The sequence below is a fragment of the Bidens hawaiensis genome, unplaced genomic scaffold (genome assembly GCF_021521415.1).
Source record: "Bidens hawaiensis isolate Kalapana, Puna unplaced genomic scaffold, B.hawaiensis_p1.1 tig00047000_1, whole genome shotgun sequence".
NCBI classification, from domain to species: Eukaryota; Viridiplantae; Streptophyta; class Magnoliopsida; order Asterales; family Asteraceae; genus Bidens; species Bidens hawaiensis.
In genome coordinates, this window is record NW_027506020.1 from 12,648 (window position 1) to 156,826 (window position 144,179).

Genomic DNA, 144,179 nt, shown 5'->3' on the forward strand with positions numbered 1-144,179 from the left:
AAAGATTTTTCCAAGATTACCCGCCCCATGAACCAAATTCTTGAGAAAGCTGTCCAATTTGTTTTTTGTGTTTGAAAGCGTTTAAGTATTTGAAAGACAAACTTGTGAGTGCTCCCATTCTTGTTTCACCCGGTTAGAGTTTTCCTTTTGAGCTCATGTGTGATGCTAGCGATTATGCAGTCGTGGCGGTTTGGGGCAAAGGCGAGAGAAACATTTTCAATTGTTCTATTATGCAAGAAAAACGTTAAATGATGACCAAGAGAATTACACCACCACCGAACAAGAACTTTTATCCGTTGTTTTTGCATTTGACAAATTTCGGTCCTATCTTGTGCTTTTGAAGACCAACATTTTTACCAATCATTCATCTTTGTGTTTTCTCTTTCAAAAGAAAGACGCGAAGCCTCATCTTATATGGTGGATTCTTCTACTTTCAGAGTTTGACAAAGAAATCAAAGACAAGAAGGGAGCAAAGAATGTAGCGGCTGATCATCTTTCAGGTTTAGAAGATTTGAAGAGAGAAGAGATTCATGAAGAAATTGGGTACAAATTTCCTCATGATTTGATTAATTTTGTTGCAGTTGAAAAGCAAGATATTCCATGGTTCACTAACTTTGCTAATTATTTGGCTAATGGTGTTGTGTTGAAGGGGATGACTACGCAACAAAAAAGTTTTTCCGAGATATTACTAGGTATGTTTAGAATGATCCGTTCTTGTTAAAGATCGGTGGAGATCAGAGTCTTAGAAGGTGTGTGGCGAAAGAAGAAGGGTTGGACATTCTAAAGCATGTTCATGAAGGTTTGACGGGAGGTCATCATGGTGCGCATGCTACAACTCAAAGGTATTTGATTGTGGCTTTTATTGGCCGACGGTTGTGAAGGATGATGTGGAGTTTGTGTAGATGTGTGATGTTCGCCAATGTACCGGTAATATTTCTTCTAAAAATGAGACGCCCCAAAACCCCATCCAAACTCTTGAAATTTTTTATGTTTGGGGGGCATCGATTTTATGGGACCGTTTCCTATTTTCAGTGGTCATAAGTATATTCGTTTGGAAATTGATTATATTTCTAAGTGGGTTGAAGCCCAAGCATTGGCTACAAATGATGCATGGGTTGTTGTGAAGTCCCTTAAGAAGTTGTTTACTCGTTTTGGGACTCCGAGAGCTATTATTAGTGAACGGGGCACACATTTTTACGAAACTGTCATGGAGATGGCATTGGCTCGTTATGGAGTTACTCATCATACCTTTACCGCTTACCAAACTCAAACGAATGGTCAAGTCGAGAATACAAATTGAAGGGTGAAGAGGATTTTGGAGAATACGGTGGGAATAAGTCAGAAAGATTGGTCAGAGAAGTTGGATACCACGTCGTTTATGCTCGTGTACGGGAAATCTTCTCATCGTCCCGCTGAGTTGGTGCACCGGACATTTTGGGCATTGAAGATGGTTAATCTTGACTTTACCAAGGTTGCGAGGAAGAGGTATTTTCAGATTCATGAATTGGAACAACTTCGTGATGCAACATATTCTCGATCATTGAATATCAAAGAAAAGACGAAAGTTTTACATGATCTATGGTTGAAGAGAGGTAAAGAGTTTAAGAAAGGTGATAAAGTTTTATTATTTAACTCTCGTTTGAAGTTGTTTGCAGGTAAATAAGATTAAAGTGGACAAGACCATATTTGGTGAAAGAAGTTTTCCCATATGAACTAGTGGAGCTAGAGAACCCAGACAATGGAACTTCTTGGAATGTGAACGTTCATCATTTAAAGCACTATCTTAGAGGGTCGGAAGACTCGATCGAGATGGAGGAAAGTCCTCTAGATCCATCACTTTGAATCATCACACGCGTTCTTGAGTGAAAACTCAATTGTAGAGTTTGTATATTTTTATTTTATTTTTATTTCTATCTGCATATTTATTTTTCTTGGATTCGCTAACAATAGTTTTTCGTAGTTTTGTTTGTGTCGTTGAGTCATTTCAAGGAATCATTACCATCATGCAGAGAGGAATTTACGAGCATTCGGATGTTCCAGGTAAGTTTTGCACTTAAAATGACATAAAATGGGTATAGGAAGTCTTGGTAATCTTTTGAAAAATTTTCTAATGCATTTAGGCTTCCAAAAATCGATATTTTATGGAAAAAATGAATTGTCGCGCCATGCAATGAGGACAGGCCATCTATCCACGCATCGCGGCCTTAATGTTCACCAGCCAAACCATGCCGCCACACGCGGCCAGGTCCTCAATCCTGGGCGCGCGGAGCGACCATCTTTTACCCCATATTTTTTTCAACCTTATAATACCTACGTTTTTCATATTTTTCAAATCACCCTTTCTCCCTCACCCAAAACCCACGAACCCTAACCCCCTTTTCCACCAAATCCACCATTTTTACACATTCTTCCTCCAAATTAAACAAATAAATCATCATAATATCATCACATTATAATAACCAACCATCAGTTTTCACTTATTCTTCATTCTACAAGTCACAAGACTCACTCTCACATTCACATTATTTGCATCTTTATTCCTTATTTACTCACCTCTCAGATATGATTTCTTGTTTTCTTGTTATTTGTTTTGTATTTTTAGTTTTGTTTTGTTTTTATTTTTAAGTAACTGGTCTAGTTGGTTGTCGGGTTGCGTTAAAGTTGCTAGTTGAGATGTGTTGGTTCATGGTTGCAGGTTGGGTGGTTCGGATAATGTATCAGTTTGTAGGGTGCGGGTGGAATTGTTGGTTATTTTTGTAAGTTTGTTTCAAGGTTACGGTTGGGTTGGTTTGGGTTAAACCGAGTGTATTAAGTGTTGGGGTTAGCCTTGTGAGTTTGAACATGAAATTTTTAGAGGTGGAAAAAGGTTTTTACTAACTACATATTTTGAAATTTTTTTGTTTTCCTCTCGATTTTGACTCAATGTTCGGTTGGTTGGCACTTTGGCTTAATTGGGACAATTAAAGTGCTGGGAGGAGGTAGTGTACATTGAGTATATGCTACATTAAGTCTTTGTTATAGTGTCAGATATGTAGTCTAACTTTCTTTTTTAAGTTTGGATTTTCCGTTAGCTTTATTTAATCATAAACCGCTCGTTCGTACACAATTTCCATTCGGATGACTTCATTTGAAATATTTTGTAACCTAGAATTCCAAAGTTTTTAATATATTTTATTTTTCGTTTTATATATATAAAAAAAAAGTCTAAAAAATACAAAAATATTTTTTGTTTTTTACAATTAGTTTACTTACTCCTGTTGTTTGTTTGCTTGTCTATTTTAGTTTTTAGGATGTCGGGTGCGGGAAAACATAAAAGAAGTCTGGTTCCGCGCCCGCAAGGCGGGATGAGATTACTGGACCAAAGAGACGGGTTATTACTTATCAAGACTGAGCTATTATCTCGAAAAGAAATGGTTCTAAAATCCATGTAAGCTTGTTAATTTACTTTTTAGAAGATTCGTACTAATATGTCAAGTTGGATAATCTTATTTCTTCGGAATTGCTTACTTTCAAGACCATTGATTGAAATTTGTTGGATAATATTGGTCAAATAGAATGGGTTGAAGAATTGTTGGGCCCGAAATTCAAAGCCATGTTATGTTTCAACGAGCCATGGTTTAAAGAGCTGACTTTGGAGTTTTTATGCACTTTTCAATATAAAGATGGGAGTTTTAGTCAGCGGAATGCGATTTTGTTTGCTCTGGGCCGGACTACATATCAGATGACTATTGCTGAGTTTGAGGTGGCGAGTGGTTTTTATTCGAAGGCGAAGGTTGGGTCACTGGAATTTCATACGAGTCTGCTTTTAATCACCCAAAACCTAATAGTTTGTCTAACATTCACTTGGTTGTGTTTTGGGAGATGATTGCGAGTTCACCATTTTCGGGAAGTATGTTGAGTTCGAAAACTTGAGACCCAACTCTTCGCTATATTTATAAAATTTTAGCGGCCACGCTTATTGGAAGAGGTGTAACATTTCGGGTTTTCGAACCTCTCGTATTTGTAATCATTACCCGACCCGGGTTTGGGTTCAGGTTCGGGTATTTTATCAATATAGTCCGTTTTTTTCTAATTTATATCTTTTCTTTTATTTATTTTTTTTAAGTTTATACAATTGTTCACAACTATGAATAACATGCAAAATAACCCCTTAACTAACTTTAATATACTTTTGAACTATCAACCATAGATCGAGGACCAAACTGCAAATATTATTCAAATTTTCTTCCTTCTTCTTCCTCTCCCACTACCGAAGACGCAAAACCCCTATCTTGGACCATAATTTACGGACCAAATCGCGTAATTGGTGTTACCATATTAATCCTTACCTTATCACGATCTTACCGACACCCTAAACATGGATAACATTAATCAATTGACAGCTAACATAACAAAGTCAAACCGCGGCTAACAAACCTCTAAACCCTATATAAACCGGTTTATATTTCAATTAAATCACAGCACACCATCTTGGCACCATCGCGAACCCAAACCCTAACTTATTATCACTAAACAGAGCCACCAAGAATCCGTTAAAGATCAGTTAGAGCCGCACCTGCTTGTTCTTCGTCCCCTGTCAAATCATCACCATAATAGGTAATTAAACAATGCTTTGAGATCGGTTTTAACCCAGAAACAATAACCCTAAACCAATTTTAACAAACATTAAACATTTGAATTGATTTAAGTCTGGGGTTTGTTTGTTGACTGAGGGTTCTGGGAGTAATTGGTTATGTTTAAACGAACTGATACAAACTAACAAATTAGCACACCAGCCCAATGGCTAGTGCGTAGGTTGTTAAGACACTGGAACCGGTCCAGGCGCGGGTTCATGCCCCCCTGGACCCGGTTTTGTTATTTAGTTTTTTAACACAATTATATAACTTTCTTTTATATTAATTTATGTGTATAACATTTAATGAACGAAGATTGGTTAAACCTAGCCTCTTGTCTCGTTGTTTTCCCCGTCTTTGAACCTTAATTTTTCTCCATAAAAACCTTTACACACACACACATATATATATATATATATACATATGTATATATGTGTGATGAAAACTCACTTAATAATCTATAAATACTCATTTTCGTCTTAGTTTTTTTTACAATTTCTATATCACTTTATAAAATACCTTTTTTTATAAAGGAAGCAAATATAACAATAATAATAATAATAACAACATTTATAAATATACTAATAACCTTTATATTTAACGATAATGTGACTTTCAATATTTTTAACCACACCGAAACCCATCATAAATCTTAACATTTTGTTATGACCCTATTTCACTCACTTTATCATTAACGTCTAAGAATAATTGTCGGCAACCCTCGAGCAGCTTGATCGTTTTCATCCTAGCCTTTTCTTTTATTATCTCGCCCTCGTTTATCCTACTCATTAAATGTAAGTAAATTCACATTCCCCTTTTTACCGCTTTACAAATTTTGGGGACGTTATGTGTTCAAAATTCACTTATTGCTTTCCCTACAATTCCACTATATGCATAATTGAACTTGCTCGGTTAGTTGATATGTGCAAATATGACTATGTGTTTACTTATTGTCGGTTGGTACCTCATCCTCATTAGTATGATCATACGCCGTCAAAGTAAACCGTTATCAATGCGATTCGATTGAAAAGACATTTTTTATTTATTGTTATACTAGTTGTAGTGATTTACAATTATCGCATGGAATTGTATTTTATTATTATATATACTCAAAAACTGTGGTTTACTTGCTCAACTTTATGTTGACAAAAATATATATTTTCACGCATGACGCAGGTAGCTTTATCGGATGAATCAAGTATTGGAAGTTAGATGAGACCTTAGGTTGCTTGATGAACGAAGAACACTTATATTTTAAGATATTTGTGTTTTGAATATTTAAATGTAACGGTATTTATTTTGAGACAATGTTTGTGCTTTTAAATCTTGATATGTGAATGAATAATTTAGATATTGACACGTGTATTTTACTTAGTGTCTTCTGAGCTATGATACAATCAATGTCGCGCACCGGCATGTTTCGCCATAGGTCGTGGTGTGACAGATTGGTATCAGAGCCGAAGGCTATAAGATAGGTGGTTAGACGCAACGACTTAATAGCATGTTTAGGGTCCCTACAGGTGTTCCTATATGTGTACCCTACTTGTTTAATTTTTTGTACATAACTTAGCATATTTAAATTGTTTATCACATACAAATTTTACACAAAAAGCACACACTTAATCCGAGGCTATGCCTCACTCTCAAAATTGTTTTCAAAACTTTAGGATGATTTTCAAAAAATGGGAAATTCCTTAAGAAATCCTGCCTTTTCACTCCCCTCTCCTTGAGGAATATTCGTGTGACGGGTATGTAGTAAACTATAAGAGGGACGCACTTGTTTACCAAACCCTTGACACCAAGGCTTGCAAGCCTAAGGAAGTGCAATGCGCATAAATCTCAATCAACCGTGAGACCCGGTTGCCTTCCTGGAGTGTTCGGTAAGGGTGTGAAACTTATGAAGCCAAAGCATATCACACAAAATAAAACCAAATCTACTATCCTCATTGTATCAAATGTGGTCATGTGACGATCACACTCATAAATTTATAACCGAATTCACGGTGATTCGTGGCTAAACTCGGTTTTTCCCGTATTGTGTTTTGTTGAACGCATGGATGAAGTATGTAGATACGGGGTGATTCCCAAATTACTTCAACCGTCTACCTCAACACCCCCTTAATTCGATTTTAAATGATTTTATTTGAGTGTTTAAAGTTTTTTTTCATTTTGTTGGAAGGTTCCATGGTGATTCATGAAGCCCTAACCAACAAATGAACCCCCTTCACATTTTAAGAAAGGCTTTCATAATATTAAAAATGACAAGATTTGTATTATCACAACTTACCCTAAGTAATGAAATTCTCAACCTCAAACACAATCCCAACCTCAATGCACGATTACTATATTTCGCCAATTTCTATACTTGCGACATTTACCTGAGTCTTATGAATTTTACACCTTTTACCCCTTTAGTATATCTTCTCGCCTCCTCAACCGTAACTGTCGCACCGGAAACTCTGACCGCAGCATGTCAACCCGCATTGCTAAGGGCATCGTAGAATCCCTCCCAACGATCATCTCTCAATTGCAAACTGTGAATGCTTCTTCATCATCCACAACTCCAAACTCAGTTACTTGCTCCCTCATGCAATTCAAAAGTGCCAACCCGCACGAATACTTCGGTATTGACGGTGCTACCATTCTCCTCAAATGTGTCGAAGAAATGGAGAGCGTGTTCCTCCATTGTGAATATCCCAAGGACAAGAAAACCACTTACACCTCAAGCGACTTAAGAAGAATGCCCTCAACTGGTGGAACGGTGAGAAGCGCACGCTTCGTACCGAGTTTGCCATGGCCTTTCCATGGGATGACCTCAAGAAACTCATGCTCAAGAAGTTTTGCCCGAAACAAGAGCTTCGGAAGTTGGAAGAAGAATTTTGGAATTTGAAACAAGAATGTGATAATGACACCGTCTACAACGATCGTTTCCATGAACTGAGCCTTCTCATCCCTCACATGGTCACTCTTCTTGAACGTGAAATCGACAAGTACATCTTGGGTTTCCCTATGCAAATCCAAGATTCCGGCCTAAGTCGTGACCCTCAAACCCTCCATGATTCCATCACTCTGGCCGGTACCCTCACCGAGAACCACGTTAATTCAAGGACCTTGACGCGGAAGAGTTCTAAGAAACCCAATGATAAGCCCAAACATGAGCCCACTAAGGAATCTATGCCTGAATCCTCCAAGAATAACAACCACAACAACTCATCCCACTACCGCAACAACAAGAGAAAGCCCAACTCTCAAAATTATGTCTTAACCCAACCCCAAGCCCAACAAGCCTCTCCAAACAAGAAGCCCTACACCGGCCCACACCCGTATTGCAACACTTGCCAACGCCACCACCCGACCCAAGCCACTTGTCGGGTGTTCACCACTTGCCTCCGATTCGGCCACCTCACCCAATATTGTCGAGAAGCACCTCGTGTGCAAGCCGCTCCACCGCTAAAACCTCGTGTGCAAGCCGCTACAACCATTAACCCCGCTAGGGCTTGCTACAATTGTGGTGACCCAAATCACCTTCGCAACGCGTGTCCTCGACTCGCCCAAGTTCACCAAGCCTATATTGCAGCACAACCCTACTACACCTCCCAAGCCTCTCAAGTGCAAGCTTATCAACCCCAAATTCCCCAACTCATGGCTCCTCCAACTCTTCAAGCCCAAACCATGGTCATGCAAGCCTATCAAGCTCCACCCCCCAAGCTTCGACTTCTCAAACCCAAGCACCTCGAGGAACTCAGAGACAAGGTTTCACCATCAATGCTCATCAAGCCCAAAACTCGAATGACGTGGTGAACGGTACGTTCCTAGTTAATAAGCACCATGCTTCTGTACTATTTGATTCGGGAGCCGATAGGAGTTTTATTTCCTTTGATTTTGAATACATACTTGATGTGACCCGTAGTAAATTATCTAAGCCCTTCACGGTAGAGATAGCCAATGGTAGTTCGATCACTATTGACTCTGTCACTCGAATTGCACGATTACTCTCAATGGGCAAAAGTTCTCTATCGATTTTATTCTTATGTAAATGGGTATCTTCGACGTTATCATTGGTATGGATTGGCTCTCTCTCCACCATGCCAAAATTTTATGTTTTGAGAAAGTCTTTCGAATTCCTATCGATGGGGGCGTGATTCTAAACATTCGCGGAGAAAGACCCTTCTCAAAGCTAAACCTCATGGCGTGCCTCGAAGCCCAACGTTACTTACGCAAGAAGTGTGTCGCCTTCTTAACCCATGTCAAATCGAAATCCGACGAAGAGAAGAAACTTTCCGACATCCCGATTGTCCGTGACTTCCCCGAAGTCTTTCCCGATGACGTTTCCGGACTCCCTCCCATTCATCAAGTGGAGTTCCGTATTGAACTTGTACCCGGAGCAAACCCCGTAGCCAAGGCACCTTATAGTCTCGCGCCTTCCGAAATGCAAGAACACTCCAACCAAATCCAAGAACTCATGGAAAAGGGTTTTATTCGCCCGAGTTCATCTCCTTTGGTCGCACCCGTCTTGTTTGTTAAGAAGAAAGACGGTACTCTTAGTATGTGTATCAATTATCGTGAGCTCAACAAGCTTACTATCAAGAACCGTTATCCCCTTCCGCGTATCAATGATCTCTTCGATCAACTCCAAGGAGCCACATGTTTCTCTAAGATTGATCTCCGTTCGGGTTATCACCAACTTCGTGTACACGAAGATGACATACCCAAGGCCGCCTCCCATACTCGTTATGGCCACTTTGAATTCCGAGTTATGCCTTTTGGTTTGACTAATGCCACTGTCCTTTTCATGGACCTTATGAAGCGTGTTTGTAAACCCTACATCGACAAGTTTGTGATTGTTTTCATCGACGATATTTTGATATACTCTAAATCCGAGACCGAGCACAAGGACCATTTGCGCGCCATTCTCGACTTGTTATGAAAGGAACAACTTACGCCAAGTTCTCAAAATGTGAATTTTGGCTAAAGCAAGTTCAATTCTTGGGCCACATTGTTAACGAAAAGCGAAATCATGTTGATCCCGCTAAAATTAAGGCCGTTAAAAATTGGATGACCCCGTCCTCTCCAACGGAGGTTCGTTCATTTATTGGTTTAGTGGGGTATTACCGTCGTTTTATCCGCAACCTCACGAAGATTGCTTCACCCCTTACCGCACTAACCCACAAAGGGAAAGTTTATGAATGGGGTTCCGATCAAGAGGAAGCATTTCAAACTCTTAAGGACATACTTTGCAATGCTCCAATCCTTGCTTTTCCCGAGGGCAATGACGATTTTGTTGTCTTTTGTGACGCATCTATCCAAGGTATTGGTTGTGTTCTTATGCAACGAGACAAGGTCAATGCTTATGCTTCACGTCAACTCAAGGTACACGAGAATAATTACACGACGCACGACCTCGAACTTGGTGCGGTCGTGTTTGCCTTGAAAATATGGAGACACTACCATTACGGTACGAAATGTGTGGTCTTCACCGACCATAAAAGTTTACAACACATTTTCGACCAAAAGGACCTCAATATGAGACAAAGACGATGGGCCGAATTATTAAGCGATTACGATTGCAAAATTCGCTACCACCCCGGAAAGCGAATGTTGTGGCTGATGCTCTTAGTCGTAAGAGTCATGTTAAATCCGTCTTTCTCCATTGTGTCACCATCCAATCTGACCACCAATACCGCATCTTCAACGCACAACACGACTCTGTCACCGAGGGTAACTTACATGACGAGATTTCGTGTGGCGCCAAACTCTAACTTGAAACCAAACGTAATGGCTTACTCTATTATTTGGACCGTTTATGGGTTCCCGATCGTGACGGTCTTTGCATGTTCATCCTTGATGAAGCTCATAAGTTACGATACTCTATCCATCCCGGTGCGGATAAAATGTATGCCGATCTTCGTTCAATGTTTTGGTGGCCGGGAATGAAGAAAGATATCGCGGTGTATGTATCTAAATGTCTCACTTGTTCAAAGGTTAAAGCCGAATATCAAAAGCCGTTTGGTTTGCTCGAGCAACCTCCGATGCCCGTTTGGAAATGGGAAGACATAGCCATGGATTTCATTACAATACTCCCCACTACTCAAAGCCGCATTGATAGTATTTGGGTGATTGTCGATCGTTTGACCAAGTTAGCTCACTTCATATCGTTCCATGAGAAGTCATCCGTAAGCGAATTAGCCAGACTCTATGACAAGAACATCATTTGCCGCCAAGGAACACCGTTGACCATTTTATCTGATCGTGATGGTCGGTTTACCTCTCATTTTTGGAAATCGTTGCAAACCACCTTGGGTACTCGTATTGACCTAATCACCGCTTAACACCCGCAAAGCGATGGTCAATCTGAGAGAATGATCCAAACTCTCGAAGATATGTTTCGCTCCTGCATACTAGACTTTGGTGTAAATTGGGATACTCACTTACCACTTGTAGAGTTTTCCTACAATAATAGTTTTCACACTAGTATTGGCATGGAACCTTTTGAAGCTCTCTATGGCTGAAAATGTCATTCCCCGATTTGTTGGAACGAGGTTGGTGAATCGCAAATCACCGGTCTCGAGCTTGTTCAAGAAACTTCCGATCGAATCGCTTTATTCGTCAAAACCTTCTTGCCGCTCGTAGCCGTCAAAAGAGCTATGCCGATAAGCGGCGTACACCTCTCGAGTTCAATGTTGGTGATCGTGTTCTCCTTAAAGTATATCCATGGAAAGGGGTAGTTCGTTTTGGCAAAAGGAATAAACTATCTCCACGTTTTGTTGGCCCGTTTGAGATCATTGAAAGGGTTGGAAAAGTTGCATATCGTCACAATCTCCCCGAAGAGATCTCCAATTTTCATCCAAATTTTCATGTCTCCAACCTCAAGAAGTGCTTAGCCGAGGGGAATCTCCACATACCACTTGACGAAGTACAAGTTGATGAATCTATGCGCGCAATCGAGAAACCCGTTGAAATCGTAGATCATATGGACAAAGAGACCAAGCGTAGTCGTATTCCATTTGTCAAAGTTCGTTGTAAATCTAAATGTGGTCCCGAGTTCACTTGGGAAAGTAAAGACCAAATGGATTCCAAGTACCCGCACCTCCTCGTTACGGCTTAATTTCTAATTTCGGGACGAAATTTCCTAAAGTAGTGAATGTTGTAACATCTCGGGTTTCGAACCTCTCGTATTTGTAATCATTACCCGACCCGGGTTAGGGTTTGGGTATTTTATCAATATAGTCCTTTTTTGTCTAGTGTATATATTTCGTTTTATTTATTTATATTACGTTTATATAATTGATCCCAACTATGAATAACATGCAAAAAACCCCCCTTAACTAACTTTAATATACTTTTGAACCACCAACCATAGATCGAGGACCAAACTGCAAATATTATTCAAATTTTCTTCCTTATTCTTCTTCTCCCACCACCGAAGACGCAACACCCCCTATCTTGGATCATAATTTACGGACCAAATCGCGTAATTGGTGTTACCATAATAATCCTTACCTCATCACGATCTTACCGACACCCTAAACATGGAAAACATTAATCATTTGACAGCTAACATAACAAAGTCAAACCGTGGCTAAAAAACCTCTAAAACCCTATAAAAACCTGTTTATATTTCAATTAAATCACACCACACCATCTTGGCACCATCGCAAACCCAAACCCTAAATTATTTTAACTAAACAGAGCCTCCAAGAATCCGTTAAAGATCAATTAGAACCGCACCTGCTTGTTCTTAGTCCCCTGTCAAATCATCACCATAATAGGTAATTAAACAATGCATTGAGATCGGTTTTAACCCAGAAACGATAACCCTAAACCAATTTTAACAAACATTAAACATTTGAATCGATTTAAGACCTAGGGTTTGTTTGGTGAATGAGGGTTCTGGGAGTAACTGGTTATGTTTAAACAAATTGATACAAACTAACACATTAACACACCAGGCCAATGGCTGGTGCGTAGGTTGTTAAGACACTGGAACCGGTCCAGGCGCGGGTTCGAGCCCCCCTGGACCCGGTTTTGTTATTTATTTTTTTAACACAATTAAATAACTTTCTTTTATATTAATTTATGTTTATAACATTTAATGAACGAAGATTGGTTAAATCGAGCCTCTAGTCTCATTGTTTTCCCCGTCTTTGAACATTAATTTTTCTCCATAAAAGCCTTTACACATATATATATATATATACACGAATATATATGTGATGAAAACTCACTTAATAAACTATAAATACTCGATTTCGTCTTAGTTTTTTTTACAACTTCTATATCACATTATAAAATATCCTTTTTTTATAAAGGAAGAAAACATAATAACAATAATAATAATAATAACATTTATAAATATACTAATAACCTTTATATTTAACGATAATGTGACTTTCAATATTTTCAACCACACCGAAACCAATCAAAAATCTTAACTTTTCGTTATGACCCTATTTAAATCATTTTATCATTAACGTCTAGAATAATTGTCGGCAACCCTCGAGGAGCTTGATTGTTTTCCATCCTAGACTTTTCTTTTATTTTCTCTTCCTTGTTTATCCTACTCATTAAAGGTAAGTAAATTCACATTCCCCTTTTTATCGCTTTACAAATTTTGGGGACGTTATTCATTCAAAATCAACTTGTTGCTTTCAATACAATTCCGCTATATGCATAATTGAACTTGATCGATTAGTTGTTATGTGTGAATATGACTATGTGTTTACTTATTGTCGGTTGGTACCTCATCCTCATCCTCATCGTCATTATTATGATCATAAACCGTCAAAGAAAACCGTTATCAATGCGATTCGGTTGAAAAGACAACTTTTATTTATTGTTATACTAGTTGTAGTGATTTACAATTATCGCATGGAATTTTCTTTTATTATTATATATACTAAAAACTGTGATTTACTTGCTCAACTTTAAGTTGACAAAAATATATATTTTCACGCATGACGCAGGTAGCTTTATCGGATGAATCAAGTATTGGAAGTTAGATGAGACCTTAGGTTGCTTGATGAATGAAGAACACTTTTATTTTAAGTTATCTATGTTTCGAATATTTAAATGTAACGATATTTCTTTTAAGACAATGTTTGTGCTTTTAAATCTTGATATATGAATGAATAATTTAGATATTGACACGTGTATTTTACTTAGTTTCTTCTGAGCTATGATACAATCAATGTCGCGCCTCGGCATGTTCCGCCGTAGGTCGGGGTGTGACAAGAGCTTCGGGTGAGAACAAGATTAACTTGTTAGATTAATTATTTTTTTGGTTATGGTTGAGAAAAGGCAGATTAAATTGGCGAGTGTGTTGGCGTGGTCGTTTCATTGCACGAGAAGAGGGGGCGTGAAGAAGAGAGCGAAGCTTGATATGGGCACATATATTACTAAATTGCTCGAAAATTGGGGGTCTTTACAAGGTTTAAACCGGAACACATGAGAAAAGGACCCTTGGTGGAGTTCATTGGTATTAATGATATGAGGAATGCATGGTTTTTAAAGCTTAATGACCCGCTAGCTTGGGAAGATGTAAAAGCGGGTCCACATGTACAACCACCACCGGAGTCTGAAGCTGTTGCGGCTATGTGAGCCGAACTTTCTACACGACATCAGAGGCCTTTGCATCGTTCTAAGAGGCCAATTATGCAGTTTCCGATTAGAGACGCCGCCCCGAGACACTTACACTTGATTCATTGTATGATCGGATGGAATTCAGATTCGATCAGATGGGGGGTTATGTGATCGAGCAGTGTGACGATTTGAGGAGGATCATGAGAGAAATTAACATAGTGAAGATGACACTCTGAACCACATGATGATTGGGTTGAACATTGGTTTACCTGATTTTCTTCGACAGCATGATGTGGCAGGTTCGAGTGATCCGAGTGTTCCAAGAAGTTGTGGTTATGGTTATAGAGCACCGTTTTACATGCCTGGATCACATGAGTTTGATAATGCAGATCCATACCGCACTCTTAAGGAGACTGATGAGGAAGAAGAGGAGGAAGATAATGACGATTGAGTGTGGAGACATGGCAGCAACATTGGGAGTTTCTATATTTTGTTTTTTCTATTTTTTTTCTGTTTATGTTGTTTTTATTATACTTTAGTTTGTACTAATATTACTCTAAACTAGTTGGTCGGGAAGGTGGGATGGAGTTTGGTGAATTTTAAGACTTATAAGTAACTTCTATTTTCTAGATATCGTGTTTGATGTCACTTAGGTATGTCAAGAGGAGTGGTCGTGTCCATTCAAAAAGAGAGAATGACGTACTAAATTGGTGAGCGGTCTGTAAGGAGAGCACTTATTGAAATATACCGGCACATTGACAGTCTCGCGTATTACCAACTAAGTCTTTTCCATTGTGCTTTGTTTTTATATTTTTAGTGGGTGATGCGTTTTGTCTGTGGAAAATAAGTAATGAAAGGTCGGGCCATACTCAAGCCTCAATTTTTGGTAGGAATGTGAAAATATTATAAATATTATGAATAAAAAATTTGAATACGTTATCATATGATGCATAGGTAGGTTTAACGTTAGAGTATGCCAAGTAGCCGCTGATATAAACTAAGTCTTGCACGTCTAGTTCTAGTGTTTTACACTTTATTGGCGTATGGTTTTATAACCTTAAATCTTGTATTGATGAGATGCATTGGGTCCGGAGACTATGGGTATGTATGTGGTTTATCATCTGGGTATTCACAATTTCTAAGTTGATTTGTGAATATTAAAAAGCAAAAAAAAATAGCCAACCCGCAGTTTTCTGCCAAACATAGGTCATTAAACTTGATCAGCTCGTACTTAAAGTAAAAATACACTACCAATTTGATCATCCACGCTGTTAGCCATGTGGGGTCCCATTGCTCGCGTCTCATTACCATTAATAAAGGGACCACAATGGACACGCCACATGTAAACCTTACAGATGAATTCGTGCATACTCGCCTATGGTGATGGTTTTAGGGTATTTCTTGATACCGGGGGTATGTTATGTTGTGGGGCACACTTGCTAATTAATTAATTAATTAATTATGCCTTAATCATATCAAATGGTTGCTATGGTAAACTCTGATGCTTAAATTTAGGTGGATAAACAATACTCTTGATCATTATAACTATTCATGCAAAAAAGAGCGACAAAATTTTAAATCTGCTAATTTTGAGGTTTAAGTCAAGCTGGGTGGTCTAGTCTGGTAACACTGAAAATAGACGGGTCTTAACTGTGGAAACCATTGAGTTATATAAATAAAAAAAATTGTTGGATCTTATTTGTTCCGGTAAGTGGACAACAATATCGGTGATCGCGGTTTTTGCATTTTTCTGAACTTTAAGATAATATGTATGTTTTTAAGACTATATTTTCCGATTTTGACTTCATTGCAACTTTTTCAGGGATGGAAAAAAAAGTAAGTGTGGGGATATTTGATATATATAGATATATATATATATATATATATATATATATATATATATATATATATATATATATATTTTCCCTTGTATATTTGTTGTATTATTTTATTAATTTTTGTTGATTTATAGTTAAGATTTATATACTACTAACATATTTGTGTTTTGTAGATTCTGGATGTTAAAAGTAGTTGAAAAGGATGTAAAACCAGTCAAAATAAGCTTAGACGGGAAGCCAGAACGAATCATGAAGGAACCAGAAGAATAACCAATCGGACCGGCCGCCGGCAGAAGTCGGCCCCTTTAGTGCACTTCGCGCCGCGCGACAAACTCTTTTATCCTGGTCGCGTGGCGCCTTGAGAGTAAAAATCTAAAAATACCATTAACCTTAACCTGAATAATGCCCTACAAATACTAGCCTAGTTTGGAGTTTCCTAGAGCTTAAGGTTGCGTCATTTGGCGGTTTTGAAGGCAAGGAATCATCCGGTGAAGTGCTATTCGATCGAGATTGAAGACTACGGGTTTTATCACATTTAATCTTTCGTTTGTATTATTTTAACCATGTTTTCCATTAGTATTATTTTGTTTGATTTTCCGATGCTAGGCTAAGCATTATAGACTACCTAGGCTATCAATGAACCTTCGTTGATGTATGATTTTGATTTGGATTTACTTTTCGTCATGGTTTTATGAATCAGTAAATCGTTTGGTTTATTCAGTTGATGCATATGTGTGCTTGGTTTTGATTGATTTAGTTGTATCATTCCATATTATCCTTGATGATTGTTTCATAATAGGATATTGTTAGTTCATCTACTGTGTGTTTTCGACTAGTTTATGATTGAATTCGAATAAAATCATAGGAATAATATTATTAGTCAAACAAATAAAAGTGTGTTGCTAACCTAGAAATATGTAAGGTGATAGGTTATTTTGTTACATCTTTGTTCATAATACTACTTACTTTAGAGGGACCCAACTTCGTACTTCATAAGTGCTTGTTATATTTAAGGTCCCATGTGTTTAAAGTAATTAATAGGGACCTGTATGAGCACAAGATGAAAACCGGGATGACCAGCACGTGAAACGAGAGAGAAATGAAGTTTGTCAGTGAAGAGGCCCGTCGTGCTACATGACGGGATGTAAGGTAGTCAATCGCATACCACGGTGGACTTTAAAGTAATGAACGTTGACTTTTGGTACCCCATCGCGTACCGCGATGGGTGGCAAAATTGGGAAATCTAGGGTTTTTATTAAAACGTATCGTTTTGACGACCCCATTCTAATCTACCACATTCCAAAGCAGTTTTAGAGGAAACAGAGACCATATCCACCATTACGATTCATCTCGAGATCATCCACATGGCCTAATTCTAAAGATCTTGTGATGTCGAGGGGCGACTAATCTTCTCGAACCATACCCGTGATGTAGAATTTGTAATTTATAGTATTTCTCATGTGTTGAAGAATGAACTAATTGTAATAGTCTTTGATTAATCTATGAGTATTGATGTTTGGTATTACTGTGCACTCGGTCAGTTTAGGTTTATTTCGATCAGAATGATTAGTTTGCCGTATGATAATTGCTTATATGGTTTTTTCTGATTAGTTGAATATGATGAAGCATACAATGCCCTTAGTTGAGTCACATTGGCAGGGATTGTTTTATAACCAATGTCGTGTGTTAGTGCTTGTTGATGCCTAAGGTTTAGCTCGTTAATCATTCTGATTTGATTTTGACAATTAATATGTTGAGTGAACATAAGATGGATGTTTATTTACTTGTTTGAAAGCTGGGTGTGATTTGTCTTTGTTAATTGCTTGAAGTTTTTTCAGTTTACTTGTTTAATATTAAAACTAAATATTTTGCTAGTGTGATCAGCACTCTTACAGTCACTTCATAATTCTTGAAAACTAGTTGCACGTTACACTGACCACATACTCCTCGTGGTTGGACATCCTACTTGTAAGGCCACGGTCCGGGTGCCCTACATTGGCTTTGGATTTACTCATAAACACAATTTTAAATATCAGAGTTAATTAAAACTTTCGCGGAATAATATAAAAAGTCAACCATTCATTACAAACATCAATAACTTGTCTTTTAAAAACATAAAATAAAACATAGTATTCAAACATCATGACAAATCTTCATATGCCAACCTCTTCAATCCTGCCATGTGTCCCTCTCAAATCAGCTGTCTCAGTCTATTAACCTGCATGCATACTAAAAGTCAGCTACGCTGAGTGAGTTCTAGTTAATCAGGCAACATACATTACATTCACATACTTACGTAAATACGTATCCGAAGATATTTATCTTCATCTTTCCTTACATGCTTTCATACATACATACTTTCATTCTTTCTTTCATACTTACGTACATACGTACATTCATTCTTTCTTTCATACTTACATACATACTTTCATTAATACATATACGTTTTAAAGAGCATTTCGCCCTATAACCTTCACAAATATTATTAGGGTCTGTTCTTACATTCGCGGAAATTATTAGGGTCCGTCCCCTACATTAGCAGATATTATTAGGATCTATTCCCTACATTCGCAGATATTATTAGGGTATGTTCACTACATTCGCAGATATTATTAGGGTCTGTTCCCTATTTAAACCATACATTTTATCCGTGCTATAACCATACATACCTTTCTTTATATAATCATACTTTCGTACATACTCGTTTCATTACGTACTTCATACATACATATTTCATGCTAGGCATACTACATATTACTTCTTCTGTCAATACGTGCAATATCGAAAGATCTTTCACGCACTAACAAGCATTCATTCCAAACATTCATACATACTATCACATCAATCATTATAGCATACACTTAAAATTTAAGGTAAGTGTATTAACATTCACATTGAGTATGCACACAGCCCCGAAAACATGACAAGGAAGTGGGGCTAGAAACTCACCTTAGTCCTGTTATGTTCACCGTTAATGGTTATTCCTTTCTTTAGCTGTGCACGACTAAATGTATAACAATTATACGTATTAATTAACTATCACTACCCATATCGTGTTTCTAGGTTAATTATAACCCTCAACGAACGGGGGTCCGGGGACAACGCCTCTAGCAGCGGGGTTCTAGGGGCGGCAGCCCCTAGCAGGGTCCAAGGGACAGAGCCCCTGGCTGGAAAAATTTTATTTCCATTAACTGTCTTAACACATTTTTCATTAGAATTTTAATTATTATTTTATTTGCTAACTCATAAAGTTCAAAGGCTTCTTTGTAATTAATCAATTCTTTTCTAAGTCCAGGGACCTTTCTGTCATTCTTTCAAAGTCTAATTAGTTATTCAGTTCTTTAACGAATGGGGGCTCATTCGTTACTTCATAACGAATGGCCACTTATGGACCTCCATAACGAATTGACATTTATAATGAACTGACCTTTACAATGAACTGACCTTTATAATGAACAGACCCTTATAACGAACTGACCTTTATAATGAATTGAGGGTTCATTCATTAGTTCTCCGTTAACGAATTGCTTAACGAATGAAGCTCATTCGTTATTCTTTCTTAACGAATTGACATGGCTAATGAGCTTAACGAATGAGGGCTCATTTGTTAATTCCCTATAACGTATTTTTTACACGCGCCTAGGGTTAGGTCAGAGAATGTCAGAACATTCTCTGACAATACCTTAACCTCGTACGCCGCCTTTCCGGCGCCATCTTTCAGGCGCCGCCGTGCCGGAAAACCGGGCGGTGGCCGGAAAAGCGTATTTTATACCGTTTTTCATCCCGTTCGATCCAGATCCGAGCTAGGGTGACCCTTAAGCTCGTCTTTTGATTGGTTTATACCTGATTCCATCCGGATCTCGTGACTTTAACGGTTAAGGGTGTCGGCTAGTCGTTTCGTGACTAGATCTAGCGGGTTAGGATCCATATAATATCATACTATCATTAACTCGTATTGTTGTTCGGTTTCTTCTTGTTATTATGGCAAGAGAAATATAGAAAGAGAGAAATATGAAAGAGAGCTTAAGTGTGTGTTTCGGGTGGTGTACGGAATGAATGAATTAATGGGTAATTATGGTATTTATACCATGGGTCATGGGCTTAAGCCCATGGTCTTCCTTCCTTCCATTTTACCCCAAGTCCATTACCCATATTATTTAACCCAACACATAATAATTAATATTATTATTTTGTTAACCGAAACGGGAAACGAGATGTTACACTACTTTACATAGTTTACTTAAGGTAATTAGGAACTTGATTACTATTGTTTTTGACTAGATAGCGACAGTCTTGCATCACTCGGCCAAAGATCTTTTGGATCTTCACACTCATGTTTCTTTAGGTAAAAGACAAAAGAAGATTTTGAACGTCATAAATATTATTGGTTGTTGGAGCTTGTGGAAAGCTAGAAACCAGAAGTTGCATGAAGGAAAAGAGATCAAGATCGAAGGTGTAATATGAGATATAAAAGCTATTGGTTTCCTTGGTTAAAGAATAGATCGAAACAGGGGAGGTGGATTGCGATAGGTGGTGTGGGAATGCTTTGATGTTTTTCTATTGGTCTGTTGTTGCCTTTTGGGCTCGATAGAAGAGCTTGTAGACTTTTTAAAGTTGTTCTTTTGTTTGGTTTTGGTTGTTTTAGTGAAAGTCAAGTTTCAAAAAAAAATCAAATTTTGTCATCAAATTCTCTCTTAAAACAATGGCTTCTCCCTTTGAATTATAACTTATAATTATGAATGGACATCAGCAACACCATCTCTAGCAGTAAGGAGGCCCCCAACGCCGCTCATCGCTAACGTCTGATGCTCATGACAACGTTGTAAGCACATTAGCCAAATATAGGGTTTCTAAGGGTTTTTTCGTCTAACATGTATTTTTATGGGGAATTTACTTGTATCCCCCCCTAACTTCCCTTTTTGCATATTTCCCCAAGGTTAAACATTTAGTTACATATTTTTCCTCCTTAAACCATATATATTACATATCTCCCCATTTCATTAAAATTAACTAACTAAAGACCATTTTACCTTTATTGAACTAATTTACATATACCCCCATAATAGTAACAATAACATATATCCTCAATTTAAACCCAAACCGAGTCGATTTAAGACAAACATATCGAACCTAATAGATTCAATTGGAGTCGAGATTGTTAACAAATATAAAAAAAATGTAACATATTTTATAGGTTCATCATCATCATCATCATCATCATCATCATCATCATCATACTCAGTAAATCCCACCAATAGCAAAGCTATGATAGGGTCTAAGGAGGATACGATGTAGACAGCCTTACCTCTACCCCATAGGAATAGAGAGGCTGCTTCCAGTGAGACCCCGGCTGGATAGTAGTTTTGCATCAAGCCTTGGATGTAAGGCATATAACACTCAACCATTGGCACAACGGCCAATTGGTGCATGTAGCCTTGTCTTTCGGCTATAAACGCCACCACATGATGCTTGATTAACCTTCCAACATTTTTAACGTTATTTTCAAGAGATTAGTAAAATAATGTCAAAATTAGTGTCATTTTACTTTTGCCCACCCGAGGTTCACATATATATACATTATATGTGTGCACCGTAAGCAGGGCGTAAGGCTCGTTAAGGCTCAATGAGCTTCCCATACAAGGCTCGGGCTCAATAACTAAACGAGCTTTATTTATGCTTGATAAAGCTCAGTTCATTTCGAGCCTTTTATTAATCCGAGCTCGATTAGCTCATAAGCAGCTCGGCTGGCTTACACCTCTTTAAATTCAATTAAATTTTATTATGTAGAAGTACTTGAAATATGTGTATTTGAGAATTTTACCAAAACGGGTGAAGGGGAGAATTTATTTACCAAAATGGGTGCTTTGAAAAGTATTTACTAAAATAGGTTTTTTTTTATAAAGTTATCATTTATCACTCCTAACATTATTAGTTAAATGCCCCGGTCCCGGTGCCCTACCTTGGCGTTGGATTTACTCATAAACACAGTTCTAAATTTCATAGTTAATTAAAACTTTCGCGGAAAATAATAATAGTCAACCATTCATTACAAACATTCGTAACTTGTCTTTTAAAACATAACATAAATGATAATATCAAAACATCATGACTATTCTTCAGATGACAGCCTCATCGGATCCAGCCATGTGTCTTCCTCAAGCCAGCTGTCTCAGTCGATTAACCTGTGTGCATACTAAAAGTCAGCTATGCTGAGTGAGTTCAAGTTAATCAGACGACATACAATACATTCACATTCTTACATATGCACCCGAAGGTACATACCTTCATATTTACTTACATACTTACATACATACGTATTTTCATTCTTTCTTTCATAGTCACATACATACTTTCATTTATACACATACGTTTTAAAGAGCATTCCGCCCTATAACCTTCGCCGATATTATTAGGGTCAGTTCCCTACGTTCGCCATTTTTGTTAGGGTCAGTTTCATATATTCGCCGATATTGTTAGGGTCGGTCCCCAACATTCGCCGATACTATTAGTGATGGTTCCCTACATTCGTCGATATTATTAGGGTCGGTTCCCTACACTCGCCGATTTTATTAGGGTCGGTTTCCTTTCTAACTATACCTATTGTTCGTCATATAACCATATGTACCTTTCTTTATATAATCATCCTTTCGTATATACTCATTTCATTACGCACTTTCATACATACATATTTCATACTAGGCATGCTACATATTGCTTTCCCTGTCGATACGTGCAATATTCGAAGATCGTTCACGCACCGACAAGCATTCATTCATAACATTCATACATACTATCACATCAATCATTATGGCATACATTTACTATTTAAGGTAAGTGTATTAACATTCACTTTGAGTATGCACACAGCCTCGAAAACATAACAAGTAAGTGGGGCTAGAAACTCACCTTAACGAGGTTACGTTCACCGTTAATGGTTATTCATTTCTTTAGTTGTGTGCGACTAACTGTATAACAATTACATGTATCAATTAACTATCACTACCCATATCGCTTTTCTAGTCTAATTATAACCCTCAACGAACGGGGGTCCGGCGGCAGCGCCCCTAGCAGCGGGGTTCTAAGGGTGGTAGCCCCTAGCAGGGTCCAAGGGGAAGTGCCCCTGGCTTGGGTCGAGCTGCCAAGTCAGCTTGGAAAGACTTTATTTCCATTAACTTTCTTAACACATTTTTCATTAGAATTTTAATTATTGCTTTATTTGCTAACTCATAAAGTTCGAAGGCTTCTTTGTAATTAATCCATTTTATCTTAAGTCCACGGACCATTCTGTCATTCTTTAAAACCTTAATTAGTTATACAGTTCCTTAACGAATGGGGCTCATTCGTTACTTCTTGACGAATGGACTTTATAACGAATTGACCTTTTTAATGAATTAAACCTTTATAACGAACTGGCCTTCATAACAAAATGGCTTTCACAACGAACTGGGCTTTATAACGAACTGGGGGTTCATTCGTCAGTTCTCCGTTAACGAATTTGCTTAACGAATGAAACTCATTCGTTATTCTTTCTTACCAAATTGACATAACGAATCAGCCTGAGAATGAGAGCTCATTCGTTAACTCTCCGTAACGATTTAACTCTCCGTAAAACCCGAAATGCTTAACGTAATGAAATGCTTAACGAATTCGGTACCCACGCGCCTAGGGTTAGGTCAGAATTTCAGGGAATATTCTTTAACATCCTTACCTCGTACGCCGCCTTTCCAGCGCCGACTTTCCGGCGCCGCCGTGCCGGAAAACCGGGCGGTGGCCGGAAAAACGTATTTTACCCCATATTACACCGTTTTCACCTTTTTTCATCTCGTTCGATCCAGATCTGAGCTAGGGTGACCCTTAAGCTCATCTTTTGATCGATTTATACCTGATTTTATCCGGATCTCGTGACTTCAATGGTTTAGGGTGTCGGCTCGTCGTTTCACGACTAGATCTAGCGGGTATAGATCCATACAATATCATAATATCATTACCTCGTGTCGTGATCGGTTCTTCTTCTTGTTTCATTTAGGGAAAGAGAGAAATATGAGAGAGAGCTTAAGTGTGTGTTTTGGATGGTGTAGGGAATGGATGAGAATGAGGGTATAAATGGATAATTAAGGTATTTATATTTTGGGTCATTGGCTTAAGCCCATGGTCTTTCTTCCTTCCTTTCTAATCCAAGTCCATTACCCATATCTATTTAACCCAACACTAGACCGACTCATAATAACATATATTTTATTTTATTAACCGAAACGAGAAAACGGGATGTTATAAGTCTTCCCTCCTTAAAGGGGTTTCATCCCCGAAACCTAACTATTACTGAAACAAATCTGGATAAAACTTGTGTATCTCATCTTCAACTTCCCAAGTGGCATGTGATCCTTTACGGTGCTTCCATATCGCCTTTACCAAGGGACTGACTTTGTGATGGAGTTGCTTTTCCTTGCGGTCAACGATCTCTACAAGCTGCTCGATATAGTTTAACTTTTCATCAACCTCAATGTCTACTAACGGCACATGCGACGTGTCGTCAGCTAGACATTTCCTTGGATGAGAAACATGAAAAGTAGAATGAATTCCTTCCAACTCTTCTGGTAACTCAAGCTTGTAAGCCACTTCCCCCACACGATCTACAATCTTAAACGGTCCAATGGACCTCGGGATTCATTCCTCTTTTTGTAAACTGAATAATTCCTTTCCAAGGCGATACCATGATCATCACATTGTCACCAACGTTAAACTCGATCGGTCGTCGTCGTTTATCAGCATAGGACTTCTGACGATCTTGAGCAGCTTTCATTCTTGCCTTGATCTAATCGAACCTTGACGAGGTTTCTTGCACAACTTCTAAGCTTCAAATTTCTTCATGTCCAATCTCTCCCCAACATAACGGGGTTCTACAACGTCTACCATAAAGCATCTCAAACGGTGGCATACCGATACTTGAATTGTAGCTGTTGTTATAAGAGAATTCTGCCAAATGTAAATGATCATTGCAACTTCCTCCAAAGTCTAACACGCAAGCACGCAACATATCCTCAAGGGTTTGGATAGTCCGTTCAGACTGCCCATCTGTTTGGGGATGATACGTCGTACTGATGTTCAACCTTGTTCCCATAGCTTCATGGAACTTCTTCCAGAATCGTGAAGTAAAGCGAGTATCTCTATCTGACACAATCGACAATGGCACTCCATGCTTAGCCACAACTTCCTTTGTGAACACATTTGCTAACATTTCTGACGAGATAGCCTCTCGTATAGGCAGAAAGTGTGCCCTTTTAGTCAAACGGTCCACAATCACCCAATTGGTATCATGATGTTTAGCTGTACGTGATAGCTTAGTTATGAAATCCATGGTGACGTGTTCCCATTTCCATTCAGATATCTCTAATGGCTGCATCTTCCCATAAGGTTTCTGGTGTTCAGCCTTGACTTGCAAACAAGTTAAGCACTTACCAACATAATCCACTACAACATTCTTCATACCCGGCCACCAGTAATCTCTCTTTAGACCTTGATATCTTGGTGGATCCTGGATGAATCGAGTATCTCGACTTGTGAGCTTCATCTAAGATTCGACCTCTGAGATTTCCATGGCGTGGAATCCACATACAGTCAAACCTAATCTTAACACCATGAGTGTTTTCCATAAGCTCGTCTTGCTGTCTGACAATTCTTTCCTTCTTCATTAATCCTTCTTCTGCAAGCACCTCATACTGCACTTTGATTATTCCCTCAAAGAGATCTAAGTTAATTATCAACTTATAAGACTGCACTGTTGCAATGACTTCTTCATTCTTATGGATCAGCGCGTCGGCGACCACATTAGCCTTACCAGGATGGTATTTGATATCACAGTCGTAGTCCTTTATCAGCTCTAACCATCTTCTTTGCCTCATGTTCATTCTTTTTGTTCGAATAAATACTTTAAGCTCATATGATCTGTGTAGATAGTGCACTTAGTATCATACAAATAATGTCTCTATATCTTAAGAGCATGCACTACTGTTGCTAGCTCTAAGTCATGCGTCGGATAAGTACTCTCGTGAATCTTCAATTGTCTGGACGCATAAGCTATCACTTTTCCTCGTTGCATCAACACGCAACCTAACCCACGATGTGAGGCATCGGTACAAACAACCAAACCCTCATCACCATCGGGTAGAGCAAGGATTGGAGCTTATGTAAGTCTTTTCTTCAATTCCTCGAAAGCCTCTTTCTGAAACATACCCCAACTAAACACTACAGACTTTCGGGTCATTCCGGTCAACGGTGCAGCTATCTTGGAGAAGCCGTCGATGAATCTCTTATAATAGCCAGCCAACCCTAAGAAGCTGCGTGTATCAGTCGGGTTTTGCGGAGTCTTCCAATTCGTTATAGCCTCAATCTTAGTTGGGTCCACAGCAATCCCTTCAGGATTGATTACGTGACCTAAAAACTGCACTTCACGCAACCAAAATGCACACTTCGAAAACTTAGCATACAACTTCTCTTCCTTCAGTTTCTCTAATACTTCTCTTAGATATTCAGCATGGTCGAACTCGCTCTTAGAATAAATAAATATATCGTCAATGAAAACGATAACTGATTTATCTAACATCGGTCTATATACACTATTCATCACGTCCATAAATGCAGCCGGAACATTCGTTAGACCGAACGACATCACAAAAAACTTGTAGTGTCCATACCGCGTCCGAAATGCTGTCTTAGGTATGTCTGCCTCTTTCACCTTCAGCTGATGATATCCTGATCTAAGGTCTATTCGAGAAAAACAACTCGAACCTTGTAATTGATCAAACAAATCATACAAAGGTGCGGACGTTCTGTGGAATTCCTCTGAGGTAGCATTTTATTCTTTTCACTTCAATGTTTATCATATCCAGCACCAACCTAGACATGCGGTTGAATTCGGTACTGTACTCGCGGTGTGTCATCTTACCTGCCATCAAGTTTAGAAATTTCATCTCAGCCCTCTCAACCTCAGCATCAGCATAGAAACGTTTCGTAATCATATCCTTCAGGTCATCCCATCTCATAGCCTTAACTTCTTCCCGAGTCTTTCTCTGCTCCACCGACTCCCACCAGTACATAGCTTCTTCTTCAAACGACTGGGTAGCATAACCCACTACTTGGTCTGGACGGCATTAACTAATTCGGATAACCTTGTCCTACGCGGTTATCCGTTGGAAAGTAGAGATTGCGTATCCTAACCCAGTGAGCTTCGGTAGGTCTCAACCTTTGAACGACTTGTAGTTACATCCACCTCAACCTCGCTTCCTATCATCAATCTTCACATATCGAACTTCACTCGAGTCACCCTTCTCTCCCTCACCGTCTTTCTTACCATTATCTCCTGATCCCTCGGTAGTTCTCGCATGACTTCCAGCAAACTTTTCAGGATTCAAGTTCTTCACGACAGCTGCTACAGCTTGAGCAATAGCAGCTTGAACATCAGGGTCAAGTTGTTACCCTTCGTTGTTGCTCGGATTTCGACCAACTGTACTTCCTTCCTCCCCGGTGTGTGTGGTTGTTCTTACAGAAGGTTCTCGGATAATGCGTGGCCTGCCACGACGTCCCGTACGACCTCCCAGTCCAGCATCTTTCCTCGCTCCAGTGATTCGTATTCTATAAGGAAACACAAGCATCATCACTCAAGGAACCATTTAGTACAAGGATAGCAAGGCTAACAGGTAATAATAGTGGCCAGCTGTGATTAGCTGATCACGTTACTCTCCGTATCCTATGCACTTCCCTTGGTGAGTCCACTTGTGCTAGTTCTACTTCTAAGAGTTAGACTATCAAACATTTCACATAATCAAACACTCCTATATCTAGCAATTAAGCTAACTTCCTTACACATTCTCACATTACACATGAATTAAATCATATACTTTACCTTTAATTAGCTTGCTTGAGTGACACATGGCTTTCTTGAACTGGCATCTGCTTTCTTTTCTTACTTATATCCCATTCTCTGTTCGAGTCTAAGCATGTAGGATGCTTAACTCTCTCAAACCTATGCTCTGATACCAACTTGTAAGGCCCCGGTCCCAGTGCCCCACCGTGGCGTTGAATTTACTCATAAACACAGTTCTAAATAACATAGTTAATTAAAACTTTCGCGGAAAATAATAATAGTCAACCATTCATTACAAACATTCGTAACTTGTCTTTTAAAACATAACATAAATAATAATATCAAAACATCATGACAAATCTTCATATGACAGCCTCTTCAGATCCTGCCATGTGTCTCCCTCAAGTCAGCTGTATCAGTCGATTAACCTGCGTGCATACTAAAAGTCAGCTACGCTGAGTGAGTTCTAGTTAATCAAACGACTTACAATACATTCACATTCTTACATATGCACCCGAAGGTACACACCTTCATATTTACTTACATACATATGTATTTACATTCTTTCTTTCATACTCACATACATATTTTCATTCATACACATACGTTTTAAAGAGCATTCCCCCCCACATAAGATTTGCCGATATTATTAGGGTCGGTTCACTACGTTCGCCGATATTGTTAGGGTCGGTTCCCTACATTCGCCAATATTGTTAGGGTCGGTCCCCTACATTCTATGATATTATTAGGGTCGGTTCCCTACATTCACCGATTATATTAGGGTCGGTTCCATACATTCGCCGATATTATTACGGTCGGTTCCCTTTCTAACCATACCTTATGTTCTTCATATAACCATACGTACCTTTCTTTATATAATCATCCTTTCGTACATACTCATTTCATTACGCACTTTTATACATACATATTTCATACTAGGCATGCTACATATTGCTTTCCCTGTCGAGACATGCAATATCCGAAGATCGTTCACGCACTGACAAGCATTCGTTCATAACATTCATACATACTATCACATCAATCATTATGGCATACATTTACCATTTAAGGTAAGTGTATTAACGTTCACATTGAGTATGCACACAGCCCCAAAAACATAACAAGGAAGTGGGGCTAGAAACTCACCTGAACGCGGTTACGTTCACCGTTAATGGTTATTCATTTCTTTAGCTGTGCACGACTAACTGTATAACAATTACACGTATCAATTAACTATCACTACCCATATCGCTTTTCTAGTCTAATTATAACCCTCAAAGAACGGGGGTCTGGGGGCAGCGCCCTTGGCAGCGGGGTTCTAAAGACGGCAGCCCTTAGCAGGGTCCAAGGGGCAGAGCCCCTGGATGGGGTCGAGCTGCCAGGTCAGCTTGGAAAATTTTATTTCCGTTAACTGTCTTAACACATTTTTCATTAGAATTTTAATTAATATTTTATTTTCTAACTCATAAAGTTCGATGGCTTCTTTGTAATTAATTCATTCTATCTTAAGTTCAGGGACCTTTCTGTCATTCTTTCAAACCTTAATTCGTTATACAGTTCTTTAATGAATGGGGCTCATTCTTTACTTCTTAACGAATGGACTTTATAACGAATTGATTTTTTTAACGAATTGAACCTTTATAACGAACTGGCCTTCATAACGAAATGGCTTTTATAACGAGCTGGCCTTTATAATGAACTGGGGGTTCATTCGTCAGTTCTCCGTTAACGAATTTGCTTAATGAATGAAACTCATTCGTTATTCTTTCTTAACGAATTGACATAACGAATAAGCCTAACGAATGAGAGCTCATTCGTTAACTCTCCGTAACGAACTAACTCTCCCTAAAGAATTGCTTAACGAATTCGTTACCCACGCGCCTAGGGTTAGGTCATAATGTCAGGGAACATTCTCTGACATCCTTACCTCGTACGCCGCCTTTCCGGCGCCGCTGTGCCGAAAAAACTTATTTTACCCCATATTACACCGTTTTTCACAGTTTTTCGTCCCGTTCGATCCAGATCTGAGCTAGGGTGACCCCTAAGCTCATCTTTTGATTGGTTTATACCTGATTCCATCCGGTTCTTGTGACTTTAATGGTTTAGGGTGTCGGCTCGTCGTTTCGCGGCTAGATCTAGCGGGTTTGGATCCATACCATCATTACCTCGGGTCGGGATCGGTTCTTCTTCTTGGTTTTGTTTAGGGAAAGAGAGAAATATGAGAGAGAGCTTAAGCGTGTATTTTGGATGGTGTAAGGAATGGATGGAATGAGGGTATTAATGGATAATTAAGGTATTTATATTTTGGGTGATGGGCTTAAGCCCATGGTCTTTCTTCCTTCCTTTGTAATCTAAGTCCATTACCCGTATCTATTTAACACAACACTAGCCGGACTCATAATAACTCATAATTTATTTTATTAATCGAAACGAGAAAACGGGATGTTACATTAAAAATAACTTCTATTCAAATTCTCTATTTAAAAAAATATAAAAAAAGAATTAAAAAAATATTAAAACATATTCTTTTTTTTCATCTCCATTTCTTTATATGTATTCCAAAAACGTATAACAAAAATAGTGTTTTGAGAACTATTTTTATAAATTTATATTTTTGTTTAGTCGATAAAACCGAGTTAAAACAGAAGCTTTATATTTTTTTATAGTAAGTTTTACAAGTGTTGACACCGTACTAGTGATAATGACGAACCTAACCAAACCGATTCCTACCAAACGCCGATACCATTGTGCCGGTGTTGGTATTATGGAGTCGGTGTCGGTATTCATTTTTTATGATTTTTTTAACCTACTATTTTTTTAAAAGGTGTTTACAATATTCTGTGTATGATATGAGTATGTATTTATAATTGATAAATCTATTCGATAGATAATTAATAGAAATCATGACCTGTGTATACCCAATAATTAGTGATAAGATAGTAGAAATCTTAACAATGTTTTATTATTAGAGTTAAGTGTCATTTTAGTACATGTGGTTTAGCCAACTACGCAACTTTAGTACCTAAACTTTATTTTGTGCAACTTGCTACCTCAGTTTCAAAAAACTTGCCATTTTAGTATTTTTGGCTAACCCTGTTAATTTTTTCTCGTTAAGTCAAGGGTAAACTTGTAATTTCAGTTATTTTATTAATTCATTTAAGAGTTAAGTGTCATTTTAGTACATGTGGTTTGGCCAACTACGCAACTTTAGTACCTAAGCTTTCAAATGTTTAAAAACTAAACAAAACCTTTACAAAAGGGGGAATTTGATTAAATGAAGAGTTAAGTGTCATTTTAATACATGTGGTTTGGCCAACTATGCAACTTTAGTACCTAAAGTTTAGGTACTAAAGTTGCATAGTTGGCCAAACTACATGTATTAAAATGACACTTAACTCTTCATTTAATCAAATTCCCCCTTTTGTAAAGGTTTTGTTTAGTTTTTAAACATTTGAAAACCCTAGGGACCGATGGTGTCAAATCTTAAACTAAACGGCCCCCACCCCCTTTCTCTTTCGTTTTCCGGCTTCTGTCCCGATCTCAATACCGGCGGGATTCCGGCCATCTCAGCTCTGGCCAACTGGTTAATTTTCATTTTGAATTCCAACCCAAAATCTGCTATACAATATTTGCAGTGCATTGACCTGATTAAGCAGGGGATTAACAGCTCTGATTGACGAAATCGGAGGGCGGAATTGGGCCCAATTGTGGTGGTGTAACTAGTTGCATGATCCGTTATGACCAATTTTGACATTTCTATGATTTATGAGGATTTGGGGGTCTTTCAAACTTGACTATAAAAGTATTCAGAACCATCTTATGAACAAGTCAGTCACTTGTCCTACTGGCTATTGCATCCCTCGTTAAAACTTTGTAAAAACCATAGGCGCGAGTTCGAGTCCCTGTCACCATATATTTTTTTGAGTTTATGATAAAATAATTGAAATTACAAGTTTACCTCTGACTTAATGAGAGAAAATTAATGGCGTTAGAAAAAAATACTATAATGGCAAGTTTTTGAAGCTGGGGTAGCTAGTTGCACAAAAAAAAGTTTAGGTACTAAAGTTGCGTAGTTGGCCAAACCACAGGTACTAAAGTAGCACTTAACTCTTTTTGAGTTTATGATAAAATAATTGAAATTACAAGTTTACCCCTGACTTAAATAGAAAAAATTAACGGGGTTAGCAAAAAGTACTAAAATGGCAAGTTTTTTGAAGCTGGGGTAGCTAGTTGCACAAAATAAAGTTTAGGTACTAAAGTTGCGTAGTTGGCCAAACCACAGGTACTAAAGTGGCACTTAACTCTTTATTATTATAACTAGTGATTAAAAAATATAACATAACTATATATATATATATATAGGTCAAGTTATTCTACAAAGGGTAACAAAAATGAGAAGTGTGAGAAATCATAATAATTGACATGTGTCAAGTGGGGACCAAAAGAAAAAAGGGTATAGAGATAATTGTACACATTTTCTCTCTCCACATACAAGACACATGCTAATACCCCTATCATTTTAGAACGTCTATAACTTTTTCATATGATATTTTTTTTAAAAAAAAATCATCTTAATAACAAGCGTTTTTTTTATCTTTAATATGAGTACGATTTTTGTTATATAAAATTTAAAACAAAAATTACGTCATTATGTCTTTTCGCACACTATTGTGTCTTTTCGCTTATCATTGTGTCTTTTCGTACACCATTGTGTCTTTTCACTTATCATTGTGTCTCTTTTTCGTCACAGTGTCTTTTCGAACATCATTGTGTCTTTTCGCACACCATTGTATCTTTTCGCTTATTATTGTGTCTTTTCGCACACCATTGTGTCTTTTTTTCATCATTGTGTCTTTTCGCTTATCATTGTGTATTTTTTGTCATTGTGTCTTTTCGCACACAATTGTGTCTTTTCGCACACCATTGTGTCTTTTCACACCATTCTGTCTTTTCGCTTATCATTGTGTCTTTTTTCGTCATTGTGTCTTTTCACACACCATTGTGTCTTTTCGCTTATCATTGTGTCTTTTTTCGTTATTGTGTCATTTCGCACACCATTGTGTCTTTTTTTCGTCATTGTGTCTTTTCGCACACCATTGTGTCTTTTTTCGTCATTGTGTCTTTTCGCACACCATTGTGTCTTTTCGCTTAACATTGTGTCTTTTTTCGTCATTGTGTCTTTTCGCACACCATTGTGTCTTTTTTCGTCATTGTGTCTTTTCGCACAACATTGTGTCTTTTTTCGCCGTTATGTCTTTTCGCACACCATTGTGTCTTTTCGCTCTTTTTGTGTCTTTTTTCGTCATTGTGTTTTTTCGTCATTGTGTCTTTCAACTCATTATTATGTTTTTTTAAATACTAATAACACCGTTGTGTAATAATAATATGTAAAAATAATGATAAAATAACAACAAATTATCTAATACATAAAACACAATGATTAATACATGTTACACAATAACTTGAAACGTAAAACATAATGGTGAATATGTATAACACAATGACCTAAAACGTAAGACACAATGGTGAATACGTATAACACAATGACCTAAAACGTAAGACACAATGGTGAATATATATAACACAATGATTTGAAACGTAAAACACAATGGAAACAATATATTACACAATGAACAACAAAAAAAAACACAATTAAAAAAACCCATTATTTTTTTTATATTTTTATATAACAATATGATACTCATATTAAAGATAAAAAAACGCTTATTATTATATTGAATTTTTTTTTTAAATAATGTCGTATGAAAAAGTTATGAACATTTTAAATTGATTGGGGAATTGACATGTGTCTTGCATGTGGAGAGAAAAAGTCAACAAAGATGAGTTATTATCTTCATGCCCTTTTCATCAATTTTTATTTATTAAATTAATCTCAGTCATTTAAATTTAAGATTAATGTATTAGATTACTTCTTACTCTTTTCATTTTTATTGTTCTTTGTATTTTAACTTTACCTAATAAATAATAACAAGTTGAATTTATTATATACGAAAGATTAACGTTACTTATATACTTATACAATTTTTAATAATAAAATACTTTGTTGTTGTCATATATCTGGACGATTCTATAGAGAATTTGTGAATTCATTTTTTTGTTCTTGTTACGTAAGTTTTTAACTATGAATATAAGTTTCATTATTTTTTAAATTCATTTTTTGATGTTTTTAAATAGAAATTATTATTAACTAATAAGATTAGGATTGAGAAGTGGTAATTTAAGAAAAATAAAGCCTATTTTAATAAATATTTTTCAGATCATCCATTTTGGTAAATAAATTTCCTCACTCACCCATTTTAGTAAAAAAAAACTCTATGATATTGTAAAGCATCCAATTTTTTTAATGCTATTTTTATTATTGTCATATTTAATCTATTAATGATTTTTAATTTTAAATTTAATGTTTATTTAGTTTTTATTTATTGTAATTTTAGTTATAGATGGTGAAAGATGAAATGGGTCCATACTAACCGTTGAAATATGGTAAGGGATGAAATGGTGGAAAGAAAGCCAATGGTGATGCTTACATGAAGAAGAGAATGTTGAAAGATGGAGATGAACACTTCCAAGACCAATAAAAAAATATTTTAAGACTGTGTGTAGTGGGGTGAGAGAAAGGGGCGAACTGGGTCGAGAAGAAGGGGAACAACCCCCCCCCCCCCGGGCGATATGTGGGCGAAAAGGGGCGGGGGCGAGGTGTTATTGTCGTCGGCGTGGTTTAAAAATAATATTATTTTATTATTATGACCGTTTTCAAACGGTTAAAAATAAAAAGAAATTAATTAAAACAATATATATATATATATATATATATATATATATATATATATATATATATATATATAAAAACATACACCTTCTTCTCCATTTCATACACAATTCATACCAAAATTCTTCAAAAATCTAGGACAGAATTACAGAAATTGTTTTTTACGTTTACATCAAATTTCAATGGTTGTCGTTTATCTTTAAAAGTAACATAATTTGTACTTTACATTTACAAATGTTACACCGTTTGTCCTTTGGCCCTAACCCAGTTAGTTTTTCTCGTTAAGTTAGGTCATGTGCTATCCACATGAGGGCAAATTAGTCATTTTAACAATTTATTTAAAAAAAAACATTTAGTAATTAAAATGAAAAGAATATAATATACTCTCTCTCTAACACACACACAATTCACCATCCACAACATCTTCACAGCCACCACCAACCCCACACCACAACTTTGTCAAGCACCACCGACCACCATTGTAGCCTCCACCTACAAAGAACCAGAACTACCACCGTTCACCACATACTCGAAAATTGTTACCCCACCACCATTCGTTCACAACCTTCACCTTCACCAAAGCAACCACCCATCATCAGCATTCCCGTCATCGACCACCTGCCGCCACCGCTAACACTCTCCACCACTATCAACACCTCAAAAACCACTATCAAATTAAAGCATCCGTTACATACCACCTAAAAAACCCTAAATTGGACTTGAATCACAACTGAATATTATCAAATCAAAGGCAATGGACCAAATCACATCTTAATCGGACGAAATCGAACCTGAATTAGGGTCGCCGGAAACTCTATGTCATGTTTCCGAACGACTTTTTTCTTTTCCGGCGATGGTTGTTGAACCTAAACTAGGTCGCCGCCAACTCCCTCTCATGTTTCCGATTTTTTTTTCCGGCGATGGTTTTGGTGGTAGTTGAATGATGGTGTCCCGCTGTCAAAATCAGCCTCCACCACCACCGCATCCACCATAAGAAACTACCAACACCATTGTTGGACCTGTAAACTCGATCCAAGAAACCACCTCATATTTGTTTGGGTTTAGGGTTCCGATAGGACCTGAATTGGGGATTAAGAGTCTGACGAAAGTGAAAGGGGTGACGGTGGTGGTCGGCAGGTGGTGGCATCAGCTAGAAGAGAAGGGATAGATGCGGTGGTGGTGTCGTGATGTTGGTAGGGAGAAAGATTGGAGAGAGAGATAGAGATAAGTATGTATGTATAATTATATATGCATATATATGTATTTTACTTTTTTTGTTTATTTATTAAAATATTTTTAATTTAATAGGTAAAATGACTAATCTGTCCTCATGTGCCTTGCACATGACCTGACTTAACGAGAAAAATTAACTGAGTTAGAGCCAAAGGACAAACGGTGTAACATTTGAAAACGTAAAGTACAAATTATGTTAATTTTAAAGATAAAGGACAACCAGTGAAATTTGGTACAAACATAAAGGACAATGAATCCTTCAAACAGCCCGAACCAACCGAAACTCGTATAACTCACCGCCATCATGACAGAAATCATCAAAAAACACGAAAAGTTTGCCGAGAAACTCAACGATACAATGAGAGAAACAACAAATAACACGAAAAGATTGCCTCTATGATGGAATTACGGGAAATAAGTAAAGAATATGAATCCCTCAAAGCTGCCGGGTCACACGAAGAGGCCGCATTGTTGCAACGACGATGAGTCGAAAAAATGCGCGAATATTATGAATATTAGTATTTCCTTTTTAGTTATGTATTTTTATAGTTATTATTTTTTTAATTTTTAGTTATGTATTTTTTTTTTTTAATTTTAATGCATTTTTATTTAATTATTTAAATAAATTGGTTTTTATTTGTTTAGTTTAATTATTTAAAAAATAATAAAAAACGATACTGTGGGCCCAGTTTGTACCCTTACAACGTTACATCTAAAAACAAATTCTTATCCCTTGTTGACTGGGTGTCACGTGTCGCAATTCGTCCCATCTGTAGCTCATCCACTATCATTTCATTTTATCTTTTACAAGTATGTGTCATTTAATTACAGATTTAAATATCAAATAATAGATAACTATTTATAATAGTCAATTATTCTAAATGTTTCCCATCTAAGGAAATTTCCTCTTTATTTCCTTGAGTATGACATTCACAGAGTCACACTGATGAACCCATTTATTTTAGTATAAGTTTTAATAAAAAGGTTGTGGTCGAATGAGGTCATGTGATGTGAGTATGTGACTCGATCTTATATAAATATTTTATTCCCAATAATAATAATAGAATGTGACAGATTATATAGATGAATAAAACTGATTGGATTTTATTATTGACTTCAGTTTAAATGTAAATTTTAATAAAAAAGTTATGGTCGAATGAGGTCATGTGACTGACATTTTATATAAATATTTTATTCCAATGAAAATAACAGAATGTGACAGATTATATAGATAAATAAGCCTGACTGGATTTGATTATTAATATGTATTTATATACTGCTGTTAAATTCATTAAATATATTACATGTTCGAAAGCTATAACATGTTGCGTTGAGAACATTGTTAGAAATTGATTGGTATTGGCACGATTCGTTACACTACAAGTTTTATAACGAGAGTCACAATAATAATACTGAGGAATGTCTTTATCATAATATTTTTAATTTTCACTTCGGATGAAGAAGCGTGGATCGACTCACTGGTAGACGATCTACTTTCCTCGGGTGTGATTATACTATTTCACCAATGGTTTTCTTGGATCTGTGTTCTTCCACCTACAAAATGAACAGCACCGTCAACTTACCCCTCAGAAAGGGACAGAGGGGTCCTCTTTGGGGTAACCCTCCGGTGTGAGAATAAGTATTTGTGGAGAAGATAATAATATCAGAGTAAGGAAATCTGGAGAGTATTGCTTAACAGCTGAATACTCTGTGATTGTGTATGTTACTGGCTGTAACTGTCTGTGATTGAATGTAATTGAATATGATTGAATGTGATATGAATGTGTTATCATGATCCTCTCCTTGTGGAGTTGATGCTGTATTTATAGTGCTAAGGTTTCCACTGATTGGGCTCAGCCTTGTTGGCCTCCTCCAATTGCTCTGCGCCACGTGTCCTCTGGGACACCTGGTGCTTTCTCATTGGTTATAATCACGTGGTAGCACATGGGTTATGCTGAGTTGTCCACCTTTCATTTGGCAGCTGTCAACATCAGCATATTCTTATTCCTTAAAAAGATACCTTAGCACGTGATTAAAGATAAGACCTCGCGCATCCTCAGGATTGGCGCATATCACACATGCACATAATCAACCTCGTCCTTATCCAAATCAGGATTAACGTGCACAATCAAGGTTGCCCTAATAATGATTTGGATAAGGACGAGGTTGATTATGTGCATGTGTGATATGCGCCAATCCTGAGGATGCGCGAGGTCTTCTCTTTATTCTCACGCGCAGATGTTTCATGCGCAGATGTGATATGCACGAGCATGTGATATGCGCCGCGCGCTGATGCGCCACGCGCATATGTGATATGCGTGAGCATATGTGATGCGCGAGCATATGTGTGCCTGAGCTTGTGTGGTGCCTGGGCATATGATGCCTGAGCATGTGTGGTGCCTGGGCGTATGATGCCTGAGCATGTGATGCATGAGCATATGTGATATGCGCCATGCGCATAGGTTTTGGCTTTGTGACTTCGTAATGCCTTGATTTCAAGCCTCTTGTCTATATCTTGTGGGTTGACCCGCCTCGCTCGGTGTTGAGGCGGGTACATACCTCTTCAAGCCCCCCCCAGTCTAATGTGTGTCTTGTCTCGCGCGAGCGAGGCAAGATAGATATTAGACTTAATAGTTTGCTCTTTTAGTAGGGGTTTTGTCTTTTTCTTCTTATTATTCATCGTTGCGCGAAGTGCTATCCTTTTAGTTGAAAACGAATCGTCCCTATACATGATGGAGACGTGTCAGACCTTTCGTGTGCTCGAGGTGCTACAGTTGCCTTTCGTGTCCCTTCACAGAGTGTCAGGAACACGTGTCGCGCTCGCATTGGTCATTCCTGCGAGTGGAGGCGCGTGAACTCTGGCAACAGCTGTATTATTTCTTTTCGTGTCCCCTCACACAGTGTGATTGACACGTGTCGCGCTTCCGTTGGCTTACACCTGCGAGTGGGGGCGCGTAAAGTCCGATCAGCACCCATATTTCTCTCTCCTGGGCCTATAAAAGCCAGCCCTTAGAGTTTTTTATCCTTCATCTTCTTGTTTATTATTCTGAGCTTTTCTTTCTTTCTTTCATTCTATTCCCTTTGTTCTGCTTCCAAATATCTGTTATTCAGAAACAACCTTCGTTCGTTGTCATAGTTGTATTTCTGATAGCTCAGACAACACAATCTCCCCCATCCATTGCCGTAGAAAATCATTAGTAATGTCTACATTGAAGAAGATCGGCAAGGGGAAGAAGGCTGCTGAGGTCTCATCGGAGGAGGTAGGGAGGACCAAAGCCGTGAAGAGGTGGAATGAAATCCCCTGCAAATTGAGGCAGGCTGATCTTGACAGCCTTATCGCCTCTCAAGGTTTCCTCCCTGTGTTTGGCTCCATGTTGCCTGCGGCCGGGCAAACGGCGGCGGACCCGCCTGCCGGCTATATATCCCTATATAGCCATTTTTTCACCCACTGCAACCTTCGTCTTCCGATGACAAGGTTTGTGGGTGCGGTGCTTAGGTTTTACGGGATTCATATATCCCAAGTCCATCCGTTTGGACTTGTGCGCATGACTCACTTTGAATTCATGTGCAAATCCCAGCGCGAGGAGCCCACCCCTCGGCGCTTTCAATTTTTTTACAAGCCCAAGATCCAAGACTCTTGGTTCTCTTTTATTCCTCGCAGTCAGAAGGTGAAGTGCTCCACTGTTTCATTCAAGAGCCTTCATGACTGGTCTGAGAGGTATTTCTATATAAGGGCTGGTGTGATCCCCATCCGCATGACCATGCGCGCGATTTCTTCTGAGCCTGCGGATGTGGGTGTCCTCAAGAACCCAACTGGCGCCTGGGTTAAAAAGTTGACCGCTGAACCATCCCCCGCCAAGAACATTTGTGAGGAGGCGCTAGTGGGGGTTGGTATGAGCAGGAGGTGGGCGGACAGCGCGACTGAGCCCGTTATCCAAGTGGACGGCTTGCGTAAGTTTATCTCATTGCTTTACTTCTGCGCGAATAAAATTATTTTTGCTGATATCATTTGACTTGTTTTGTGCAGTCACCAAGGAGTATATCCACGCCGCATATGATGAGCATATGGAGGGTGGTTCCGTCGCGCTCGGCGCTGGGGAGGTTGGTTTCCCCGATCGCTTTGATGACATGTTCATCCCTGTAGATCTGGGGTTTGTCTTCGACAGCGATGCGCCTGGTAAGCCTTTGTACTTATGCATTTTCCTTTATAATACCAAATTTTGCTAACACTTCTGTTGCATGTATTGTAGATGCGCTCGAAAACTACGAGCTGGAGCTCGCGGAAGAGGAGGAGGAGGAGGAGGAGGAGGAGGAGGCGCCCCAACTAAAGCGTAAAGCTAAGGGGAAAACTGGCGCAGGGGCCAGTAAGAAACAGAAGAAAGATGTTGCCCCTGTTGTTCAGGATCCTCCTACTCAGGCGGGGGGATTTGGGAAAACCCAGGAGTTTACCAACAAGGTTTCCCTGTCTTCCCTGCCTCAAAAAGTGGGCAGACCTCCTGTCCACCTGAGGTATGGTGCCACTACCTCCTCCCTTCGCGCGGCGGAAAAGGGAAGCGGTGTTGCGCCTTCGACAGGTATACTTTGCTTATCTTTTGCTTATCTTTTATGATTCTGTGTGCGCGATTCTGATAGAATTACTAATGAATCTTTGCTCACTCAAATGTTTGTAGAGCCGGCGACAGCGCAACAATATGCCGAGGCTGCGCCGGAGGTCGCTTCGAAGTCCCCTGTTTTACCCTCAAAGAAGGGTAGAATGGACTTCATGGCGATATTTGCTTCGCGAACGGAGTTGCGCCAAGGTACGTATTGCGCTCTTATTTTCTGACTTTCTTTTAGATCAAGTCAGTAACCATTTCTTGTTGTTGATTTTTTCATAGAAGCCGTAGCTGGCGTACAAGCTTCTGGCGGCACTCCTGGCGCCGGCTTCAGCGCCGCTGGCTCTGCTCCTGCTCCTGCAAGCGATGAATCTCCCCTCATTGGGATTACTAAGGAGCAGGAGGCCGTTTTGCGCGCCGACCTGGCGGCGTCGAGACCTCCCTCACCTCCTCCTGCGCACAGCCCTCCTCGCGAGACTGATTTTGACTCTAGGTCGCAGGAGAAGAGGCCTATTTCAGAGGAGGATGAGGAGGTTCATGCTGAAGACTCGTACGGCGCCCGCGCCAGCCCTGCAGCACCACGAGGTTTCGCGGCGGAGCCTTCTCGTGGGGCTGGCGCTGACTTTTCTGCTTCATCCCCGCAGGTATAGGTTCTTTTTTGCTCCGCTGCGCGGACTTCCATCTTAATGTTTTGATGACTTAGATAATTTCTTTGTTTTTTGCAGGAAGCCGATCACACTTACCGCCCGAGATGGAATATTACTGAAGACAGCACCTTTCAGTCCATGGGTGTGTGTGCGGAATTCTGGGCTCATGCTGTGCCTCCATCTGAAAGGAGGTTCCAGGAGGACCGCGCTCGCGACGACCTGCTCAACGATCATATGTTTGCTGGGTCGGCCTTCATTGCTGCCTCCCAAGAGCTTCGCTCTGATTACGTTAAAGTACGTGATGCTCTTGCGGAAGCCAAGCAAGAGGCTAAGGTGTCTGCTTGGCATCTTTTTGATGCTCGCGAAAGAGCTGAGAAGCTCCAAGCAGAGCTCAGTGAGAACCGAGCCAGTGCCAACAGCGCCTTCGTGAAGCGCGGGCATGAGCTTCAAGCGGCGCGGGAGAAGCTGCAGGCGGCGGAGGCGGACGCGGCCAAGTACGCGCGCAGAGCGCGCGACTTGGAGCTGGAGGCGGAGGCGCGTGACCAAGCTCTTGTCCAGTCTATCACTGAAAAATCATCACTGGAGAGTGAGGTTGCGCGCCTGAAGAGGGAGCTAGCTGCCGCGCAGGCCGATAAAGATGAAGCCTTGGCGACGGCAGCGTCTAGCCAGGAAGCACTTGATGCTGCGCGGGCTGAAAAAGAAGAAATCTTGGCGGCAGCAGCGTTCGACAAAGAGGAGCTGAAAAAGACTAAGGAAACTGTTGAGTTATTAAACTCTCAGGTTCCTGCCCTCGAGACGTCTGTTGCTGGCCTCGCGCAGGATCGCCAATGGCTGATCTCACAGGGCATGACTCGTTGCGCTTACGCGATGAAATACTCATACGAGTTTCAGGCCCTGGTGATGGATTGCAACGCTGCCGCGCGCTTGGTGGGCCGAGCTGAAGGGTTCACGGATGGTTATGAATATGGCATGTTGAAGAAGAACCCATCCGAGTACCCTTATCAGAGCGACGCGGCCTGCGCGGAAATGGCCGCGATGGGGGAGAAGTATATGAATACTCCCATTCCCATCCTTGCACAGGTATTTTAACCTTAATGAGATTACCTTGACTTATTTTCTAAGTCTTTTTGTACTCATATTTTTGCTTATGATTTGCAGATATCCGCGCTTGCTGACCAGGCCGATCTCGTCGCGCTAAAGAAATTACTTGACGAGTGCGAAGGGGCTGGCGGCGGCGATGATGGCGCGGCGAATGCTGGCGTTGCTTGCGGCTCTGGCGTGGCCAAAGGATCCGCTCCTGACACTGTCGTGCTCGAAGACTCCATTCAAGATGAACAACTTGACTATGGTCAGTTTGGAGATGATGAGGAGTAGGCTGCGCCAGATGCTGAGGGCGATGATGAGGATGATGAAGAGGCTGATGTCAACGTGGAGACTTGAGAAGCCCTTCATGTTTTTTTTTTTTTTATTTTTATTTGTAGTTTGTATCTCATCTTGTAAACTTGTAAATTTCAATGCTTTTGAATGAAATTCTGTTTTTCCCTTCTTCGCATGTTGCGCATTCCCATCCATCTCTTTATATAAGATATGCTTGCACGTTGGAATAAGAACAAGGTTGTAATGAATTTATTATACTTAACCCTTGTCATATTGTAAGTGATTTTGCCATATCTTGATTATGTTGACACGTGTCTTGGTGCTTTCATTATTCCTCTTTTGCGCGACGTTATCGCGCATGGAATTATGAGTTTTTTAGCCTTTACGTGTCAATATGTGTTACTCAGATATCCATTACAATTTCATGCGCGACCTCGACCCGAGACCTTAACAACTATGTTTTGGCATTCGCTTTGCCTTAGTTGTGCTTAGGTATTTATGGTCAGTCTGCGCAGCATGTAGGATGGATGTTGTGAGTGATTTGAGCTAAGGCTCACAATATTGGGCTAAGGCCCTGAGCTAAGGCTCATATTATTGGGCTAAGGCCCTGACGTTTTAGAGTTAAGACTCCTTAACGCGTTTGAGCTTGAAGCTCGCGCATGTATGTTTTACTTCGTTTTATTTCGTTTTGATGTCAATACAATGTTATCATATTGCTCAAAATCAATAAAGGGAAGTGTGAAACATGTATGCAAAAGGTGATAGAATTGGGCTAAGGCCCTGACGTTTTAGAGTTAAGACTCGTTAAAGCGTTTGAGCTTGAGGCTCGCGCATGTATGTTTTACTTCGTTTTTATTTCGTTTTGATGTCAATACAATGTTGTCATATTGCTCAAAACTAATAAAGGGAAGTGTGAAACATGTATGCAAAATAGAATCCACATTAAGAGAAGATAGCGCGTATCATTATTCATAATGGCTTAAAAAGCCTTGATTACAAACTTGATATTTTTACATGAAACATTTTCTAAGTTGTGCTGCGTTCCATGCGCGCGGGATCTTCTTTCCATTCAAATCTTTTAAGGTGTATGCGCCTTTTCCCAATTCTTCCAAGACTTGATAAGGTCCCTCCCAATTGGGGGACATTTTTCCCGGGGGTATCGCGCGACTAGCTTCATTGTTTCGAAGGACAAAATCATTTTTCTTGAAGTGGCATTCTTTCACGCGCTGGTTGTAATATTTTTCCAGTTTTTTCTTGTATTTTGCTTCACTGATGATAGCCGCCTCTCTGCGCCCTTCAAGTAAGTTGAGATCCAACCTTCTTTCGCGCTCATTATCAATCTTGCTCATCATGAGCACTCTATGGGATGGGCATCCAACTTCTGCTGGAATCATTGCCTCTGTTCCATAGGTTAGGCTGAACGGGGATTCGCTATTGCTTGTTTTGCTTAATGTCCTGTGTGCCCACAGGACATTAGGTAGCTCTTCGACCCAAGAATGGGATTCTCCCTCCAACCTTTTCTTCAGCCCATTTAACAAGCTTTGGTTCGCGCGTTCCACTTGTCCATTCCCCTGAGGGTGATAAACTGAAGTGAAAATTTGGTTGATGCGCAATTCCTTGAGCCAGCTGGATATCTTCTTGTCAGTGAATTGCTTGCCATTATCGCTCACAATTTCCATGGGCAAGCCAAAACGGCATATGATGTGGCTCCAGATAAACTGCTTCATCGCTTCGGCTGTTATTTTCGCTAGTGGCTTGGCTTCAACCCATTTTGTAAAATAATCTACTGCCACTACCAAAAATTTTACTCGCCCAGGCGCTTGCGGTAGGGGACCCACAATGTCGATTGCCCATTTGTGGAAAGGCCATGCTGAGGTTACTGGAATCAATTTGTTCTTTGGCCGCATGGTGTTTGGCGCATAGCTCTGACACGCTTTGCATTTTTGGATCTCCTTTAGAGCGTCCAAGTACATGCCTGGCCAATAGTAACCTGCGTTCATTGCCTTGGCAACCACCATGCGCGGGCCAGCGTGTATTCCACAGATTCCTTCATGTATCTCTCTGATCACATAGCTTGCTTCCTCAGCATCTAGGCATTTCATGAGCGGCCCAAGATAAGAGCGTCGATATAATGTACCATCGAGCAGTTCATAGTTCTGCGCCTTGTGTCTTATCTTCCTCGCTTGCGCGCGATCATCTGGTACCTTTCCCTCCTTCAAGAATTCCATTATTGGAGTTATCCATGATGAAGGGGTTGTATGAGTTACCAGGACAGACTTCACTACCACCGACGGGTTGCTCATTACTTCTATCCTGACATCTTTGCCAAAGTGATCAAAACTGGTTGATGCCATCTTACTCAGCGCGTCTGCAGATTTGTTTTCACTGCGCAGAATATGAATGATTCTGAAGCAGTCAAATTGCTCGATGAGCTTTTTCGCCTGCTCTAGATATAGAGGCATGGTGTTCTCCTTGGCATCATAAAGGCCATTGACCTGTGCTGCTACCAAGTATGAATCAACATGGGCCTCTAGCTTTTTAACTCCGAATTTTTGCGCGATGCGCAGGCCAGCCAGCAGGGCTTCATACTCAGCCTCATTGTTGGTGCTTTTGAAGTCCAACCTGATGGCGTAAGTATATTCATGATTCTCTGGATCCACCAGCTTTAGGCCTGCGCCGGATCCTTCGTTGTTTGAAGCTCCGTCGGTGAATAATCTCCACACATTTTCTTCATCATTGGCTCGCGGAGGGTCTACCTCGCGCTGAGCCTCTTCAATTTTTCCTTCGGGGACCTCGACAATGAAATTAGCCAAGATTTGTCCCTTTATTGCTGGACGGGGCTTATAGAAGATCGTGTGCTCTCCTAATTCCAGCGCCCACTTTGTCAGCCTTCCTGAGAGCGCGGGACGGCGCAAGACTTGCTGGATGTTGTAACCAGTCAGAACTTCAATGGGATGACCATTGAAATATCTATGAAGCTTGCGCGACGCGTGTGTTAGTGACAAAACTAACTTTTCCATGATGGAGTAGCGCGTCTCAGGATCTGTCAGCACCCGACTCACATAGTATATTGGCGTTTGGATTCCCTTGCGATCCACCAATAATACTGCGCCGATGGCGCGCTCTCCTGCTGATAGGTACAATGTCAAAGTTTCACCAGGAAGTGGAGCTGTGAGCGCGGGCAAATTTATCAAACTTTCTTTTATCTCACTGAAAGTCTGCTCGGCCTCAGGAGTCCATTTGAATTGGCTTTTCTTTAAGCAATTCCTCAATGTGTTGACAAATGGGGTAGATTTGCTTGCATGGTTCGCTAGGAACCTGTTGATTGAAACCAATCTACCATTCAGCTTCTGGACTTCTTTCATGGTGGATGGCGAAGGCATGTCAAGGATGGCCTCCACCTTCTCAGGGTTCACCTTGAAACCATCCTTGGTGACCATTACACCTAGAAATTTTCCCTCTAGTACGCCGAAAGTACATTTGCTCGGATTGAGCTTCATGTTAACTTCCTTTAGGCGCCCAAGGGTTTCTTCGATGTCTTTGAGCATTTGCTTTTCCTCCCTGCTCTTGATCACCAAATCATCCACATAGACTTCTAGGTTTCTTCCTATTTGCTCGCTGAAGACGGCATCCATAAGTCTTTGGTAGGTGGCGCCCGCATTCTTCAAACCAAAGGGCATTTTTGTGTAGCAAAAAACACCCTTGTCGGTTCTAAATGCGGTCTTGTCCTCGTCTTGTGGTGCCATTTAAATCTGGTGATAGCCCTTGTAGGCATCCAGGAAACATTTGAGTTTGAATGGCGCCACGGAGTCCACCTTTGCATCGATGTTTGGGAGGGGGTAACAATCTTTTGGGCACGCTTTGTTGAGGTCCTTGAAGTCAATACACATCCTCCACGACCCATTACTTTTCTTTACCATCACAGGATTGGCTACCCACGTCTGGTATCGTATCGGGCGGATGATGTTTGCGCGCAGTAAATCCTCAACCTGCTCATTCATGGCCCTCGCTTTCTCATCCCCCATGACTCTCTTCTTTTGAGCAATTGGCTCTACAGACTTGAAGGTGTTGAAAGAATGTTGCGCCAGGTCTCGCGGAAGCCCAGTCATATCAGAGTGTTGCCACGCGAAGACCGACATATAGGCTGTGAGCAACCTTTTCATTCTCAACCTCGTGTCGTCTGATATCGTTGCGCCAATTGTGATTTTTTGCTCCGGGAATTTCGGGTTGAGAATCCATTCTTCTGGCGCGTTTTTTGCCATTGGAATTTTCATTCTCCCCTCCCGCGGAGTACTTGTCACTGCGCACAAATGATCTCGGTACACAAAAGTTACACCTGTTGGTGTTGGGAACCCCAATGCGCCGTGCGCTGGCGACGGTATGGCGTTGAATTGGGCAATCGTTTCCCTACCCAAGATCATATTGTGGCAAGAAGTGGTGGGCAAGACCAAGAAGTTGACAACTTCGGCTCGCTTGTGTTTCTCATCCCCCATAGTTAGCTCAAATTGTATTTGACCTAGGGGATGAATGATTTCATTTGAAACACCAGAGATTGGTGCATTCACAATTTCAAGCCTTGCTTGGTCTGCCGGATCCAGTTTTCTGAAACATTGCTCATACATGATATCCGATTCGCTGCCAGTGTCCACCAGGACTTTTGACACTTCATAATGAGCAATGTGTGTAGTGATGACAAGAGGACTGCTGATAGAAGGGCCTCCCCTGATTCTTGGGAAGATTACTTGTTGCTCGCGCCAATCTCCTTGGATTTGCGCGCTTCTCTTTCTTGATGTTTGCCCTTGCCTTCCTCCCTCGGCTACACAGATTCTTTTGTACTTTTTGCTGGCAGATGCTCCTTCTGGTTGTTCATTTTCTGGTCTTGAGTTTTTCACCAGGTGAGCCAGCTTGCCTGATTTCACGTCCTTTTCAATTGCATCCTTCAAGTGGTGGCATGCATCAGTGTTGTGCCCTGTGGACTTGTGAAATTCACAGTACTTGCCACTGTCTGATGGTCCCTTGTAGTGTAGTGGCTTGGGGCTTTTGAATTGGACATTCTCAGTACTTAACACCTGTGAAGGCGTTTTAGTGAGGGGAGTCCATATTCTTGGCAGAGGTCTGCTAGGATCTCTGCCGCCTTCCCTCTTGTCACCCTCCCCGCGATTACGAACATCTTTTTGGGGCTGGGGTGAGCTTGGTTGCGCCTGCTTTTCTGCGGAAGCAAAACTGGTTGGTTGCAACCTGGACCATACAGAGTTCTGTTTGCCCCTTTTTTCTTTGCTGCGCGGTGACTCAGCTTGATGCGCTCTTTCTCTTGCCCTATCTTGGGCAATTTGTTTTTCATTTCTCGCGAAAACTCGCGATGCTTCCATTAACTTGGCCCACGTGGTGGGCATGCCATCTCTGCTTACGAGAGCTCGGCGGAGTTGATCACTGCGCGCGCCTTGTATAAAGGCCACGCGCAGGAGTTGCTCAGTTATACCTCCGATTGCCAGAGACTCCTGATTGAAACGTGTTATGTAGTCTTCAATCGTTTCATCATTCCTGCGCACGCAGTGCATGATGTCATCAGGATCGCGCGTGTGTCTGCGCTGCTGTACGAAGTGGGCTTGGAACTTTTCCAATAGTTCCTCGAACCCATCGATTTGCCCAGTCGGCAAGCTCTCGAACCAGACACGCGCCGCGCCTGTGAGGCAGCGAGCAAACATGTGACACCATGTTGGCATCGTCCAGCTCTCTAGGTTTCCCGTGTTGTAAAAACCTTGCAAGAAATCGTCTGGATCTGTTGTGCCGTCATATTTACCCAAACCACTTGGCATCTTGGTTTTGTGCTGGATGGGAGCCTTCGCGATGCGCTCAGTGAACTTTGAATGTTTCACCAAGATGGCTGGTCTATATGGTGTGGTTACGTCCACTTGCCCTCTAACTGGTGGTCTGTACGGCATGTGCAGATCCAGATCGGCTCTGGCTCCAGGCGCCATGTTCACAGGCGCGCGGAGCTGTGAGCCTCCTGCATGAGTATCTCGCGTCTTCCTCATGCTGTGCACTTCTTCATCACTGAACTCAGTATGTGCAGTGTGAACAGAATGTCCTTCTTCCGGCGCGCGCGGCCTTTTTGTTCCATGAACAGTTTGCTTATCAAGCGCTTGCCTTTGTGTTAAGTCGGCTAGCTTTTTCTGTTTGACCATCTCATTATACTTGTCCATTAGACGCCGCTGCTCGTTTATGAGCCATTCTTTAGGATCATTTGTTTCATCTTCTGGACCCATTGGTCCTTTTTGTTTTGCGCCGGCAAGATTTTGTAACATGAGATCGTCTGGAGGAGTTTCAGTCTGGCCGTGAGTTGTGATGAAGGGACGGTTACTGGTGGTGCGCGTAGAATCACGCGGCACCCTCAGAAACTGTTGTCCCTCATTAACATCCTCACGTTCAATATCCTCCAGAACTTGATCAACGTTATGAACGCCAGAAACCATGGTGATTTTTTTTTTTATATATAGATCTGATGAGATCTGATTGCCGTTGTAACAGTGGATGGCGCCAATGAAGAAGCGTGGATCGACTCACTGGTAGACGATCTACTTTCCTCGGGTGTGATTATACTATTTCACCGATGGTTTTCTTGGATCTGTGTTCTTCCACCTACAAAATGAACAGCACCGTCAACTTACCCCTCAGAAAGGGACAGAGGGGTCCTCTTTGGGGTAACCCTCCGGTGTGAGAATAAGTATTTGTGGAGAAGATAATAATATCAGAGTAAGGAAATCTGGAGAGTATTGCTTAACAGCTGAATACTCTGTGATTGTGTATGTTACTGGCTGTGATTGAATGTAATTGAATATGATTGAATGTGATATGAATGTGTTATCATGATCCTCTCCTTGTGGAGTTGATGCTGTATTTATAGTGCTAGGGTTTCCACTGATTGGGCTCAGCCTTGTTGGCCTCCTCCAATTGCTCTGCGCCACGTGTCCTCTGGGACACCTGGTGCTTTCTCATTGGTTATAATCACGTGGTAGCACATGGGTTATGCTGAGTTGTCCACCTTTCATTTGGCAGCTGTCAACATCAGCATATTCTTATTCCTTAAAAAGATACCTTCTGGAAGGTTGTCTGACGTGCACAATCAAGGTTGCCCTAATCCTGATTTGGATAAGGACGAGGTTGATTATGTGCATGTGTGATATGCGCCAATCCTGAGGATGCGCGAGGTCTTCTCTTTATTCTCACGCGCAGATGTTTCATGCGCAGATGTGATATGCACGAGCATGTGATATGCGCCGCGCGCTGATGCGCCACGCGCATATGTGATATGCGTGAGCATATGTGATGCGCGAGCATATGTGTGCCTGAGCTTGTGTGGTGCCTGGGCATATGATGCCTGAGCATGTGTGGTGCCTGGGCGTATGATGCCTGAGCATGTGATGCATGAGCATATGTGATATACGCCATGCGCATAGGTTTTGGCTTTGTGACTTCGTAATGCCTTGATTTCAAGCCTCTTGTCTATATCTTGTGGGTTGACCCGCCTCGCTCGGTGTTGAGGCGGGTACATACCTCTTCATCGGACAATTAGCAATAATTTTTTTTCATTGATCATGATGTGCATTTTTTATTGATATAAATAAAATCCCTCCTTATGTCTGTCATGCTTGTAGGAGTAGTAGATAAATATCGAGAGTTTTGCTTGGTTTCATCAGGCATTTCTAAAAAAAATGTTTTTGATTGCGAAAAAGGTAACGAAAAATATAATTGGCCGAAAGATCATTTAATTTAGATCTTCGTGTTTTAATCTTTTTGGTTTTGATCATCATATTTTATTTTTCCGGATTCAATTTTGTAATATATTTAATTTTAATGAAATTTTAACTTTAATTCCATTTAATTTTTTTTATTTATTTTTAAATTTTAACAAAAAACAAAAAAAGTTTTAGAGTATTTGTAGGTAGGTGTTTCCAGTTATTTTCTAGTTTGTGGGTACTTGAAATAACGATGTATGATTGGCCGGTGAATGGATAGTACCCATGAGTGTCTCTTCCCCCTCTTAGAAAATTCTCATCCCTTAAAATTATTTGAGGGGATTTTGTAAATTATAGGGTGTAATTGTGAGAAGTGTAGGTGGAGAGAAAAAATATAGTGAGTTTTGTAAATTTGAGGAAACTTTATTTGTCTCTATATATTTTTAAATATTTGTTGAATTAGTTGTGAGTATATGAGATATAAAACTGTAATGATAAATGTATTAAAAATATTATTTAATTAAACATAATAGATAAATATATTGTTTTTTAGTGTAATTATAAAGATGAGAATGAGAAACGGATTGGAAATGCTCTTAACCAAAGTAAAACCACCGCTTGGTTTATCTCTCTCCAATGGTATTTTAGTCACATGTTATAGAAACTGAACAATCTTATTTGAAAGATGAAAATCCAAAAGTTACATTGTAAACGTGTAAAAATTTTGTGACTCAAGTTAAAATGTTAAATATTTTGTTACAAAGTTTTTAAGATAAAAGTATTTTGGTAAAAGTTCAAAGCACAAAAATTTTATTACTAAAGTTGAGATGCCAGAAGATAAATGTTAACTTTTGTTGCAAAAATCTAGAGGCAAAATGATAAATGTTAAAACATAAATGCCAAAACTTTATAAAGCTAAACTAAGAGGTTTAAAAGATATTTAAAACTTTAGTAAAAAAAATAATAAAAAAATAAAAAAATCCGATTACTTGCAACAAATAAAACAAACAAGTAATTTTGCTGTTTTTTTTTTTATTTATGCTATGAAAAAAGTTATTCGGGACATATTTCCCAATTCCGTACTGTATAACGGGAAATTCCCTGGAAGCAACCATCTCCCTCACATGATACATCTAACATTTCTCGATAAATCACATAAGCCACTATATTCTTCTCTTTTTTTAATTCGGTATATAAATTCCAAACAATGTTATCCTCTGCCCCCTCCACTTCCGGCTCCTCTTCTCGATCGTTTAAATATGAAGTATTTTTTAGTTTTAGAGGAGAAGATACCCGCAAAACATTTGTAGATCATCTCTTGTAGATCACCAAATCTACGCTTACAAGGACGACCAAACGCTTCCTCGGGGTGAATCCATCCGTCTATCTCTATTCAAGGCAATCGAAGAATCACAAATTGCTGTAATAATATTCTCAAAAGATTATGCAGGATCTTCATGGTGTTTAGAAGAACTAGAACATATTATGAAATGTAAGGAAGACAGACAACTTATAGTTATACCCATTTTCTATGACGTGGAACCCTCAGAGGTGAGAAATCTAAAGCTGAACTTTGGAGAAGCATTTGCCAAACAAGAAGCAAATAACGTTACAAAAAGTGAATCATGGAGGAAAGCACTTGTTGACGCATGTAACATCGCCGGATGGGAGGTCAAGAACAATGCCAATGGGTAACTTATAATATTTATTTTATTTGAAGCCTCTATATGTTATATGTGTAGCGCCTAAAATTAGGGTGCGTTATTTTCATTAGATTTACCGATCACATACACATTAGAAGGCTTTTAAAAACCATTTCATAATTCGTTAAACCATTATGAACTTAAACTTTATACGAATAACTTTACATTAAAAAGGCGTCTGTGCGACGTGGCATGGAACACGAACGCTGGTAATCACATAGCATTTAAGTTTTTGAATTAAAATATATAAAATATAATATTTAATTTAAAGCAAACAAAATACTCATTTTTATGGTATAATTTTGTTTTTAATAAAATATAACCTATGAAAAAGTTATTGTTGTTTAAAATAAAAATACAAATTATTCTTTAGTCTTACTAATTTATGTATTTTAGGAAATATGCAATTACCCATTCATTAATATTCATTATGTAATACTTTATAATTTATAAAATTATAATATTTATTGTGTAATTTATATACGTATGTTTGGTGTTTTTTTTTATATTTTTCACTGTATATTACACTTGACACTAACCAAGTTTTCTCAATATCAAACTATATGTCACACCCCAACCTAAGGCGAAAATTTCGTGGCGCGAACTATGGTTCACATCTCACAAGGTACAATCATGCAATTAAAATGTAACAATATCTAATTAATTAATTTGAAATTCAAGTACATCAATTCAAAGAAATTACAAAACAAAATCAAATAATCTTGTATAGATTTTAATCATTAAAGGTCACGTGTTCTTCGCCTTGATAAACAAGCCAACTGAAAACCTGCAAAAGCGAACAAAATAGATATTTTGTAAACAACACATGTTGAGTGAGAAATCACCAGTTTTTGGCACAAAGATATATATATATATATATATATATATATATATATATATATATATATATATATATAAAACCTGCAAATGCGAACAAAATAGATATTTTGTAAACAACACATGTTGAGTGAGAAATCACCAGTTTTTGGCACAAAGATATATATATATATATATATATATATAAGATTTGGTTCATTTCAGAAGTGTTCATATGGTGAGAAGTGCGAGAAGAGATTCTAACCAATCAAAAGTTTTCTATTTAATTTTGGATTATTTAATTATAGAAGTATATTAATAAAAAGTTTAGGTGTTTCTTTTTGTAATTAATACTAATTAATGTTAAGTTACAAATAACTACTCTCTCCGTCCCATTTTAAGTGTCTTAGTTTGAATTTTCAAGTCTTTCTTTTGCAACTTTGACCGTAAATATTTTTGTTCGTGTCATATAATACTTGATGAAAATTATATCAATGTAAAATACATTTAAAACCCAAACCATTCATATAATTTTCATCAAGTATTATATGACACGAACAAAAATATTTACGGTCAAAGTTGCAAAAGAAAGAAATTCAAATTAAGACACTTAAAATGGGACGGAGGGAGTATAATTTAATTTTTATTTTTTAGTTTGATTTAATCTTAAAAAATACATAAAACAAAACCACCATAATCATACTACAAAAAATTTACATTAACCATTATAAAAACAAATAATTACACAAATCAAAACATTAACCTACACAAAAAAAAACTAGTTCATATTATCACCTACACAGATCACAATATTAATATACATGCACATAACTAGTTCATGGTACCTACACATATCACAATATTAACCTATATATACAAATTGACTTCATGTTATAGCCTACCCATATGTATTTACCTACACATATCACAAAATTAAACCTACGCAAACAATTGTTCATGATATCGCATACAATTAATAGCATTAACATAAACTTGTAAAATATTCGCAATGTAGGAACACATCATGTTTTTCATTTTTATTTTAATTATTCTATATTCTATCTTTTATGTGTATGCAATAAGAGTTATGTGTAGGTGAATATTATTTATATGTAGATGAAAATAAAATGAACTACCAATCTGTGTAGGTGAATACGAGTTATATGTAGGTGAATATTAGTTATGTGTTGGTGAAAACAAAAGAAACAAAATTTGTGTAGGTGAAAATAAGTTTTGTTTGTAATACGAGTTACATTTTGATAAAAACTAAAATAACTAACAATTTGTATAATTAAACATGAGCTATATGTAGATTATTGTGTTACTTGTGTACATGATCATTTAAATTACAATTCACCTACATATACATTTATTTTCATATGTAGGTACATAAAAAAATTCAAATAAATCTTATGAAACCATGATTGTAAAAAATTTTCTCTCAATTATATTTCATTAAAATTGTTCTAGATGATGTTTTATGTAAAAGTCAATTTAGTTTTCTAAAATTTGTAACTTTCTACAATATTTAATATGGAGAATAATTTAGGAGTAATTAGGGGAATCAATGCTTTAAACAACTAGGAGATAATCAATGGTTGAGGTCGACTTCTCGCACTTCTCGCTATAATATCACTTCTCGCATGATCCATCCCCTATATATATATATATGTGTGTGTGTGTGTGTGTGTATATATATAGGGTGAGGTTATACTAAAAAATGAAATGTGTCTAAAAAGTGTAGGAAGTGATCTGGTACGTTGGATTTAGTGATCTAATGGTTAAGACTGAAAGTTGGTTTGTTTGTAAGTGTGTTATATTTTGTACTTGCTTATAACACTCCAATGGCATATTCATCTAATGTGTTATATTATATATGGAAACTATTAATATTTAACTAATAATTGCGATTTTTTGGAGATATAAAATCTAAAATTAAAAAAAAAAAACATTTTTTTTTTGCAAATTCATTGTGTTATTTTGTGAATATCAACATTTTTGTTGATTCGTTCATGTCGGTTGGTGTGTTATATACAGAAACACACCAATAATAAACATCAATGTATTATTCTTGACCTAACATTAATACGGAAACACACTAACTAAAATTCAAACTACAAAGGAAATTAACTAAAGCGCGCTGTTCATTTTGCTTAGAACATTTAGTCTATTTTATAAAAGCTATAAAAAACTTTATATGTAATCACAAAAACCATATAACATAAAATAGGATTACTTACTTTCAAAGAAAAACTTTAACTAATACAATGAAATCAGCATGTTACCCTCTTTAAAGAAAAAAAAAAAAAAAAAAACCTCTCACTAATTAACCAAAAACAAAATCACAAAAAAAAAACCATAAATCTAACAGATCTTTCCCTGAAAAAAACTAGTGGCCATTAAAAAAAACACACTATAACAACATCATCTCGAACACCAGTGTCTTGCTTTATTTCTATCGCAATCATTCCACCCAAAAAGGGCTGAGTGGGCAGTGAGGACGGTGGCGGAGCGTTGGACGAGGAAGACATATAATCAAATTGCAACTACAAGAGCAATGGATTCGTTATAACACCAGTATTCAAACCCCAACCGCCAAAACGGTAGACAGCGATGGCGACGCAGCAGAGCCAATTGATATCCTTGTGGTGGTTGATTTATAACATCACCAACCACTATTGGGGTTCGAAGAGGAAATCTGAAAATATATGGCAATATATATTGTTGGATCTAAGGTTAGGGCTGGTGAGATAGCTTGATGTTACAAAATATGAAATATGAAAGATGAATTGATTTGGATATATAATATATATTATTATTATATTTAAAGAAAACGTAGGATTATTGTTCAACAGGTCAACATTGTAATTAACAAAATATAAAGGGAGACAAAAATGAGAAGTGTGAGAAGGATTTGTGGGCACACAAAAACCACTCAACAAAAAATTCAAAATAAATAATAAAAAAATCATAACTCAAAATATAAATAAAAAACTAAAAGAATTAGAAAACCAAAATGTTTCCCCTGTCATTCTCGTTCATAAAAAAACCGACGAAAAGACACAATGTCGAGAAAAAAGACACAATGCCGAAAATGAACAAAAAACACAATAATAAATAAAAAAGACACAATAGGTCGCAATATTTAACACAATTCCGAACAAAATATAACGCAATGTTGAGTAATATAACTCAATATAAAGAAAAAAAGACACATGTTAAGAAAAAAAAAGACAATCAATGACGAAAATACACACAAAACACAATGATAAATAGTAATATACAATGATGTTGGTTCCTCAACATTGTGTCTTTCTCGAGTTTTTTATTCATTTTTTATTTTTTAGAACGAGGAAGACGATGGAAAAATTTTTGCGTTTTTACATTTTTTTATTTTTTTATTAAATTTTCAGTTATGATCTTTTTATTAATTTTATTATTTTTTTGTAACATCCCAATTTTTCGTTCGGTTAATATAATAATATTTAACGTTATGAGATGGGCTTGTGTTGGGTTAAGTAGTATGGATGATGGACTTGGGTTATTAAAGGAAAGACCATGGGCTCAAGCCCATGACCCATGATATATAAACCATAATCACCCATTAATCCTTTTATTTCCATTTCAATTCATACACCACCCAAAACACACACTTAGCTCTCTCTCATCCTACTTTCTCTCTCTCGCCGAAACCAAGAAGAGGAATCGATCCCGACCCGAGGTAATGATAGTATGATATTGTATGAGCTCAAACCCGTTAGATTTAGTTACGAAACGACGAGCCGACACCTTTAAACCGTTAAAGTCACGAGATCTGGGTGGAATCGGGTATAAACCGAACCTAAGATGAGCTTAGGGTTCACCCTAGCTCAGATATGGATCGAACGGGATGAAAAACGGTGGAAAACGAGTCAGATCTCGTTTTTCCGGTGAAGTCGCAGTTTTCCGGCGACGACGGCGCCGGAAAGGCGTCGCCGGAAAACGGCGTACGAGGTTAGCGAAATGTCAGAGAATGTTTCTGACATTCTCTGACCTAAACCTAATTCGTTAACGGAGAGTTAACGAATTAGAGGTAATTCTTCAAGCTAATTCGTTAACGGAAGCTTAACGAACTAGCCCTAGTTCGTATTCAAATTCGTCAAGGAAAAGATAACGAATTAACCCCAATTCTTTATAATCATTCGTTAAAAGGAGATAACGAATTAGAAGGTTCAATTCGTTACAGAAGGGTCATTCGCTATGAATTTCAATTAATGAAAGGACCAGTTCGTTATAAGGTCCAATTCGTTACAAGGACCGGTTCGTTATAATATCCAATTCGTTATGAAGTAACAAATGGGCCATTCGTTATGAACCCAGTTCGTTAAGATACCTTAGAAAAGTATGATTTAATTACAAAATAGCCCTTGAACCTTATTAATTTATAGAAGATACCTTTAAGGATTGAGAGGTTAACAGTAAAATATTATCAGGAAATCCTAATGGAAAATGTGTTAAGACAGTTAATGAAAATAAAATTTTTCCAAGCTGACATGGCAGCTTAACCCCAGCCAGGGGCTCTGCCCCTTGGACCCCGCTAGGGGCTTCCGCCCCTAGAACCCATCTGCCAGGGGCGCTGCCCCCAGACCCCCGTTCGTTGAGGGTTATAATTAGACTAGAAACGCGATATGGATAGTGATAGTTAATTGATACTTGTAATTATTATACAGTTAGTCATGCACAACTCAAGAAAGGAATAACCATAAACGGTGAACGTAATCGCGTTCAGGTGAGTTTCTAGCCCTATTCCTTGTTATATTTTCGGGCTGTGTGCATACTCGATGTGATAGTTAATACACTTACCTTAAGTGGTAAGTGTATGCCTTGTATGATTCATGTATGATGATTGCTTAACGGTGCGTGAACGATCTTCGGATATTGCATGTACCGCCAGGTGGTAGTTTAAATATATGATTGCTATATGTGGTGTATGAATGATGTATGTATGCTATATATGATATATGTGATAGATATGAATGAATGCTCGTCTGTACGTGAACGATCTTCGGATATTGCACATACTGTCAGGTCTTAGATAAAGATATAAATGATATATGCTATGTGCGAACGATGTATGAACGTTATGAATAAATACTTGACAGTGCATGAACGATCTTCGGATATTGCACGCATCATCAAGGAGTATGGTTGCTAGATGAATGATGTGAAAAACGCCTATTGTGTTCGTACGCTACGATATAATTATTGTATATGTGAAGTATGTCTATACAGGTACATGTATGGTATGTGAGATCTGCGTCTGACATAATAAGTTAGGATGGAGAATCCCTCTGACTTCAGTTGGACATAGACTTGGCATGTGGTGGCGTAGTTAAGGACTGCGGGCCTTATACGTGTTATAGATGATAGATGAGAACGTAGTTAAGGATTGTGGGCCTTATACGTACTTCGAATAGGATCCATCATAGGAAAGGACTGCGGACCTTAGACATAGCATAGGGAGGACTGCAGACCTCGTGCGTGCTATGAACTACGTTGCAACATAGGGAAGGATTGCGGACCTTGTACGTGTTGTTATTGTAGGATGGTAAAGGGAAGGACTGCGGACCTTGCACGTACCATAAACGGTGAACATAGGTAAGGACTGCGGACCTTTTACGTGTTCACGACCTTAAGTATAGGTATAGACGGTGGACTATGAACATACTCTCGGTAGGCTGTGGTAGGTAATAGTAAGTATGCATGAATGTATGTTGGAAAGGTAACTGGTTAGGTATGGATATGTATCTTCAGATATGTATGCATGTATGTTATGTGTATGTATTGTATGTCGCCTGATTAACTAGAACTCACTCAGCGTAGCTGACTTTTAGTATGCATGTAGGTAAATAGGTTTAACAAGCTAGCATGGGGATGACACATGCCATGGATTAAACGGCTGGCATATGGAGATGGAAGGAATGATGTTTTATATATGATGTTTTCTGTTATGGTTTAAAGAAAAAGATTAAATGTTTTGTATCGAATGATCGAAGTTAACGTTTCCGCGAAAGTTTTAATTAACTCTGATTTGAAAGAACTGTGTTTATGAGTATATCCAACGACCAAATGTAGGGCACCGGCAACGAGGCCTTACATTTTTTAGGAGGTTTTTTTTTTGCTAGAAATCTTCTCATCCTTCTCATTTGTGTTCTCCTTTGTAGAATAACTTGACCCTATAATTAACTACATAAATTCGTTCCAAAAATAATAAAAATATATATACCAAAATACCGTTATGTGTTATACTTAATCTAATGGTTCAGATCTTTTCCTACTCTTTTTACAAAAAAGTCATATTTTTATTTTAACCTTCCTCTCTCTCTTTCTCTCTCTCTCTCTCTATATATATATATATAAGAGCAAAACTATTATGTGTGAGTATAAACAATCAAACCAATGAGCAAATAATGAGTGTTGGTGAAACCATTGACTTGCGAATCGGGCTTTGGCCACTACGGTGGTTGTATGATCATACTATAATGTGATTATGATGGACATCTGCGAATGCGATAAAATAAACAAATAAACATGTAAACAAATAGCAAATAGTCATTCAATTGATACACAACACAAAGATCAGAGTTTGCTAACAAGTATATGATAAAGTATGTAAGTAATTAGCGGATACGCATGAGTCCCCAAAATGTTTGAAAACAAGTAAAATAGGGGAGTGATTACTCACCTTAATATTCAGGCAAACTAAACGATAAAATAAAGATATTAAACATGTCACGAGCCTTAAGCGAGCTGCCTGATTCGATATGAACTTACCTAGAACTTTTAGACAGTGAACTATAATTAAAAACGAGAACATAGCCGTTGGAATCAGATGAAACGGGTGTATAAAACTCATGTTATGAGATTTTAACGATTTAAGCGAGCTGGCACTGCTCATAATCCAAACTTCGAGTCAGAAGTCGGGTTCTAACTAGTACACTCAAAATTTCAAAACAAACATAAAAGTCTTTTGGCTCAAAAGCTAATTCCGATAAGAAGATAGAGAAATCAGATAGTAAAATATTTTAACTATTATGCCCTAAAACGGACCGGAGAGAAATTGATCGACAAAACCCCATCAATCAGTAAAATTGATTGAGGGCTCTTTTTAGTAGACAAAAATAAATGTTTTTCATGAAGATAACTTACCCGGAAAATGAATGGAACAATGAGGAAACACGAGTCAAAAGGTCTTGAAGTTTGAAAGTCAAACCGAAAGATGAAACTTCTTAAAGAAGACACCATGATCCTTTATGAACGAATCTTTTAGAGATGGGGTCTGAGTTTCTAGATTATTTTAGGGTTTAGGAATATTTTTTGATTAAGTATAATACTCCAAAATCGCTTATTAGGAAATAGTTTATTTAAGGAAACTGAATAAGCTTATTATGACAAAATCGAACTGATAAACAATCAAAATTCATTTTTAATATTAGATGTAAGAATATGGACATGTTTATAATATTATATAACTTATCTCGGAGCATAAGATTCAGCCGTTTTAAACGATTTTAAGGGCTTTTAAGAGTTGTTTGACGAGTTTGAAAGCTAAGAAAATATAAATTAAGTTTAACCAAGTTAAATACTAATAAATACAAAATTTAAATAATTCAAAAGATCCAAATAACATTCCGAGTCGAGTAACATAAAGGAATTCAAATACGAAAAACACGATATGTTATATTCTCCCCTAATATTGAGAATTTCGTCCCGAAATTAAGGAAAATTAAAACAAAAATAATAGTGTTAATAATGTATATAAATTTTAAGGAATAACTTTTAAAATAAAATTTAATCATAACATGGAACTTCGAGTAGTCGGAGCAACGCTCCAAATGAAAATCCGATAAGGGACTTTATGTACCAACGGTGTATCCGCCATGCCCGTTACCCAAAACCACTTTTGGTTTTTAGTTATGACACACAAATGTACGTATTATGATTTCCATGCGATGACTTGGATAATTACATATGCATCCATAATTACTTAGATTGTCGAATGGTCCACATAATTCGTTCCATCGCGTGGGTTACAAAAATATGTTACAAATATAACTTTGTGAGAAAATAAAAGTTTTAATTAATGATAAATGTAAAACCAGATGATCATCATTTGTATAAAATATTTCTAATAAAGCATTTGAGGTGAACTTTCGAGTTTGATTAATGAAAATAGTGAAATTTTAAAACATCTTAAAATTGAAAAAAAACGAAACCTTGAAGTTGGGATAATTTTTTTTTTGAATGAGATTTTGACAAGATTGATCGTGATGAAAGAGAATATAAATATAAGATAATTTTTATTGTATGAGAATAACACTTAAAATGATAGATTTTTCAAATTAAATTTGTTCAAAACCAAAATTAAACAAAAAAAAGTCATTACAGAATAAGTTCATTTAGGAATGACGAAAGCAGGGTAGAGTCTTCTTTGAGAAGCTTAGTTATGATTGACTTGATTCATAAGATTTGAAGCATCTTGATTAACTGAATCTACAAGAACTTGAGTTTGCGTGTATGGAATTTGATAAGTTTGAGTTAAATGAGAATGATCCTGATTAACTAAAGGAACTTGAAGGACATAGGGTTGGTAGGTTTAGACTTGATGATCATGGGTAGTATAGTAGGTGCGGATATAGCTTGGCTTTGTGTGCATGAATGAGTCGAGAACACATATTGCGTAGATGATTAGGGTCTCCATAATTGTAGAAAGCACGTGTAGTAGGTGTATAAGACCGACTTAACGGCATAGACCGTTGTAGGACGTCTTGTGCAATAGGCGGTGTATGGAAAGTATTAGTGGAATAACCGTAACGATTACATTTAGTGTAAAAACGACACAAGGATTGAGTCGGATGATGAAAGTTACAAATAAAGCATAACAAATGAATACCGCTGTATGGTTTCTTTTTTGAGGCACTACGGTTTTGTTGAGGTTTATAATTAGTTTGATTAATAACATAGTTTTGATGATTAGACTCGCGGTTGTTGTTGTTATTATTATTATGAGGATGAGTAGGGGTTAATGAATTGAAATTATCAGGAGAGAAGCTAATGAAAAAGATTGAATTTATGGCATTAATATTTAAAATTGAGTTTATACTCTCGAGATTACAGGAGCTATCTCCTTGACTATACGAGTGGTCATACGACGATTAAAAAATTGATGATTAATTTTGATTACAACGATGGTGTCTTAAGAAAACATTCTATGATTAAATAAGTTGAGTTTTCATGAGAGGATTGATAAGTTGTGTAAATTTTATATGAGTTATTGAGGAAAATTTGAAATTTAGATAAGTTATGCTAGTGTTTGTTCATAACTTAAGGATAAGTTAGAATTTAAATGATATAATCAATGAGATAGTTTGATATGTAAAAGGGTTTTTTTCAAATCATGAAAAATTAAAATGTTAACAATCAAATTTTTGAGGATGATAACTTGAAATGTGTTTGATAATTTATGAAGGTGATGAATTATTTGAGATATGTTTGTTAGTTGAAAATGTGATAACATGAGTATGAGAATACCATTTGAATAGTAAAATATATAATAATGATTTTTAATTAATTTGATAGTTTGATAATATGATGAGATATGTATGAGAAAACCAAAATAAAATATTAATTGTTCTTGATAACTTGTGAATGTGAGGAAACCAATTAAATAAATAAAAGTTAAATTGTTTAGATGGACTCACGATAACTGAATCTTGGTGAGTGAATGGTTTACACCCAATCATGAGAATTAAAATGTTTTTGAGTATGTGATTGATCGAAATCAATAAATTTTAATTCAGTTGTAATTGAGTAAATAAACCAAATCATAAGTTGTTGCTTCAAATGTAATCGAGTAAACAAACAAATAAACGAATCAACGAATATTCTTCGATGTGTTAGCATACCAAAACAAAATAAATGTGTGAGTTGGGCTTTCAATGAGTGTTATATAGCATTTTAAATGGCCCAACTAATTAACAAAGTAACAATACATTTGAGTTTGTCGGCCCATGAGCGTTACATGGCGTTTTAGTCAACTAAACTAAATAACGAATAAACGGATGTAAACATAAGTAGTTGAAGCATCTCGTATATCACCACAGATGATAATGCTCCAACAAAATAATGCAAATATAACGAGTTGTGAAAATGAATAGTTGGCATGTCTATGGCTTACCATGGGTTTTTTCACCTAACTAGACATTTTAAAAGTAATAAAACACAATGAGGAATGTAACCGTTTAGCCAATTACGTTTAACCGCTTAAAGTGTCAATTGTATGACAATTTCCACTTTGGCGGGGAATCTTGTCGCACTCCCTAGCTTTAAGGGGAAAAGAGCAAAAAACAAAACTTAGGGAATTCTTAAGGAATTTCCCGTAATAAAAACAATCTACTAAAATTCAATGAAAATATTTTGAGAATGAGGAATTGACTCAGAGTTATATAATTATTTTGAGAATGAGACATAGTCTCGGAGTTGTGTATGCATGACAGTATAAATAAAACTTTAATTAACAATTAAATAAGCAAGTAATTTAACAATTAACTAAGTAAGCTGTAAACACATAAGTATAACACATAAGGTAAACAAATAAGCACTTATGGGGTCCCAAGCATGTTTCTAGGACTTTTTTAACGACCTATCTTAAAACCATCGGCTCTTATACCAATCTGTCACACACCAACCTAAGGCGGAAATGCCGGGGCGCGAACTTTGGTTCACAACTCACAAGGTACAATCATGCGATTTAAATGTGACATTATCTAATTAATTAATTTAAGATTCAAGTACATCAATTCAAAGAAATTACAAAATAAAATTAAATAATCTTGTATAGATTTCAATCTTAAAGGTCATCTCTATGTGTTCTTCACCTTGATAAATGAGAAACCTAATACAGACGTAACGATTTGAGTTCATTCTTTACCGGATCAAGTTCATTGATATATTAGAAGGTGATTGAACAGTATGTTATACGTTAGGTGAAGTTTGTGTGTGTGTGTTGAGAGAGTAATTGAGCAGAGTAACGGCTTGTAATTAGATAATTCACACACTTGTTAATTTACGATCTGAGTACAAACTATATATAGAAGACGATACCCATTAGTTATACATTCCATAATGAATGAGATCCATGCATCTTCATACTCTAACAATAACTTGTAGTATAACAAATACTCATTCGTTATACCTCATTCGTTAAACATCCTTAACGAATGGTACAATATAATAACTTATAGACTCATTCGTTATACACTCCATAAAGAATGACCAATACATATAACGGATGGGCACATTCGTTTAAAACACTTAACGAATGGCCTTATAAATAACGAATTGACAAGTAATTACCATAATGCCATGTTACATTAATAATAATAAATTACATAGATAAGCAAAGACTGAGACGACAAAACAATGCACTAATAAACTCCCCCTCGTCTCGTGCTCTTTTTCTTTTATCACTTAAATCTTTTCGTCTTCCAATCCACACAACTATGAACTCCAAACGCATGGCAAACATGCACCACGCGTTGAAATTGCATAGCTCGATCATAATCCTTTATATCGGCAAATCGAATCTCGTTCTTGAATAACATGTCGTTGTCCGATTCTGATAAGTTAACTAACCACATCGGATCCATCCCGTATGAACTCCGTCTTCAGTCCTGTACCGGGTACGATAAAGGCTTCATCGGTACTGTTGTCATAATACCACCGGTTGAATGTCTTGTAAAAACTTTAGGGAAAAGTCTTTACAGGTACAAGCTTCATGGCAGCGACGACTTTACCTTCAAAACAAGCTGTCTCCAATCATTCCTTGGATCGATCTCGTCGATGTACTTTCTCGTAGGAATAAGTGGTTTAAAGAATATAAAACCATGATTTAGCTCAAATAACAAATGTTCATGCAACCATCCCGTCATTTGATCTCCACCACAATTCACGAACGACATGATTGCCAATGTTCGTACATCCAACCTTGGTAAAGTAAGAACATTGATGATATATTGGTAGTATTGTATACCGTTTTACCACTTAATTATACATACTTTAAGCTCAGAGTCGTAGAGCCAAGAAACAATATCACCTTTGACGGTCTTTAAGGCTTTAAATGTCGTCTTCTGATGAGCCGTCGCACGAGCCTTGATCTGACGATTGTTCTCTTGCTCTTCACACCATAAAACATTAATAAGTTTGAAATTCGAACCTTATTTCGTACCTCAAACAAGCCCTCTAATGCCGGATCCTTCGAACCTGATCTAGATTCTGAGGCTTTCTCCTTGTTCTTCTCCTTCCCAAGACGCTCTTCAACTGCTTGTACGTGTTCTGTAGTAAAAAAAATGGGAATACCCTAATATGTATTAATACGTGTGTACAGATCGGATACTCCTCAGTTGTTACATTTTCAACCTCGATGTCATCATAATTAAACAACGTATCCCGAGACGGGATAGTCGTTTCGAACTTGACCTATCGTCATCGATAACCTTAACGTCCTCCTCATTCTCCAAAGCATCCAACTCCACATCATTCAAACCAAGAAGTAACGAGATTTGATCTCAGGATAACGAATAATCAACGATTTCTCCTTCCTCAATCTCATCTACATTAACCATACTCATGACAACACCTTTCACATTGTCCATACATAGAACCGTATTGACCTCTACAGACTCAATAGGTTGAACGTTAGTAGTGACACGATACACCACTAACTGCTTATATTTGCCTTCAGTACCAACATCAGCAGCAGATGAACCAGAAGTACCTGATGTCTTTTGTTGCTGCTCACCACCACTTGTACTAGCATCAGGGTCTTTATCATCGTCATTGCCTTTCAACTTATTTAGCATGTCGTCTTTGCACGTCAGTTGAAGAATGGCGTCTTCTTATTCTTTGATTTCTCTCCCTGAGCAGTAACAAGAGCCCAAAACTCATGGTTCTCTTTTTGATAATAAGAGATGTGGCTCACCATCTTGCGTTGATCCAACCTTATATGCTCTTGAAATTTACGGTTGGCAACCATTTGATTCTCCTGAACATATATCAAATTCAACAACAAGGCCATTTGTTGAGGAACTGGAAAATTAAACCATGTTGGAGGAGGTAGCTGCATCAGGCCTTGTGGACGATTGGAAGCCATATACAAAAAAGTCCATAGGCTGCATCGTTGTTGGCATCGTTGTTAGACTTGTAGCAATAGTGGAAGCAGGAGATGACGGCATCGGAGATAGCATCGTTGTGGAATTGATGCAAATTCCGGATCAGAGGATGTTGTGGTCGTCAAAGTGATAGCCGGGATACTAACAATAGTAGTAACCACCGGTGCTTGTTTTGGAACTGATGACCTTGGTACAAACGGACCAATCTCAACTCTGCCACCTCTACGGTTCCTCATTTTCTTCGGCTATTTTGTCATTGGTGCTTTGCGCTTTCTCTTACGTTGAGCAGACTCAACACGAATTGCCACAACCACCCTAGTTCCACCATCATTCCCACCGTTTCCACCATTTCCTCCATACCACCATCATCATTCCCTACTGGTCCACCTTCACATTCTGAATCAGAATCGTAGTGAATCCAACGATCATTAGATGGACATACATAATCAGGTCTCACCAAGTGACCTATCAATCTTTTGTACCGTGTCATGTTCTTTAGAGCTTGATTCCGATACATCTTCATTCTTTTCATAGTATCCTCCGTCATGTGATCTAAAACCGTCACATCATCCACCAGAGTTGGATCATGTATCAAGTCAGGAACCAAATAATTAACAATTAGCTGCAAGAATCAGGGATACATCAGGAATTTGTTCTTGCGAACCAAGAAGTTCTCCTTTAATTGACAGAAAATCAACTCCGAAAAGTTGAACAACTTGTTCAGAATGGAGCTACGAAGTCAGACTGCAACATAATCCTGCATTCGTAAAAGTCCCTTCCTTCCACCCAGGCAATGGATAAGTACATGAAGTAAGTACTTATATTGCTCACATAAGTAGGCCTTTTTGTACTGTGAATTATCAAGCTCGCCCTTGTAATGCAATCGTTGAAATAATCCTCTGATCAACGTCTTACCAAACTCACAAGGATGATCAATAGTATCATTAAATTGGAGAACCCTGCGTATCACATCAACATCAATCACGATCTTCTTGTTCTGCACTTCAGCGACAATATGCTTCTCGACATCTACGTACTTAGCATTATCCCTAAATAGACGAATAATGCTAAAATGTACAGTAGTATCAACAGAAATAGCATGATAAATTCTTGACCGGTGCAAGAAAGCTATCATATCTCCAAAGATTTCTCGACCAACAAATCATCTTGCAAAAACGCATAAAAGTTGTGCTTTTTGTCATACGCCAATTCAGCAATAGCTAGTGCTTTTTGTATCTTCTTCGTTATTCATTCGTTATACGAGTCCATTCATTATAGGAAAACACAACGAATGATCTCATTCGTTATTTTAACGAATGAACTTAATGAATGTTCTGTTTTGTTAATGAAAGAATTGAATCGTTAGATATAAAAAATAATCCCATTCGTTATATATCATAGACGAATGAATAATCATTCATTATAAAATATCACGAATGCTCCTATTCGTTATCAAAATCTATGAATGAGTTCATTCGGCCACTGTAGACACGAATGGAACTCCCATTCGTGATTCATAACGAATATGGACAGATAAATATCATAGTTTGACTCCAAACAAGTCAAAGTCCAAATTGAATTGATAGAAGCAGTCAACATGAAATTCAAATATCAATCAGGAGTAAAGCAACACGAATATGTCAAACATTGATATCAATGGACTCGGAAACTTATCGTTAAATAATCCTAATCAACAAACATATCAAACCATGATGATTAAGTTGTTAATATGATTAAAATCTTATATGTTCAATTAAAGCCCTAATTAACCCTTTAAATGTTAATTAAACTTGACGATAATGGTGTAGTTGAGTTCGCCTCTACCTTAGGAAAAATAATTGATCAATAGAAATGAGTTTAATGATGGTTGAGAATTCTAAAAAATTTGGCCAGAGGTTCTCTATGTATATTGTGAATAACGAGGAAGACGAATGAAGTCCATTTGTCTTCATATGGGTTTATATATTATAATGTTTTCATGCAAACCCATGTACACGAATAAGCCCATTCGTTAGTTCTAAACTAACGAATGACCATTTATTCGTGCAACCATTCGTTAAAGAAACTCAACGAATTAATCATTAAATAACATCTTAACAAATAACTCTCTCTTTGTTATCTCAATCATAGCGAATGATGTCATTCGTTATTAGAACAGCGGAAGAGAATGAAACAATAACGAATGTTGCCATTCGTTATCAAAATCACAACGAATGATCATCATCCGTTATCTAGTAAGTTAACGAATTGGTTCTATTCGTTACAACTGTTGTAACAAATGGAATTAAATATAAATGCAAAAATGAATTTTCATTTTATCATTCCAAGGATTAAATATGTATAAAAAACTTGTGCTTTGTTAAAAATTACCTCAAACTTTTACCCGAAAAAGGTAAAAACCAATACCTTAACGTGTGCATAACTTAAATACGTGAGAAATTCGTTTTTTATTTTCCTTTTCAAAATTACCCATTAGCTCAAAAATCGAAAATAACACAGAAACAAAATATTTTTGTATTTTTGAATATTTCAAATGAAAAACAATTAAGACTAAGACAAATATGAAAACTAATCTACGAAAGCAGTATACATTTTTGCGAGTTGAGCGGAGAATCATATTGACCAAGAAATCCTCCATAACAAGGTTATTCTTTGGCATTTATTGTGACTGTGTTAAGTCGGTCATTGATATTGTTGTCCACTTAGATCTTTTAACAAACTTTCAAGTATTTTTGTGATATGATTAACATTCACTTAAGGCACAAGATATCAGCAACTATCAGCCTCTAATCTTAGTTCGGACTTAATTTGATTTTTACCATGTCACCCCAACTTAACTTAAACCATTATGCCTGAAGATCAAAATGTATGATTTATATTGTTTGAGCAATCTTAGTCCATAATCCCTAATACAAGGTATATCCCGCATTATCAAGCAATACACCAAGCTTCCTTTACTGTGAATAAGTATGCACGAGTTCATCTATTTGTCTTACGGAAATTGTATCCTCTGGGGTCCGTTTCTTATTGGTATTAAGACGCACGCAAGGGAGGAACAATGTGTGACTAACAGCGTGTTTGATCAAGTCAGTACTGAATTTGTACAACATACAACAATGATCAATTTTATTGACTTATAAGGGTTCGCTCTCAAAGCATTTAAGTATTCAGATTATATATACCAAGATAATAAGCCACATAAAGACTCACAGTGCCCAGGCATCCCATCAATACAGTATTTGAGGAAATAAGACCATACACCGTTGAAGTGTTAACCATAAACTAGATGCTTTTATTTTGAATTTATGATTTTGGTGATCAAACAAACTTAAGGCTTGAGTATGATAGGCTATTACTTTTCTGCCTTCATTACCAAGACTTTTTTAAGAGACTAACACCTCTTTCAATATGGAAATTTTATGTTTATATCACATAATTTACCTTAGTTGTTTGTTTAAGACCTACCAATTGACCAATACAGTTAAGCACTCAGTCTTAAGCCTATTTTTATACTAAAATTTCAGAATAAATGACCAATGTACTATTATATTTTCTTTTTGGCTTCAAAACTCATTTTTGATTTGAGGAGCACTATTTTTAATGTTTATGTATTTTTTAAATATTTGAGTGTTTTTGGATTTTTCCTGTACAAACAGAAAGCACAATTTTTTTGTATTTTCCCATTTTCTCCTCTGAAAACCAAAATATTATAGAAATAAAAACAAAAATGTACAAACAAAATAAAAATGATTATCCGAGATTAAAGATATCAGCAAGAGATTTTAAACCATTTAAACCAAGCAAAAATTTAAATCTTGTTTAATCAAACGCTTTGGTAAAAAGGTCTGCCTTCTGATAATCTGTGTGCATCTTCTCTATGTCATTAATTTCTTTTCAAAACAATCGAATAAAAATGATAACAAATATCAACATGTTTCGTTTTAGAGTGGTGCGCGGAGTTCTTCGTGATACAAATAGCAGCTGAGTTATCAATAAAATGGGAGTAGTAAGAAACTTCAAACCGTAATCCCGCAAGTGTTGCTGGATCCATAAAACCTGTGAACTACAACTCAAGGCTGCTACGCATTCGGCTTCTGCGGTTGAAATGGGGACCGTTGTCTGCTTCTTACACTTCCAGGAAACAAACAGGCTTTCTAGAAATTGACAACCCGCTGTAGTAGACTTGAAGTTGATATTTGCATCCACCATAATCCGAATCGGAAAAAGCAGTAAGATTGAAACTATCTTCCTTGGGATACCATAACCAGATGTAAGGCCCCGAACCCGGTGACCCTACTTTAGCGTCGGATTTACTCATAAACACAGTTCTTCAAATCAGAGTTTATTAAAACTTTTCGCGGAATATAAAACATCAATCATTTGTTACAAAACATTAAATCTTTTCCTTGATACCATAACACAAAACTTTATATTTAAAACATCTTTACTACTTCCTTCAGATGCCAGCCGTTCAATCCATGCCGTGTGTCATCCTCATGCTAACTCTATAATCAGCTCACCTGCGTGCATACTAAAAGTCAGCTACGCTGAGTGAGTTCTAGTTAATCGAACACCATACAATACATACACATACACACATATCCGTAGATACATATCCATACTTCACTAGTTACCCTTCTGTTCTACATACATACTTGCTACCATACATACATACATATCTACAATCACTAACCTCAGTCTACCGAGAGTACGTTCATAGTTCACCGTCTATACCTGTACTCAAGGTCGTGAACACGTACAAGGTTCGCAGTCCTTACCTATGTTCACCATTTATGGTACGTACAAGGATCGCGGTCCTTCCTATACCATAGTACATCCACAACACGTACAAGGTTCGCAGTCCTTCCCTATGTTGCAACCTAATTCATAGCACGTACGAGGTTCGCAGTCCTCCCCTATGCTACAAAATCAGCACGTATAAGGTTCACAGTCCTTTCCTATGATGAAATACATCCACAACACGTACAAGGTTCGCAGTCCTTCCCTATGTTGCAACCTAATTCATAGCACGTACGAGGTTCGCAGTCCTCCCCTATGCTACAAAATCAGCACGTATAAGGTTCACAGTCCTTTCCTATGCTGAAATACATCCACAACACGTACAAGGTTCGCAGTCCTTCCCTATGTTGCAACCTAATTCATAGCACGTACGAGGTTCGCAGTCCTCCCCTATGCTACAAATACAGCACGTATAAGGTTCACAGTCCTTTCCTATGCTGACGCCTATCTACATTACGTATAAGGTTCGCAGTCCTTATCTACGTTTACATATATCATCTACTTCACGTATAAGGCTCGCAGTCCTTAACTACGCCATCACCAGCCGAGTCTATGTCCGACAGAAGCTAGAGGGATTTGCCATCCTAACTTACTATGTCGAACGTAGAACTCACATGCCATTCGTGTACCTATATACACATACTTACATTATAACATAAGAACACTCTAGGCATTCTTTACCTCATTCATTTAACAACCATACCCCTTGTCGTTACGTGCAATATCCGAAGATCGTTCACGCCCCGACAAGTATTCATTTGAAATATTCATACATCTTCGATATATAATATTCGTACCTTTATTTTTAACCTGACAGTACGCGCAATATCCGAAGATCGTTCGCGTACCGACAAACAATCATTCATATCTATCACACATATCACATATGACATACACTTATCACTTAGGATAAATGTATTAACAACACATCGAGTATGCACACAGCCCCGAAAACATAATAAAGAATGGGGCTAGAAACTCACCTGAACACGGTTACGTTCACCGTTAATCGTAATCCCTTTCTTCAGCTGTGCACGGCTGACTGTATAACAAGTACACGTATCAAACAACTATCACTACTCATATCATCTTTCCAGTCTTAACTACTACCCACAACGAACGGGGGTCCGGGGGCAGCGCCCCTGGCAGCGGGGTCTAGGGGCGGCAGCCCCTAGCAGGGTCCAAGGGGCAGAGCCCCTGGCTGGGGTCGAGCTGCCAGGTCAGCTTGGAAAAATTTTATTTACATTAACTGTCTTAACCTGAAAGGCGAACTTAGCTTCAGGCGAAGTTAAACCTTAGGCGAACTTGGCTTCAGGCGAAGTTAAACCTTAGGCGAACTTGGCTTCAGGCGAAGTTATCATCAGGCGAACTTAACTTTACAGCGAAGTTGTCATCAGGCGAACTTAGCTTGCAGGCGAAGTTCATCAGGCGAACTTAGCTTGCAGGCGAAGTTCGTCGCGTTGAAGGCGAAGTTGCCCAGATGAAGGCGAAGTTGCCCAGATGAAGGCGAAGTTGCCCAGACAGCCGCTGTTCGGTTTCTTTCCAGCATTTTGAGCGATTTTAACACCCTTGCTATGGTTCAATCTCACCCACTACGCTTCCCGACCATTTTCGGTCGCTTATACACTAAAAAAGCTTGGATCTTTAAACTTCAAAGATCAAGAATCATACCTTTGAGCTTGTTGGATCTCGTTAACCTGCTAGCACACTAATCTTTTTCTCTTGGACCTGCCCGATTCTTCCCTTGGCTCGGCCCGGTTCCGGCGAAGTTAGTGTGTGGTGTGTGTGTTAGGGAGTTTGGTGAAAAATGAAAGATATTTTGGGTTTAGGGGATATTTATATCCCTGAAATCCCATGGACCTAAGGCCCATTCTCATTTAACCCATCTCTATTAATCCAAGTCCATAACCCACATCCATTACCCGACACTAGCCCGACCCATACCAACTCCTATTCTTTTATTTATTTCCTGAACCCGAGTCAACTTTCCCTCTATTATTAAATAATATAATTAATATCATTTTGGAAATTTCGGGTTGTTACACCAGATGTTAGGATTACCCCTCAGATAGTGAAATATACGCTTCACCGCCGCCAGATGAGTCACTCGGGGACTCGCTTGATACCTAGCACACAAACAAACAACAAATATTATATCAGGAAGCGAAGGAGTTAAGTACATTAAAGAACATATCATAGCTCGGTAAAGGGTCTGATCAACGATATTTTCCAATTCATATGATGACAAGTTGTGACCCATGGGAAGAGGAGTAGAAGGGACTTTTCCGACAGTTATCTTGAATTGGCTCAAGAAATCCTTCCCATACTTCGTCTGATGAATGAAAATTCCAGCGTCAGACTGTTAAACCTGCAACCCTAGAAAGAAATTCATCTCTCCCATCGAGCTCATCTCAAATTTTGTCTGTATCAACTTTCGAAGTCCTTCAAATTTTTGTCGTTTGTTGAGCCACATATAATGTCATTGACACAAATCTGGACAAGGAGAAAATCTTCTCCGACAGTCTTGTAAAATAGGGTACAATCCACAATTCCTCGTTTGAATCCACTATGGCCAGCAAGCGTGTCATACCAAGCTCTTGGGGCTTGGTGTAGACCATATAGAGCCTTGTTTAATCGGTAAACACGGTCTGGATAGTCATGATCTTCAAAACCAGGAGGCTGTTTCACGAACACCTCTTCATGAAGTTCTCCATTAAGAAACACACTCTTAACGTCCATCTGATATACTTCAATGTTCTTGAAGGCTTCATAGGCCAAAAATATACGTATGGCCTCCAATCTTGCAACATGAGCATACACTTTGATGTAATCTACGCCTTCTTGTTGATGAAACGCTTGCACGACTAAACGCACTTTATTTCTAACTATGACGCCACGGTCATCCTTCTTACATTTAAAGACCCATTTAGTTAGGATAGGCTTCTTAAGCCAATCAGGTTAATCTATGAGATCCCATACACCCAGTCAGATAAACTGTTTCAATTCCTCTTGCATTGCTTCACCCATGAAGAATCTTCAAGTGCCATATTAACACTTATCGGCTCCATTTGAAATAAGAAGTAAGTGTAACAAGCAGTACTCATGATTCCTGAAGAATGCAAATTAGCATACGCACATATTACATTATCATCATTTTCATTAGCAATCTGATGTCGTGTACGAACACCTACATCAATATCACCAATGATGTTGTCCTAAGGATGACATGTGTGAATCTGAAGTATCAGATTTTCAGGAACAACAACATGATAACTTAAATTAGTGACATTCGTCAGTAGCGATATCTTCCACAGTATGAGAAGATTCCCCAACAAGTACTTCGATATCTTTGATATGGCACCACTCTTCTACACAACCCGAAGAAAATTAAAGACTCGTTTCTTAGGCGATGCATTGCCCAGAAAATAACCTTTTCATCGAATTTTTCCGCATCTCGTTTTAACATTGTGCAAGGACACCTAAAAGGTTCAAGGAACTTTAATTTAGGTTTACGATTGTTGAGAAGCTCTTAACATGTATTTTGTATCGAGCAGTATTCACGGCTTCATTCCAGAAATGAGCAGGAAGCTTTGAACCTGCTAGCATTGTTCTTGTTGCTTCAATCAATGTTCGGTTCTTCCGTTTAGAAACATCGTTCTGCTATGGTACATAAGGAGCACTATATTCTCGATGAATATCTTTTTTAATACAGAAAAAGTCCAATAAAGTGTTTTTGAACTTCGTACCATTGTCACTTAGAATGCATCTCACCTTATATTTGTAAAGTGATTCGATCTTGGTGATTAAATTTTGCACAAGAACCGGTGTCTGATCTTTAGAACTCATAAATAACACCCACGTGTACCTCGAATAGTCATCAGTTACAACTAAACAATACCAATCTCCAGCAATACTTGCACGATTCACAGGACCAAACAAATCCATATGAAGTCGTTCAAGTGGAGTAACAATGGAATTAAATAACTTTTTCGGGTGCGACTTCTTCTTCTGTTTGCCCTTTTTGCATGCAACACAGTGATCGGTCAACTTGAAATGCTTTAGCGAAACTCCCTCCACTAAATCATTAGCCATTAGACGGTTCATCTTTTGACATGAATATGACCCATACACATGTGCCATAGAATAAAGTCTTTCTTAGTTGCTTTAGAGATAAAACACGTTTCCACAGAAGTTGAGGTCGATACTTTAGTACTCATGTTCAATATCATTCGACCTAGGATAACTCATAACAACCATGTCTTCTGGAATGACATTCTTGGTTTGAGTATTATGCACTCCTTGTTGGTAAACACGGTGGTACACTTCTTATCACAAATTTGAGAAACACTCAACAAATTGTGATCCACCTTGTCACAATAATTTACTTTTTCAAACGTAATACTACCGTTTGACACATCACCCTCTTTGGTTATCACGCTCCCTGAATTACCTACAAAAGCCACATAACCCTCTAGAATATTCTTCACATTTGTAAGAAGGTTAATATTGTTAGTAATATGAAGAGAGCATCCACTATCCATAATCCATTTTTCTCCCCCGAGATGGTCCTGGATAAACTCTACACATTTCAAAAAACACAATTAGACCAAAAAGGCAGTCCAAGCCTCGGTCTTAGGTACCTCTTTCTTTTCATCAGAATAGTTAATCACTTTAGACCCCAGTTGTGATTTATGCACTTATGAATAAGTCACAGGTCTCGTTGACTTTCATCTTAGATATTCATATTTAATCACATTTGTATCATAATTTTACAAAGTGGTTGTGAAGGCACAAACACTTTGGGTTTTATCTTAAAAATGTTATCAATAACATGAACCACCTTGTGTGGGTTCACATCATGAAACGTTATGTGAGTCTCATCAACCTGAGATGGTGATCTCTTTAGAATCTCCTTAACAAAATGAACCTTTTTGGGTTGTTCCTTGGTAACATGATTAATATTCTTCAGTTTCCTTGTTCCACAATTTCTTACAACATGTCTACGTTCGCCACATAAAAATCAGGTTCTCATATCCACGAACGTAAGTTGTGGTTTAACATACGATTGTGTAACGTTGGATTGACAAGAATCACTTGAGATATTAACAATATCCAAATCGTCATAAATCACAGCCTTTATCTTTTTGTAAAATTCCAAATTTAATCAATTAGAGAAACTTGTAAAGTGTTAGTTCCAGTAGAACTAACAAACGTTACAGGTTTGACAGTGTTCAAATGTTGTTTCAAACTTGGCTTAATTATTGGCTTGTTTAACGATTTAGATCGTGCAAAAGCTTTCTCAAGATCATGTAAACTTGAAGTTTCATTCTGAAAGACACTCTCGATCAGTTCTGGATTGATCAAGTGTAAGGGAATGTTTTTTTTTCAAAAACTTTGTTTACACCTTTTAACTTAAACACACACCCTGTATTTATCTTACCACAAGAAGTATTAATGAATCGCATTAAGTCCTCATCAGAAATTGTTGGCTTTTCTGACTTCTTGGGTTTAATCTTTGAGTTGTTGATCTTAGATGCATTTGAACCATACACCACCTCCTCAAAATCATGAGGTTCACAAAAGATGTGATTAGAATGTGGACTATTCTTTTCTTTGTGTATGTTTTGAGGTTCAGATACGTCCTCAATCACAACCTCTTCTACAGTCATCACAAACACTTTGTTTCTTTGAATGTGAGATCCTTAAGCTGATGAAGAAGGATGAGTTGGTTTTTCTTGAGAAATGTGTGTAGGTTTTTCCACATTAACAACTGATTCGGTTTTTTAAGTTTTAACAACATTTTCTACTTTCCCAAAGAACGTATCCTAATCTATTTGGGAAACACTTGGATGTGAATGAACAACGTCATTAACCTTGTTACAAGATGTGTGATTATCATGTAATCAAGCTCAGGTTGATATAATTGTGTGTTAAAGTAAGTACTAATGAGAGCATGTAATGCCTCAAATCTGGTTGTCTTGTCGTATTTGTATCGTATTTATCAATAGTCATTAGAGAATGGTGGAGGAACCTCTACAAATCCTAAACCAATGTTCGATCCCTTTTGTTTACCCGAAACTTAAATTATTTTGCTTAAAAGAAAAGATGAATTTCGAAACTTTCCCAACTTATTCTTTAACTCGAGGATTTCATTTTCAAGTTCAGTAATTTTGGTTCAATTTGAGAATCTCTTGAAATTGTTTGTCAACAATAATCAGTTTTCCTGAAAGTTTTGCTTTCAGATCATGATTACTATTAGACAGTCCTTCAATTTTATCTTTTGATTTCTTTTCTAAATCCGAGGATTGTCGATAGTTATCTTGACTATAGCAAGTTCTTTTAGTAATGTTTCAATTTGAGCATGAGTTAAGTCAAACTTTGACTTTAATTCCTCCTAATCATTACATGAAACATTTTCAGGTAACTTAACGGATTCATCTGATGTGTTTTCAGACATATATAGGACTAACCTTGTTGATTTTGGCCATACATGCAAAAGAACTTGGTTGCATGTTGATTGAGACATCAGAATCATATTCAGTCTCTGATTCACTCTCGGTAGCTTATCCTTCACCTTGAGCATCTTGGAAATTCTCAGCAGATTCAAACAAATCAAGGTTTACTTAATTACCATTACCATTACCCGGCAATCGTTGATTCCAATCAATTCCATCAGCAATGAGCAATGCTTATGAACCAGCAGGCTTAGAAGAATCACCACCAGAAGCTTTTACTTTTGAATAATTAAACTTCTTACCCGAGCTTCTATCTTGATTACGGGGTTCGTTATATTCCTTCTTTGGCTTGTCACACTCTTTGGCAAAGTGACTAAAATCTTGACAATTATAGCATCTCACTTTTAGCTTATCAAACCCAACCCTCTTGTTTACATTCGGCAAATCTTAACATGTTCTATGCATAAACCTCTTGACCTTTCTGAAAATCATATCCATATTCCACTTTACATGCTCTATGCATAAGCGAATGGTTCGGTGGTCGTTTTGGGACCTACAATTGGTATCAGAGCGGGTCGAATCTTATGATTCAACTTTTCTCTTGATATTCGGGTTCTATTTCCGCTATTACCCGAACCGAGACGTTAAAACCTGTTGAAATTTTGAAAATAAAGTTTCTAGATCTAGAAACAAAGTTGGAAAGTAAATAAGCGTGTTTGAAGCCTTCTACTTGTAGATCGGGATGTTCGAGATCTACAAGTGCCATTTTCGGGCGTATCGGGAACCGTTCCGCCATACACCGAAAATCCGACGACCCTACGGTTCTTCCCAATGACGAATTCAAGTTGAATATTTAAAATATCAAACTCTGATACACGAGTATTGGTTATTTCGGGTCGTTGAAACTGTTGGATGAAGATGTAACCGACGGGTTTGCCGGTAACTGCCGGCGGTGGTGAATGGTGGTTGTCCAGGGTTCAATTTATAAAAAAAAAACGATTCTTGGCCAATGATTTTCCGGAAAAGAAATGAAGAAAGAAATAAAGAAAGAGAGAATATAGGTTGTTTGAAGTGGTGGTGGCTGCGGTAGTGGCCGAAGATTGTTTCTTCTGGCCGCGATGTTGATGGGGGCTACAACGGTGACAACAGATGTTTTGTAGTGATGAGTGATGTGGAAAAATGATGTGAAATGGTTGAAGAAGCCGATGGCGGCGCTTATGGCGGTGTTTAACTTTTTTCCGGCTAGGTCGCCAGAATTGGTTTTCCTACACCATTACATCAGGGTGATGGCTGGGAGGTGATGAAAGTGGAGTGGTGGTAAAAGGTGACTGTGGTGAGCATTGTGCGATAATGGAGGGTGGCGATGGTGGCTGGATGCGTTTTTCGGCAGCCGCGGTTTTCCGGCTGCCGGTCACTAGAATGGGGGTTGTGTTGTCCGCAATGGTGGACTACGGCGGTGGCGGGAGCTGGGGTGGCCGGGATATGATATCCGACGGTGGTCTAAGAGATGGTAGTGATTGTGACAGTATTGAACGAGGTGTGGTTAGTGCTAGAAGGTGGCGGCGGTGTTGATTGGATGTTCCGACGAGTTTTCCGGAGAGCTTTCCGACAGCCGTCACCGGTGGTAGTAAGTTTGGCGGCTGTGGTGGTTGATCTCATATCAGGTTCATCTTTTTTTTTTTTGTGCCCTAAATGTTAAAATGAAACTAAGTTGGGCTTATATGAAGAGTTGGGCCAATATGGTTAAGCTGATATAATATTTCAAAAATGGTCCAGCAAGAATGGTCTTTATTTGGCTGTTGGTTTTATTTTAGTTTTGGTCCAGAATAATGGATCAGTCTCATATTATAATTGGGCATGGTCACACAAAAGTAATTCAACTACAAAAAATTATGAATCGAGCCACATGTTTGCAAGAAGTTTTCGGGCCGAGAAATAATTATTTGTTCAAGGTTGACCAACTGAAAAAAAGTCAAAATTTGTTCGGGTTTTCGTCATTGTTGGACCGTGTTCAAAACATGTTATTTCTATGCTATTTTCGAGGCTTTCGATAACTTGAGGAAATTTGAACAAATTGGATACGAATTTGGACTTAAAGAGGAAATAACAAGCTTTGTTCATTTGATCGTTGTCCACGGTGGATCATACCTTTAGGGGGTGATTGAAGAGACTTCGGCTTTATCAGGTTGATTCGTGAAGATGCGAGACACGGTTCAACGATTTTTTGATATCATAAGTCAAAGGGGTGATTGTAAGGCCAATTTTAGTGACTTGCGATATTGAATTACGAAACCCGTTATATATTTTATGGTCAGGTTAATAATTAAAGATGACGAGGAAACCGAACACGAAACAAGAGCTTCGAGACGCGCGTTTAGCTTCAACGGGGAAGAGATCTTCTAGAATGTTTAACTTTTACTATAAATAGGACTTTGTTATTTAATTTATAGGTGTGTGTTTGTAAGATGTAAATCACAACCCAAGTGGAGCTCACCTTGGGTGGGTTGGTTCTTTGTTTATGTTATTAATCTTTTAACCAAAAACGAGATCGTTCCTTATAATATCTTTATGTTATTTATGTTCGGTCGTTTGATTTACCGCACTTTTCCTCTGGCTACTAAGATGTTTCAGTTCGCCAGGTTGTCTCTTGCCTGCCCATGGATTCAGCAGCAGTTTGAAAGGTTAACCTATTCGGGAGGAAATCAAAAAGGAAGTCGATTTTTTGGTGCGATTGCCGGGGAAATCTTCTCGAAATATATATCAAGTGCAAAATCCGTTCGAATGATCGTTTTGGGACCTACATAAACAAATGTGCAAACTATCATTTCCATATGTTGTGTTTAACGTGCTGCACTTACAAATTTTAGTAGCATCTAGGTCAAAGAAAGTATATTAAGAAACTGGTACATAAAGAAAACAAAGTTTTGTCTCAAAGAATCGATAACCTAGTTCAAACTAGGGGTGTTCTTCGGGTTCGTTTTTCGGGTTGTGGGTTTTTCGGGTCGGGTTCTTCGGGTTTTAAAGTTTTAAATCGTGACCCGAAACCCAACCCAGATCTCTCACGGGTTTTTCGGGTTCGGGTTTTTCAGGTTGGGTTAATCGGGTTTCAAGTATCCTAGAAAACAAACCAAAAAAATAAATAAATAAATGCTAAAATTAAAACAACATATTATTCTTTGCTCGTAAACAAAGAATCAAATAATAAACCAGCATAACTTGATAAAACAATTCAAAAGAAGAGTAAAACTAACTTGAACCATAATCGTCTTCTATCTGGCGTGATTTGGTTGTTCGATAACGGTTGCTATTAGTAATAAACTAAAAACATAAATTAGCAATAAACAATGGATTCATAATAGTTGTAATGACAACAATTGATTATGACCAAATTCTGATAACGTTAGTGGCTAAGACTAAGCCTATTATACCTAAAAATATATTTAATTTCAAAACTAAAAGTTTATTCGGGTTGACCCGAAACTTATAAATCAAACCCGAGAACCAACCGAATTACTTCGGTTCGAGTTTGGGTTAGTCTTTCTCGAGTTCGGGTTTTTTGGTCGGGTTAGTTCGGGTTCAGATACGTTTTTTCTCGGGTCGGATTTCGGGTTTCAGGTAAAAGTGACAGCCCTAATTCTAACCAAAGAAAGTTGCTAACACCATTATATACACATGTATAAATTTATATTTTGATTATATTAACATATATACCCATATATTTTTTAATTAATATAATTTAGGTAACTAGTTATTTGAATAAAGTATAGAATGATATTTTTTGATAATATTGACATAAACATGTTTTCATTGAAATTAATTAATATTTTGAGCTGGAAATTTAGGCTAGGATTAATCTCCAAATGACATGTGTCTTCAGTATTTTCTTTTATTAGAACAGGTAAATATGTTTATTTTTTTTATCCACTAATTATTAAAAGGAAGTTACAAGTCCACATATTATTATCTCAAAATTGTTCATTATTTAAATCAAAGATTAATTCGTTAATCATAAAACATTTTCAGGTTTAACCAAATCTCAGAATTTTCTAGTTCAATACCCAGTTCGTAATACCGTCTGCATAGTACATATATAAGCCTGCACAATAAAAATATCCATATACATAATTTGTAACACAACCTGCACAATACATATATGAACCTTGAATGTGTAATATAGTCAATCAAAGTTGCCTCTTTGTCAAACTCCGCCCTGAATGTGTAATATAGTCAATCAAAGTTGCCTCTTTGTCAAACTCCGCCCTCACACCCTTCAATTTAAAAAAGAAATAATTTAAGTTAGGTTCATCTTGAAACTAAAATTTGAACTATGCCTTGTTAAATGTTTTTTACTAAGGGTATACATGAGTCTGTTTAAAGTTCAATTCACAACAGAAACTAGAATTTTATTTTGGTTTTAAACTTTTGAAACCACTTAGTTCCTGTTATTTTGGTTTTTGTTTTGTGTTTGGTTTGATTTCAGTTATTACTATTTGGCTTGAAATTTTTGAGGAAAAAAATTATTTAAAAATAATGAACATGGGGTTTCATTTTGTATTTTAAATTTTTTTTGGGTCCTAAAGTTAGGCAAACTAACTTGTTAATTTAGCTTAAAGTGCCAAACGTTGAGCTCGAGCTTAACTCGTAAAAACCTCAATCTAACTTGACGTGTAAGACAGCTTGTTTATATTTAACTTAAACTCAAATTAAACAACTTAGTATTTATTAAAGAAAAATAAAACAAACATATTTAAGTTGCCATCGGGTAAAAGAAAAGCTCACACAACAAGGCCAAATGTGACAAGGGGACAAAATCTTTCGTGTTGGCCTATAGCCAATTCATTCTCCGTTGTTTGTCATTAGCAACGATGTGGGATAACAAATTATATTCGGTTTTAATTACACGCAAACCCCAAAATCGAACTAAAAGTTCGGGTTTTACGAAAACATAAAACCAAACCATCGGTTTTTATTGGATTTGGTTATTTTGGTTTACATTTTTTTTCTTTTTACAAGGTTGAGCTCGGCTTGGGAAAGTATCATTTGCCAGATTAACCTAAACGAGCCAAAGCTCTCCTTGAGCTTAGCCCATGAGCTGATAAAGTCTTGAGCTTGTAATTTATTGTTTAAAACATATATAGTTAATAAGATTACAGTAACTTTCAGTTTATATTAAATTATGTACATACATAATTTATAGATTACTTTACGTTTATTTATATTGGCATTAGTTGATAATGGTCATGACAAGTATTTGTGATATTGAAAATTATGTGGTGGTTCTATCCCATTTTGAATATCTCGTATTTATTTATCTGTGTACATCCAATTTGCAGGCATGAATCAAAAGTCATAAAAGAAATTGTTGATACAATTTCTGATAGACTGTTCGGTGCCTTTGATTCCGATGTCGACGAAGATCTTGTTGGGATAACAACCCGCTTGAATGATTTGGAATCACAATTACACATTGGATCAAACGAAATCATCATGGTTGGAATATGGGGACTTGGGGGTAGTGGTAAGACGACACTTGCATATTCTCTTTATAAAAAGATCTCTCGTCACTTTCAAGGTCATTGTATTATTGACAATATTCGGATGGAATAAGATAAACAAGGATTAAAAACTCTCCAAGAAAAAGTTATATCAGGCATTTTTAAAACACATCGATGGGTACAGCATATTGAGACTGGAAAGGACATGTTAAAAAGTAGGTTATGTAAAAGTAAAGTTTTGATACTTCTTGATGATGTTAATGATCTTGATCAACTACAAGCGTTGGCTGGATCAGATAAATGGTTTGGTAGTGGGAGTTTAATAATAATCACGACCAGAGACGAGCATTTGTTAATAAGCCACAAAGTAAAGATAATATATGAGGTCAAATTGTTATCAGATGAAGAGGCTATTAGACTCTTTGATATACATGCCTATAATGAAAAAGACCCTGTAGAAGATTACGATAAACTTTCATTACGTGTGGTTTCTTATGCTGCCGGGCTCCCGTTTGCACTTAAAGTTTTAGGTTCTTTTCTATATGAGAAAGACAAAAATGAGTGGTTAGGTGCCTTGGAGAAGTTAAAAAACATCCCAGATCCCAAGGTCATTGATGTGCTCAAAATTAGTTATGATGGGCTTGAAACTTACCAAAAAGAATTATTTTTGGATATTGCATGTATGTGGAGATGGAAAACCATGGATGATGCAATGGAGATACTTGAGGCTTGTGATTATCACCCTAAAATAGGGATAAAAGTATTGAGACAAAAAGCTCTCATAAGCCTTGTGGATGGTAGGTTTGATATGCATGATCTAGTTCAAGAAATGGGACACTATATTGTTAGAGGAGAATATCCAAAGAATCCTGAAAAACATAGTAGAGTTTGGAAAGATGAAGAAATCAAGAACATGTTCTTTGAGGATACAACTCTGGTAAAGGTTAAGCTTTTCAAAATATACACAAAATGACACTCAACATAACATTTTTTCCTTCTTTATTGCAGGACTATCACAACATTAAGGCCATAAGATTTGAAAACCATTATTACGACCATGACCTTTATATATTACCATTCTGTAAAATTGTTTCAAACATGGATAATCTAAGATGCCTTATGGTAAAGATTAAGGAAGTCATGATTGTCCGTGGGTGTTCTGGTAATTCTAATAAGACGGTTAAAACATATCATGAAGGCCCCGTATATCTTTCAAATGAGTTACGGTATTTTGATTGGGCCAATTATCCTGCAAGCCCATTCCCGGATAGTTTCCAACCAATGAAGCTTGTTGTTCTAAAATTGAGGAGTTTGCAAACAGAACTTTGGAAGGATTATAACGTAATTCATTCGATTAAACATATAAGAGTAGTGGGTTAAGAGGATTATAAGGTAATTCATTTGACTAATCATATAAAAGTAGTGAAATAATTAAGACTACCGTTTCATTAACTTTATCTTTGAGGAGCAAATACAACTGCTTAGACAGATTAGTCTTGGCATTAGATTTAACTATTAAAATACAGGAAAATTAGATTTTAATAATCATAAACATGACCTATTGTTCAATAATAATTGAAGACGCAAAATATATATATATATATATGTATATATATATATATATATGTATATATATATACATATATATATGTATATATATATACATATATATATGTATATATATATATATATATAAATTTTTAAGAATTTGAGTTTTAGAACTTGAATGAACTCAAATTAACCATTTTTGTTAATTTTTTTTATTCATATGTACAATATGTACGTTAATATTTACTAGAATTTTTTTTTAAATTTCCTTTTTTACAAGAAACGAAAACTGAAATAGATGTAACGAGCTATTGCATCAAGTGTAATGTAACAGTTCGTTGCATCTGCTACAATTTCTGATCAGTTTAACAAAGAAATGAAAAATTTAGTAAATGTAACATACATATAATGTATATGAGTAAAAATGAGAGGCCTCGTTACCGGTGTCTCACTTTAACGTTGGATTTACTCATAAACGCGGTTCTAAATATCAGAGTTAATAAAAACTTTCACGGAATAATATAAAAGTCAACCATTCATTACAAACATTCATAACTTGTCTTTCAAAAACATAACATAAAACATAGTATTTCAAACATCACGACAAATCACCAGATGCCAGCCTCTTCGGATCCTGCCATGTGTCTTCCTCAAGCCATGCTGAGTGAGTTCTAGTTAATCATATAACATTCAATACATTCATAACTACGTACTTTCATACGTACTCCATACTTTCATAATTCGCTCCTAATATACATACTTACCTTCATACTTTATTCTAAATTCTACTTCACATTATTCTATTCTGCATCGGATATTATTAGGGTCCGGTCCCTTTTCTGCCTTGAGTATTATTAGGGCTCAGCCCCTTTTCTACCTTGAGTATTATTAGGGCTCAGTCCCTTTCTGCCTCGAGATTATAAAGGGCTCGGTCCCTTTTCTACCTTGTGTATTATTAGGGCTCAGTCCCTTTTCTACCTTGAGTATTATTAGGGCTCAGTCCCTTTCTGCCTCGAGATTATAAAGGGCTCGGTCCCTTTTCTACCTTGTGTATTATTAGGGCTCAGTCCCTTTTCTACCTTGAGTATTATTAGGGCTCAGTCCCTTTCTGCCTCGAGATTATAAAGGGCTCAGTCCCTTTTCTACCTTGAGTATTATCAGGGCTCAGTCCCTTTCTGCCTCGAGATTATAAAGGGCTCGGTCCCTTTTCTACCTTGAGTATTATTAGGGCTCAGTCCATTTTCTCTGTACTTGGCTATCTCTTACATTCTTTCATAACATACATACGTGCCATTCGTACATTATACATAACATTATAACTTGACAGTACGTGCAATATCCGAAGATCGTTCACGCACCGACAAGCAATCATTCACTTTATATACGTATCATTCATATCTTCAAACTATCACCTGACGGTACATGCAATATCCGAAGATCGTTCACGCACCGTCAAGCACTCATCCATACATAATCATATAAAGCATACACTTACCACTTAAGGTAAGTGTATTAACTAATCACGTCGAGTATGCACACAGCCCAGAAAACATAACAAGGAATGGGGATAGAAACCCACCTGAACTCGATTACGTTCACCGTTAATTGTTATTCCTTTCCTTAGTTGTGCACGACTAACTGTATAACAATTACACGTATCAATTAACTATTACTACCCATATCGCGTTTCTAGTCTAATTATAACCCTCAACGAACGGGGGTCCGGGGGCAGCGCCCCTGGCAGCGGGGTCTAGGGGCGGCAGCCCCAAGTAGGGTCCAAGGGGCAGAGCCCCTGGCTGGGGTCGAGCTGTCTTAGTTCCATTAGCATTTTGAATCATTAATTAATTTGCTACTTAAAAGTTCAAGGGCTTCTGTGTAATTAAATCATTCTTTTCAAATTCTAGGGACCATTCTGCCATTCTTTCAAAGTCTAGTTCGTTAATATGCTCTTAATGAATTGGGGTTCATTCGTTACTTCTGTCTTTCATAACGAATTGGCCTTTTAGCGAATTGGACCTATAATGAACTGGACCTTATTCGTTTGGTCTGTTTAACGAATTGAACTTCTTAGCGAAACGGACCCTTAAACGAACCAGTATTCATAACGAATTAGACCTTATGACGAACTGGTCAACATACGAATTGGACTTAACGAACTAGAGCTAGTTCGTTAGTCTTTCCTTAACGAATTAGTACACGAATCAAAGCTAGTTCGTTAGACCTCCGCTAACGAATTAGGGTTAGGTCAGGGAATGTCAGAACATTCCCTGACATTCCTCTTAACCTCGTATCACTTTCCGGCGCCGCCGCCGGAAAAACGCGGTTTCGCTGGAAAAACGAGTTTTGACTCGTTTTTCACCGTTTTTCGCCCCGTTCGATCCAGATCTGAGCTAGGGTGATCCCTAAGCTCATCTTAGGTTCGGTTTATACCCGATACCACCCGGATCTCGCGACTTAAACGGTTTAACGTTGTCGGCTAGTCGTTTCGTGACCATAACTAACGGATTTGAGTTCATACGATATCATACCATCATTACCTTGGATCGGGATCGGTTTTCCTTGGTGATTTCGGCTAGAGAGAGAAACTTGAGAGAGAGAACTTAAGTGTGTGTTTTGGGTGGTGTAATTAGGGATATGTGTAAATGAGGGATTAAATGGTGATTATGGTTTATATATTTAGGGAACATGGGCTTAAGCCCATGGTCTTTTTCCTTCATTTATAACCCAAGTCCATAACCCATATCCATTTACCCAACACTAGCCCGACTCATAATAACTCGTATTTTCATTTATTAACCGAAATTAGAAAAACAGGATGTTATAAAAAAAAATTAAATGTTACTTCAAGTTCTTAAAACTCAAAGGAATTCTCAAAGGAATTCATCCTTAAAATTTAGTTATATAAAACTGGGTATACCTTATCATACTAATTTTCATAAACCACGTTATTAATATCTGTGTATACTTCAGCGCCTACCACATTTGAAAGTGCTTAAACTTTCTTCTATGAAGAACCTACTCAGAACACCAGATTTTGATGGACTTCCAAGTCTTCAAAAGTTGACATTCCATTGCTGTGATAAGTTGGAAGAGATTCACCCATCACTTGAAAATACTAGATGTCTTGTATACTTATGTATATTAGGTTGTTACAAGCTTAGAAGGTTTCCAAGATTTGTTAAGATGGGAAACCTCAAGACCCTTCAAATAATTGGTTGTCAGTTGAAAGATGGAGAAATTCCTACTGGTATTAGTGAGTTATACAACTTACAAGAGCTAAATCTAAGGAATAATAAATTTTCACGATTAGCTTTCAGCCTCTTGCAACTTATTCAACTCGATGTCTTTGACTTGTCATATTGTCATAATCTTCTTGAATTGCCTGAGCTCCCATCAAATTTAGCTACTCTTAAAGCAAACAGTTGCTTCAAACTTACGACTGTTGGAGATTGCCATAAAAAATGTAAACTACTATGTGAAGTCTCACTTCATGGAGGGGGTGTCGTAAACAATGGTGATATATTACTCCAATCCATGCTTGAGGTTTGTATGTTTTGTGTTTAGCATGTTTGGGATTGAGTTTGAAAAATGTTTATTGGCTTATTAGTGTTTTTAAAAAGCCAATAAATTAAAATGTGTTTAGCAATCACAAAAATCTTTCTTATTTTAGATTTTTAAAAGAGTTAAAAGACATTTTTTCAAAAGCTTCAAATTCTGGGTTTTCAAAATAACGTTTTGAAAAAGCCAATAAGCTAATAAGATTTTTCAAACCCAACCCCAAACATGCTATCATCAAAAGATAATCAAAATATAATGAGCTTGTAATAAATATTAGGGAAATGCTATTGAGAACGGGCATATGCTTCTCCGGCTTCGAGGCGTTGAGGTTGCAAAGGGGTTTACACCTCCGCTGATTAATGGGGGTGCATGTAAAGTGAAACTTCCAGAGAATTGGTACAATGACTTTTGTGGCTTCTTAATATGTTGTGTTTTGTCATTTAACGTCTCTTCTGTAGTATTAAGTATGAAGGATGTGATGAGTGGTAATCCAAGGGGTCTTTTACTTCTGGAAAGGTACGAACCTTAGATTGAAAAGATAGCTATACACGATACATTTGTATGGTATGTTTCATTTGATTCGTTGAGAAACACTACATGGTGGAATTAAAGATACAAAGCTCTTTTGTTTGACATTGAAGGTGTTGCTGATCATTACATGGAAAACGAGTGCCGTGGTGTTGGAGTTAGATTAGTTGACCAGAAAAGTACAACTAGTCGAAGTCCACCACATTACTCTCATCATGCACCTAATTTCAGGATTGAAGATGACACAACAACTGCTTTAACGATATCCTTAAAGGAGTTCTTCTAATGTGTGTTAGATATGTAAAGTGTGAAACTATGATTAGAGTATATCACGATGATGTCGTTTAGGGCTAAGTATGAACGGTGTTATGAATCGGTGTGTCGCTCCAAAGTCCAAACACACCTTTTCACTATGTGTAAATAAGTGTTGTGATTAATGAAATTCTGTCGATCCTTTTGCAATTTAATTGATTGTTTAATTATTCATCTGGCTCATAATTCACTCCTAGGCAACTGGTTATTAATCATTCTCGTTGTCACATGATTTTTATGTGAAATGTAATCATTCCCGGTATTTATATTGTTACCAACAAAATTTGTATTGTTGCAAATGACTTAATTTTCTTGATATTCTATCTGTAAATGTAAGATGGATGGTGATGTTTAGAGAATTAACTCATTTGCCGATTTTAGTGAAATCAATCATCAAGTGTTGTGATATGATTTTAACACGACAGGGAGATAATCGAATAAGAAATTAACCAGATGGGATCTATTAATTACAACTGAAAATTCAATAACACAAGACGGAAACGATTACAATCAAAGAAGAATAGTTCAGAAGGAGATGGGAAATCAGAGTTACAAAATACAAGATGAGAAGAAGAAACCAAATATTCTAATAATGTTCATTAATACCCTTTTCCTCAATTTCCATTTCCTTTATATTCTGCCATGGCTTCTTCACGATCCAACTATTTCTCTTGTTGGGCTACTTAAATGGGCCATAGTGGGCTAGTAAGGTTTATAACATCAAGCCATCTAATACCACCAAATTAGGAGCCGTACTCTACCGGTAGGTACCTTAGTGACTTTCTCTCGGGAGGTCGTTGGTTCGACTCTTATTCGTGACAAAATGTTGTGCGCGAGTTAGGGCTTTACCAGAGTGGATTAGTGAGTCTTCGAACGGTGAGATTCCCTTCGAATTGGTGGCAGGTCGGGTCAACAGGTGGTGTTGTCTGTGATTGCAGGTGTGGGTAGCCTTTTGACTTGTTTAAAAAAAGCCACATAGTGTTTCATTCAATGGAAGCTTAATTATTCCTCTTTGTCGTAACTGAAGTTGGCACCTCATCAGCCGCACACCACTCGAGCTTCATTGAAGGAATCATTCTTTTTCTACTCAAAAACAAATTATATTATGCATTTCCATGTACTCAGAAGTGCATAAGAAAGGGTGCAATGAGAATTAACTGCCAGCTTTGGTCTCAAATTCCCAAACTTTTATGGATTAAAGCAGATTGTCAGCTCTTAATTCTAGTGATTATCTCTTCTGGGTGATCAATACCTAAGTTAGTTTTCCATAATCGATTTAACACCAAGGGCAACATGCATGACGTTACATTATTACTCAGGGATCATTAAGTCATTTTAACATGTATGGCCATGAATAGTGATTTTAACTAATTATTTAGTTAAAATGTCATTGTAAGTAAAAATGAATTTACTAAAGTGTATTTTAAATCAGTTGTAGAGTTTAAAATAATTGAATTCACTACTCAAATAATTTTTTTTATTTACTTAATACTTTATTATTTAATAAAAATAATAGCTTAAATAATATAATCACTCAATAAATACTTGAACATTTTATATAAATTAAAAGTTAAACCTTCTAGAAATGAATATAAGAACCATGCTTCTTTTGAAAGGGCATCAGTTTGAATCTGAACTAAAACATGGGTTTTATCCTGCATGTGTTAATAGACGGTTTTGACTTTTGTGGCGGAGCAACTGGTGTTAAGTAGCATCAGGAAAGAAGGTTCATTCAAGGACGTGGAGAGGAACGGCGAACAAGGGGTTATTACACCCTTTGGGAGAAATTCTTAGGGGTTCCAAACATGGTCGGCTACAAGCTGACCTACGACCATCCAGTTATATCGTTAACCGCCACCGTTATTAATTTCTAATTCTTAAAAAAAAAAGTTAATTAAAAGTTACAAGCCCGGTTTAACCAATATCACAGACCCCGTCACAACACACCGAACAAAGCAACTAGTGGTGTAATTAACTCCATAATAATAAAATATCCAAATCTGTTTTGTCCGAAAAATTATCACAAACGGGCTTCATCAACTATCATTCTCTAGGGCTCACCTATTCATCCAAGACACACAAAAAGGTACATATTTTCCTCTTTTAATTTGCTTTATTTCGTCGATCTAATTGTAGATTCATCTTAATTGAAGTGTGGATTACCGATGATGTGTTTGTTTGTTTGTTTGTTTGTTTGTTGAAATCAACCTCCTTTTTAAGCGAATCAACAACAATTGAGATGCTAATAATTCGACAACGAACCCTAAAGTTGCCCACCAAGTGTTTGATTAAATGTCTCTTTAGAGGAACAATACATTTTCGGGTGATTCGTCATCCCTAACATCGTAGAAGATAGGCCTGCTACTTTTAACCCGCACCCGAAAGTACTTGTATCCATTGAACCTGAATCCGAATTCACCAAACCCAAACTTAGATTCAGTTACGGGTTACTGGTTTAGGGACTGGGATCCCGGGTACACCCGAAAACTCGAAAAACTCTTTCTGCATATTATACACCAATACTATTAGTGTGCGAGACTCTTCGATTGGCATTCTAGTTCGTTCTGAGACAGGTGTTATTCGATGGATTCCACATGTGTTCGATCTTATCCAACGTTTTACTCATTCGGTCGTATCTATTGCTTTTGTTTTAGCATTTTGTTTATTTATTTATTTAGTTTTTTAGGTCAAAAACTCGAAACCCGATAAACCCAACCTGATAAAATCCGAATCCGAATAACCTGAACTTGAAGAACCTGGTAGAGATTAGGGTCAGGTTTCGGTTCTAGATTTAAATTTCTCAAACCCAAAACCGTCAAGTATAACTGAAGGACACCCCTAGTACAGAATGTGGAGTAATAGAGCAGTTTCTGAGTAATCAAAGTTAATAACCACTAAAAAGAGTTCAGTTATCGATGTTTAATATCTGTCGTTCTGCACGGAAAGTAAAAATACATAGTGCTTCACTATGTTAATTGCTTATTATATGACATTCTTTCTCTCTATATTTTTGCTTATATATTTGCCTCTTTCTTTTTGTGTTGTATTTGAATACGGGGAAAGCATTTTTTACGTCTCATTATCTTCTCATCCACATGCATAATTTGCTGTTGCCCTATATTTTTTTCAGGTCCATCACATAACATGGAGACTCGCATCGATTTCTTGGAATGGCTTGAACCTGACATGGCGTTCAAAATACTTTCGTGTCTGGATGATTCAGCTGACCTTGTTCGTGCATCTGCTGTTTCACGATACTGGCAGAATATTGGTGTGTATCATAGATTATAACCTACATAGTTAGTTATATATATTCAATTATTCACACGATTAATAATTTTTTGATTGCAGTGGTCTCTAACGGACTTAGCAAGCAGCTCTGTATGAGTACATTTCCTCAGCTCGCTTGCATTACTCGTGTAGTCGGACCGAGTCATGAAAACTCAAGTGAGAGAGATCACCGGGCCTACGCGTCTCTGTTCTGGGCCCTCACTTCATTTCCACTAACTTATTGCATTGCTGATCCTGTGAGCACCTCAAGCACCGACAACTACCCGCAAGAAAGCATCATGAATACTCTAGACCCGAGAGACACAATCCGCAACCGAGGTTCTTATTGGTCAAGCAAAGGAAGTAATGATACCGAAACACCTGAAACACTGATATATAGTTTGACAGCTAATATTTGTGTTATAACTGAAATTAACTTGCATCCATTCCAAGGTTTGTTTTTAAATCTTTTTATTATTATTGTTGTTGTTGTTGTTGTTGTGGTGGTGGTGGTGGTTGTGGTTGTGGTTGTTGTGGTTGTTGTGGTGGTGGTGGTTGTTGTGGTGGTGGTCGTGGTCGTCGTCGTCGTCGTCGTTTTACTTTTTGCCTGTCAACTGAAATTCATATATGCAGCTTTGTTTCAGTTTGATTTCCCAATATACTCGTCTCGATTTGTGCGGTTTAGAATGGGCCATCCGAAGTCTTGCAACGACTTAAATTATGATTTCGTGGATGCACAAGAATGTGCAGATGACAAGTTTATTTGGACATACACATCACAAATGTTCCCCGTGATACAGGTGAGCCGTGTTTAATTTTTTATTAGTTTATTACTCAATAAATGTAGTGCTATGGTTAAAAATCATTTTTGAGCATTCAGAAATGGGAAATCCAATTCAAGATGCAACTTTTATGCACGCTTTATACTTAAAATTTAGTTTATTATCATCATAGCAACAGTTTATATAACCATGTTAAAAACGTGAATCTTTTTTAACTTTGGACAACAGGAAAAAGAAGTCTTTACAACCTAACATAACCCAGCTCTATCGTAATTGGTTTGACCCGTTTAAAATTACTTTTCAAACCGGACCTATTTTAACCCATTTATCTTTTGGTAATGTATTTCATCAACTATCTTCATGGTAACAGCAAAATCGCTTACAAAGGTTCAAGTTGCCTGAGCCCGTGATCTGTATTGGTGGTTATCTGCAAGTTGAGCTGTTGGGTCGGGTACAGAAACAAGCATCAGATGACAAATATTATTTTTGGTAAGTAAAATATTCCTAATAATTCAAAGAGTAAATTACAGACACTCTTGTTTTAACAATATATGAGATTGCAAGTTTTGTCATTTGGCTTCAATAATTACCCTGGATGTTCTTTTATAAACTGTTGCACATATTTGTTCCTTTACACCACCTGATATCTTGTTTTTAGGTGAATGTGAAATGAACAAATTACCCTTAGATTAAAAAAAATAAAAAAAAAAGTGGGTCCAAGGTATTTGCTATATGAATAAGTAGGTGGGGCCCATCAGATTTATTTATTTATTTGCGTTTTTTTAATCCAAGGGCAATTCAGTCATTTCAGATTCACCCAACAGAAAGAAAATAACGTGTGCATGGGTCGATTTGGGCTAAAACTGAACCAAAAACCAAAATTTCAGTTTTTGAGATTTTGAAAAACCGTTTGGTTTCAGTTTTTTGGGTTTTTGGTCGGGGTTCTGTTCAGTTTCGGACTTTCAATTTTGCTATTTGGTTTCAAAATTTAGGGGCAAAAAAGCTGGTCAAAAATAATAAATTTTGGTCTATGTTTTTTGTTACTTAATAATTGGTTATTATACATTTGAGCTAAAATGTTTGGGTTAAAGCATATATTTGATCATTATAAATTATCTAATATTCAAACTTAAATGAAATTCTGTAGGCTCGTTCCGTTTTTTTGGTTTTTGTTACACGGGAAACCGAAAGTTCGGTTTTTACAAAAACATAAAACCAAACGTTGGTTTTTGGTTCAGTTTGGTAATTTCGGGTTTTATGCACACCCCTAGAAAAAGATCACACCAGTGAGGAAATGATTGAATGCATGCAAAAGCAAAAAAAAAATAATAAAAAAAACAAAAAAAAAACACGTCCAGTGTAATTGTTGAGGCCAAAGGTGAAAACATTCAATTTCATATATCGCCAAAGGACATAATCTATAATTTGTTCTAATTAAAAGCAAAAAGTCCAGGGTTGTCATTTGTGTCGGGTTGGCGGACCCATATATTTATTTGTGTCAAAAGACATAACCTTAAGGTCATTTTTACAGTGTCGCTCATGTACAAGCGATAGGGCGCCAGCTGTCACCAGCATTTAGTGTCGAATTTTCTGAACCATCAAATAATGTATCTCTGAAATATGATGCTGAGAAATTTGGACTTACCGTTTCCAACGGACAGAATGGTTCACTTAGCACCAGTTTACTTCCAGTACAGCCTCCCAGACAACTCGCCTGGGGTAATTTACAAGACTTTATGCAGATCGTAGAAGCACACGACGATGGTGTGGAATACGATGCATGGGCCGATGAGCTTGATCCTATTTTATAATCTAGGTACAATATGTGGTTTTGCGTGTGGCGTATCACTGTATATAGTTTCTGGTTTCTTATGCTACAAGTTTCTTCGGTTTGATTTCGTGTCGATGATTGGCATCTCGAGCTGTAATGTTTTGTTACGAGGCTTGTTGACGGCTTGTTGACGTTTTTTCTCATGAGGTTTAATTTCAAGTTTTGGTTATTGCGAGGTTTAAATTTTAAGCCGTTGCAGGAATTGAATCCGAGTCTCAAATCTGGGAACTCACGAATTCTATCGCTGTATTTTCCATTAGTTTGGTATCAGAGTCAAATCGCCCAATGTGATCCATAATAAAACATTTTTAAGAAGAAATATATGGTATAACTTGAAGGAATAAACTATCTAGGGATGGAAATCGAACCTAATGGGCAAAGCCGAACATTTGCGACGGGTAATACCCTATAAGGCCATGTATGAAATTAGTTTAAAAATTTTTTACAAGTACGGGATTAGGTGTTTACGTGAAACATATACCCGAGAAAAATTCATTTTTTATTTATGTTTTGTATTAATCCTAGTCTAACAACAGTTCATTCTAGTAGTTTTCTTACTTGAAAATGAACTCTCTTCGTTTTAGATTTGTATCATAGTGAAATTTTGTTACATATTCTAAACAAGTATTTTTACCTCGTGTTGCCAGGGATATCATATGAATGGACAACAACATAGATAGTTTTCGAAGTCATCACGATGCTATCACCGCCAGCGGTTCCAAATTGGAGCCCAGGAATGATAGCCAATAATAATAGTAGGCTCAGATCGACTATAATCATAGCCCTTCTTAAACAAACAGACTCAAAGTAGCCCGTAAAAACACGTATCATGATAGACATGACTCAAAACCAAACGATCGCTTTACTTCATAGTGCATACCAGTTACGAAATTGACCATTGAGCATACCAATGTTTTCTTGTTTGAAAACAAAAGGGCACACAAACCCTTCCCCTTGCACCTTTTACCAATCAATAAAATTTGACTACACAAATAATGAAGTCAAACTTGCAAATGCACCACAACCAGCAGCAAATATGAATCCAGAAACAGAACAATCTTTATTCTTTAAACAATTCTTTGAAGTTGATGGATCCATTAGAGAACCTCCTTAGACTTTTGTCATATAACAAATCATGTCCCATATCAAATTATTCATAACAAAAGACAATAAAAAGCGAAAAGCACGTTAGTTAACCTCAAATTAACACCATACACATGATATATATATATATATATATATATAGGGTATAGTTAATGTAAAAAAATAATGGTTTTGTAAGAAACATAAGAATAGATTCACACCCTTAGATCTAGAATCTTATGGTTGAGATTGGTAGTTTCTAAAAGTTATAGTTTTTTATTTACATGTTATAGTATCTTATTTAGGTGGTGTACTTTATTTTAAAGTCTTCTCACGCTTCTCACAAAACAATTGTTTTTTATTTGAACATTTTTCTATATATATATATATATATAGAAAATTGTTCAAATAAGAATAAGGAGTCTCCTAGGAATGGTAAGAACCAACAAATTTTTGACATTTGGCATTACAAATTATGGTGAACTAACAATTTTAGGAAACTATGTCGGTTATAATGATGAAAGAGTAATTCTAGGAAACTATGTCGGTTATTGGTAATATTAAATCTCAACCATTGATTTACATGATCCAATGACTATGATTTATTCCTAGTCTTCCTATGAAACTACTTATTTTTAGGAAAACCCTCCCATATATATATATATATATATATGACGATTATCATTACAGAACTGTTATATTATTTAAGAACTTGAAGGAATCATTGAAAACTAACGTTTGTTATAAAAAATTTTGTATGTTAATGTTCTTTGAGATTAGTTTTATCATTTTTTATAGCTATATTTACAATTATAATTTTGAAAATTATGTTTTATACATATCAATGTTTTGTTTGACACCTATGTAAATTTGTCAGTACATAAATTTTACATATATACAAACTTGTGATTAATATATGAAATCAAAAAGTTTTATATAAAATATGATAAAACAACTCTTATATAATGTAAATATAGAAAAAAAATAAAAAATTGTTTGGTTGTTAAGGGTTCCTAAGAGTTTTTATTTTTTTAGAGTTCTTAAATGACACCAACCCTATATATATATATATATGGGAGGGTTATCCTAAATACAAGTAGTTTACTAGGAAGACTAAGAATAAATCATAGCCATTGGATCATGTTAATCAATGGTTGAGATTTAAAATTATCAAAAACTGTTATAGTTTCCTATAATTACTCTTTTACCATTATAACCGATATAGTTTCCTAGATTTGTTCTTTCACCATATGTTGTAATGACACATGTTAAAAATCTATTGGTTCTTACCATTCTTAGGAAACTCTTTCTTTTTATTTGAACCCTTTTCTATATATATATATATATATATATATATATATATATATATATATATATATATATATATATATATATATATATATATATATTAAGAACTCTAAAAAAGTTAAGAACTTCTAGGAACTCATAAAAACCAAATATTTTTTTAATTTTTTTCATATATTCACATTGTTTGAGACTAGTTTTAACATATTTTATATATACATTTTTTATTACATATATAAAACACAAGTTTACATATGTGTAAAATTTTTATAATAAAAATTTTACATATATGTATAAAAAATTTAGATATGTATAAAAACTATTTTTCATAATTGTAATCGTAACTATAGATATATAAAGTGATAAAGCACACTCTAAAAACATTAACATACAAAATATTTTATAAAAAAACGTTAGTTATTGAGGGTTTCCTCAAGTTCTTAAATAATTTAACAGTTCTGTAATGATACTCATTATATATATATATATATATGTGTGTGTGTATATATATATAGAAAAGAGTTCAAATAAAAAACAAGTGTTTTGTGAGAAGTGTGAGAAGAACTTTAAAATAAAACAAACCACCTAAATATGACATTATACAATGTAAATATGAAACAATACAATTATTTAGAAACTATCAATCTCAACCACTAGATCATAGATCCAATGGCCTGGATCTATTCTTATTCTTCTCACAAAAATATTGTTTTTTACATTAACCCTACCCTATATATATATATATATATATAAAGGGGAGAGTTATCCTAAAAATAAGTAGTTTCCTAGGTAGAAAAAAAATAAATCATAGCAATTGGATCATGTTAATCAATGGTTGAGATTTAAAATTACCAATAACCGACATAGTTTCCTAGAATTACTTTTTCATCACTATAACCGACATAGTTTCCTAGAATTGTTCTTTCACCATCATTTGTAATGCCAAATGTCACAAATTTGTTGGTTCTTACAATTCTTAGGAAACTCCTTATTCTTATTTGAACCTTTTTCTATATATATATTTTCTATATATGGGTGAGTTATAATAAAAAGAAGTAGTTTTCTAAGAAGAGTAAGAATAAATCTAGGACATTGGATCTATGAACTAGTGGTTGAGATTGATAGTTTTTAAAATACCAAATAGTTTTCTAGGATTAAGGATTTATGCTACATAGTTTCTAACTTTAAATTTTTTTGTGTCATTCCTACTCTTCCTACAAAACTATGTATTTTTATTTTAACCCTTTTATATATATATATACACACACACAACCGAAACCTTTAAAAACTCTCTGGTTGTTCCCTACATTTTCTCAAGTCATCACATTGTTTTATTTGTAAATGGAGGCTTCTCATGCATTTGACCTGAATTCACGGGTGGGTCTTACCAAACCAATATAGCCCTTAAACGGGTTATAACATCTCATTAAATTATAAAATTATGCAACCTTTTTTATATGAAAATCCTATAAAATAAGATATACATATCTTATTAAAAAAAGATATTATTTATAATTAAAAACAATTTTATAGTAAAAAAAAGTAAACGGGTTATGGGTCTCACCAAACCCAGATAAATTTAAAATCGGGTTATAACATCTCAATTATTTTTGAAACCCTTTCATCATCAAACCCTAGTATATAATTAATTTTCTTACAACAAATAAAATTAAAATCTAAAAAAATATATAATTATTATAAACAGATTACGCAAACAACCCCCGTATTACAGGGGATAAATCTATAATACATATAAACGAAACTTTTAAAAGCTCTCTGGTTGCTCCCTACATTATCTCAGGCCACCAAATTTCATAATTTGTAAATTGAGGCTTCTCATGCATTTGATCCAAATTTACAGGTATGGGGGTCTCACCAAACCCAGATATTCCTTAAACGGGTTATAAGATCTCATTAAATTAAAACTTAATTTCACCAAATATCTGATGTGAAAATCCTATAAAATAGGGATATACTAAAAGTTAATATCTGATTTCTTTAACAAAAAGATATATATTATTTATAAGTAAAAAACAATTTTATAGTAGAAAAATAAGCGAGTCACGGGTCTCACCAAACCCAAATAGTTTTTAAAATAGGTTATAACATCTCATTTATTTGTAAACCCTTTCATCGTCAATTACTAAGTATATTATCATGAGGCATTTACATATATCCCTTATATCGTCAATCACTTTCTATTTATCTTCATTCTCTCTTCCACATCTGTTTCATATTGTACCACTTTATTCTCTTTTATTATACAATTAATTTAACATTCGGCGTCATCTTTATTGTTCTTATAAATCAATAGCGTTTGACTTGGGTGTTGTTAATTTCGGTGAATTTGTTGTTGTCTTAATATTTGTGGGTTGAATAGTATGGTTGGATTATACGAACCAAAAGTCTTTGTATTTGCTTGTTTGACTAACGTCTAAGAACTTACTTTGAAATGATTAATACTTGTTTGATAAGTGGCAGACGATCTTTCTTATCCAGAGGCGTCGAATGGGTTCCCTTTGAGTCTCCAGAAACTTACAAGATTTGGTTATTGAAAGAGAAGGGCAAAGGGGTAATTTTGATAGCTTAGGAGAAATATATAATTAAAATTTAAGAGTTGGAAAAATATGTAATTAAGAAGGTTAGTAAGGGGATATATGTAAAAATCCCTATTATTAACTTCTATACAATAAAATTAATCTCACCAAATATCTGATTTGAAAATATATATAAATATTATAAACGAATAACGTAAAACAACCCTCATAATACGGAAGATAAAAGCTAGTATATATATAAACAAAACATTTAAAAGCTCTTTGGTTGCTCCATATTTTTTCTCAAACCACCAGATTGCTTTATTTATAAATGGAGGTTTCTCATCCATTTGACCCGAATTTACGGGTATGGGTCTCACCAAACCTAGATAGCTCTTAAACGAGTTATAACATCTCATTAAATTTAAAATTAATCTCACCAAATATCTGATTTGAAAATTCTATAAAATAGGGATATATTTAAAATTAATATATGATTTTGTATTTTTTTAAAGATATTATATATATATATAGGGGGTAGTTAATGTACACTAATATACTATCATACAATACGTACGAGAGGATCTGGAGCATACAATAGAACGCGGTGGCAAAATTGTAATTAAAAGGAAATTGACAACATACCGGTTATCAAAAGGGCAATTCGGTCCAGATAATATTTCAATTTAACCTCCCACTCCGCGAATCAGTTCTCCAGTTTCCCCCAAATTAGTTATCAAAAACCCCCCAATTTGTTCGTCAATACGTTTTTGAAATAAACGAAGTACCTCGAAAAACCATGGAGTTGAATGCGAGCTCGGCCGGAAATCCTAATTCAACGAAGCTTGTTGTTAAGGATAAAGAACGAAGGTCGAAAGCGAACAACGACAGACATCAAAACGTACAAAAATCAGGTAATACATTTCTAATTTGTTACCCTAGAACGTATATTGAATTAGGTGTGAATTTGTTTGTTGTTTTGATTTGTAACAACAAACAAATTAGCATAAGCTATTACTAAATTTTTTTGATTTTGAAACAGAACGTGTTTTAATGTTCAATTTTGTTTAGTAAAAAATAGGGTGGTTAATGTGAAGTATCAGCAGAACGTGTTAGAACGTTTAAAAATGCATAGGTGTTTAAAACTAGGAATAATAGAGGTTGAAATAATGAGAACGTATTAAGCTGTTACTAATTGGGTGTGAATTGTGTTTGTTGTTTTGATTTATAACAACAAACAAATTAGCATAAGATGTTACTAAGATTTTTTTGATTAGAAACACTGATCATATTTTTTTGTAATGAAGATGTTGAAAAGAAAAAAAGAAATGCAGAACCAAGTGATGAAAATGAGCATGAACGTGCAAATAAGAAAGTTAAAACAAAACAAGCCGAAGAAAGAAATTCTGACTCCGACGTTGAAACACCAATCAAATCATTGAAATTCAAACACAGAAAGGTGGAACACAAGCAACATGATAAAAAGAAAAAAAAAAGGAAAATCAGAAGCCGAGTTTCACAATTCTGATTCAGACTTTGAAACACCAAAGAAAAAAGCCAAAAGGCCAAACCTTCAACCAACACGTTGTAGAAAACCTTTACAAGAATTTGTAGATAAAAAGCTTTGGATGAGGTGTGCACCAGGTAATATTCATGAAGCAATTAAAGTGATGAATGAAAAAGAAAAAAAATGGATTGGAGAAATAGGATTTGGGTCACTGTTAACAATGAAGATTACCTCAATACCTGGTCGATTGGCATATTGGTTGGTTATGAACTATGATCCTGATCTGAATGAATTAAATATGGGAAACCATATTGTTAAGATAACACCACAATTAGTTCATGAGGCTTTTGGGATACCAATTGGTGAAGAAACAGTGGTAGAAAAAAATATACCAAGATTGGGCTCAAGCATTTGTGCAGACATGTTTTAAAACAATTTGACCATTCAATGATAAGTATTCAAAACGTCTTGGATAGAATGAAAAAACATAATTGAAAAAAAGATGAGTTTAAACTGAATTTCCTTGTGTTGTTCAACACATGCATTGGGTTGATAACAAAGTCAACAACAGTCAATTTAATGTTCGTCGGATCGACTGATGACTTTTCAAAAATCTCAAATATGAATTGGTGTAGCTACATGATTCATAATTTGAAGAGATCAAAAAATGAATGGAAAGGTATAAAAGAAAATGGAAAACAAGAACAATTCAATGGTCCAACAACATTGCTTGCAGTGATTTACACACACGAGTATCAGAAACGTCATGGAGCATTTGATAAGCCAATTAGAACATCATCAATTAGTTACATTACCACATCAACTCTTGTGAGCATGAATAGCTACGTGTATAATAATGGTCCATTAACTGATACCGAGGAGGACAACGAAGACTCAAGTAAGTAACTATAGCTTTCAAATTTTAAAAATATGACTACTAATGCTATAATAATTAAATCTTTGAAAATACCTAAACAGTGAATCATGGCCCTTCAAATATTGAACCAACTAAAAATGGTAAGGTTCTGATGATCACTGCATCTTGCAATGAAAAAGTGAGTGAACATAGAACAAGCCATGTTCAAATAGTGCAAAAAAATGTGACTGAAGTGGATAATGCTATGATGAACACTGCTGCTGCAAACGAGAATGAAATAGTTGAAATTGATCATGGTAAGTAACTATAATTAATTTTATCATTGAAAAAATATTACTACTGATGATATATTAATTTTATCATTGAAAAAACCAAAAACAGTGAACGATAGTCCATCAAATATTGAACCAACTGAAAAAGGTAAGGTTCTGATGATCACTGGAGCTTGCAATGAAAAAGAAATAAAAAATGATAAAGTAAGTGAACGTGCTACAAGCAGTGTTCAAAAAGGTGGGAAAAATGTGACTGAAGAGGATAATGGTATGCTGAACACTAGTGATGGCAAGGATAATGAAAAAGAAGAAAATGAAACTGCCAAAGAAAAGAACAAAATGAAAAAATTATGAAGATTATTTGCAGATGCCTATAGGAACAACAACTCAAGAAATAATAGACTACTACACCACCCAACCTGAGTTGTCTGGATTGTCTGCATATATTCCAAAAGAACGTTTCACCAAAGAGGAAGAGGTAACAGTTCTAAACATACAAAAACATATTTTTGTGAAAATATTAACAAAAATATTTATTGCAGAATTGGAATAAAGAAATGGACTACAAGTTAGAGGAATTTGATAAAATTGTCTCTGAAATCAATGAGTTGGTAAAGAGAGGTAAAGAAAAACATGGAACAAACATATGGTTATTAGATAGGTGCTGTGCTTGGGAAGCTAAATTCTATCAATACCTAACCAACACCCCTGTACAAAAATTATAGTTGCAGCAGTTGATCTTTCAATAAATCAAAACAAAGCTGGTTTGGAGTCATGTTATGCTAACAAGGAAGACAAAGAAGGTAAACCTACAACGTTCTAATACATTCTAATACGTTTTAGACCTTTACATTTTAATTGTTTTTATTTATTATGTAATTATATCAAAAAGATGTGAGCACCAAAAATACGAGTCTTAACCGTGAGAAAGATGTTGAGAATGAAGTTGAAGTAACCAATGAGCAAGGGGGAATTCAAGGTAAAAAATAGTATACCCTTTATACGTTCTTATACGTTTTTATACATATACTTTCTTATACGTTTTGCTCCTTATATGTTTTGACAAAGATGATGATGATAATGATGAGAAAGATGTTCAGAATCAAGGCAATGTAACAAAAGAAAACGATGATGGTAAGAAATTTGCTTTACATGTTCTTATACGTTCTACTACATCTCTACAATTTAAATTTTTTTTATAGAAAATGACATTGAGAATCAAGTTGAGGTACCAAAGGGGCAAGGAGTGATTCAAGGTAAAAAATACCATCTCCTATATACGTTCTGATTATATACGTGTAAAAAATACCTATATACGTTCTTATACGTGCTGATGATATACGTTCTTATAAGTTTTAAATGACACAGATGTTCAGAATGTTATCCAATACAATGAGGATCCAAAAACGTTGGCCAATGAGGTAGGAAAAGATGTTCATAATCAAGTTGAAGTAACCAATGAGCAAGGGAGAATTCAAGGTAAAAAATACTTACCCCTTTATACGTTCTTATACGTTCAAAAATTAAAAACCTTGAACCCATTGCAGAAAATAAACCATTGACTGATGTAGCTGACAAAGGATATGAGGATTTTGAAAATACAGGTACAGCGACACAAGAAAATGTTGAAAGACAAACGGAAGAACCCATTCGAGGTAATTAATTAAAAAACCTGTTCTTTTAAAATATTATTTAAAAAATATACTAACATAAAAATGGTTTGTAGTTACAGAATTTGAAGAATTGAATGCGGAAATTGGTGACAAAGAAAGTGTCAACAACTCTACTCAAGGTATTAAAAACTTTTATATATACAATCACAAAAACACACACAACAAAAAAAAGTATATTACAACTTAGTCGTATTATAGGGCTGGTTGATGTTAATATTGAAGAAAATTATGAATACGACAGTGAAGATTTGGATACAGTGATAATGCAAACTCTGTTTTTGAATCAATCAACAGAATTTAAAACTCCTGAATCTAAATCAAAAAAATTGCCCCTTGTTGCTACATCTCCTACACCAGCTGCAAGTCATCATAAAATAGATAAACTACAGCGAGAAGAAAGAGAAAAAAGACTAGCACCGGCCTTGAAATCACCATAACTGAACCGGGAAATTGGAATGACTGAAAAAATAACAACAGATGAGCGGATTGTTTCAAGATTTGTTATTGGTGATCTTTCTGAAAAACATAAATTTGAAGTGATTTACAAGTCAGAATACGTCACTGCCTTCAAATTTGTGTTTGAATGCTTTTGTCCGGATATATACATCTTGTCTGGTGCTATGGACATTTACACAGAGTTGTTGAACCATGAAGAGAAGAAGAGAGATGAAAAATTATCCCCGTTAAGATTTTTTGCTACATCAACGCTTATAGTAAGTATTACACCTTTATTTGTACGTTAACAAAAATATATACACATATTAATTATATCAAATTTTATTTTTTATACATGAAGCCGACTGATTACTATTTGAAGGGAGCTAAAGTCAGCGAATATAAAATACTGGAAGTTTTCACAGACAACCTTGACAAGATAATGGCTTTGCATAAATTCAAGTCACTCGAACCAGTTACACTGTTTGTTGTGCCAGTAGTTTATGAATTCTATTTCTATTTAGTTTTTTTCAATTTGAAAACAGGAACAATTGAGCTGATTAACAACATGGCTAACGGTGATATACCAAAAACTGCTCGCTTTAATTCAGCTCAGGAAAAAGAAGATTGGGTATCCCAGAAAAACTGGTAAAACATTTAAACCTTCTGTAAAAACTGATTTAAATAATATATAAAAAAGAATTAATAGGTTGATTCCCGCAGAGGGATATTTTTTGCATGTACTTATCGAGAAAGAAGCACCCAATTGCGCCGAGGTTAGAGATATCAGATATAAAGAGGCTGCAGATGGATTGGAGAACAAAAAACAACGTACTCGATTGTGGTGTCTTCGCAATATGACACATGGAAACTTACAAAGGGAAGTATCCGTGGACATGCGGATTTCATAAAGAGTGTCCAAGACAAAAACGACAACTAAACGATTTGAGGATAAAATACTTGTCAAAGGTGTTACTATCCGATATCAACAAAGCCAAATCAGATTTAATTAGACTGGCGACGAAATTTGATGCATTACATGAGAAAAAACTGTTCAGTAACAAAGATTTAACTGCTAAAATTGATGAGAGGAAAGAAAATTAGAAACTGACCTTTATTATTTTTGTATGGAAAATGAACTTTATTTTGCTAATACGTTCTAGGTATATTTTGTTTGTACGTTCAAGTTAACAGACCTTTGTATGGAAATATGATGGAGTTTAATTAGATTTTGCTTATACGTTCTATTATATTTTGTATGGAAATGAGATTGAAAACTTGAATTTATAATTTGGTATGCAATTTGGTTTCATTATATTTTGTTTGGAAATGAATTTTTAATGAGTTTGTGCTTATACGTTCTAGGTAGATCTAAATAACTTGGTCTAACTATATCATGCTTATACGTTCTGGTAGTTCTAAAATAACTTGGTTTAATTAGAAGTTGCTTATACGTTCTATTATATTTTGTATGGAAATGAGATTGAAAACTTGGATTTATAATTTGGTATGCAATTTGGTTTCATTATATTTTGCTTGGAAATGAATTTTTAATGAGTTTGTGCTTATACGTTCTAGGTAGATCTATATAACTTGGTCTAATTATATCATGCTAATACGTTCTAGGTAGATCTAAATAACTTGGTCTAATTATATCAAGCTTATACATTCTGGTAGTTCTAAAATAACTTGGTTTAATTAGATGTTGTTTATACGTTCTATTATATTTTGTATTGAAATGATAGTGAAAACTTGGATTTATAAATGACAGTGAAAACTTGGATTTTCTATGGAAATGACTTTTAATTAGTCTGTGCTTATACGTTCTAGGTAGATCTAAATAACTTGGCTTAATTATATCTTGCTTATACGTTCTAAATATATTAAAACATAGAAAGTTATCACAAAAAAATATAAAAGCTAACACATTAAACAAAATAACATTAAACATAAAAACATATTACATAATAAAAAACATAGTTTTGACAAAAAGCCACAAAACACATCACACATTAGAAAAAGAAACATACTACAATTATTGGGTAAAAACACAAAAAACACAGCTAATCCAAATTTATTACATAATAGACTTGAGAAACTCGGTCATCAAATCAAGAGAGCAATTGAGAAGTTTTATCGTATTACACAGATCTTTCAACTCATCCACCTCCTTTTTCCCTATGTCAATCAAAAACAAAGCACAAAAATAGTTAATAGTACTACCTGGCATGTTTACTTAGCAAATTTGTAATTTCATCCCTCATATTCATATTAACACCAGCAGTCTTGATAAACTCATCATGTAAAGCAGCACGATTCTTTATATCTTCCTGGATCTGCGCTTGAATCTGTTTTAACAACAGATTCTTAGCTGATGAAGAAGATGACGATGAAGATGATGAATCCATATCTTGTGGAATGATTTTTGTGTGGTGAAGTGAAAAGGAGTGGTTGAAAATAAATAGATAAAAATAAAGGTATAAGACAAAAAACTACAGTAAACGAAATTTATTGGGAACAGTGAGAATCTTTCAAAAATATCACATATTATTTTAAAGGTACATGTTCTTTCACGTTCCATAGTCAAAAACTAACATATGCATGTAATTATGAAGTTACACATTCTCACACGTTCTAATGAATGGCAATTTGAAAAAAAATTGAAAGATATATGTAATTGATCCGTATAAACTTTTGTCAGATTTTAAAGTAATTATGTTACTATTACACGTTCTAACAAGTTCCATCAAAATGTCAGTTTTGAAAAAACACTTAAACGTTCTCATACGTTCCATCAAATGCCATCTTGAGAAATAGACAAAAAATTAAACCTACTGAAATGACAGATGTTATATGTTAAAACACTAACCAGTTAATAAATTCCAAATAAAAATTAAATTAACAATTTCTTTAAATAATTTCAAATATTAACAATTTCTTTAATAATCTATGATTACACTTAGATGTCCTAATATGTTCGAAAGATTCTCACTGTTTGAAAGCAGTGACAGATTATACTGAATTGATTACAAATTGAAAAAAATGGTAATGTAATCATGGCTACTAAGCTGTTAAATCTAACTAGATATAATTATACTGAATTCAAATAACTTGGGCTATAAAAAGAGAGCTAACACAACACACCAAAAACACACCAAAACAAACAAAAAAATTGAAAAAAAAAATATGGATTCTAGGAATGTTACTGTGAAGAGCATTTTCCGATCAAGAATCAGCATTGAGCTTGCTAGAGACTGTGATCGGCTACGAGTGGTTGAAGATATTAAAGGGAGTGTGAATGATGAAGCAACAAAAAACAATGCTCTGTACCAAGAAGTTCTCAAGAACCCTGATAGCAGCTTCAAGAAAGAGGCAACAACCTACCTGGAAAAGCAGGCTTCATGCTATGGTCAGCTTCATGATGTTCTGGAGAAAACAGCTCACAAGGTGAAGGTGAATAAGAGAGTCAAGCGTGAAGATGCTCAAGAGATCCTTGACAACAACTAGGGTTTGGGATGACGGCTTGTGTTGTGGTGTGGTGATGGTGTGATGTGGTGGTGTAGTAGTTTAAAATAAGTTTGTAAATAGGTTATTTTGAAAAGTCTCTAGATGTGGTCCTCTTTTGTAACCTCGGTGGAACATGGTTTAATCTATCAACGGTTTTTAGTAAGTATTATTCACCCAGCTTACACATTCCAGTATCCACAAAAAAACTTACACGTTCCAGAAAAATAAAAACATAAAAAAGTTTAAAAAAAGAAAATATGAACAAAACAATAACACTAAGAAAACTATTCTTCTCGAAGTTGAGGATAAGTTCGGCTGTTATGACCCTGTTGATGACAAACTTTGTATTCCCTATATTTTTTTCCAGATCGACTTATAGCTATCTCTTTCTGTGATTTAATCCATTTATGCGACCCGCAACCCTTTTTTTTTATACCACTAGGCACATGAAATGTCACCTCATTTGGTTGATCATAACCTAGAATAGCAGAAAACCTATCCCTTTTTGATAAATGAGTTCTTTTGTATCTTGTCTCATCAGCTTGTTTGATCATTATATTCATTTGATCCCTGACTTTGATTAACTCATCAACATCATTTTCATAACTATTTATGAGATACTCTCCACCCAATGTTATTTCCCTTGAGATCTCTTTAACTTTTAAAAATTTGTCATTACCGAAACTTGAAATAGGAACAGTTCTAGGATTAAGACCAGCATCTCTCTTCTAACGATCCGCCATGTACTTTTTTGGAAATCTGGTAACTCTAAACAAATTTAAAATATAAAGGCTGTGACGACATAATAATCCATAATGTTCAAATCTTTTGCATTGACATGAAATAGTCGAGTCAATTCCGTCCTCACCTTCCTTCTTAAAAAAACCTGACACAAAATATATAAAAATACTTTACACATTCTCTAAAAAATCATAAAATAAAAATCATTTTAAACGTTCTATAACGTTCTACCAAAAAAAAATGTTTAACTATTTCATACCTCCAAACAGCCTGGGACATAAGCATTAAAGTCAAATACCGAAAACCTCACACAATATTCTTCTTCAATGGATTTCAAGCATGCAACACCACTTCTAATATGATATATTTCATCTTGAAAATCATTAAAAATAGCCTTTGTATACATCAGTACTTCCTTCTCAAACGGGTTTGAACTAACCGGATCTGGATGCGTGTACCTTGTATCATGATCATTTTTCCTACCATTGTGCCTTTGAATCTCCATACAATGATCAAAATGACTAAAGAACTCAACTAGTGATAATCGTGAGTTAGAAACTTGACAAAAAAAATGATTTTCACTTTCTGATCTCGATGTAGTTCTCATAAGACCAGACAATGGTTCATCCATATAATATGCGGGGATCCAATCATATTTCATTTCAAACATGTCAGACAACCATTTATTTGTTTCAAGATCATATTCCTTCATTATTAGTTTCCATTGCGTCTCGAAATCAGATTGAGAAATTGCATCCGTCCAAACAATGTCACATATTTTACGTTTGAAATCTTCATTGTTACAAAGGGCAATACCAACCTGATGTTGGAAAATTAAAAATTTGTTAAATCGGTTAATATCAGAAAACAATGGGTATATACAATCTTATACGTTCTACTACATTCATAACTGGTGCAGACAAAAAAAATACAAAAACTGATACATCCTAAAAAATGTTTATACGTTCTGACACGTTTTGTAAATATATGCAGCAATGTTTATAAATTATCACACGTTCTAACACATATGCATAATGCTTTAAAATACGATAAAAATAAAGTTACCTTGTCAGCAAGTTTTTTCATAATGTGTCACATACATAACCGATGTCTCGAATTTGGTAAAACAAGGGAGATTGCTTGCTTCATTGCAGGATCTTGATCAGTAACAACCACATTTGGGGCAATACCAAAAGAATCAAGAAAAACTTTCAAAAGCCATGAATAAGATTCGATAGATTCAGACGATAATAACGCAGCACCAACAGTAACATTCCGACAGTGATTATCAATGGCAGTAAATGGTACAAAAACCATGTTGTACCTGAAAAAACAAATTAATATAAAAACTAATTAAAAAATGTGTAAAAATATAAAAAAGTAAAAAACAATTGTATCAATTTGACATACTTGTTTGTCTTAAATGTTGCATCAAATGATATAATATCTCCAAAAGCCAAATAATTTTTCTTTGAAATATCATCAGCCCAAAACAAACAATCTAACTCACCGTTAGTATTAACTGTATACTCAAACGAATAACCATCACAACAGTTTTTCATCCCGCTTAATCATTGAACAACCATTTCAGCGTCATACTCGCCAATATAACAAGTTAAACTCTATTTGAAATTCTTACAATCATCTTTTGTAGCCCCAACTTCCTCAAATCCTCCATACTTTGTCCTCATAATATTAAACGCCTTAACATGGCCCAAATTCAATGTTGACATCTCATATATAATATCTTGTTGTACATGAGTCAACTTTCTGTTTGATCGAACAAAATGCATATCATTTGCATGCACCATTTCATGATTATGTCCTTCGAAAAAATCATTTATTTCAAACCTCAACCCATCAACAGATTTTAGAAAAATTTGAGCTCAACAACCACACCTAATTGTTGGTCTATTCCTTCTTTTATAATACGGTCTGCTAGAACGATCTTTTTCAGCCATAGAATCATAACTATTTGCTGGCTTGTGACCTTCTTTCGAACACGTAAAATATTTAGACTTTAATAAACCCTCATTCATGTACGAGCCTCCTTTACGATCACAAAAACCAGCTTTCTTTGCATATTCACAATAGAAATCATATGCATGATCAACAGATTCAAAAACCATTCCTTTTTCAGGTTTGCAAGATGCATTAACTTGAGGTATAACAAGATCTGATGAAGGATTTTATAAAAGAAAATTCAATCTAATACATTCTTATACGTTCTAATATGTTCAAAATCAAAAACACAAAAAACAAAAACTCTTATTCACAATTTTCTATGAAAAATAATTTTCATAAACACAAAACTAAACGTTCTTATACGTTCTAATATAAAAAAACCATTCATACTCGCGATTTGATATTAAGACAAATAATTTGATGTCTAAATCGATTCACAAAAACTTGGCACCTATAAAAAAACACAAAACATCAATCATATAATATGCAAAACATAAAAAAAACCTAAAAAATGATAAAATTAACTTATCAGTCCATAAAACCTAGAGTATATAACTAAAAAACATCAAAAAAATATCCTAGTCACAAAAACTTGCCTAAACATATACGTTCTAAATCAAACAACAAACAAACCTTCCCGCGAATTGCTATTACGACACATAAATCTGAAGTTTATTCGAATCACAATTAATAAACACCTATAAAAACATATAAATTCATAAAATTCATAATCGATCGTAAAATCATCAAAAAATTAACCTAAAAACCGAAAAAATCAAGTCGATTAAACCTACAATGTTCAGCTAAATACATAAAAAATTGATTAAAACTAAAACTAAAATAAACTTACTTTGATGATCGTAATACATTACGATAAACAATCAACGATACCGTCCAGTTAATCGAATAACAAAAACCGCCAATTCAATTATTAATCGGTTTTTGGATACGTGATCAAATTTATAATAAACGGTTTATAATACAGGCGCGATCGATTTTGAAAGTAATGTAAAAAGACAAAAACACCCTTATGGGTACTTAACTAATCAGGTTAATTAAATTGGAAATCAACGATAGGAAATCTATCGTACGTAATGTATGATAACCAATTTTTGTATTGGATCTTTTATCTCTCTCTCTCTATATATATATATATATATATACACACACACTAAAAGGGAAGTGTTAGTTTACTCAAATAACTTAACTGTTCATCATTTTGTGGCTGTTGTTAAGCCACGCTACCCACTTTTCCAAATTTAATATGTTAAGAAGTGACAGTTATCTTGAAAAATGCATCCTTCATGAATTCTGCATTTCATTAAAACTGATTTGTAACATTTTGCTACAACAACTTGGTGGTTTTAGGATGTGTGTTTTAAAGTGGATGAATAATTGGGTCGGCCCTTGGTTTGATAATCCATTGTTGACACTGACAGGACACCACCAATTCTTCAATTTCGTAACATATTAACATAATCTTATTTATCACATACTTGGTTTTGTTTTAATGTAGATGCAACATTTGATTCTTCGATTTCTCCTCTTTTTTTTTATTTTTTTAACTTGGTTATTTTAGTTAAGCTTTTGTTGCTTTTTCATTTTTTGTTTATTTTCTTCATTTTTTAACTTAAATAAATAACTTTTTAATTGTTAAAATTTTTAATTAGTAATTATATTTTACTAAATAATAAAAGAGATCAACAAATCAAACACATGTGAAGTTATTTTAGACATTAGTATATTACATTACAACTTTATATTGTTGCATGTTTCTTCCGGTATCGGAAAAAGATTTAGTGATACTTACCAAATTCATGTCGACTTGCTACCACAACGTCTGTTCATGTTTTATTTGTTTACATATGTTAACCTGACAGAATTATATATTGGGTTTACCCATGGTACCATAACGATCATAGCCGTTACCGACCAAATTCGTGTCAATTCAAGGCAGCAACCACTATGTTCTCCCGACTGAATAAACGTCGTTTCAAATATGTTATATTTTTGTATCATAATTAGATATACGAGTGTCACTAATATCTTGGGCGTTTACTAATTTATTTTTTGTGTTTAGGGCCAATATTGGTACAAACTTAACTGATATCGACCAGATTCATGTCGCCTTGATCATAAATTATATATGTGATGATATTGTTTTGGTTGTTTACACGGTAATTTTTTGATAACTAATACCGGCTGAATTCATCCCCTTCGCCGCAACGCGACAGGTTTTTTTACTAGTTATTTATAAATAAGAAATAATTTTATAGTACAAAAATAAATACATAAATAAATAAATGGGTCTTTGGTTTCACCAAACCTAGATAGTTTTTAAACCGGGTTATAACATCTCATTTATTTGTGAAATTATTTTATCATCAAACCCTAACTATATTATTAACTTCCTTACAATAAATAAAATTAAAATTCAAATATATAAAAACGAATAATGTAAAACAACCCCGTAACATGGGGGCAAAAAGCAGTATAATATAAAGGTAACCTTTAAAAGTTCTCTGGTTGCTTCCTATATTGTCTCACCATATTGCATTATTTGTAAATGGAGGTTTCTCATACATTTGACCCGAATTCACGGGTATGGGTCTCACCAAATGTAACATCACGGGAATTTTGGGCCAAAAATGTCAACTTTCCAAAGTTAAGGGACTAATTTTTCCAATTTCCAAACTCTAAGGGCTAAAATTAAAATTCTGTTTTTCTGTCCTATCGCGATACATGACCGGACAAAGGATGAGCCCATCGCGGTACCGCGATGGGGCTTGTTCAAATATTCTAGAAGAAGTCAACGACGATACGCGATCGCCGTTGAGCCTACGTCATCTTGTACCGCGATGACATGGCCTGACACGCCTGACACCTTTTCATCACGTGTCCACACATGGCACACCGTAACATCCCCAAAATTTCAATCCAAAAATGACAAGTTAGTAAAACTAAAGGGGTTTAAAAACAAAAATCCTGATTTATTGACCCATCGCGATACGCGATGGGCATAGCCAAAGAGGCCATCGTGATACACGATGGTCCTTAATGACACATCAACACGTGTCACCCGGAGGTGACACGTGGCAGACGTTGCGACACGTGGCAGGCCACGTGTCAACACGTGGCTGAACATGTCTTAGAAAATGACACGTGTCTGCCACGTGGCAGAGGGTGGTTAAGACTGTGACACGTGTCCACCACGTGGCGACACGTGGCACTCTCTGAGTAACGCGTGTCATCGCGATACGCGATAACCAAAAGGAAAGGTTCCATTGCGTACCGCGATGGGACCAAATTTCAACTATAAATAGGACGTCTCATGGCTCATTTCATTCACACAACACCACTATCTCTCTCTAGAAATATTTTCTCTCTCTAGAATACTTTATCTCTCTACCTCGATTTTCGTGCCACCGACCCGAAAATCGTAACCTCGTAATCCGCACCATATACCGACGACACCTTGAAGTTCGTACTGACAATCTTGACAATCGGGGCACCTCGTTTTGCGTGCCGACCTCGAAACGCATGATGACCTCGTAAACCGTGTCGACCCAAGACGACCCGACATTCTGCCTCGAAATACGTGCAGGAGCCGCGACTCCCGAACGTTGCCTCAATTTGCGTGCTAAAGAGTTGTTGATCAAGATTCGTAAAATACGTGCAAGCGTCGAAGTGCTGCCCGAGAATCTAGATAAATAATAACTTAAGCAAGGTATGGGTTCTGCCCAAATAAAATATTATTATTCCAAAGGCTTAGACCCTAGTCGAGGGTATAGCCTAGACCTTGATCAAAATTTAAAGATAACAATTAAATAAATATTTCTTTATATAAAATTCTATAAATAAAGGTTATAGCAAAAATATAGTTTCTTCATGATTAAGAAACCTAAATTTTACATACAAAGTGTATAGTTGAAATGTTTAAGGAAAGTAAAAGTTTACATACAAATGTTATAGTTAAAATAGTGTTTCTTTATGATTAAGAAACATAAGATTTAACATACAAGGGTTATAGATAATGGCGTTTCTTCTTGAAGAAGAAACATATCATAGACATTTCTTCTAGAAGAAGAAACGTAGCACATGGTTAGCAAATATAGAGAAAGATTTCATATCAAAAATATTTCATTCAAACAAAAGATCAATCAAGGTTTAAGTTATCAAACTAGACTAAAGGTCTATAGCCGGATTAAGAGACGATCCGGGTATTTACATAAACCTATTTTATTATAGGTCAATCATTCAATCAATCAATCATTCATTCATTCATTCACAAAGGTTTTCAAACGAGATCAGCACATCATTCAGAACTGACAGTCACAGGTGAATACGTTAAACCTTTTTCAGTCAAGATAAACGGGTTGTTTATCTAAACAAAGACAGTAAATAAAGATTTATGGGATTACGTGATCCCTACTTTATACAAGATAGAAAATAAAAGCAACTCAGACTAAGTACACATGTGTCTAGATCCAAACATAATCAATCTAGTCTATCAGTCAAGGCTACGTGGTCGCAGACTAGAGGTTATAAAAAGTTCTCCAAAGGGTGTCAATTCCTGGAGAACCGTAATTGTGTGTATGGCAGTGGCACAATCCCAGAAATAATAGACGTTTCTGCTGAGATTGTTTCATGAAAACTATCTTGTCAGTCAAAGAAAGATTTATAAAAATGTTTTTAGAGTCAACGATTCACCAGCATATCGCTGACGTATTTTTCCCCATGATTACAGGAAAAAAAAGTTAGTACAGGTAGCAAGGAATTAGAGCCATTCAAGGAGATAGACGCTCGCAAGGTAGAGATGGCTCAGTTTTAAAATTATTTAAATATTGCAAACAATATTTAAACAAGTTTTATAAATCAAACGAGGTTTACAAATCAAACTCTCGAATATTTATTATTCGAAAAGCTTTCCAATAAATCAAATATTATTATTGTTATAAATAAAGATTTTACAAATAAACTAATGTTACAAAATATAAATTAATATTTTATTATAAACAAAAGACTTCCACTAAAACTCTGATTATTTACAAAACATGTACCAACTATTAGTCACACACCTAGGCCCTAAGTGCGGGTGTGACAGGTTGGTATCAGAGCCATCGATCTTAACGAATTAGGTATTTAATCATACCTAGGCTTCGATCAGAAATAAGTTTATAATAATCATTAGTATCCAAGTAAGGATATCAAAGAAATAAAAGAAATGATTAAAAATATAATACCAATAAAATATAACAAGTACAGATAAGATAGGAAAACGCGCTATTATCCCTAATATAACCTCGTACAGATGTGCGATCGTCAATCTAGCGAAGGATCCGTTCAGCTTCGATCCGGTAAAGGGAAAGGCTATATGGGAACATCTTTTCTCCCAATTCCTATATCTAGCGACGAACAGCAATGGTGGAAGATTCCGATTCATTTGATTCTAACATCCCGCTAGCTCATATTATTCCAAATCGGAACACGTATGGAGACGTATCAAGTAGATCCAAGAAACCAATGGTGTCGAAAGGAAAGGAAGTAATGACTTATTCAAAAGAAAATCCTCGGGGACAGGAATATTATTCAACAATGCAAGATCTATACTTAACCCACGTTGAAGGTGAAGGTCAGAACATGAAGATGTATGACATTGAAGATGATCCAACTCATTATGAAGTCAATGTCACCAAACTAACTGAAGCAATGGATGCTAAGGAAAGGCGAAAAGAAAAGGAGAAAGTAGAAAATACCAAGAATAACAACCAGATCAAGAAGCTGATTATTCGATGGAAGAAATAAGAATTCTTAGTAGTTGTACACAATTCAATTGTAATAAATATCGTGCAATCTTGTAACAACATAAATAAGAGATGTATTTAAATTTCCTCGAAATTGTAATGTATCTTTTACGGAATTATGTCAAGAAAAGATTGCACTAACTCTCAAGATAATTCTTCCAAGTACATCTGGAAGTATGAGAGTAATAGTTATAAGTAAAGGAAAAGTCCAGGTGGAAAAATTAAGCAAAGATTAAAAGAACCAGACCTAGAAAGAGAAGTATAGAAATTCTCATGGTCTATTTGTACACAAGGTTTGTACTAACCACTTCAAGAATACACAACAAGAAAGTATTGATCGACTTGGAAAATATAATTATCGTTTCATACGTTTATCTCAAAATTCTCAAAAACAAAGAATAAACAATTAGATTGTGTCATTACGAGACGAACAATCTCAAGAAAGATTAGAAAGAAATATACGCAAAATGCGGTAGACTTAATTAAACATTCTATAAACAAATCAATAAGAATGTCACACACTAGTAACAAACATTTTATTGTTAGTATATAAATAAAGAATTTGGTTCATACTAAAATTTATTCTGTTTACAGAATGTCAAATCCAAACAATCAAGAGAATAATGATGAAGCTTCAACTCATAGAAGCAACAAGGATACGACAAAACCTGCACAGGAGATTCCTGAGCAGTATCTAGTAAATATTCAAGACATGATTCATAATGCAATGACTCCCTTCATCGATGCAATGAAAGAAGGGCCACACAAACATAAAATAGAACATTAAAAGAAATCATCAAGAACTCATCCGTATAAGAAACCATCTCATCATGAAGAAAGTGTTCATAGCTCCAACGCTGAGAGCAAACTCAATCGTAAATTCAAGAAACAACTAGTAATTCAAGGCAGTAGTTTTAAGAACTTCAAGGAATTTGGACCAAAAGAATTCTATGGCGATAAAGGTGCCATATCAGCTGTACGATGGCTTGAAGAATACGAGTCCACTGTTATCATCAGCAATTGTACTGAGATTCAAAAGATCCAGTATTCCTCTCAATACTTTAAAGGTGAGGCTTTGGAATGGTGGAATACCCTGATCATGTAAAAGGGTAGAGAAACCATGTACCAATTGAAGTGAGAAGAATTCAAAGAACTGGTGTTACGAAAGTTCTCTCCTATGCATGAAATCGATCTTATTCAAACTAAGCTTTTGAACCTCAAGGTGGAAGACACTAATCTCAGAGAATACAATACTAAGTTTCATGAGTATTGTAGATTGGTACCACATTTGGTAATACCTGAATCCAACAAAGTAACCCGCTACATTTGGGGTTTACCTCGGGAAATTAGAGATATGGTAAGATCTCATTTGCCTCAAACCGCTGATTTAGCCATGGAATTAGCCGGTTATATTATGAATGGTCTTATCATAATTCAAGAAGAGGATAAGAATGACAAAGGAAAGAGAGAGGAAATCGAGGAAAAGAAAACAAAGAAAAGGAGGAAGGGTCTTTTAAATATACAAGACCAATCTGCCAAAGCTGTGGCAAGAGACATCACGGGAAATGTTTAAGACCAACAAACTTCCCCAAAAATATTCCATTGATAACATGAAACTTTTGCAAGAAACTCTGTCATTCGGAAGACGATTGCAAAAGGAAAACGGTTGTATGTTTTAGCTGTGGTGAAAACGGACACTTCAGCTCAGAATGTCCGAATAAGACAAACAACGTTATTGGAAGTGGTGCTAAGAAAGGAAAGGCTAATATAAAATTCTATATAATCTAAATTTCTATATGATATGAAACTGAGATAGTTACCTTTCAGAAAATTCTAATGATAGGCGAAATGTCTATGTTTTATTCTTCTGAAGGTGGGAGAAAAGATAAAACAAAAATAAACCGGATTTTTAATCCAAACTTAAGATTTAAGTTTGAAACTCATTTTATTAACTTCTTTTAGTTAACCCGAAAAAATGGGATAGATCTACGATAAATCTTATTCAGTTAGATACTGTAGATTCAAAAGGGATAATGGGATACAAAAAGAGTTGACTGGTGAGCCGTATGAGGTAGGAAACTCTCAAGTACGGTTCTAAGGGAAGGAATTACCCCACCTATTCCGACCAGGAGAACAGGCCATTTGCCAGGGGGATTCTGTATAAAGGACCTAAATTATCAATAGGCTCCCCAAGCACATTGAAAATTCAAACATACAAGATGCATCCAACCAAGAATAGAAGTAGACAAGAGTATGCCAACAAAAGTCAAGATCTAAAGGCATTAGAAATAACTAATAGTTTAGTTAGCTCTTGTAAAGTGTTTGTAATCTCGTTTAAACGAGAAATTTTGTAATCATATAAGGGTATTTAAATCCCTAGTGCAAGAATAATATTAGCATACGGATCGTGTCTTTACATAAGAATGCTAATAAAAAGAGATAGTTAAATTTAGACTATATCATACTTCATAAAAAGATGAATTAAAGATGAAACGAATAAATTAAACTAAGACATAAGAACATGTCTACTCAAGGAAAATCAGTTATCCGAACATTTAAAGTTCAAGAGTATAATTGATAGAAATAAACAGAAGGAATCCATCAAGATCAAGAAGTAAAGGAATATTATTACTCAAGTATGAATATCTTGAAAGGTATCAAGATGAGTAAGTTAAAAGGATTCGATAGACTGAATCCAAGAAGCAATCTTGTTAACATCAGTAAATGTTTAGAATATAAAAGGTAAGGTAAATAGTTAAACACACCTGGCCACTGTGCTTAGCAATTTACAATTACTTATGATATTCTCAACTATTGACTGAATATGTCACCCAAAGATATAAGTTAACAACAAATCATAAATTGCAAACCATGCAAACGATTCAAGTTAAGCTCAAGCAACAGATTAGAAAGAGTCTGATTGTAAATCAATAAGCAAGAAATCACTCACCACGAATCTCGAGGACGAGATTCATTCCAAGGTGGGGAGGATGTAACATCACCAAAATTTCAATCCAAAAATGACAAGTTAGTAAACTAAAGGGGTTTAAAAAAAAATCCTGATTAATTGACCCATCGCGATACGCGATGGGCATAGCCAAAGAGGCCATCGCGATACGCGATGGTCCTTGATGACACATCAACACGTGTCACCCGGAGGTGACACGTGGCAGACGTCCTGACACGTGGCAGGCCACGTGTGTGGCTGAACATGTCTTAGAAAATGACACGTGTCTGCCACGTGGCAGAGGGTGGTTAAGACAGTGACACGTGTCCGCCACTTGGCGACACATGGCACTCTCTGAGTAACGCGTGTCATCGCGATACGCAATGACCAAAAGGAAAGGTTCCATCGCGTACCGCGACGGGACCAAATTTCAGCTAACAATAGGACGTCTCATGGCTCATTTCATTCACACAACACCACTCTCTCTCTCTCTAGAAATATTTTCTCTCTCTAGAATACTTTCTCTCTCTACCTCGATTTCCGTGCCACCGACCGACAATCGTAACCTCGTAATCCGCACCATATGCCGACGACACCTCGAAGTTCGTACTGACAATCTCGACAATCGGGGCACCTCGATTTGCGTGCTGACCTTGAAACGCATGACGACCTCGTAAACCGTGTCAACCCGAGACGACCCGACATTCTGCCTCGAAGTACGTGCACGACCAGCGACTCCCGAACGTTGCCTCAATTTGCGTGCTAAAGAGTTGTTGATCAAGATTCTCAAAGTACGTGCGAGCGTCGAAGTGCTGCCCGAGAATCTAGAAAAATAATAACCTAAGCAAGGTATGGGTTCTGCCCAAATAAAATATTATTATTCCAAAGACTTAGACTCTAGTCTGGGGTATAGCCTAGACCTTGATCAAAAATTAAAGATAACAATTAAATAAATATTTCTTTATATAAAATTCTATAAAGAAAGGTTATAGAAAAAATATAGTTTCTTCATGATTAAGAAACCTAAATTTAACATACAAAGTGTATAGTTGAAATGTTTAAGGAAAGTAAAAGTTTATATACAAATATTATAGTTAAAATAGTGTTTCTTTATGATTAACAAAACATAAGATTTAACATACAAGGGTTATAGATAATGGCGTTTCTTCTTGAAGAAGAAACATATCATAGACATTTCTTCTTGAAGAAGAAACGTAGAACATGGTTAGCAAATATAGAGAAAGATTTCATATCAATAATATTTCATTCAAAAAAAAGATCAATCAAGGTTTAAGTTATCAAACTAGATTAAAGGTCTATAGCCTGATTAAGAGACGATCCGGGTATTTACATAAACCTATTTTATTATAGGTCAATCATTCAATCAACCAATCATTCATTCATTCATTCATTCACAAAGGTTTTCAAACGAGATCACCACATCATTCAGAACAGACAGTCACAGGGGAATACGTTAAACCTTTTTCAGTCAAGATAAACGGGTTGTTTATCTAAACAAAGACAGTCAAATAAAGATTTATGGGATTACGTGATCCCTATTTTATACAAGATAAAAAATAAAAGCAACTCAGACCGAGTACACATGTGTCTGGATCCAAACATAATCAATCTAGTCTTTCAGTCATGGCTACGTGGCCGCAAACTAGAGGTCATAATAAAAGTTCTCCAAAGGGCGTCAATTCCCGGAGAACCGTAATTGTGTGTGTATGGCAGTGGCACAATCCCAGAAATAATAGACGTTTCTGCTGAGATTGTTCCATGAAAACTATCTTGTCAGTCAAAGAAATATTTATAAAAATGTTTTTAGAGTCAACGATTCACCAGCATATCACTGACGTATTTTTCCCCATGATTACATTATCACTGACGTATAATTTTCAATGTGCTTGGGGAGCCTATTGATAATTTAGGTCCTCTAGATATATAATATCTACAATTTACAATTTGTTATTGTTGATCAGTTCTTCATGTAAGTGATAGAAAACATGATTAAAAATAAACTTATGAACCTGCTACAGCATGGAGAGTAGTAACCGTAGAAGAGTATGATGTAGTCGACATGCTTGACTTATTGATCGAGTTCCCCTTTAGGATGTATAGTTAAGGATGGTGTTAGGTTTCTTGAGAGGAACCCGGTTTAGGAGAGAGGAGGCACACAAAAAAATTGTTATATGTGTGAGATTAGGTTATGATGTTAATATTCATATCTTTTTATATACATCCAAGGGGAAACCCTTTATTAGTTAATTATAGGTAATATGTCCCATCAACAATTACCAAACTAATATATAATAAGGTATAATTAATAGTTTAATCTATTATAATATAAATAATTATAATGGTCATATATATATAGAATTATATATTTAATCTTAAAGTTATAAAGCTTGATTTTTGTCTTTCTAATGGTATACCGAATCGAATCAAATTCTAGAGGTCCAAATTATATATTTTTAATCTCATGAGTTAAACTTTTCAAAAGACGTTAGTTGCCATTAAAGGAATAATGCATAAGTGGAATTGTACGTGTAAAGGGATCAATTTATAAAAGGAATGCATAAGCCACAAGTGGAATTGTACGATCGGAGGGAACAATTTAGAAATGTGTCCGAACCACAACAACAAATGGAAATATAAATTGTAATTGATTTTTTTAATATCAAATAATATTTACATTATAAGAACAATATAACGAAACTACATGATCGGTCTGGCAAATTTACAACTGATTAAACATTTTTTCTCCATATCAGGTTGAAACCGGAAATTGGATTATTGGGTCAAACCGGAATAGAGAAGTAGGAGACGATATCTTTTTGAGAATTCCATTAGGCCGGCCGAGAGGGTGTGAAGGGTAGGAGACCACACAATGCCCAAAATTTTATAACACAAAACAAAATTATTTTCCTTATTTTGTGTATATATATATATATATATAATAATTCAAATAAGAAAATATCGTTAATGTAGCTCATATGGTAGAGCTGTTTTACTCTTCGTAGTATAAATGACTTCTAGGCTTTTTTTTTCTTTCATCATATAACACTGAAATTATACGGTTGAGTTCAAATACATAGTCCTTTAAAGTAAGAAGTCTTAGGAAGGGTATCAATTGGAATTCGATTGAACTCAAACTAGCTAGCAGCATTGGAACCGTCTAATCAAACTCTACGATATTAGATTTTAGATTTTCGTTTTTCAATTTATAGCTTGTAGATTTTAGAATTCTTGTTCAGAGCATCGCGCCTGTTTATTTATCATTTTATTTTTTTGTATATTTTCGTCTTTATGTTTTTCCCTTGACATTGCATTGTGTTTTTATTTTTCGACATTGTGTTATGTTACTCAGTATTGTGTTATATTTTACGATCGAGTGTGTATTTGCATTGGTGGATCCAAGATTTTTTTTCAGGTGGTGAACTGCTTTTTGATGCTTCAATTTCATGGAGTCAGATATAAAAAGTTTTTGGTCAGTTTGACAATTCGGGTTGGTTTGATAGTTCGGGAAAAGCTCAATACAAACTAACATTTTAAAAACTAACTAACTAACTAACAAATTACAAAACTGTTCAAGTATTTAGTTTGAGACCATTGAATGTTGGATTTCGAGTTAAACTAAAGATGTTGAATTGGACTCAACTTTAACAGATAATGCTTTAGCGTAGGTTTAATTTGTTATTATAAAGTAAAATTAACAAATAATTTAAAATTAACAACATCAAGAACAATTAACGAAAATAATTAACAAATGAATCTAAATTTACCATCACGGTGGGAATATTCGAGGAAGAGTAGCAAGGCCAAAGGAAGGAGCAACGGTGGTTTGTGGACGGCCGGAAAAGCAGCAGTGGTGGCCTGCTCGTTGTGGTATGTGGAGAGGGCAGAGAAGTAGAGAGCAGCATTTGTGTTTGTAAAACTGTTTGTATAATTCTTTTTATAAAATCATGAATTGCTAAAAAGCTCCTTTAAAAAAAAGAAAGTTTTAAAAATAGTAGAGGTACACGGAATCAACCCCGTGACCATCAGTTTACCAAAACAATGACTTATTCACTACACCAACTGTTTGCGTTGTAAGTAGGATAGTTCCCTCCTAATTTATAAGTTGGTTCACTCTAGTATTTTTTTTATATATCAATACACTATTATTTCGAAACTCGAATAGTTCCGGTGAACCACCCTTTTGGGAGGTAGATCCGCCCTTGAGTGTTTATACATTTTCTAGATATAGGAGACTATATAGAATAACTTAACCCGATATAGTATACAATGTTAAAAAAAAAATAATAGCCAATTTGTTTTCTTTTCTATAACATTCAATTTTTTTATTTTATCAAATTACTTGTACTTGTAGGCTTTTAAAAAACGAGCTTTTTTTTTCAAATAACTAGTATACAAAGTGTTTTGTTTTTTCTTTTTTACTTGAATGTCGCAACATACTTTTTAATGAAAACGAGCTTTTCCAATATATTTTTTTTTTGCTAATCGGTTTTCATATTTTCATTAGGACAAATACCATAAAAAACCAACCAACTTTTAGTTTTTCTTACAAAAGCCCCTATACTTTTTTTGTGTATGATAAAGTCCCTCAACTTGATATTTATGAACATAATTGTGAATATGACCTGCAATAGCCTGTTTATTACTAATTTGGTATTCTATAATAAATAAAACAATAAGCATAAATTTATTATCTAACTATACTATTAAATCAATAGATTTTAACTCAACTTCCTCTCTTCCTATTGGTTGTTTCTTAGACTTTCCATGTATATCTAGCACTTATCTAATTTTCATGTAAATAAAATAAATCAAAAATAAATTAAAATAATATACAATCAATTCTCTTTAATGATTAATTATTATAATTATTAATAACGAATTTCTATTATTTTGTATTCATTATTCACTACTGTAACATAATTTAACCTAAAAACTCAAATCAATTCTCCTCTTTCACGCCTTCATCCTCTTTCACGGCTCTATCCTCTTCCACGTATCTCTATCTTCAATTCATTTATCATTTAAATCCGCTGTCCACCATCGATGAAGTTGTTCTCCATCAACGTTACCACAGGTCACTTAAATCACCAGGTTTTATTTTTTGTATGTTGATTCAATTGAAACTATATTATTTTTTTTTGATTGATTTCATTCACAAATTTAGGCTTCCCACCAAGTTTAGTTTATTTTAAATAATTAATTGATATATCATCCATCGGATTCAATATAAAACAATCTAATATACAGAGATTACAGATTTAAATTTACTATAATTGGTTTTAATTTTATATTAATGAAATGTGATCGATTGGCTAATTCAAAATTGAACCATTGGAGTATAAACTAAGATCCGTAATCAATTTCTGTAAATTAGGAAAAAATCAACCATTTGATTAAGGATTACTTTAATTACGGAATTTCAAAATTATAATAAATTATGATATACCATTTGATTAAGGATTCGTAAGGATTACTTTAATTACGGAATTTGACCGATTGACTAATTCAAAATTGAACGATTAAGGATTTAAATATATCATGATGATTCTAATTTCAAATACACGGTAATTGATAATTATTACCAGTTACCACATATTATATCATACAACACATATATTTAAATTTGTCTATATACTTTCTTCTCTAGGAATCCCTCTATCCTTTAAACACGCACAAATCAATCTACATGACACACCGTCATACGTCTTTTTCAGGTCAATAAACACCATATGCATATATCACTTCCTCTTTCTATACTTCTCCATCAATCTCCTAATGATCTGAATCGCTTCAGTGGTTGACCGTCCTGGAAGTAAACCAAATTGATTCCCTGTAACCTGGGTTTTTCTCCTAATTCTTGTCTCAATTGCTCTCTTTCATAGTTTCATAGTATAACATAGCAGCCTAATCACCCTTCCTACAACATTAAACATCTCCTTTGTTTGATATAAAATGACTACGACGCTATTTTGAAGTGACCCAAATAACTTAGCAGCTAAATCCCCTATTCTAGTTTTGAAAATAAGATTGAACAAAGTTGGTTATTTTGAAGTGAGCCAAATCATTTTTTGAAGAATTGGTCACAATTATCAGTGTGCCACCTACAATAAAATAACTATCCTATTCTGAACCAATTGTAACGACACAACAAACGAGCCACAAACACTTTTGCATCATTTTTGGATCCTCTTTTTTGCTGAGATGAGCAAGTCTTGTAAATAAGGAACCCTCAACCACTACTTTATTACACCTTTATGTGCAATCAAGTTTAAAAAGAGTACTGGAGGAACATCCCACTACTTTCTTGTTCAACTTTTCACTTTCTATTATAGCAACATAGGGTCCCAATTTCGTGTGTATATACACACCCTCAATACAAAAGTATAAGAGAGACTAACCTTTTCTTAACGTTCCATCACTGGCATTCACATCTTTCATCTCATTAATCCTTATTATATGTACTACATTGAATACATGATTTTTTATTTTTTTGGTTTACAAAGTGCATCAACTTATTTTAAAATTATTCTGTATATGGGTCAGAAGGTATATTCATTTTCTATTAACTTTGATGAACATAAGATAAGATTAGGGACGGATGACTATGGGCAGGTTTGGGATGTAATCCCAGTTCCATACCCGGTTGTAAAACCACATCCCATATTCGACCCAATACTCATTGGGAATATGTCGGGTAATTACCCTTCAAAAATTCGGGTACTAGTTTGTTAAAAAGTATCCGTTGGGATTTCCTAATATATTTCTTACCATTCTAAATTTTACATAATTTTATATGTTTACAATAACTATAATGAAACATCATAAATTGCATCCACATAATCACTAAAAAATGCGAAATATTATATATATATATATATATATATATATATATATATATATATATATATATATATATTAAAAACCAATGTTTTACTCACTCACTAAATTATTTGTTTATGAAACCTTCACACTATGTCCATACACGTGTATTCAAGTCTTCTTTCCACCAAAGGTTTTCAACCTTCACCAGACACGCATACCGACTTGAGTCCATCTCCCTACAAACAGGCCACCGTCATCACTTTTTTCACTTTTACTCTCTACCTCATCTTCAGGCACCGTCTTACGCCGTTGTCAAATATATATGTTACGCGGTGCCTTGTTGTCGGTGGCGACGGATGTGTTCAGTGATCCGGTGGGTGCGTGGTGGTGGCAGAGTGCCATTCAGATTGATCGGTAGCTTCGTTTCGTCACCGTAGTCGTCTTCGTCTTTCTGGTATTAACTCTAATCACCTCTGTGATTGAGTATTGTGGTGGTCGGATATTTCATTGCCGGATCCCATTTGGGAACCAGGCGGCATTGACTTGGTGTTGCATGCCGTATGGCAGATGCCTACTAAGGTTGCGATTGTGATCATTGACCGGATGATGAATTTAAGCTGGTGTTTTTTCTGGCAGCTTTACTGTCGAATTTGATTCGGTATTGGCTGTTGTGGTTGCCAATTAATTGTCGTCTTTGTTGATAATAGTTATGATTCTCATGTATCTGATCCAATGATGATGATCTTCTATCATTGTGGGGTTCGATTCGTAACCATTGGTGGCTATGGAGTCGTGGTAGCAGCTAGGGCTGTGCAACGGTTTAGAACCCAACCGAACCGGACCGAAATGGAACCGAACCGAAACCAATAAATGCTAAATATAAGAACCGGAACCGGACCGTATTTTAACAGTTCAGGTCCGGTTTAGAACCGAGTTAAACGGTTCTTGTGTAAACCGTTCTTGCAAGAACAGATTTTCAATATCTAAATATAAACTATTAGAATGTGCAAGAAACAAAGCTACAATTCGGAAAATAAAACATTATCATATCAACATATTATATTTTAATGGACGAGATTCAAAATAGATTAGAATGACTCAAAATATTACAAAAAACAACTATATCTTAAAACAAATTTAGGGCAATGGAATATGAATATCGTTAAGGGATTGTATATATAACCGAGAAAGTGAGAACGTGGATGGTTTCTAGTACATGGAAGTTGGAAAGCCTACTAAATTATAAATATAATCTTCAAAGTTTAAACCTAACCCGGTTCTAGCGGTTCTGTAACTGGAACCATCGGTTCTAACCGAAACCGAACCGGGAATCATTTTCACCTAAATTTAAGAACTGGAACCGGACCCGAAATACAATAATACGGTTTGGATCTTGCGGTTCGGTTCCGCGGTTCTAGTGGTTTGGAATCGCGAATTGCTCACCCCTAGTAGCAGTTATGTCTCGGTGTTTTTCCGGCTGCTTACATTTGACTTTAAAAGTTGGTTTGGTTGAATAGTCTATGATGATTATGTTTATGAGCCTATGATGATTATCATCTATGTTATATATATATATACACTAGCTTTTATCCCCCGTATTACGGAAGTTGTTTTACATTATTCGTTTATAAGATTTAAATATTTTTTTGAATTTTAATTTTATGTATTGTACAAAAGTTAATAATATATATAATAATTGATGATGAAAGGGTTTCACAAATAAATGAGATGTTATAACCCAGTTTAAAAGCTATTTGGGTTTGGTGAGACCCATGACCCACTTATTTTTTTTACTATAAAATTGTTTTTTAATTATAGATAATATATATCTTTTTTAAAGAAATCATATTTTAATTTTTAGTATATCCCTATTTTATAGTATTTCCATATCAAATATTTGGTGAGATTAATTTTTAATTTAAGAGATGCTATAACTAGTTTAAGGAATATCTGGGTTTGGTGTCACACCTCCATCTTGGGCCTAAGAGTGCGAATCGATAGTTGGTACCACATTTGTAATTAAATCAGAGTTACGATTAATTAGCGGAAGTCTTTATAAAATATAAGGATTAAAGTTGTAAAATATTTACAATACAAAAGATGGAACGGAAGTTCCATTTACGTTTAATTGTTTTTACGTTTACAAAACCACCTTTTAATTCATAATTAAGTTTAACAAAAATTATCCGAGCCATCGGATTCTTGAGCCTTCGTCCTTTAAGCTCTAATTTTGATTACCTGCAAAATGTTATAAAAATACGTCAGCAAATATTTTAATTTATTTTTGATTTATTTTATTTACATGAAAATTAGATAAGTGCTAGATATACATGGAAAGTCTAAGAAACAACCAATAGGAAGAGAGGAAGTTGAGTTAAAGTCTATTGATTTAATAGTATAGTTAGATAATAAATTTATGCTTATTGTTTTATTTATTATAGAATACCAAATTAGTAATAAACAGGCTATTGCAGGTCATATTCACAATTATGTTCATAAATATCAAGTTGAGGGACTTTATCATACACAAAAAAAGTATAGGGGCTTTTGTAAGAAAAACTAAAAGTTGGTTGGTTTTTTATGGTATTTGCCCTAATGAAAATATGAAAACCGATTAGCAAAAAAAAAATATATTGGAAAAGCTCGTTTTCATTAAAAAGTATGTTGCGACATTCAAGTAAAAAAGAAAAAACAAAACAACACTTTGTATACTAGTTATTTGAAAAAAAAAAGCTCGTTTTTTAAAAGCCTATAAGTACAAGTAATTTGATAAAATAAAAAAATTGAATGTTATAGAAAAGAAAACAAATTGGCTATTATTTTTTTTTAACATTGTATACTATATCGGGTTAAGTTATTCTATATAGTCTCCTATATCTAGAAAATGTATAAACACTCAGGGGCGGATCTACCTCCCAAAAGGGTGGTTCACCGGAACTATTCGAGTTTCGAAATAATAGTGTATTGATATATAAAAAAAATACTAGAGTGAACCAACTTATAAATTAGGAGGGAACTATCCTACTTACAACGCAAACAGTTGGTGTAGTGAATAAGTCATTGTTTTGGTAAACTGATGGTCACGGGGTTGATTCCGTGTACCTCTACTATTTTTAAAACTTTCTTTTTTTTAAAGCAGCTTTTTAGCAATTCATGATTTTATAAAAAGAATTATACAAACAGTTTTACAAACACAAATGCTGCTCTCTACTTCTCTGCCCTCTCCACATACCACAACGAGCAGGCCACCACTGCTGCTTTTCCGGCCGTCCACAAACCACCGTTGCTCCTTCCTTTGGCCTTGCTACTCTTCCTCGAATATTCCCACCGTGATGGTAAATTTAGATTCATTTGTTAATTATTTTCGTTAATTGTTCTTGATGTTGTTAATTTTAAATTATTTGTTAATTTTACTTTATAATAACAAATTAAACCTACGCTAAAGCATTATCTGTTAAAGTTGAGTCCAATTCAACATCTTTAGTTTAACTCGAAATCCAACATTCAATGGTCTCAAACTAAATACTTGAACAGTTTTGTAATTTGTTAGTTTGTTAGTTTTTAAAATGTTAGTTTGTATTGAGCTTTTCCCGAACTATCAAACCAACCCGAATTGTCAAACTGACCAAAAACTTTTTATATCTGACTCCATGAAATTGAAGCATCAAAAAGCAGTTCACCACCTGAAAAAAAATCTTGGATCCACCAATGCAAATACACACTCGATCGTAAAATATAACACAATACTGAGTAACATAACACAATGTCGAAAAATAAAAACACAATGCAATGTCAAGGGAAAAACATAAAGACGAAAATATACAAAAAAATAAAATGATAAATAAACAGGCGCGATACTCTGAACAAGAATTCTAAAATCTACAAGCTATAAATTGAAAAACGAAAATCTAAAATCTAATATCGTAGAGTTTGATTAGACGGTTCCAATGCTGCTAGCTAGTTTGAGTTCAATCGAATTCCAATTGATACCCTTCCTAAGACTTCTTACTTTAAAGGACTATGTATTTGAACTCAACCGTATAATTTCAGTGTTATATGATGAAAGAAAAAAAAAGCCTAGAAGTCATTTATACTACGAAGAGTAAAACAGCTCTACCATATGAGCTACATTAACGATATTTTCTTATTTGAATTATTATATATATATATATATATATATATATATATATATATAAGGAAAATAATTTTGTTTTGTGTTATAAAATTTTGGGCATTGTGTGGTCTCCTACCCTTCACACCCTCTCGGCCGGCCTAATGGAATTCTCAAAAAGATATCGTCTCCTACTTCTCTATTCCGGTTTGACCCAATAATCCAATTTCCGGTTTCAACCTGATATGGAGAAAAAATGTTTAATCAGTTGTAAATTTGCCAGACCGATCATGTAGTTTCGTTATATTGTTCTTATAATGTAAATATTATTTGATATTAAAAAAATCAATTACAATTTATATTTCCATTTGTTGTTGTGGTTCGGACACATTTCTAAATTGTTCCCTCCGATCGTACAATTCCACTTGTGGCTTATGCATTCCTTTTATAAATTGATCCCTTTACACATACAATTCCACTTATGCATTATTCCTTTAATGGCAACTAACGTCTTTTGAAAAGTTTAACTCATGAGATTAAAAATATATAATTTGGACCTCTAGAATTTGATTCGATTCGGTATACCATTAGAAAGACAAAAATCAAGCGTTATAACTTTAAGATTAAATATATAATTCTATATATATATGACCATTATAATTATTTATATTATAATAGATTAAACTATTAATTATACCTTATTATATATTAGTTTGGTAATTGTTGATGGGACATATTACCTATAATTAACTAATAAAGGGTTTCCCCTTGGATGTATATAAAAAGATATAAATATTAACATCATAACCTAATCTCACACATATAACAATTTTTTTGTGTGCCTCCTCTCTCCTAAACCGGGTTCCTCTCAAGAAACCTAACACCATCCTTAACTATACATCCTAAAGGGTAACTCGATCAATAATTCAAGCATGTCGACTACATCATACTCTTCTACGGTTACTACTCTCCATGCTGTAGCAGGTTCATAAGTTTATTTTTAATCATGTTTTCTATCACTTACATGAAGAACTGATCAACAATAACAAATTGTAAATTGTAGATATTATATATCATACACGATACATGTTTCACAAAGTGGCAAACATTATCACACATCGACTTTGTTTTCTTATATGAGTCGGTATGTACATATAAAATACGATAAATCCAGCCATAATAACATATGACGCCATATTATTATATATTTAATGAGGTATCCAAAAATTCTTTCAATATATATAGATCTTGAGTGCGATTCAAAAGTTGTATATTATCAGTTGACATATAAAAGGTGTGTCACGATTATTTGTAACTTTAGATAAATACGACATGATCATGGAACAACTTTCTCGTTACCACAAATTAGGTTGGTTAAAAAGTCTCAAGTTGTAAATGATTCTAACTTTTAGGTATAAAACACCTTTACTCCAGTTATAGTAACATATAACAACTATACCGAAGGTAAATATCAAGTAAGAGTTTTTTAAGTGGTACATTTACAAAAAAAAATAATACTCCGTGTTGAGTTAAAAAAGACGTCTTGCTAAACAAATATAAAATTATTACATATATGAATATATTTATTTTTACATATCTTAAATAAATATAAACGAAAGCTTCCTAAATTCTCTCAAACTGTCAGATTACTTTAATTTTAAATGAAGAATTTTCATGTATTTGACCCGAATTCATGGGTATGTGTCTCACCAAACCTTAGACTACCCTCATTGGCAATCTCATAATGAGATTGGTGTGTCCAAAGTTAAAAAAGAAATTGAAAAAAGAAAATAATGCAATCTAGATTGGCAATCTAGGTTGGCGGAGCAAACATATATTGCAATCTAAACTAACCCCCGATAACTTAATTATTTAATTAACTTTTAATATTCTAACTAAAAAAATAATTAAATACACGATATTTCTTAAAAAAAATTATGAACATTCCGATATAAATTTTATTAAAAACGGACTTTGTTAAAAAAACATTTTTTTTAAGTTAGGATGTGTTATGAATGTGTATAAAAGATTGGGATGAGTTAAATTATGTAGATTGAAGAGAGAGAAATTAATTTTATAATGTAAGATTGAGATTGTGAGATTGCCAATGGGAGTAGTTTTAACGGTGGCAAACCCAACCCAAATGGGTTGTTTTGGGTCAAGATGGATAAACTTTAAAAGTTAAATGGGTTAGGATCAATGTTGTAAAAGTAGGTCTACAAGGCCAAGTACTCCTCGAGTACTCGCTACAAGATCTGACGCTGAGGGGAGTTTCTTTAGCTCCGTCTAGTTACTAAAAATTGATCAAAGGTGGTCAACATCAGCCAGAATACAAGTGAGTTTCATTTATAGGTTAAAATATGTCAAAACAAAATACCCAAGTTATCCAAAATTTATCTAATTCAAAACCCAAACTATCACGTGCGAAACAAAACTCAACTGAAACCCAAAAAAAACGAAACAAAAACACCGAACCGACCAAAACGAAACAAAAAAACCAAAACGAAACTCTACCGGAATAGAAAAATGACCAAAACGAAACAAAAAAACGATATGTAACCAAAATCTGGCTAAAAAGAAACAAAAAAAAGTGAAGTGCAACTGAAAAGCTGACCAAAACGAAACAAAAAAACCGAAACAAAACAAAACTGAAATAGAAAAACGACCAAAATGAAACAAATAAAACGATATGAAACCGAAAAGCTGGCCAAAACGAAAAAAACGAAATGCGACTGAAAAGCTGATCAAAACGAAACAAAAACACCAAACTGACCAAAACAATACAAAAAAATCGAAAAATTGACCAAAAGAAAAAAAAGTGAAATGCAATCAAAAAGCTGACCAAAATGAATCAAAAACACCGAACCGACCAAAATGAAACAAAAAAATTGATACGAAACTGACCCGAAATAGAAAAATGACCAAAACGATACAAAAACCCGAAGTGAAACCAAAAAACTGACCGAAACGAAATAAAAATAGCCTAATGAAATCGGAAAGTTTACCAAAACGAAACAAAAAAACTGAAACGTCGCCGACCAAAATTAAACAAAATGAATCAAAACGATAAAAACGAAATGAAGTTGAAAAACTGACCAAAACAAAACGGAATCACTGAAACCGAAAAAACCGACCAAAACGGTAAATATTAACCGAGCCTGAATCGAAATGAAAAAGAAAAAACCGACCAAAACAAAACAAAATAACTGAAAAGACCGGAACCTAATAGCTAAACTAAACCTTAAAGCTAAACCGAAATGTCTTAGTTTCTTTTTTTTAATGAACCAGAATGACGGGGGGAAACATTTTAATTGTTTTACATTTTTTGTTTATTATTTATATTTTGAGTTATAATATTATTTATTTATTTTTTTTAATTTTTTGAGAGGTTTTTGAAACCCTTGGTATTTTAACCTTGTCAAGATGGATTAACTTAACCCATCTTGACCTTATCCATCATAGCATTTTTTTTAAAAAAAAAACTCATCCTAACCTATAACCATCCTGACCAAAACACATCATGACCCATCACCTTAATCCAACCCAACTTATTCAAATTGCCACCTCTAACATATAGCCCTTAAACGATATTATAATATCTCATTATATTAAAAATTAATTTATCAAATATTTGATATGAAAATCCTATAAAATAGGGATATACTAGAAATTAATATCCATTATTTAAAAAGATATAAATATTATAAACAAATAATGTAAAACAACATATAAGAATGCTAATAAATTACAATACATGTTGCGCGCAAAAAAAAAGGAAAAAGAAGAAAGAAAGGAAAAAGAAAAGAAAAACTATAGAATTACGAATATTAATCTTAAATATATATAAACAAAACGTTTACAAGCTCTCTGGTTGCTCTTACATTCTCTCAAGCCACCAGATTGTTTTATTCGTAAATGAATACTTTTCATGTATTGGACTCGAATTTACGGGTATGGGTCTCACCAAACCCAAATAACATTAAACGTGTTATAACATCTAATTATATTAAAAATTAATCTCACAAAATATTTTATATGAAAATCCTATAAAATAGGGATATACTAAAAATTAATATCTAATTTTTTTAGAAAAAAATATTATTTATATTAAGAAACAATTTTACAGTAGAAAAAATAAGCAGGTCATGGTTTCACCAAACCCATAGCTTTTAAATGGATTATACATCTCATTTATTTGTGAAATTTTTTCATCATAAAACCCTGAGTATATTATTAACTTTCTTACAATAAATAAAATTAAAATCCAAAAAGATATAATTATTAGACATGAAAAAGAAACAACCTCATAATACGAGAGATAAAAACTAGTTAAACATATACAAGACATTAAAGAAAAAAATCTGATGAGAAAAGGAGATGGGGGTTTAAGGGGACCATTAGGCGTGCAATTATTCCGTAATTAGAGTTATAATTATAATAATTTGGGATTCAATATAAGTTGTGGTCCTTAGATTATTGAATAGTGTGGAAATCTTGAATTCAAATTATTTTTTCTAAAATTATATTTTATTTCCTAATTTTTCTAGATATTCGATTCCATATAAAAATCCTCCAATGATTTTTTTATCTTGTTTTTCACACAACATACATAAATAAAAAAACTAAAAACATTTATGATCGAATGATCATTCTTGTCCTGTCAATGATTCAAAGCAATTAAAAGTATTGTTGTAATTAGACTAGAGATTAAGATTTTTATACAATGAAGTAAAAGGTACAATAAGAAATAAATATTTTATATTGCTTAAATTATCCTACAATGAGGGCCATTTGGGATTCAGTTTGAGCATTCACTTGACTCTCATATAACCCATAACGTCCCGAGCCCCATTCCCAAGTGTTTCCTCACTCGCAAGTAGCTCAATTCTCACGATTATGAATGTGTGAAGATTATGTCCAAGCGTATTTAGTCGCCTTCTTGTTATTTTCAATAAAATTCAAGTACGTAGGTTCTGCGAATTTAACCCAGAAGAACTAGAAGTCGTCTTATCTACCATTTAAGCTAGAATGATGCAAGGTTTAAGATCTGGGTTCTTTAAAGCCTAAGCGTTGATCTTAGATGGAATAAACAAACCTTGTTAAAGGATGTTTTGATAAAAATACAATAATGAACACTACTTCACGTATAAGAAACATTTTTAAAATAAGACTTCTCCATTCTGATAGTTAGAAAGTATGTCTAACTGTTATTACGGTGGTCTAGAATGCGATATTGTCATATGACAAAATGTGTGCTTTATTCCAAGGTTTTGATAAATGAATGTTTCTTCATGATGAAAAAATGTCTTTTAAAAAAAGATAGGGTAATTTAGCCGGATAGCCGTATATACCAATACAAATGTTATTACGATAGCCTATCAGGAAAGTAAAGATAAATAATTTATTACTAAAAAGGTTTTAACCCCATTAAACAAAGTGAATGTTTTAAACTACGTTTAAACATTCAAAAACTAGATTTAGTGAGGTCTAGGTAGTGAAGCTAGATTCTATGATGATTAACACGAACATATATATATATATATATATATATATATATGTATTGGATTATTTCAGAAATTTTTTTACAGAGAGAAGTGAAGGTGTATGTATGTTTGTATGTGTGTAGGTACGTATGTATATGTGTGTAGGTAGGTTTGAATGTGTGTAGCCAAGACATAAATACAAACAACCTACATACATGTAGGTAACTTCATAAGAAATGCAGTGAAATTAAGGATTAATAGAGTTATACCTTCACTTCTCGCTGTAATATCATTTCTCGCAAGATCCATCCCCTATATATATATATATATATATATATATATATATATATATATATATATATATATAAAAGTAAGAGAAAATAAACAATTCCAAGAGGGACTATCATTATATCATTTACAAGATGAATACTCTAAACTTGTAATGCCCCAAACCTAGGGGTCACAATGGTTGAGTTTACACATGCACCATAGTTTTTAAACTTAAAAACTTTAGTCATCAGCATCATAATTAAGTCTCAAAACATCACGTCTATAACAGTCATACTATCACTACACACATAAGTCAAATTATTATTTTCTTTAATCTGGCGACAATAACCCTTTTAGGAGTGACCATCATCATTCCATCTATAACTGCATGTTGTACAACCATGTCAAGCCACAAAGGTATTGCATTCTAGTTACGGCTTGGTTGGTAAATGTTTATACTGAACTCTTCACATTGGAAGCTATAAAACATATGCTATAACAATTGAACTTTCTCCGAAGAAGCAATATAAGATCCACTATAACAATTAGTCCCTGTAGGGATATAATAAAGTTGACAATATTATACTATCTTTAAAAAGTCATTACCCTTTTCATTTTACTTTGAAAAAAACTGTCATATTAAGTATAAAACATGTTTACTTTACTTTGAAAACACATTTCGCTATCACCTATTCTGCCAAGAATGCATACCACCCCAAAAACATATAAAAGAAGGGATCTAGAATGCACATGTCAGTATAACTAAGTAAACTATGTTATCACCGTCTGCTCCTCGAATCTATGCAAACTTCATGCGTGAAACTATCAAACTTCATACTCTGTGAATACTCTATAAAGTGCCCGCACACCAAGTTCTCGCTTGCCACGTATTTGAACATCAAGTGTTTACATGCTAAGTGTGATATTCATCAATTTCTAAACTCGAAAACACAGCCCGTTTAAAATTTTAGGATTTTTATTTGTTAATGTGAGATTATTATTTCAAGTTCGTTTACGTTAATCATATCGAATTATATTCTTTAATATTGTTGGAATATTCTGCAAACTCAATTTCGTGTATTTTTTATTATAATTGAACTAGTTTTTGAACCCGTGTATTACACGAAATTTGTAAAATAATAAAGATAAAAAAGATCCATTATATGAAAGAATGAACAAAATTATAGATAAAAAGAAGATAAAATATATAGTATAAACAATAAGAAGTCTAGAATCTCAAATTTAAAAATTCGAATTTTTTTTATATACAACATTTGCAAAAATTGTTTTGACCAATTACACGTGGATAACTATGATAATGAGATAAGAGATTAAAGAATTAGAAGAGAAATTATAACCCATTTCTCAAAGTTGTTTAATCTCATGACCCATGGATAGGTAGGATAAATAAGATGAGAAATTAGAGAATTAGAAATTAAATTATTGCCCATTTGGCAAAATTATTTTGACCCATGACCAAAGGATAGTTAGGATGAATGAGATGAAAGATTAGAGAATTAGAAAGGAAATTATAACTCATTTGTTAATATGGGTTTGCTCCATAACCCATGGATAGGTAGGATGAATGAGAAGAGAGATTAGGCCAAGAATGAATGTGAGATTGTCACATCATCCTCATTATTTTCTTTTATTAGTATAGTTAGATTTAATCAAAGTCTAAGGGTCAAAAGTGTAATTTACGAAACTTTTTGTTTTTCCCCTCGTACGCCGCGCAACGCGACAGTTAGAGATAACCCCGTCGCGACGACATGCCAAGTTGTCGGCTGAAAATTTATTAACTTAGATTTGATTCACCAAATCATTCCCAAATGAGTTGTTTTTCTAGATTAGCCTCCAAGAAATACTGTGGACAATTACCCATCATGAATTCGTTAACTCGTCCACTATGTTGCGATCTTTTACCCTTAATTTACTTTTTTTTTTCATAATTGAGAAGCCCCTATATAAACCAACACTCCTAGACCTTATTTCTCTACTCAGTACCGATTATTACTCTAAATTCATCCATATGTGGTGTGATTCTCAAGTTCTTGCTACTTTGACTTTTGGTAGTCAACCTTTGTCTTTCTTTTCGATTCTCCTAGTTCCTATCCGAATTCTGGGTTAATTTCGTACATGCTTTATGTTCCAAATTATCCACGGATCAAAAGCCCTCATTCAGTTCCGATGAATTGAGGAATTTCAACATCCAACTGGATTAAATTCATATTAGGGTTTATGTTACTTTAAATTTGGGGATTTTTGTTATCAAACGTTCTGATGCAATTAACTTCCTATTTATCTTCATCTCGTCTTATTTCTAACATTTCGGGGATGTCAGTTTCAAATCCGATCTCATATCAACATTCTTACCGAACACAAATCCAACACTCGCTTAAACGTAAATATTTCGTTTTACATTTGAAAACTTCATATTTTAGTTAACCCTTAGCCACATAATTCTTTTATATTATTGAACTCAATTTAATTTATTAATCTTTCATGTTAGGGTTTTGTGTTAAATCTGGATTTTTCGGCTCGCTTATACCTACTTCTTTATTATCCATTTATTCGCTCGCATAATTTTCAAGTGAGTTTTACACACCTCTTTTCCTCTCTTACTTTTTAGGGGTAACATGTGTACCTTATATCAACCTCAACTATTTACGCTTACATTTCCTCAACCATCATTCGATATTATGTGTCTATCGATTAATTGCCCATTGATATTATGTTATATGCTTATGTGTTTATTTTATTGTTTGCTGGTTTGACCTCATCCTTATTCTCATCTAGTATCCATACATTACCTAAATATGTTATCTTTGTGCTAATTAGAACGGGTCCACATCTATTTTTATTTTGTAATTGTACATATCATTGGTGATGTAATTGTCTTATTTACATATGAATTGCTCTATTTTATAATATATATAACTGGGGAGGGATATTTTGAGAACTTGATGAGTTGTAAGAACTTTAAGAACTCAATTTTAGACCACACATTTAATTAAATGAGTTGGAATATGTGGATGAGATTAAATTTGATTAAAAAATGAATCACGAGAGAGAATAAATATTTTTGTTGATTACACAGGTTTAAACTTTAGTTACACATGTGTAAAAAGTCGATTCGGTGTGTAAAAAATTACGGTAATTTTTTGTACATTACTTACACTTGCGTATTACACATGTGTAAAAAAAATTCAAAAAAAAAGTTGTTACGTTGAGTTCTTTCGAGTTCTTAAAACTCAAAGCGGTTCTCAAAAGAAATCAATCCTATACAAACTTGTGTATTTCTCACCAACTATATGTTGACCAAACTATATTTTTACGTATATTACAAGTTTGCTAGTTGAAGGTTTGAATGTTCGAGAAGATAATTTAGTTTGGTTTTAGGTTATACAAATATAAGAAATATTTGTATGATTTACCTATCGTAAATGTGTACATGAATTTTATTAATAAATCAATAGTTATTATCACTTTTTATAAGTGTCTCCGGAACTACTGAATAATTAACGTTACACCCCAACATATTCCACCATACGTTAGGATGTGACACTAAGTACTCTCACACCAATTTATCTCATGTCAAGCATTCATATACCAAGTATTCGCACACCAATATGTGAAACTACACATGTGAATACTATAAGTGTGACAACTATCTATACAACACTTTAGAGGAATGCGAATACTTGATGTGTAACATAGTATATAAAATTAATTATGAAAACATTCACAATTTAAGTTTAAAAAAGGGAAAAACCAAAGCACACTTCACACTACATAAAGTCTACCAATCATGTAGCAGCACAATAAATTAAGTCTATATATCAAACCCACAAACACGTTTGACAGCTCTTGATAATAAACCTCTATTTGGTCCTGGTTGATTAATTTAATGTGATTGATTTTAATTGATTTAACTAACAGAAACTAAAGTAAGTAAATAGCAAATAAACTTATAAAAATTGGGTGGAAAACTAAAACGAACACACGAAACTACCAAATATAAGAAAGAAGACTAGCTATGCACAGAATCCTAAAAATGATTGATTAACTAGCCTCGGGAATCTAACGAAACATGTGACACCGATAATCTATAGCCAGGGACGGGTTTTACCTCAAAATGAGAACGTATGCGTAACATCCCTTAACCTGCAACATAACAAGAAGCTAAGTCCGCATTACTATGGACCTTTCTTTATTCTCGAGAAAATTGGAGCCGTCGCTTATTGTCTCGACCTCCATAGAGAGTCTCAACTCCATCCTACATTCCTACATTTCACGTATCACTGTTGAAACTCACTCATGGGTCTCATCAACCAAGTTAGCCCTCACCAGCTAGTCCTTGATTCCATTTAGAACCACGAGCTATTTTCGACAAAACAATGGTACGCATAGGCAATAAAGTTGTTACAAATTTAACTATTAGTTTACTGGGTTGATTTGCCAATTTTAGAAGCTACATGGGAATTTAGTGATGAATTTCGTATATGATTTCCCTCTTTTGGTTTTTGAGGTAAAAAATGTCAAGAGAAGGGGATGTTGTGATAATGTAATAGTTTAGTCCAAAAATGTTAAGTGTTAGTAGTATAATTTATAAATAGTTTATCGATGACACTTGATCTTTAATAACTATATTAATTGTTACCAAACTAATAATACGGTTAGCATGTTACGAATATCCTCATTCTTATTCAAGCTATCAAGATCCAAATTATGATTCTTTCAAACGAAACAAATCATAACATAATATAACATACATGGCATGACATAACATGACACAACGTAACATAATTTGGTTTCTTCTTTTACAAAACATCAATATAAATTTTTGTTTTAACCATAATCTTATTTAAGACACAAAAACATAAGTTAAAATCTAGTAAAAGCCGCAAAATTAACGTTTGATTTAAAACTTTGAACACGTTAACCCCACCTGAACACAACAACATATAACTTACTTAAAATATTGTAAAATGTTAGGTTAGAAACTAGTGTATTACACAACTTATATAAATGCAATGTTATATATTTCGTAATGAGGTTTTAGGAATTATAAACAACAAGAGTTTACCCGACGCGTTGCGCCGGGACAGCTGGTAAAACCCTAGCGTTGAAACCTGGGTGTTGTAAAACACGAGTGTTATGATGGTAATACGACGTGAATTAAGTCATTATCGATTACCCTCGTCTTTTAAGGTATATACATCGTTGGTAAAACCTAAGCGTTAAAACCCAAAAAATAATTTGTTAAATTTACATAAAAATATTTGATGTTTATTTGGTATGTAAACCTCAGCTGTGGTAAAACCCAAGTGTCGTTGGTCCAAGGTCTTGAGGTGGTATCTTGACACGAATTCGGTTAATTTAGTTACGTACCGAAGCTAAAAAGACGGTAAAAATATAATCATAATAATAAAAATTGTGGACCAATGGGGTGGTGTCGGTCGGTAATTGGACGTTGATAAAACCAAGCATTGTCGGCCATAGACGTTAAGGTTGTGAGTCTACGCGAATTTGGTCCGTTATGTACGTGCAATGTCGAAATTAAAAAAAACGAAAAACAAAATAACAATGGGCATATACGGTGTCGCCAAGTGGTCCGGTTGACACTTAGCAGCACCAAACTTCCTAATTGTTATATATAATAATAATAGTTTGAATTAAGATGTAGGGTATGTTTGGCAGGAAGCTTTTAAACGCTTATAGCTTTCAGCTTTTAAGAAAAAGCTCCTACTAAGTTAAAAGTCTAGTTTGGGTCAAGGAGTTCGAAAATTTTAGGTTAGGAGAAAACTTAAAGCTTAAAACTTCTATTAGCAACGTTTAGAAAGAGTTACAAACTTTTAGTATTTTAATTTACGTAAATAATCTTCCAAAATAAGTATATTTACTATTATTGTTTTTAGTTATGCCCATTTTTATAATTTTATACATTTTGTTAACAGCTTTAGCTAGGGGTGTTCATGGTTCGGTTTCAAACCGTGAAACCGCCCAAACCGGTCATCGGTTCGGTTTCACGGTTGGTTTTGTATTCTAGTTTTTGGTCGGTCGGTTTCAAAATTTTCAAACCGTAATGAACGGTTCGGTTTGCGGTTTATACCAAAAACCGGCCGTATTAAACCGGACCGGACCGGACCGTTAGTTTATAATTATGTTTTTTAATTGAATATAGTTATACACACACATGTTAGGCCTAATGCAAAGTGGGCTAAATAACATGTGATAATTATGCTATGATATAAAAGAGTAGATTACATGTAGCCTTAAAACTGAATCCTATCCGAGTAGCATATTTTCGCTTCCTAACAAACCAAATTCTATTAGGAAGTTCACAAATATTTCATTGCATAGTATTACTTCTTTTCTGGTTCTAAAATGTCTAAAATAAATTGCATAGTAGTAAATATATCATATACTTACACTCTTGTTTATCAAGGTAAAAGTGTGCTGAAGAGCTCACTAAAGCTACGATGAAGAATTATCACCAGAATGGGTCAGATTAATAACACAACGTAACTTGCATAACGTTTACAACTTGTACAAGGTTGAAAAAGTTCAAACCGTGAAACCAAACCGGAACCAAACCGTTAGTAGTGGTTCGGTTTGGTTTGGTTTGGATTTATAACGGTTCGGTTTCGGTTTTCAATTATGAAAACCGTAACTAACGGTTTGGTTCATGGTTTGACACAAAAACCGTCAAAACCGGACCGTGAACACCCCTAGCTTTAGCTACTCTGCCAAACATCTAAATATATATATAAAAAACTATAGCTCAGCTTCCAGCTTCCAATTACATCTAGCAGCTAGTTTTGCCAAACATACCCTTAAATATATCTAAAAAGCTACAGCTACCAGCTTCAAAACAACAGCTGCCAGCTTCTTGCTAGTTTTGCCAAAAATACCCATAACTGAACTTACGTATATGTACAATACTAATTACTATTAATAAATAAATTAATATTGATTATATCAATGAATAGGTAATGAAGTAATAATATTTAAAACTTAAAAGAACGAAATGTTTGTATTTCAAATGATTTATTTCTTTTTTTTAACAACCATTATTTTATTCTCTACAATTTTTTTTTTGTCTTTACCAATATATTTAGAGAAAATTACCTAAATAGCCTTTTTAAAGAGACATAAAATGTAAAATAGTTTGTGAGATTTTAATTTTCAAAAATAGCCCACCAAATTCAACTTTCACGTGGCATTGAGGTTTTCCCGTGAATTTTCGTGGACCAATCAAGATCTGCCAAGTGTTTTCCATTCCCACCTACCACGCTAGTTTGCATCCCAAATCTGTCTTAAACGTTAATTTTTACATCAAATTTATCCTAATGAAAACCAACTTTAACATGATGTTTCAAGCTGTTTTCGTCTCCAACGTGAGTTTTCAAAGTTATGGTTTTTAAAGCTATTTTGAAATTCATCTCCAAAGATGAATTTCAAATGAATTTAAACTTCGGAGACGAATTTTGATTAGAATTCAACTGCCAAGATTAATAATATTATTAAGAAAGGGTGTGTGTAGGTGTTGAGATTGAATTTTGGGTCAGAAGAGGTCGAGGCGGCGGGTGAAGGGAGCGGTGGGGATGCCGGTGAACTCTTGAACCATATAGCGGAAGTTGGTGGTGTCGGTAGTGAGGACGGTGGTGAGTGCACGACGGGAAGCTCGGGTACATTTCTTGGGGTTCTTGGTTACTCCAATCTGATGATCGGATCCACGAGTTTTAGTAGTAGGGTTTTGATGGGTGAAGGTGGTTGGTATGGTTTGAGTCCAGCTGGGGTCTTGGATGGATGATGATGATAATAAGGAAGTTGGCGTTGGTGGTTGATGGGTGTAGAAGGTGGTGTTATATGGTTGGAGGAGGTGGTGGTTAAATTTGGTGGTGTGATTATTATTAATAAATGTGACGAAGATGAATATGAAGAAGAAGATGAAGATGATGAGGATGAATATGAAGAAGAAGATGATGAAGATGAATATGAAGAAGATGATGAAGATGATTGTCTTTTTCAAAAGACTAAATTCATTTGAAATTCATCTTTGGAGATGAATTTCAAAAAAACTCAAAAATCATCTTATCTGAAAACTCACGTTGCCGATGAAAACAGCTTGAAACATCACGTTAGAGTTGGTTTTCGTCAGGATATATTTGATGTCAAAATTAACGTTTCAGACAGATTTGAGATGCAAACTAGCTTGGTAGGTGGGAATGGAAAACACTTG

General features: G+C 35.6%; 2 protein-coding genes, 1 long non-coding RNA gene and 1 pseudogene across 3 annotated transcripts; 3 read left to right on the forward strand and 1 right to left on the reverse strand.

Moving 5' to 3' along the window:
• The first annotated feature begins 51,475 nt into the window (after positions 1-51,475).
• LOC143616397 (disease resistance protein Roq1-like) lies at positions 51,476-88,665 on the forward strand (annotated as a pseudogene).
• A 2,083-nt stretch (positions 88,666-90,748) lies between these two features.
• LOC143616396 (F-box protein At4g00755-like) lies at positions 90,749-94,712 on the forward strand. The gene is made up of 6 exons (XM_077089234.1): positions 90,749-90,777; positions 91,822-91,962; positions 92,043-92,414; positions 92,595-92,761; positions 93,114-93,232; positions 94,275-94,712. Exons 2-6 carry the CDS (start codon positions 91,836-91,838, stop codon positions 94,552-94,554), a joined length of 1,065 nt encoding a protein of 354 aa, XP_076945349.1. The 5' UTR covers positions 90,749-90,777; positions 91,822-91,835; the 3' UTR covers positions 94,555-94,712.
• A 9,041-nt stretch (positions 94,713-103,753) lies between these two features.
• LOC143616400 (uncharacterized) lies at positions 103,754-104,577 on the forward strand. The gene is made up of 2 exons (XR_013150656.1): positions 103,754-103,947; positions 104,027-104,577. It is a non-coding gene; the product is annotated as an uncharacterized LOC143616400 (long non-coding RNA).
• Positions 104,578-108,548: 3,971 nt separating this feature from the next.
• Positions 108,549-110,322, reverse strand: LOC143616398 (protein FAR-RED IMPAIRED RESPONSE 1-like). Its single transcript, XM_077089235.1, has 6 exons — positions 110,151-110,322; positions 109,922-110,033; positions 109,640-109,835; positions 109,124-109,331; positions 108,771-109,045; positions 108,549-108,656 (listed from the first exon to the last, which is right to left on the reverse strand). Exons 1-6 carry the CDS (start codon positions 110,320-110,322, stop codon positions 108,549-108,551), a joined length of 1,071 nt encoding a protein of 356 aa, XP_076945350.1.
• Positions 110,323-144,179: the final 33,857 nt, after the last annotated feature.

Coding starts and splice junctions, on each gene's coding strand:
- LOC143616396 (XM_077089234.1), top strand. CDS start 91,836: ATGGAGACTCGCATCGATTTCTTGGAATGGCTTGAACCTGACATGGCG. Junction 91,963..92,042: donor ACGATACTGGCAGAATATTG/GTGTGTATCATA, acceptor TTTTGATTGCAG/TGGTCTCTAACGGACTTAGC. Junction 92,415..92,594: donor TAACTTGCATCCATTCCAAG/GTTTGTTTTTAA, acceptor TCATATATGCAG/CTTTGTTTCAGTTTGATTTC.
- LOC143616398 (XM_077089235.1), bottom strand. CDS start 110,322: ATGGTGCATGCAAATGATATGCATTTTGTTCGATCAAACAGAAAGTTG. Junction 110,034..110,150: donor TGGGGCTACAAAAGATGATT/GTAAGAATTTCA, acceptor TTGAGTATACAG/TTAATACTAACGGTGAGTTA. Junction 109,836..109,921: donor GCAACATTTAAGACAAACAA/GTATGTCAAATT, acceptor TTGTTTTTTCAG/GTACAACATGGTTTTTGTAC.